At 41.6% G+C, this 144179-nt stretch overlaps 5 protein-coding genes and 2 long non-coding RNA genes across 14 annotated transcripts in view; 4 read left to right on the forward strand and 3 right to left on the reverse strand.

Moving 5' to 3' along the window:
• LOC117322123 overlaps positions 1-3085 on the forward strand; it is a 22165-nt gene extending 19080 nt beyond the window's left edge. The window contains exons 9-10 of the mRNA XM_033876888.1: positions 1218-1284; positions 1736-3085. Of these exons, the coding sequence (XP_033732779.1) occupies positions 1218-1284; positions 1736-2873 (1205 nt within the window). The 3' untranslated portion in view covers positions 2874-3085. The remainder of the gene's footprint in view (positions 1-1217; positions 1285-1735) is intronic.
• Positions 3086-9429: 6344 nt separating this feature from the next.
• LOC117322130 lies at positions 9430-11194 on the reverse strand. The gene is made up of 2 exons (XR_004531461.1): positions 10940-11194; positions 9430-10819 (listed from the first exon to the last, which is right to left on the reverse strand). It is a non-coding gene; the product is annotated as an uncharacterized LOC117322130 (long non-coding RNA).
• On the forward strand, positions 10804-11203 carry LOC117322136. Its single transcript, XR_004531463.1, has 2 exons — positions 10804-10857; positions 10978-11203. It is a non-coding gene; the product is annotated as an uncharacterized LOC117322136 (long non-coding RNA).
• A 3122-nt stretch (positions 11204-14325) lies between these two features.
• Positions 14326-49881, forward strand: LOC117339972. The gene is made up of 17 exons (XM_033901701.1): positions 14326-14470; positions 21810-21899; positions 22053-22219; positions 22422-22595; positions 23942-24107; positions 30388-30532; positions 30975-31103; positions 38734-38819; positions 43937-44128; positions 44289-44470; positions 45487-45628; positions 45768-46234; positions 46394-46706; positions 47187-47372; positions 47556-47746; positions 48026-48206; positions 49456-49881. The coding sequence occupies exons 1-17, from the start codon at positions 14374-14376 to the stop codon at positions 49560-49562; spliced, it is 3015 nt and encodes a 1004-aa protein (XP_033757592.1). The 5' UTR covers positions 14326-14373; the 3' UTR covers positions 49563-49881.
• On the forward strand, positions 33531-34981 carry LOC117322230. The gene has a single exon (XM_033877014.1). The coding sequence runs from the start codon at positions 33663-33665 to the stop codon at positions 34419-34421; it is 759 nt and encodes a 252-aa protein (XP_033732905.1). The 5' UTR covers positions 33531-33662; the 3' UTR covers positions 34422-34981.
• Positions 49882-50158: 277 nt separating the features above from the next.
• On the reverse strand, positions 50159-54287 carry LOC117322156. 8 transcript variants are annotated; one of them, XM_033876936.1, is made up of 5 exons: positions 53119-54287; positions 52996-53070; positions 51508-52946; positions 50668-50859; positions 50159-50571 (listed from the first exon to the last, which is right to left on the reverse strand). In XM_033876936.1, the coding sequence occupies exons 3-5, from the start codon at positions 52303-52305 to the stop codon at positions 50188-50190; spliced, it is 1374 nt and encodes a 457-aa protein (XP_033732827.1). In that variant the 5' UTR covers positions 52306-52946; positions 52996-53070; positions 53119-54287; the 3' UTR covers positions 50159-50187. The 8 variants fall into 8 exon arrangements, with proteins under 8 accessions (XP_033732827.1, XP_033732842.1, XP_033732847.1 ...); XM_033876951.1 differs by having other exon boundaries at positions 50668-50763; positions 50812-50859; positions 52996-54287; XM_033876956.1 differs by lacking the exon at positions 52996-53070 and having other exon boundaries at positions 51508-52131; positions 53140-54287.
• Positions 54288-56701: 2414 nt separating this feature from the next.
• Positions 56702-105526, reverse strand: LOC117339981 (extensin-like). Its single transcript, XM_033901713.1, has 7 exons — positions 105230-105526; positions 103960-104087; positions 74281-74430; positions 64927-65476; positions 64132-64260; positions 59933-60458; positions 56702-58034 (listed from the first exon to the last, which is right to left on the reverse strand). The coding sequence occupies exons 2-7, from the start codon at positions 104053-104055 to the stop codon at positions 57761-57763; spliced, it is 1725 nt and encodes a 574-aa protein (XP_033757604.1). The 5' UTR covers positions 104056-104087; positions 105230-105526; the 3' UTR covers positions 56702-57760.
• Between the last annotated feature and the right edge of the window lie 38653 nt (positions 105527-144179).

Consider the following 144179-nt stretch of genomic DNA (forward strand, 5'->3'; position numbering starts at 1 on the left):
GACATCTCAACACAGCCTTCATTTACAGAATATCATCCAGTCAGATCATATAGTGGACATCTCAACACAGCATTCATTTACAGAATATCATCCAGTTAGATCACTTAGTGGACATCTCAACACAGCCTTTATTTACAGAATATCATCCAGTTAGATCACTTAGTGGACATCTCAACACAGCATTCATTTACAGAATATCATCCAGTTAGATCACTTAGTGGACATCTAAACACAGCATTCATTTACAGGGTCCATGGTCCAGCAGCTCTGGAATTTAGGGATGCTTGGCATCTGGGCTTTTAAATTTTGTGTTTATCTCAGTTTCTCAAAAAGTATCAATGTTCTTATTCCAACCAAACCTGGAATATAGTTGTATTGTAGTGTCGACATCTCAACACACCCAACAGATTGCATTGATTTTATTCTTTTGCTGCATCTTAGATTAAGACCTATAGACTATGACAAATTGATATAAAATCTTTTTTTTGCTTCTAGCCAAATTGGAGTGAATTCCATGGTAAATCATATGTATGTTCTTCTCATTTTCAGAAAAAGTTTAAAAAATACATATTAAGGTGATTTTTGAGAATTAGTGATTTTACTTTTGCTATCTGTTTTGCGATGTATCAATATTTACACATCATTACCTACAGGATGATCCATTCTATCAATTGGAGGTTCCCAAAAAATGACAAATTTGATTTGTATCCATCCAAGATAGATCATTTTCATCTTGAATCTTACAGAAACAATGTATACAATCGTATCAAAACGGCTCTGAACATTTCACATTTTTTGCAATTAATCCCTAAATCTATATTAGTCAAATGATCAACTTTAAACTAAAAAGGTTACTGTTTTTTTATTAAACAATAATTTTCCTTTACAGTACTTGCAGTACTTTGATTTTGGTTGTTTTTGGGAAAAGCGTATGTTAAATACATAGAGGATATCAGTCTTCAGTAATACCAAATATATTTCACTTGTGTGGCTAATATTTTGATATTTTTATGAGTGCGCAGCACAAGGTCAAAATATCAAAATTTTGACCACACAAGTGAAAAATATTTGGTATTTAATTATCCCAATCGTCATTTGTAAGTAGTGTTTTGATTGGTCAAATCAGAAAAAGTGATATTTTTCACTAATGAAAAACATCTCTTTTACAGAATGAATAATTTTTGATATTTCATTGGTAAAATGACATATGTTTTCAGGTTGTTGTGATGATGTGATGAAGCGAGTGATGGATAGGTTTGGATACACTATACCTACCTATTCCAGGTAATTAACATTGATAATTCAGGTTTTTAAATCAGCTGATAAATGGTCGATGATTTTGTTTATGGATGATCATATTCCACCAAGAGATCCCAAATCAATTTATATAATGAAGACAGAAAAATATAGAGCTTTTTTTTTATTTCATTATTTTTTTTTTCAGTCCACCATCTTCAGATTGTGGGCTATTCAAATCACCCTGCATCCGTCTGTCCCTCCGTTAACGATTCTTGTTGCTACTTCTCAGAAAGTACTAAAGGGATCTTTCTCATATTTCATATGTATGTTCCCTTGGTCTGAAGTTGGGCTATTGCATTCAGTCTTTCATTTGACTGATACAGATCATTCAATAGTGAGCACCAAGATCCCTCAGGGAATTTCTTGTCTAAGAATTATGCTTAAGTTGTTCTGAATAACACCTGTTTATTAAATTCTAACCCTCATTGTGTTTTAGGAATACAGATCCAATATTTAGACATGCCACTCCTTTGAAACATCATGAACTGAAGAATGTGAACAAAAAGATTCTTGAAGTCCCTACAAATTATGCCAGAAGACGAAGAACTGTAACTAGGAAGAAACAGTGTATCACGAAAAAGGTGAATACAGATAACAGTCAGTTATCAGTCGCTACAGAGGATGCGAAAGTAATGTCAGGAGTTATCTCCCCTTTGAACAGAATTGAGAAGAAAGAGTGTGCAGCTGAAGAACAATTCAGTGATATTAAGTCAAGACTACATATGCCAATGAAGACACTTACCTCCAATAGTCTTCCATGCACCGTATCAAGTCAGTCACAAGAGTCAGTGTCTTTTCCGTTAGATTTGTCCATGTCGGGTCCATCTATCAGGACATGGAAGTTAGACCAAGCTGGAGAATTTGTCAGTGAAAGTAGTCTTCAACAGCGTGAACTGGCTGATCCATGTCCAAAATGTGCTGCCATTCAAACAGTAGGATCATTATGTATTTGTTCTCCAGTGCCAAGACTGAACCTACCACCTCAGGGTATACCAATACACTATATGTCTTACGTACAGATGCTGGGCAATCCCAGATTCATGCAATTATCCCCACTCCATCCCAACTTATGGCCAGTTCCATTGATCCCCCAAGTCTTTCAGCCCAGTAACAAGATTGACAATGTGCTCAAAGACCACTGCTACCTCAACAAGGATCAGATGCAAAAATTATCCCCAAAAAGTGAAGGAACAACAAAGAAAGGCAGTTCATCGACAAGTTCCATCAATTCTCCTGTGAGAAGGGAGACAAACTTTGACGAAAAACAACCCTCCAACAATGCAAGTGCTTCCCAATCACACCCTGGCGAGGTGATGTCTGGCTTTCCTGAACAGTCGTCAGAAGTGGGAGATAATAGGTTACTACAAATATCACAGAATGAAGGTGATTCCACTTGTTCGGCAAAGGCCCGTCACAAGCGCCACAATACCTATCAGGAAACCACTGTAGACAACGAGGATACGACAGACATAACCGATACAACCTCATCTTCAAAGAAACCTAAAATGTGCCGCAGCCTTTCAGTACCGGGCTGGTTCGGGAAAGGATTAAAGATAGGGAAAAAGAAACGATGACAATCAGCTGTCATTCAGGGAAATAGATAAAGCCTTTTTTATTTAATTTTTATTCTCTGTGATATAATTGATTACTCAGGTATTAATTTAAATGTTTTCATTTTGAGATTAAGTGCAAAAATTCATCAAATTGCGTAAACGAAGATCCCATTAACTTTCTATACACTTTCTGGCTTAGAAGTGTGTGTTTGATCCGGTTTAATTTGAACATAGAAAACTGAGCAGATGATCAAGTCTGCACCATGTATGTTTGTGTAGTACTCTGTTACAACTTCTATATGTAAAACATCAGTACCATGAATACTGTTTAGGTTGTTAATTTCAAAAGGACTGTTTTTGCTATTAAATAAAATCGTGAAAAATGAATAACTCAAAACAAACAAAAAATAAACTAGAGAGAAAATTATAGTCCATTTCACAATTTCTGAAACAAAAGAACATTGTTTTTCCTTCAAAAATTAAAAAAAACTGAACATAAAAAAAAACACAGCCTTTTAAGGATAAGTAAGATTAACACTCAGCTTCATTCTAGATCTATGTATACCAAAATGCAAGCTAAAACTTCAACAGTTTCCCTTATTATAGAGACCAGACCGTTTTATTTTGTCTTGTTTAGATTGTATGTTTAATCGGTAGATGACAGTGTTGTTGACTGTCTTATTCTATGACACCACAGGACGTTACAAATCTCTAGTTTTGAATTCGGATGGTTTGCTTTCCCTTTGACTTCCACACAAGATTCCAGCTCGTTGTTTGTCAAAGTTTTTTTTTGAAGTGTTTGATTTGGTGTGTAAATTTTTGTTTGATGGTGATGAGTTTAGAATGGCAGGACATTTTAACACCTATTGATTCACTTTCATTTTGATTTGAATTTGTAAAATCACGATATCTACCATATACAGCAGTAATATTACTGATGGCAGACTGCAGGGAATCCTGATTTTACTTGTAGAATGTAGGTCGTCCCTGATAACACTCATGGCAACTTACAGAGTTTGATTTCAATATTTTCAATATTTATACTTTGTGGAAAGAGTGTGTTTTAGTATCTGATAGGGGTTTATACCAGGGCACATTATTTAATACATTTATTTTTTTGGTCAGTGAGTTATTTAGGTTAGAACAATGTGATTTCTTTATCACAAGGCAGTAGTTAACTGGCCTAATTAAGAATCATATATATTTACTTTGTGTGATTATGAATGTTTTTAATCCATGTTACATCATCCGTTGTCCATCCTGTGTCAACCTTATCCTTTAAACAACTTCTCAATAACTGAAAGGCCCAGAGACCTACTATTAGGCATATAGCATGCTAGGGTGAAGGGCTACCAAGTTTGTTCAAATGAATGACCTTGACATACATTCAAGGTAACAGGGGACAGCTTGGCTAAAACCTTTAAGTGCCATCTCAATAAGCAAGAGGCCTAGAGATCTGTTATTGGCATGCTGGACATGGGCTGAAGGGCTACCAAATTTGTTCAAATGAATGACCTTAACCTATATTTAAGGTTAGGTCAAATTCAAGTCTTCAAACATTGACTTCTTAAATACCAAGCAAAACAGACCTGAAATTGGGCCAGTAGTATGTTGGAATGAAGGACTACAAAATCTATTCATAAACCAAGCCTATTCTTATATTTGAATTGAGTGGTAATCAGCTTAGCATCGATCTTCATAAATAACATAGATCAACTTCAAAGTTGTATAAGAAGCAGGTGAATGATACAGGCTCGCAGGGCCTCTTGTTATGTAAATATATATTTCTGTTCCAACCCGATTTGTCTTTTTAGTGTTTTTACAAGTATCCTCATTCCTTTGTATAAGTTTTCCTACTTTCAAGTTTCATATTTTCTTTGTTATTTTTCAGAAATAATTCCATCAATGTACAAGAGACATTTTTAAGTTTCATATTCATATTCTTTTCTTCATTTTTTAAGATTAATTCCATCAATGTACAAAGAAAGTGTGTTTGAGTTTGGGGAAATTTGAAGAAATCAATAAAATCCTATTGATCTCCATGTTAGATTATCCTGTTTATATAAATACTCATGTATATGGGTACACGGTATAGCCACTACCTCTAGTTGGACATTGGTTTGGTACAATCCGCCATATATGTTCAGGTATGCAAGCTAAGGCGAGTTATAGTCATGAAGGGGTGGAAACAGTTATTTTATATCATTGTATGACGTAACCAGAACGCCATGTGCCTAGAGGATTCCTCTATATTTCTACCTGAATGTATCGTCCACTGATTAAGATTACATCGATTCTGTAGTAAAAGATGTCATTGGTGACTGAGGTCCTTTTCAGGGCCTGAGTTCAGTAATTAAATTTATTCTATATAGAAAGTCAAGCTTCTATATTTGACAGAATTTTATTGATCAGAATGTATTCACTCCATTATTGTAAATATCCACACTTAATGCCATAATATATTTTTTTCAAAAAAATTTACAGCAACTGACCAGCTTACATTGCACATGTTTCTCTGGTTATGAAATTAACAAATATCTGCACAACACAGAAATTCAATGTCTCTGTCAAAATAATATTGTAAAAGTAGGGAGTATAAGGTCACCTTACTAGCTCAGACTAGAGGGAATTTCCCTTTAGCCTAGTGGTAGGATGTGGAGAGTATAAGGTCACCTTACTAGCTCAGACTAGAGGGAATTTCCCTTTAGCCAGCTAGTGGTAGGATGTTTGCCTTGAGAGCGAGAGGTTGCTAGTTCGAGCGCCAGTGCGGGCAGGGTATTTTCATTACTCCTTCCTATTACAGATTTGGTGCCATTGACCACTCCAAACGAAAGCTATAGGAGATTAAGAGGTTTCCATGCAGATAAAGAACCTGGGTTTTGGTTGTCTTTGGGGGTGAAAACATTGTGAAGGAAGGAGTGGTGTAAAATTAGAGAGTATAAGGTCACCTAACTAGCTCAGACTAGAGGAAATTTCCCTTTAGTCTAGTGGTAGGATGTGGAGAGTATAAGGTCACCTTACTAGTTCAGACTAGGGGGAATTTCCCTTTAGTCTAGTGGTAGGATGTGGAGAGTATAAGGTCACCTAACTAGCTCAGACTAGAGGAAATGTCCCTTTAGCCTAGTGGTAGGATGTGGAGAGTATAAGGTCACCTAACTAGTTCAGACTAGAGGAAATTTCCCTTTAGCCTAGTGGTAATTATAAGATGTGGAGAGTATAAGGTCACCTTACTAGCTCAGACTAGTGGGAATGTCCCTTTAGCCTAGTGGTAGGATGTGGAGAGTATAAGGTCACCTTACTAGCTCAGACTAGTGGGAATGTCCCTTTAGCCTAGTGGTAGGATGTCTAGAGTATAAGGTCACCTAACTAGTTCAGACTAGAGGAAATGTCCCTTTAGCCTAGTGGTAGGATGTGGAGAGTATAAGGTCACCTAACTAGTTCAGACTAGAGGAAATTTCCCTTTAGCCTAGTGGTAGGATGTCTAGAGTATAAGGTCACCTTACTAGCTCAGACTAGAGGAAATGTCCCTTTAGCCTAGTGGTAGGATGTGGAGAGTATAAGGTCACCTAACTAGTTCAGACTAGAGGAAATTTCCCTTTAGCCTAGTGGTAGGATGTCTAGAGTATAAGGTCACCTTACTAGCTCAGACTAGAGGAAATGTCCCTTTAGCCTAGTGGTAGGATGTGGAGAGTATAAGGTCACCTAACTAGCTCAGACTAGTGGGAATGTCCCTTTAGCCTAGTGGTAGGATGTGGAGAGTATAAGGTCACCTAACTAGTTCAGACTAGAGGAAATTTCCCTTTAGCCTAGTGGTAGGATGTGGAGAGTATAAGGTCACCTTACTAGTTCAGACTAGAGGAAATTTCCCTTTAGCCTAGTGGTAGGATGTGGAGAGTATAAGGTCACCTAACTAGTTCAGACTAGAGGAAATTTCCCTTTAGCCTAGTGGTAGGATGTCTAGAGTATAAGGTCACCTTACTAGTTCAGACTAGAGGAAATTTCCCTTTAGCCTAGTGGTAGGATGTGGAGAGTATAAGGTCACCTTACTAGCTCAGACTAGTGGGAATGTCCCTTTAGCCTAGTGGTAGGATGTCTAGAGTATAAGGTCACCTTACTAGTTCAGACTAGAGGAAATTTCCCTTTAGCCTAGTGGTAGGATGTGGAGAGTATAAGGTCACCTTACTAGCTCAGACTAGTGGGAATGTCCCTTTAGCCTAGTGGTAGGATGTGGAGAGTATAAGGTCACCTTACTAGTTCAGACTAGAGGAAATTTCCCTTTAGCCTAGTGGTAGGATGTCTAGAGTATAAGGTCACCTTACTAGTTCAGACTAGAGGAAATTTCCCTTTAGCCTAGTGGTAGGATGTGGAGAGTATAAGGTCACCTTACTAGTTCAGACTAGAGGAAATTTCCCTTTAGCCTAGTGGTAGGATGTCTAGAGTATAAGGTCACCTTACTAGCTCAGACTAGAGGGAATTGCCCTTTAGCCTAGTGGTAGGATGTTTGCCTTGAGAGCAAGAGGTCACTTGTTCGAACCCCAGCTCGGGCAGGGTATTTTTCATTACTTTTTCCTATTACAATACCATCAGGTGTGCCCCATTGTCAGGACTCAACATAAGCTGTGTCTACACATTCAGATACAATCCACTAATATTAGGTGTGTATTGTTGGTATATAGTGGTGCCTTGTTTTGTTACTTTGGATGTCTTTAAGTTCTGTTGTATTGTACTGTAACATCAATCACGTTCTATAATTAGAACACCGAGAATAACCCACGTCATTTACTTTGAAATTGTATGTCACTAGATTAATATGAAAATATTAAATTTATTACAGTTAAAAAAAACTTATCAGGATGATATTTTCTATTTACTGAATTAATATTCAACGCTGCTAAAGTTGATATTTATTAGTATCTTCCTGCCAGTAGATATTTAATAGTATCTTCCTGCCCAGTTGTAACAGGGCCCTCGTGTTGTAATAGCCACATTAGGGACATCTGTTAACATTTTTCTTGCCTAAAAAATCCTGGATAATATTTGTCCAGAATTGTGTGTGTTGTATAAATTAAGTGAATTGTGTTATTATTATTATTTTTCGTTGGTATTTGGCTGTGTTATTTTTACTAGAACCAGGATACATGTCTGCTGTTACAATATCAAACATTTGCTCAACAAGATCCTATCTCCTTATACTGCTCGTGTCAGTGCTATTTTTTGTATTATGATCGTTTGGGTTAAAATCAACATTTTAAGGTTTTGTTTCTATTTTTCCATGCATTAATAGGTTTGAAACAATTTTTGCAAGACTACGAAGAATATAGTGAAGTTGGTATCATTGTCTAATACAGCCAACTTTATAGGATATCTGTAAGTTGATACCATTGTCTAATATAGCCAACTTTATAGGATATCGGGATGTTGATACCATTGTCTAATATAGCCAACTTTATAGGATATCTGTAAGTTGATACCATTGTCTGATATAGCCAACTTTATAGGATATCGGGATGTTGGTACCATTGTCTAATACAGCACAACTTTATAGGATATCGAGATGTTGGTACCATTGTCTAATACAGCCAACTTTATAGGATATCGGGATGTTGGTACCATTGTCTAATACAGCACAACTTTATAGGATATCGAGATGTTGGTACCATTGTCTAATACAGCCAACTTTATAGGATATCGGGATGTTGGTACCATTGTCTAATACAGCCAACTTTATAGGATATCGGGATGTTGGTACCATTGTCTAATACAGCCAACTTTATAGGATATCGGGATGTTGGTACCATTGTCTAATACAGCCAACTTTATAGGATATCGGGATGTTGGTACCATTGTCTAATACAGCCAACTTTATAGGATATCGGGATGTTGGTACCATTGTCTAATACAGCCAACTTTATAGGATATCGGGATGTTGGTACCATTGTCTAATATAGCCAACTTTATAGGATATCGGGAAGTCGATACCATTGTCTAATATAGCCAACTTTATAGGATATCGGGATGTTGGTACCATTGTCTAATACAGCCAACTTTATAGGATATCAGGATGTTGGTACCATTGTCTAATATAGCCAACTTTATAGGATATCGGGATGTTGGTATCATTGTCTAATACAGCCAACTTTATAGGATATCGGGATGTTGGTATCATTGTCTAATATAGCCAACTTTATAGGATATCGGGATGTTGGTACCATTGTCTAATACAGCCAACTTTATAGGATATCGGGATGTTGGTACCATTGTCTAATATAGCACAACTTTATAGGATATCGGGATGTTGGTACCATTGTCTGATATAGCCAACTTTATAGGATATCGGGATGTTGGTACCATTGTCTAATACAGCCAACTTTATAGGATATCGGGATGTTGGTACCATTGTCTAATACAGCCAACTTTATAGGATATCGGGATGTTGGTACCATTGTCTAATATAGCCAACTTTATAGGATATCGGGATGTTGGTACCATTGTCTAATATAGCCAACTTTATAGGATATCGGGATGTTGGTACCATTGTCTAATATAGCCGACTTTATAGGATATCGGGATGTTGGTACCATTGTCTAATATAGCACAACTTTATAGGATATCGGGATGTTGGTACCATTGTCTAATACAGCCAACTTTATAGGATATCGGGATGTTGGTACCATTGTCTAATATAGCACAACTTTATAGGATATCGGGATGTTGGTACCATTGTCTAATATAGCACAACTTTATAGGATATCGGGATGTTGGTACCATTGTCTGATATAGCCAACTTTATAGGATATCGGGATGTTGGTACCATTGTCTAATACAGCCAACTTTATAGGATATCGGGATGTTGGTACCATTGTCTAATACAGCCAACTTTATAGGATATCGGGATGTTGGTACCATTGTCTAATATAGCCAACTTTATAGGATATCGGGATGTTGGTACCATTGTCTAATACAGCCAACTTTATAGGATATCGGGATGTTGGTACCATTGTCTAATACAGCCAACTTTATAGGATATCGGGATGTTGGTACCATTGTCTAATGTAGCACAACTTTATAGGATATCGGGATGTTGGTACTATTGTCTAATATAGCCAACTTTATAGGATATCTGTAAGTTGATACCATTGTCTAATATAGCACAACTTTATAGGATATCGGGATGTTGGTACCATTGTCTAATATAGCCAACTTTATAGGATATCGGGATGTTGGTACCATTGTCTAATACAGCCAACTTTATAGGATATCGGGATGTTGGTACCATTGTCTAATGTAGCACAACTTTATAGGATATCGGGATGTTGGTACCATTGTCTAATACAGCAAACTTTATAGGATATCAGTAAGTTGGTATCATTGTCTAATACAGCATGACTACGAAGGATATTGGGAAGTTGATACCATTGTCTAATATAGCCAACTTTATAGGATATTGGGAAGTTGATACCATTGTCTAATATAGCCAACTTTATAGGATATTGGGAAGTTGATACCATTGTCTAATATAGCCAACTTTATAGGTCTGTCAATAGTTCTATATAACCAGACATGGTCTGTAGTAGATTTCAGTATACTTAGTCTTTAATAATTAACTCTTTTTTTTTATGTTAAACATCAACCTAATTAGTTTGTTACACTAACTTGTTGGCGTGTATCCTTTTGGTCGGATACTAACTCCCGTGGTAGGCGTGACCAGGTACTCTACCATAAAGATTAGGAATATGTCATACACAATAAAGGAATGCTGTATTTGTTCCCGAGATATAGATGTCAAATTTTATATTTGTTGGCGTGAGATAAAGGTGTCAAATTCTGGATTCTTTCTTGATAACGAAATACTAGAAATTATTTTAACTCATTGTGTATGCAAATATTGAGCCGTAAACAAATGTGGTAAAGAATGAGAAATTTGATAGGTAACAGTGAGCTTGAAGGATACACCTGTATACGAATACCTATAGTAATTAATACAATTGATGGTACTATATACCAGGTATTCAACAATGGTGTCAGTCCATAGTTTCCGTTTTGTTTTTAACATAGTGAGCTTGAAGGATACACTTGTATACGAATACCTATAGTAATTAATACAATTGATGGTACTATATACCAGGTATTCAACAATGGTGTCAGTCCATAGTTTCCGTTTTGTTTTTAATCGTTGTTTTTTCCAACTTATCATTTTGTTGTCCTAAGAAGTACCCACACAGGATGTGATTGGTGATTTCTGTTAATCTTCATATTGGCATCAAGATGTTTGGTGTGAGCATTTATACATAATGGTTGGTTTTCAATATTATTCTTATATGGTATAAATAAAATTTTCATTTAAAACTTGATCGATGTTGTGTCCATTACTTCTTAATACCTCCATTAAGGTTCATGTAAATAGTAAATCCAGTGGTATTTTACAAGCCTTATGAAATCATCTCGTGCGTGGAAGCAGAAGTAACTCCACCAATTGTTAACATGTATCATGGCTGTCCATGGGTCTTAATTCTGAGATTTTATTAATTTCGAGAAAACATACGTAAAATGCCAGTTTCAGAACACAGAAAGCTGATGTGGATCAGACATATTCCACACAATAACCATGTTATGCTCACAAGTGTCTATAGCAGGTAGTGTGAGCGTTTTGTTTTTTACCAGGTTTGACTTTATAAAAGCATAAAGATCTTGAAATGAAAATGGCGACTGTGTATAATATAAAACAATTATGGCATATAGGGAGGTTTTCAATAATCAAAAACGCTCTTATTAATTACTATGAAGAACGCTGAACGTAGCAAGAAGGAAAATACACTTTAGTTCAACCGCAGAGTTTGAGGTAAAATATGCAGTCTTCTGAAAACAGCCCCAGATTCCACTGTTTAAATAATTGTCTCGAAAAAAATTCCTCTAGTTGTGCTCAGATGTCTTAACAGTATCTAATACGGGCATATTTAGGTCACTTGAGCGAAGCTCAGTGACCTTTTCCAATCCGGCTTCGACCGTCGTTAGTTAACATTCTCACATTTTCGGTCAAAATCTGTGTAAGTAATAATCTCATGATATGATATGATAGATAATGGATGCAGGCAATATGCCTCTTTATCCATATCTCAATTATTGAATTAAAATATTAGTGTTTCTTCCGGATGTTGTGTTATAACCCGCCAAATGGTTGTATTTCAAATAAAGGTCCTACCAGTAGATATCAAGGTTGAAATAACAACACGTTCGGGAAGGCTGTCAGATGTCCACGATTCTAAAACTGAATGAATGTTTTCTGACCTCGCGCTTGTAGTATTTCAATGTATGTCCTCTTGTTCGGTTTGATTTTTCAATCTCAAAAATTCCAGGTCGTGCTCCTTGTGCTCATAACTGGTGACGTCAGCGCTTGTTAAGATGACAGTCCTGTGGCCTTTGATTGGTCGAGAAAAAGATAATCATTTTCATCGGGAAACACGTTACAAATGGACTCCCACTTCATTGCATGACCAAGTTAGATATATTTTTGGGAGCAAGTCTTAAAGGCTTTCATATATTTTTTCCAGGACAATTACAATGTTTGATACGAATAGTGTTCGTACAATTTTTGTTGGTTCCTGAGCGACGAAGAAACTTAAACGGCTATCTTATCCTATAAGGGCTGCCATTTAAATCTATTCAACCAAATCGAATCTAATGGTCTATCCCTTTAGTATTATTTAAACATATCAAAGGTGTATCCTCACAAATCATCGTCCGTTTCAATTGATATAACTACATGTATATAGTGTGTAATGAAACATGAGGCCTGCATCGCTCACTTGAATATCTTGGATATCGTCAGGAAAGGCTATTGACCATTAAAAGAAATGATTTCTATTTACCTTATTGGGCCCTGTCGACCCGCCTAATAGTTTCACTTTCCCCATGGATGCTCGTCCATGACTAGTAGCGATTTAAAAGACTTGCCTGAATTCCTCTACCCAATATTTGGTCCCGTCCCTCCGAGTGTCTGAGTGTTTCAGATGTATGGATGAATATTCCGCTTCCATCACGTCTGTCTTTGGACATCTTCGCTAACTAAGGGTTACACTACGCTAAGCTCCATTTCACCCTTGGTTAGCGAAGATGGTCTTTGGAAGGATGACGTACTAACCGAATATCCCGAATAACCTGGTCGACACATGCTTCCGTAAAATAATCAGGTCGGATTTTATACGCTATAAGATACATATTTCTTTTACAGCTTTTTGTTAGTCATACACGGAACATCGTCCTCGTTTATATTTCAATAATAATAATTGAGAGTTTTATATACCCTAAATTAATAACATCGTGTTCTCTTGCACATAAATCGCCTAGGAGACGAATTTTAAAGTATTTTTTCGTTTTTTTAACCCATAAATCAACATTAAACCACTGCGCATGTGCTTTTTTAGCGACGGAATGAACGGAAATAATAAAATAAATTCTGATCGACTTGTGTCGTGCACCCCACAAGTTGACAGACAAAACACTGCACCCCACTAGTCAACCTTGGCCGTTCGTCCGTCCACTCGGTTTTCCGCACTTTTCTCAGCCAAGGTATATTGGTGAAAAATGTATATAAGGGACATGTATTGCTTTAGACAGTACCCAGTATGCTTGTTTGATCAAAACAAATTAACATATTGTTACTCTGTAGTTGAACGCAATTTACGGACGGGTACAAAGGTACGGATAGGTACAAAAGTACGGACAGGTACAAAGGTACGGACAGGTACAAAGGTACGGACAGGTACAAAGGTACATATAGGTACAAAGGTACATATAGGTACAAAGGTACGGACAGGTACAAAGGTACGGACAGGTTCAAAGGTACGGACAGGTACAAAGGTACGGACAGGTACAAAGGTACAGATAGGTACAAAGATACGAACAGGTACGGACAGGTACAAAGGTACGGACAGGTACAAAGGTACAGATAGATACAAAGGTACGGATAGGTACAAAGGTACGGACATGTACAAAGGTACGGACAGGTACAAAGGTACGGACAGGTACAAGGTACGGACAGGTACAAAGGTGCGGACAGGTACAAGGTACGGACAGGTACAAAGGTACTTGTACGTATAAAGGTATGGACAGGTACAAAGGTACGGACATGTTTGCCATTTGTTACATAAGTGCAACGAACGAGAAACGTTTTAGTTTGTACAGGAACGCAATAATTAGCGGCGTTATGATCCAATAGTTAAGCACTACTACATATACAGTGACACCCTACGAATATAGCTTTATATGTGTCGATCGGTAATTATGTTTTGTAAACATTAATGTGTGTTTGTGTTACACCAGGGTTTTCTTGTAGTCCTACAATACCCATATATTGTGTGCGATTGTCGGGTAGTAAATCATGACAGCCGTTTATCATACCGACTTGTACCTGTACACCAAGTCCCAACACGTCCACAGAACTGACGTACGATTTAATGGGAGTCATTGGCATCAAATCGGGCGTGACGCCTTACCCAGGATGTTATAATGAGACGATAGTTGGATGAGTATGGACGTCAACCGTCCACAGAAGATCTTCGGAAACATGATGTTGTTCCTGATGGTGTTGGGAGTTCTTTACAATGGGATACACTGCCAAAGTAAGTCGTGTTTCTGGAGAATTAGTGAGTGGTTGTGGACTGTAACGGTTAGTTGTTATCTACCCCGTGTGTCTATAGGTATATACGTGGTGTATAATGATCGACCCTTTAATTCGGTAATACATGTCTAATCCAGTAATACTGAAGTATGACAAAGTTAAAACTTTAATCGTTTGTTTGTCAGTTCTAAACTCTGATCTTCTGACAGCTTTATGGCGTTAAGTGTTGATACCCCAGCAGCCTTGACCAACCATACACATACATAAATACGCTGTTATCATTAATATCTAGCTCTGATCCCAAAACACACGTCATTGGTTATTCCTGTCGTTGACCGAGATTTACTGATGAACATAGTCAGGACATTTGACTTGAATGATGATTTAGCGCGTGTAATTAATTCGGGGAAACAACTTTCTTCTGTCTCACTTGACATTGCCTCACTCATGTGTCGAAGACGTTGGGTTCGGTTCCATCACCGAGACTTACTGGAGTCTATGGAAATGGTAGTTGTTACTCCTGCTTAAGCTCATCTTTTGTGGGGAATGGAATGACAAGTTCGCCCGTTGTCAGTATGTGACCAGGTGGGGTGTCCTGCTGGCTGGATGTCTTTGGCAGTATACTGCAGTGAGGTAGCACTATAAAGTCGGCAGCAGTACGGAATACAAAATTTATAAATATTACTATATATAATAAATAGCCTTTCGCTGATAAGGCCGTGTCTTTTACAGGCCCTGACGCAAAAATAACAGATTATGATATGTGGCTGAAACAGTTGGTAAAAGTTGGAACAAAATGGAATCAGTAGAAAATATGAAAAATAGAGTATTCATGTCTACCAGCGATACCGGAGTCTCCCAAAACATACGGGCATACACCACACACATGCTTCTCTCACACATAGAAAACCGTCCTTAAAAAACTTAGCTGGTGACAAGTCGTTAAACAAAACAAACACTAGCTGGGTAGGGTGACAATAGCAGTGTACCTACAGGTAAACAAATCTACATAATACTGATCAATTAACTTAGTTTGTGACTGAAAGTATTGTTAAATAACCAACAAAGGGACAATATAGCCCAATGTACATTCAATGTATTATTACATAATACAAACCGGTTTGTATATATATATAAATCAAAACACGCGTTGCAAACGAATCGTGTTAGAATAACATTTCAATGTATGTTTACATAATACAAATCGGTTTGTACCTATATAAATCTATTAACATTTCAATGTATCAGCTATACAGATAAGTGATTTACAATGTATCTATTTTATTTACATACATTGTACTAATCTAGTGATTTACAATGTATCTATTTTATTTACATACATTTTACTAATCGGTACAGTGATTCACTAAATGCAGATATGTTTAGTTTTAATCTAGTTAAGGATCTTTTTTCAATGTTGTTACTGTCTGTATACATAAAATACTGTTTAGGGCTTAACGACATAGATCTGCTCTATTTGGCGCGACACACCTTTCCTTGTCGCTATTTATACTGTAACTGGCAAAACTTCCGGGTTCAGCTTACAGATGTAGACATGTTCACTCTCTCCAGGCGTGACCTAGTATTAGTTTAGAATCTTCGGACCTATAGAGAAAATCTAAAATTAGGCTAAATGATGCTTTATTTGATTATTGCTCTTTTGAAATTGTTAGCGTATACCTTTGTCTTAATTATAACTGACATAAGACCTCCCGATCCTACTGTACTGACAGCCCCTGATGTATTTTCCCTCCTGGCCCTACAGCCCCTGATGTATTTTCCCTCCTGGCCCTACAACCCCTGATGTATTTTCCCTCCTGGCCCTACAACCCTATTTGCCCTCCTGGCCATACAGCCCCTGATATAGGTTCCCTCCTGGCCCTACAGCCCCTGATATATTTGCGCTCCTGGCCCTACATCCACTGATAAAGTTTCCCTCTTGGCCCCACAGCCCCGGATATATTTGCCCTCCTAGTCCTACAACCCCTGATAGAGTTTCCCTCTTGGCCCTACAGCCCCTGATAGAGTTTCCCTCTTGGCCCTACAGCCCCTGATAGAGTTTCCCTCTTGGCCCTACAGCCCCTGATAGAGTTTCCCTCTTGGTCCTACAGCCCCTGATAGAGTTTCCCTCATGGCCCTACAGCCCCTGATAGAGTTTCCCTCTTGGTCCTACAGCCCCTGATATATTTGCCGTCCTGGCCCTACAACCCCTGATAGAGTTTCCCTCTTGGCCCTACAGCCCCTGATAGAGTTTCCCTCTTGGCCCTACAGCCCCTGATAGAGTTTCCCTCTTGGCCCTACAACCCCTGATAGAGTTTCCCTCTTGGTCCTACAGCCCCTGATAGAGTTTCCCTCATGGCCCTACAGCCCCTGATAGAGTTTCCCTCTTGGTCCTACAGCCCCTGATAGTTTCCCTCTTGGCCCTACAGCCCCTGATAGAGTTTCCCTCTTGGTCCTACAGCCCCTGATAGTTTCCCTCTTGGCCCTACAGCCCCTGATAGAGTTTCCCTCTTGGCCATACAGCCCCTGATAGAGTTTCCCTCTTGGTCCTACAGCCCCTGATATATTTGCCCTCCTGGCCCTACAACCCCTGATAGAGTTTCCCTCTTGGCCCTACAGCCCCTGATAGAGTTTCCCTCTTGGCCCTACAGCCCCTGATAGAGTTTCCCTCTTGGCCCTACAACCCCTGATAGAGTTTCCCTCTTGGTCCTACAGCCCCTGATAGAGTTTCCCTCATGGCCCTACAGCCCCTGATAGAGTTTCCCTCTTGGTCCTACAGCCCCTGATAGTTTCCCTCTTGGCCCTACAGCCCCTGATAGAGTTTCCCTCTTGGTCCTACAGCCCCTGATAGTTTCCCTCTTGGCCCTACAGCCCCTGATAGAGTTTCCCTCTTGGCCATACAGCCCCTGATAGAGTTTCCCTCTTGGTCCTACAGCCCCTGATAGAGTTTCCCTCTTGGTCCTACAGACCCTGATAGAGTTTCCCTCTTGGTCCTACAGCCCCTGATAGAGTTTCCCTCATGGCCCTACAGCCCCTGATAGAGTTTCCCTCTTGGCCCTACAGCCCCTGATAGAGTTTCCCTCTTGGCCCTACAGCCCCTGATATAGTTTCCCTCGTGGCCCTACAACCCCTGATAGAGTTTCCCTCTTGGTCCTACAGCCCCTGATAGTTTCCCTCGTGGCCCTAAAGCCCCGGATAGAGTTTCCCTCCTGGCCTACAGCTCTATATCCATTGGTTAATACTCTATACATTATAACGTCAAGCTGAATTGATTTGTCAGTTTTCTAGACGATGATAAAAATATCAGTCTGGTTTTCTACCGGGTCACTCAACTGTGTCTCAACTACATGTAGTAGAGATCTATCATAACATTTGTCTATCATTGGAAAACAAACTACAAATTTAAAGGGTATGGCATCGTAGACTACTAAAATAAACTGTATTCATATGGTTTAAAGGGTAAAATCTAGTTATAGTTATGGAACCATGGCCAAAATAATGTAAGGTTAATTCCAACCCAAATAAAAATGACGTTGTACTGTTTAATGGTTCAATTGGAAAAAAAATCATACTAATTTACAACTTGATATATAGTCTTGAAGAGCAGAGATCTACACAAACACTTAGGAGTAACATAGAATGAAAATGGGAAATGGAAAACGCATATTTCAAATATAACTTCTCTGGTTCACGGCATTTGTCAGTTTTACGTAAGCTGAAATTTACATTGAAAAAAGGCAACATTGTCTGAACTAAATATTGTATTTATAAGACGTTTGTTGGAATACATTGTATACGAATGAAGTATGAGCTGTATGTACCAATTCAGATTCAGAGAAAATTAAACAAAAACAAAAACAAACAATTAGAAGCACCCAGAACAGTTTGAACCTCTTTCTCAAGCAGGTAGTCACTGTACATAGTAACTGGATGGGAAACATTGTCTGAAAGAAGAAAGCAGAAAAAAAGTTATTATTCTATAAAATGCACCATGGTATAGCTCCACATTATATTTAAACGACATTTTACCAAACAGAGTTGACGAAATTAGACTTTATAATTTAAGAAATAATCAAGATTATGTACCACAAAGATTTCGATTTGTGCTATTTCTCCACAGTACGTAAAACATTGGAATCATCTAAACATTTCTATAAGATCTTTAAAAACTATTTCAAAATTTAAAAATCAAATAAAACGGAAAAAAACCTGCAACTAGACTGACAGTCGGAAACAGAAAACTCGATAAATTATACATACCCGACTTCGGCATGGATGTAGTGCATTGAATGCCGACCTCTTTAAACACATACCAATATTTGACTTGTTATAGTGTATTTTTTGTATAATATTCATTTTAATAATATAAGCCATGTTCATTAAAGTTATTTGCTTAAAAGATATCAATAAATATGATGAAAATTGCGGATACTGGTGGCATACGGAATTGTGTATTGTCACCTTATATATTAATGTTTTTTTCTCATACCTATCTTTATGATATATTACAAATGCTGCCATTTGTTAATACTATTGTATACATGCTTATAGAAAAGGACTGTTATTAGGTACACAACTTCCTTTTGAATATCTTAAGATAATAAATGGCCGTATTGACAGCGTATATCTAAAACGTCGTAGGAACATATCGATATTCGATCTATTTGTTTACGTTCTGCATGAGTGGACACAGAGGTAGGGTTGTCACGTTCAAGTTGTAAATAAATAAATAAGTAGCTGATTGAAAACATGATAGTTGAAAGGGACACGTACATTAGTTGATAGCGTTTCTAGGTCAGTGAATCTTTTTCATTTGTTATACTCTCAGTACCCTTGCAAACAATGGTACGAGGGCTGATTGGATTTGAATTTTGCCGGACAAATTGTATTACTTTTCAACATAATCCCCGTTCAGTTTCTATACCCTTTTGCCAGCGGTGATTAAGGACCCCAATGTCACTTTTATAGAACTCCTTTTCTTGGATGTTCAAAAGGTCATCCACTGCATGTATGACGTAATCATTGGACTGAAAGCGGTGCCTGAAATAGCTGTTTATTTAGTTTTAGAAATAGACGAGAGTCTGATAGATCGAGATCAGATGAATAAGGCGGATGCTCAATCAATTTAAAGCTACAATCGTGAATGGCAGCCATGGCAATGACAGACTTGTGAACAGGAGCAATGTCCTGATGGAATAACACAGTTTAATATTTTCCCGTAATTAGCTCGGAGGTGAAGCAAAGTATGTGGCATTGATTGTTTGTCCCTTTTGGAGATAATCTATCAACAGAATACCATCTGCATCCCAGAAAACTGAGGTCATAACCTTCCCAGCTGATGGAACAGTCTTTGCCTTCTTTGGCGAGGGAGAACCAGGGTGCTCCCATTGTTTCGATTGTTGTTTGGCCTCTGGGGTAAAATGATGGACCCATGTTTTGTCCATAGTTACAAATCTCTGAAGAAAGTTGGCAGGATCCTCCTCAAAAAGGTTAAGATTAGCACACGATAATGTGCGCCTGGTGTGCTTCTGATCATCTGTCTGAAGTACCCATCGGGCCGAAAGCTTTCTCATTGTAATATCCTCTGTCAGAATGGAATGTACTCTTTCCTGTGAAATGCCAACTCTACTGGCTATATTCTTTCTGTGACTCGTCTGTCAGTTATTACAATATAATGTACTTTATTGACCATTTCTGGGGTTGCAACATTGACAGGCCTTCCAGGACGGGGTCATCCTCAAGGCTCTGTCGGCCGCGTTTAAATTCGATCACCCACCTTTTCACTGTAGCATATGATGGGGCATTATTCCATAGTGTTGCTACCATATCATTATTGATATCCTTAGGTGTTAAACGTTTTTCATGCAAATATTGGATTACTGCGCTTTCACCGATTTTGTCCATTTGGCAAAAGCCGCTTGTTTTATTTACTTAAGAGTGCTACTTTGTTGATATAAACTAACCAAATGAGACCATTCCTTCGGTACACAGCCCTATATAGTCGGGGAATGGTAGGACTTAAAAAGAACATCCTTGAGTACCTCCTTCAATACGAGGCTCACAACATATCAATCACCCTTCGTATATAGAGATGTATAATAGATACTAAGATCAAAAATACATGTAATGTGAAGCGCATGCGTTGAATATACAGAGAAAATTTTCAAAATATCTTGATGAAAGTTTGTTGGAACAATTATTATTATTCAGAAGAAACATACACAGTTTTTTTCTTTGTTCTTTGTTTTTTTATCAAAATACATAACTTTTTTTTAGGAAAGATACTTTTTTTTTTTTTTTTCATGGTTAATGCTAATATAATCACTGAGTCAGTTCTAGCATTATAATCACCAGTTAGTAATATATACATGTAGTTAACGTTATAATCACCAGTTAGTAATATATACATGTAGTTAACATTATAATCACCAGTTAGTAATATAAACATGTAAATAACATTATAATCACCAGTTAGTAATATATACATGTAGTTAACATTATAATCACCAGTTAGTAATATAAACATGTAGATAACATTATAATCACCAGTTAGTAATATATACATGTAGTTAACATTATAATCACCAGTTAGTAATATATACATGTAGTTAACATTATAATCACCAGTTAGTAATATATACATGTAGTTAACATTATAATCACAGTTAGTAATATATACATGTAGTAAACATTATTCAATAATGCATGCATTTCAGATTATCTGTTGTTAAAAGTACTCTTGCGACTACACCTAGAGTTTTCAGGTGGGATAAACATTATACCAACAGTAGGGGTTTTATCCAAATCAATTACATTTTAATTGCTTTTATTTTCATGAAAATGTACGTACTGTTTCAACTCGGACTTATAGCCCAATACAATTGGGGGGGGGGGGGGGGGGGGGGGGGGGGGGGGGGGGGGGGGGCAGTTAAGGAGAATTCACGTTAACGCCGGCAATCACTTATGTTATTTTTCACCATCTGTAGATGCATGAAAATAAACCATAATCGCATTAATATTGTCAATTTGAATTAGTATAGTTGTTATCAAAGTCTATATCTTATACTTTAGTACATAGACAGTATTGTTACGCTCCTTACCTGTTGTGGTGGAGACAGTATTGTTACGCTCCTTACCTGTTGTGGTGGAGACAGTATTGTTACGCTCCTTACCTGTTGTGATGGAGACAGTATTGTGGCACTTCTTACCTGTTGTGCTTGAGACGTTATTTTGGCGCTCCTAACCTGTTGTGATGAAGACGGTATTGTGGCGCTCCTTACATGTTGTAATGAAGACGGTATAGGGTTGCTCCTTACCTGGTGTTTTCTTCTTTGTTTCAGCAATACAATTTGACTCTGGGGAAGCGTTCACGGCTATAAACTCATCGACAGTGGCTGGTGCGAGCGATTACACAGACCCAAAAGACACAGGTAAATCGAGTTTCTTAACTGATACATAATATATCATTTATTAAGAAATATTTGATTGGCCACCCTTTTATTGAATTGTAAGTGTATTAAATGTAGCGTCCTGCTATTGTATTAACCTGGTCACGTGGTACAGATATTGGTTTGGCTTCCTAGGTTCCTACTTGTTCCAGTCCGATACCTCAATGGATCAGAAGGCACTGTCCCTGAGCGTTCTGGTGGCCCACTTCCGGTCGGCTAGTTCATTCTACTTCCGTACTCACCCAACATTTATCACGTGTCTACAAGCGACGATCTCGAGTCTACGGAAACAAGACCTACGGGTAGGTAGTCAAGTCGTGGATCCTTTAGTCTCGTAGTCAAGTCGTGGATCCTTTAGTCTCGTAGTCAAGTCGTGGATCCTTTAGTCTCGTAGTCAAGTCGTGGACCCTTTAGTCTCGTAGTCACATTGGTAAGGTTACCCGCTGACATTTGATGAGAGAAGCACTATTTTAAGAATATTAGCTACTAACTTGTATTTTTCAGGTGGACATTATATCAGCATTTAAGACGAATTCCGATGTACCCGGAAGTAATAAGATCCAAGACCTTTACGCTAGAAGTGGTACTGGGGCGACCCTCAAGTTCCGACCAGGGGTGTTAGGGGACATCCGGGATATTGCTGACACCGCCATCAAAATGTGTGCTTCCATGTTCTCGGTAAATACATTAACAATAGTTAACGAATGTGGTGACGTATCCTTGTTCTCGGTAAATACATTAACAATAGTTAACGAATGTAGTGACATATCCTTGTTCTCGGTAAATACATTAACAATAGTTAACGAATGTGGTGACGTATCCTTGTTCTCGGTAAATACAATAACAATGGTTCACGAATGTGGTGACGTATCCGTCATTCCACTGTATATCTACTCCAAGTCAATGGATGGTATTTCACCTTTGTCCTAAGTAATTTAGTATGAAGTCGTTTATTGATTTAATTTGAACTGAGAACCCCTGAACATCAAGTGTTCTAATTGTGATATATACTTTTAAATTTAAAATTAAAAATGTCTGCGTGCATGGATATCTGTTTAGTTTCTATGTATACTTCGGATACTGTTCTGGAACATGATGAAGAAATGAAGTATTTCTACAGAAACAAATTAAACTCATCTTGGTTCTTGGATCTAGGTTCTGTATAAGTTTACAGGAAAATATAATCTGGGTTCTGTATAAGTTTACAGGAAAATATAATCTGGGTTCTGTATAAGTTTACAGGAAAATGTAATCTGGGTTCTGTATAAGTTTACAGGAAAATATAATCTGGGTTCTATATAAGTTTACAGGAAAATGTAATCTGGGTTCTATATAAGTTTACAGGAAAATGTAATCTGGGTTCTGTATAAGTTTACAGGAAAATGTAATCTGGGTTCTGTATAAGTTCACAGGAAAATGTAATCTGGGTTCTATATAAGTTTACAGGAAAATGTAATCTGGGTTCTATATAAGTTTACAGGAAAATGTAATCTGGGTTCTGTATAAGTTTACAGGAAAATGTAATCTGGGTTCTGTATAAGTTCACAGGAAAATGTAATCTGGGTTCTATATAAGTTTACAGGAAAATGTAATCTGGGTTCTATATAAGTTTACAGGAAAATGTAATCTGGGTTCTGTATAAGTTTACAGGAAAATGTAATCTGGGTTCTGTATAAGTTCACAGGAAAATGTAATCTGGGTTCTGTATAAGTTCACAGGAAAATGTAATCTGGGTTCTGTATAAGTTCACAGGAAAATGTAATCTGGGTTCTGTATAAGTTCACAGGAAAATGTAATCTGGGTTCTGTATAAGTTCACAGGAAAATGTAATCTGGGTTCTGTATAAGTTTACAGGAAAATGTAATCTGGGTTCTGTATAAGTTTACAGGAAAATGTAATCTGGGTTCTGTATAAGTTTACAGGAAAATGTAATCTGGCTTCTTTATATGTTTTCAGGAACATGTTTTAAGGGAGTATGTATTACCGAAGCATGAATATTAATCTGGATCGTGTTAATGTTTAAGGTGATCCAGCGTGACGTTGGGGTGGTACTGATGATGAGCTCCGTACATATTTTCATGACGGGGAATCTGGACACGACCCCGCAGTTTTCTGTAGATGGCTACACCGGTGGCATGTCAAGCGCCGACTTCCATACCTACGCCATGACAAAACTGGGGGAAGCAAACGGTACGGCAAAATAGATATTTATATAAACTTTTCTAAAATACACATGCTGGTGCAAAACTAGAGGAGGCAAAATGTATGTCGGTGTAAAGGTCGACTCCAATGGAAGGTTAAGTATTGTCTGAACCGGATAATAAGCTCTTAAATTGGCATATCTTTAAAAGTAATACTAAGATCACTTTGCTCTATAGCCGAGATCATCTACTTTAAAGTTTTCGTATGACTATCGCCGATATTTTAGAACAACTAAAAAGGAGCAGAGCTTAAATTTTAAAACACGTAATTATTTTTTTTCTAAAAATCTCCCTTGTTCAAACATTAGCCGATTTAACCCTGACCTGAGTTGAATAGATAATATCATTGTATATTTCTTATCTTATACTTCCTATTGTGTTGAATTTTTCCCTCTCATTATTACCAATAATCTCAGTGTATATCAAATATATCCAGTGTCCTTTATCCACTGTAGCTGTATTACTCTGTCCGGTGTCCTGTATCCACTGTAGCTGTATTACTCTGTCCAGTGTCCTGTATCCACTGTAGCTGTATTACTCTGTCCACTGTCCTTTATCCACTGTAGCTGTATTACTCTGTCCGGTGTCCTTTATCCACTGTAGCTGTATTACTCTGTCCAGTGTCCTTTATCCACTGTAGCTGTATTACTCTGTCCACCGTCCTTTATCCACTGTAACTGTATTACTCTGTCCAGTGTCCTTTATCCGCTGTAGCTGTATTACTCTGTCCGGTGTCCTTTATCCACTGTAGCTGTATTACTCTGTCCACTGTCCTTTATCCACTGTAGCTGTATTACTCTGTCCAGTGTCCTGTATCCACTGTAGCTGTATTACTCTGTCCGGTGTCCTTTATCCACTGTTGCTGTATTACTCTGTCCAGTGTCCTGTATCCACTGTAGCTGTATTACTCTGTCCAGTGTCCTTTATCCACTGTAGCTGTATTACTCTGTCCGGTGTCCTGTATCCACTGTAGCTGTATTACTATATCCGGTGTCCTGTATCCACTGTAGCTGTATTACTCTGTCCGGTGTCCTTTATCCACTATACCTGTATTACTCTGTCCAGTGTCCTATATCCACTATACCTGTATTACTCTGTCCAGTGTCCTTTATCCACTATACCTGTATTACTATGTCCGGTGTCCTGTATCCACTGTAGCTGTATTACTCTGTCCGGTGTCCTTTATCCACTATACCTGTATTACTCTGTCCAGTGTCCTTTATCCACTGTAGCTGTATTACTCTGTCCGGTGTCCTGTATCCACTGTAGCTGTATTACTCTGTCCGGTGTCCTTTATCCACTGTAGCTGTATTACTCTGTCCAGTGTCCTTTATCCACTGTAGCTGTATTACTCTGTCCAGTGTCCTTTATCCACTGTAGCTGTATTACTCTGTCCAGTGTCCTTTATCCACTGTAGCTGTATTACTCTGTCCAGTGTCCTTTATCCACTGTAGCTGTATTACTCTGTCCAGTGTCCTTTATCCACTGTAGCTGTATTACTCTGTCCGGTGTCCTGTATCCACTGTAGCTGTATAACTCTGTCCAGTGTCCTTTATCCACTGTAGCTGTATTACTCTGTCCGGTGTCCTGTATCCACTGTAGCTGTATTACTCTGTCCGGTGTCCTGTATCCACTGTAGCTGTATAACTCTGTCCAGTGTCCTTTATCCACTGTAGCTGTATTACTCTGTCCAGTGTCCTGTATCCACTATAGCTGTATTACTCTGTCCAGTGTCCTTTATCCACTGTAGCTGTATTACTCTGTCCAGTGTCCTGTATCCACTGTAGCTGTATAACTCTGTCCAGTGTCCTTTATCCACTGTAGCTGTATTACTCTGTCCAGTGTCCTGTATCCACTATAGCTGTATTACTCTGTCCAGTGTCCTGTATCCACTGTAGCTGTATTACTCTGTCCAGTGTCCTTTACCCACTGTAGCTGTATTACTCTGTCCAGTGTCCTGTATCCACTGTAGCTGTATTACTCTGTCCGGTGTCCTTTATCCACTGTAGCTGTATTACTCTGTCCAGTGTCCTTTATCCACTATAACTGTATTACTCTGTCCAGTGTCCTTTATCCACTGTAGCCGTATTACTCTGTCCGGTGTCCTTTATCCACTGTCGCTGTATTACTCTGTCCGGTGTCCTTTATCCAATGTAGCTGTATTACTCTGTCCAGTGTCCTTTATCCACTGTAGCCGTATTACTCTGTCCGGTGTCCTTTATCCACTGTCGCTGTATTACTCTGTCCGGTGTCCTTTATCCAATGTAGCTGTATTACTCTGTATCCACTGTAGCTGTATTACTCTGTCCAGTGTCCTTTATCCACTGTAGCTGTATTACTCTGTCCAGTGTCCTTTATCCACTGTAGCTGTATTACTCTCTCCAGTGTCCTGTATCCACTGTAGCTGTATTACTCTGTCCAGTGTCCTTTATCCACTGTAGCTGTATTACTCTGTCCGGTGTCCTGTATCCACTGTAGCTGTATTACTCTGTCCAGTGTCCTTTATCCACTGTAGCTGTATTACTCTGTCCAGTGTCCTTTATCCACTGTATCTGTATTACTCTGTCCAGTGTCCTTTATCCACTATAACTGTATTACTCTGTCCAGTGTCCTTTATCCACTGTAGCTGTATTACTCTGTCCAGTGTCCTGTATCCACTGTAGCTGTATTACTCTGTCCAGTGTCCTGTATCCACTGTAGCTGTATTACTCTGTCCAGTGTCCTGTATCCACTATAACTGTATTACTCTGTCCAGTGTCCTGTATCCACTGTAGCTGTATTACTCTGTCCAGTGTCCTGTATCCACTGTAGCTGTATTACTCTGTCCGGTGTCCTGTATCCACTGTAGCTGTATTACTCTGTCCAGTGTCCTTTATCCACTGTATCTGTATTACTCTGTCCAGTGTCCTTTATCCACTGTAGCTGTATTACTCTGTCCACTGTCCTTTATCCACTGTAGCTGTATTACTCTGTCCAGTGTCCTTTATCCACTGTATCTGTATTACTCTGTCCAGTGTCCTGTATCCACTGTAGCTGTATTACTCTGTCCGGTGTCCTTTATCCACTGTAGCTGTATTACTCTGTCCAGTGTCCTTTATCCACTGTATCTGTATTACTCTGTCCAGTGTCCTTTATCCACTGTAGCTGTATTACTCTGTCCAGTGTCCTTTATCCACTGTAGCTGTATTACTCTGTCCACTGTCCTTTATCCACTGTAGCTGTATTACTCTGTCCAGTGTCCTTTATCCACTGTAGCTGTATTACTCTGTCCGGTGTCCTGTATCCACTGTAGCTGTATTAATCTGTCCGGTGTCCTGTATCCACTGTAGCTGTATTACTCTGTCCAGTGTCCTTTATCCACTGTAGCTGTATTACTCTGTCCAGTGTCCTTTATCCACTGTAGCTGTATTACTCTGTCCAGTGTCCTGTATCCACTGTAGCTGTATTACTCTGTCCAGTGTCCTTTATCCACTATAACTGTATTACTCTGTCCGGTGTCCTTTATCCAATGTAGCTGTATTACTCTGTCCAGTGTCCTTTATCCACTGTAGCCGTATTACTCTGTCCGGTGTCCTTTATCCACTGTCGCTGTATTACTCTGTCCGGTGTCCTTTATCCAATGTAGCTGTATTACTCTGTATCCACTGTAGCTGTATTACTCTGTCCAGTGTCCTGTATCCACTGTAGCTGTATTACTCTGTCCAGTGTCCTGTATCCACTGTAGCTGTATTACTCTGTCCAGTGTCCTGTATCCACTATAACTGTATTACTCTGTCCAGTGTCCTGTATCCACTGTAGCTGTATTACTCTGTCCAGTGTCCTGTATCCACTGTAGCTGTATTACTCTGTCCGGTGTCCTGTATCCACTGTAGCTGTATTACTCTGTCCAGTGTCCTTTATCCACTGTATCTGTATTACTCTGTCCAGTGTCCTTTATCCACTGTAGCTGTATTACTCTGTCCACTGTCCTTTATCCACTGTAGCTGTATTACTCTGTCCAGTGTCCTGTATCCACTGTATCTGTATTACTCTGTCCAGTGTCCTGTATCCACTGTAGCTGTATTACTCTGTCCGGTGTCCTTTATCCACTGTAGCTGTATTACTCTGTCCAGTGTCCTTTATCCACTGTAGCTGTATTACTCTGTCCACTGTCCTTTATCCACTGTAGCTGTATTACTCTGTCCGGTGTCCTGTATCCACTGTAGCTGTATTACTCTGTCCGGTGTCCTGTATCCACTGTAGCTGTATTACTCTGTCCAGTGTCCTTTATCCACTGTAGCTGTATTACTCTGTCCAGTGTCCTTTATCCACTGTAGCTGTATTACTCTGTCCAGTGTCCTGTATCCACTGTAGCTGTATTACTCTGTCCAGTGTCCTTTATCCACTATAACTGTAATACTCTGTCCGGTGTCCTTTATCCAATGTAGCTGTATTACTCTGTCCAGTGTCCTTTATCCACTGTAGCCGTATTACTCTGTCCGGTGTCCTTTATCCACTGTCGCTGTATTACTCTGTCCGGTGTCCTTTATCCAATGTAGCTGTATTACTCTGTATCCACTGTAGCTGTATTACTCTGTCCAGTGTCCTTTATCCACTGTAGCTGTATTACTCTGTCCAGTGTCCTTTATCCACTGTAGCTGTATTACTCTGTCCAGTGTCCTGTATCCACTGTAGCTGTATTACTCTGTCCGGTGTCCTGTATCCACTGTAGCTGTATTACTCTGTCCAGTGTCCTTTATCCACTATAACTGTATTACTCTGTCCAGTGTCCTGTATCCACTGTAGCTGTATTACTCTGTCCAGTGTCCTGTATCCACTATAACTGTATTACTCTGTCCAGTGTCCTGTATCCACTGTAGCTGTATTACTCTGTCCAGTGTCCTGTATCCACTGTAGCTGTATTACTCTGTCCGGTGTCCTGTATCCACTGTAGCTGTATTACTCTGTCCAGTGTCCTTTATCCAATGTATCTGTATTACTCTGTCCAGTGTCCTTTATCCACTGTAGCTGTATTACTCTGTCCACTGTCCTTTATCCACTGTAGCTGTATTACTCTGTCCAGTGTCCTGTATCCACTGTATCTGTATTACTCTGTCCAGTGTCCTGTATCCACTGTAGCTGTATTACTCTGTCCGGTGTCCTTTATCCACTGTAGCTGTATTACTCTGTCCAGTGTCCTTTATCCACTGTAGCTGTATTACTCTGTCCACTGTCCTTTATCTACTGTAGCTGTATTACTCTGTCCGGTGTCCTGTATCCACTGTAGCTGTATTACTCTGTCCGGTGTCCTGTATCCACTGTAGCTGTATTACTCTGTCCAGTGTCCTTTATCCACTGTAGCTGTATTACTCTGTCCAGTGTCCTGTATCCACTGTAGCTGTATTACTCTGTCCAGTGTCCTTTATCCACTATAACTGTATTACTCTGTCCGGTGTCCTTTATCCAATGTAGCTGTATTACTCTGTCCAGTGTCCTTTATCCTCTGTAGCCGTATTACTCTGTCCGGTGTCCTTTATCCACTGTCGCTGTATTACTCTGTCCGGTGTCCTTTATCCAATGTAGCTGTATTACTCTGTATCCACTGTAGCTGTATTACTCTGTCCAGTGTCCTTTATCCACTGTAGCTGTATTACTCTGTCCAGTGTCCTTTATCCACTGTAGCTGTATTACTCTGTCCAGTGTCCTGTATCCACTGTAGCTGTATTACTCTGTCCGGTGTCCTGTATCCACTGTAGCTGTATTACTCTGTCCAGTGTCCTTTATCCACTATAACTGTATTACTCTGTCCAGTGTCCTTTATCCACTGTAGCCGTATTACTCTGTCCGGTGTCCTTTATCCACTGTAGCTGTATTACTCTGTCCAGTGTCCTGTATCCACTGTAGCTGTATTACTCTGTCCGGTGTCCTGTATCCACTGTAGCTGTATTACTCTGTCCAGTGTCCTTTATCCACTGTAGCTGTATTACTCTGTCCAGTGTCCTTTATCCACTGTAGCTGTATTACTCTGTCCAGTGTCCTGTATCCACTGTAGCTGTATTACTCTGTCCAGTGTCCTTTATACACTGTAGCTGTATTACTCTGTCCGGTGTCCTTTATCCACTGTAGCTGTATTACTCTCTCCAGTGTCCTGTATCCACTGTAGCTGTATTACTCTGTCCAGTGTCCTTTATCCACTGTAGCTGTATTACTCTGCGTCTATTTTTTACCAATGTGTCCGACGCTCCACTTAACTTGCTTCCTCATCTGTACGATATATTGGTCCACACCAGAGCCCGCTGTCATTCCCACGGACTGTAGCGCTTTCTCCAGTGTGGTCATTGGTGCGAAGTTTCCCTCCAGTGCCACTGATGCCGAGAGCGTCGTTGGCGATCCTGACACCCCGATCCTCAGGGAAAATACGGAAGATTTCAGCAGGTACATATCAGTTAGCAGAAATACATATTGCATGTTTACAAAAGAAATATGAAACCCAGTAGCTATGTTCAAAACACAGTTTGATGATATATACAAAACTAAACCAGTTACAGAGATAATTCACAATTACAATTAAGTGATGTACAAGGAGGTGTATTAAAACCAACATTATTAATTACTTATCTTGCTATAACAGCTGTCCTTGGGTAACCTTTCCTAATATTTCTCCAGAATTAAGTAGGTTCATGAATCCAGTCCATCAATACCCAAAGCTCTCCCTCAGAATTGTTACATTTCTGTAAGGTTGTCTCCCACATTATTCTTCTTATAGTCAATACCAGACAGAGCTAGGACTACGTACATTTGCCAATGACGGCAGATTTAAGGACCTTGAATTGACGGTTCAATGTTTGTGATTGATTGTGTTTGCTTCTATTAACAGACTAACACAATATATGGGAACCAAGGTGGACTTTGTTAATCACGAGCGCACCTCGGCTTGGTGTGGATCTGTGGGCCAGCCCTGTGTGGACTGCCGGGCTGGTATCGTTGGGAGTGCTCTTACACAACGGTAGGTACCATTAAAATAGTTGTCTTAGGTGTGCCTTCCAAACGATTGTCATCTAAAAATAGATCAATTCGTAATCGTACCAGACGATTTTATTTGTTATCCTCAGATCTGCTTTTCTTCTGGTCACTTCCTTTTTTCCTAATGCCTTTTTTTTGACGTTGCCTGACGTTGCCCGACGTGTGGTCCTCACTGAATTCACGACGCTAACAGAAATCATTTATACTTCATTTGAAATGTTGTCATGGTAGCTTAATTCTGACATGATGATGGACACTATTGTGATAAAACATTCTAACGACCTTCATAATTGTTCTGTTACCAGATACATGTTCTTGGAACTCTCTTATTTGTAAGGCAGGTTTATGATACAGTTAAATTATTGTAACAATATGTGCAGTACAGCCAGCTTGGAAAATGATGCTGCATGTTACCCTGGCAAAACCAATATTATTCACTGACGAATTGTCAGAAATAAAGGGCAAATACAAATCCTATCCTAATGTCAACGGGACATCTTGTGTTCAACTTCGTCTCTTAATATGGTATAGTGAAGAATTCTTGCCATTGAAGTGAACCAAAAATGGTAACATCCGAAGGAGCCCTACCAGAACGTGCGTACAGTTTCTCCTAAGGCATTTGGACATTACCAGGTGAAATGAGATAATTCAAGAAAGTCAATCGAACAGTGTTGGAATGACATTTGCGATCAAATTAAAGATATTCCATCATGCAGGCCTGAAATATTTACTGACTTAACTGAGTCAGAGGTGTGAAAAATGTAAATATTTATGTCAAGACTTGACATAATTCCTCGAAACAACACATCCAGAACATAGTCATCAACAGTAGAAATTCCTTGCGGACAATGTTCGTTCATACGATAACGTTATACGAAAACAGTTGGCAATCCTCCATGCCCTATTTCAATAACATCAAACAGCATCAATATGAGGTAAAGAAAGATAAATTGTCTGTCAAATCAGTTGGATCTAGATCAAGAAACGGCAGCTTATTTAGGACAGCTTCAAGTGCCACAAAATCAAGAGCGAAAGCAAAAAATTTAAAAGCACAACTTCAATATCTACAAAGGGAAGCCGAATAAAAAAAAACCAAGAATATAAAAAAAAACCAAGAGAGCTGCTATTGAAGTCGATTAGGAAGTCCTCTCTGCTGAAAAGGAGGATGCTGCTACTGAGGCAGAGACTGTTGATCTGGACGGGTCATATGTTTTTTCGGACTCACAAAGAGGATATGTTGCTACACTTCTAACGGAACAATCATAAGCTCGTAATGAAAGGTACATAAACAGTGTGCTAAGCAATGAGGGACATGTCTCAAAAGTAAAGACTCTCGTTGACCATTATGTTATTAAAGCTTTTGACCTTAAATCCTACTGCTCAGACATTTGTCCCGCTTTATCAACCCGAATATTCCTCGCCAGTAGTACCTCCACCTCAAGTCACAACACAGGAAATCACCAAATTCCTTTTAAAGAAAGACTTACTGTTTGAAAGCCAAACATCTTTCAACGATATGACTAAAACTTATCAATCCTGGAAGCATAACTTCAAGTTTAAGATGAGTGAACTGTCAGTTACTGGAAATGGATCTTCTCAACAAATAGGCTGGACCAGGATCAAATGAATACGTAATAAATATGCGGTCGGTATATTTTAGTTATCCCATTCAAGAAATATAGGAAATTTGGGCGAGACTCGACGACAGAAACTACCAAAGCTCTCAAACAAAGACTCAAAGAAGTTATAAGAGCTTTCTAACATTTTATCCGAAATAAAAACTGTAAAGTCTGACTAAAGATATAGTTCACTGTTGGCGTACTTTGACTCCTTAACCGATGCGTAAGCATGTATTTGGTAATCGACTCTCACCAGCCGTGGCTAATTTTGGGCTTAGGAAGGTTGCGGAGAATGCCTCAGATGATATAAAAGAATTTGTTCAAAAGAACTTCTATGTTGATGATGGATTGACATCCTGTGATGACGTAGATTCAGCAGTGTCCTTGATGAAAAGAGCACAACAGACTCTCAGTGCAAATGGCAAGATCGGGTTGCATACAATTGCATCAAGCAGTCAAGAGGTCCTTGATGCTTTTAACTCCGAGGATGTAGCAAAGGACATAAATGGTATAGACATACAAGAACAAATTTATACAAAGTTATACGACCCAATAGGTTTTGCCGCACCAGTCACTAATAAGGGGAAGGTCTTGCTCCGCAATGTGATGTCAAGGGAAACTTACGTGACCTGGAATCTGTGAAAATTCTCAGAGCCTACAATGTCATCAACAAGAATGAGGCTTTTACATCTTTTGTGATGCATCAAAAAATGCTGTAGCTGCTGTCGCATACCTTAGTGTAGAAGATTCTGAAAACAATATACGTGTTGGGTTAGTACAAGGGAATTAATGTTTTCCGCGTTTCGGAGTATAGCGGAAAATAATTGTCCTATAGTTTCGGTATTCGGATGTTTCCGTGAGTTGTTTGTTATTTTGCGTTAGCCAATGAGGGCTCGACGTGTTGTCCGCACGTGCGGTAGTGCATGTATAGGGGAGTTATCAGGCATTCTAGTCGTGGACTCCCAACATTAGCGGTCATCAAAATGGACCCGGCTTCTCTCGACAGCAAAATCCATGAGAGAATTTCTGCCTCCCAACAGGACATGCTCGGGAGACTGGAGGTTTTACTTAGCAGCAAGTTGGAATGCTTCCGTAATGAAGTGAATGATTCGCAAAGAAAACTTTCCGAGGAGCAAATATCCAAAATATCGGAAATGAGCTCTAGCGCGTATACCTTCAAGCGCAAAGGCAATGAAGAGCAATTTAAGGTGAATTGTAAAGTTTCAACGAAGCTTCAGGAAGCGCATACGAATCTCGTCGAGCGTATGGATACAGTTGCTGCGGCCGAGAAAATATCCGAAGGTATGGATATCATTAAGCACAGGCAAAAGCTCATTAGATTAGCGGACTCTTCGGAGTCCGGATGGAGTACCGTGTCGGAGTATGAAAACAACGAGCTAGCCGACGATTCCGACGACGACAGGCGCATACAACGAGCTGAGAACAGGGCGCAGAGAAAATTAAAAGCGCAAAGGCAGGCGAGACAGAGGCGTTATTCCCCCTATGGAGCCTCTCGACCACAAGGGACCGGAGAGCGACAGGCGGACAACTCCAAGCCAGCAGCGTTCAGCGCCAGGAGACCGGGATTATGCTATGCGTGCGGAAAGCCGGGACACTGGAGGAGCGAATGCCTACAACAACAACGTAGTGTGGGGAACATGCCAGGGGCTGAAAAGGCTTAAAGCTACAGGCGAGCGTGCTCCAGTCAGCTAAGGCAGCAGGTCCTGTTACACCGGCGTTATCCGCGTTATCTGAAAGAACTGCCCATTATTTGTTGCAAGCAAGGAGCGCCAATACAGTTTCAAAGTATTACTCACATTTCCGGAAGTGGGAGGATTTTATAGCGAAGGAGAATGCTTGTGCTTTGCCCGCTCAGCCCATTCACGTAGCGTTATACGTTACACATCTTTTGGACAAGGGGCGTTCTCACAATGTGGTGACGTCATCTGTGTGTGCTATTAAATGGGCGCATAGCATCAACAATTTTGCGGACCCCACTGAAAACGGATTTGTTAGAAGCTTGGTAGAAGCAGCGAAAAGGCAAGACAGACCTCCACGCGTTAGAAAAGACTGTGTTTCATCGGAATTAATCGTTCAATTATGTCAAAAATATCAGGACAGTCTGGACATTTTAATAGTAAGAGATTTAGCTATGATTGTTCTCAGTTTTGCCGGTTTTTTGAGGTTTGATGAATTGAGCAGATTGAGAGTTTGCGATGTGTCTTTTAAAGATTCGTATATGAGTCTTAGTGTTGTCAAAAGCAAAACTGATCAATATAGGAATGGGAGTGAGGTCGTGATTGCGAGAGGCGAGACAGTTGCGTGTCCCTATCGTATGCTTCAAAAGTATATTAGCTTGGTAAATTTGCACGATTCTGACGACTTCTTGTTTAAGCCTTTTTTCCGTAGCGGCAAAGTGTGCAAGCCGGTTTCGAAACACAAATCCTTAAGTTACACGCGTGCAAGAGAATGTGTGTTGCGCAGATTGAAAGAAATAGATGGAAAGCTTAATTTAGGTTTACATTCACTGAGAGCAGGGGGCGCAACTCGAGCAGCCAACAGTGACGTGAATGATCGGTGTTGGAAAAGGCATGGCCGGTGGAAAACCGATGTGGCTAAAGATGGCTATGTAGTCGATTCGTTGGCTCACAGGTTGCAAGTAACTAAAAAACTAGGTCTCTAGGGCATATATATATATGTTTTAGCATTTCGTAGTTTTATATTAATCAAGTCGCCCGTTCTTTTATAGTCTAAAGTCCACTCTGGCTCGCTGTATATTATGTTGGTGTTGTTTATAGATGGAGCGAAGTATATAGAGGACTTAATGTTTTCCGCGTTTCGGAGTATAGCGGAAAATAATTGTCCTATAGTTTCGGTATTCGGATGTTTCCGTGAGTTGTTTGTTATTTTGCGTTAGCCAATGAGGGCTCGACGTGTTGTCCGCACGTGCGGTAGTGCATGTATAGGGGAGTTATCAGGCATTCTAGTCGTGGACTCCCAACATTAGCGGTCATCAAAATTTTCGAATTAATTTTATATCAGTTTTAATTAGTTCAGAATACGTTAGCAGTTTTTCCATAGGTATTTTTTTTTTTTAGAAATCCAACATCTGAGTCTTAAGCCTTAAGGGTTGGTACACCTCCTGCTTCACCTATTAAGGTTTTCAGGTTTGGTGTCTTGCTTGGCTCATTCCAATTTTTTTGCTAATTCATTTTTACGCGGAGGTCTGAGTGAAATGCAAGCGTTTTAATTGGTCAGATGGAGAGAGTGAAAAGGGAAATAGTTGTATTGATATTTTGTAGTGTTGCATATAATTATGCTAAAACTGTAATAAATGCCGCGTGTTCCGCTAAAGTCCACTCTGGCTCGCTGTATATTATGTTGGTGTTGTTTATAGATGGAGCGAAGTATATAGAGGACATATAGAGTAACTCCTAAACATGGTCAAAACATAGCTGGCGTGGAGTTATGTGCCGCATCGTTAGCCATAGAAGAAGCGGAAATAGTGTCTCGCGAATTAGACATGCCTCCTAAGAGCATCACCTTTTACACAAAGACAGTAAAGTGGTACCTCATCAACCAAACCAGAAGGTTCTATGTATACGTCACTAATCGTGTTGAAAGGTTCTGACGTTCCCTGAACCTGGTTAAGGTGTCCCGACACTTTTTCACCCCCCCCCCCCCCCCCCCCCCCCCCACCCCCCCACGTTGGGCAGTTGCCTGGTACTGACCGTAGGTCGGTGGTTTTTCTCCGGGTACTCCGGCTTTCCTCAAATAGGCATGTCCTTAAATGACCCTGGCCGTTAATAGGACGTTAAACAAAACAAACCTGGCACGTCCTTAAATGACCCTGGCCGTTAATAGGACGGTAAACAAAACAAACAAATCAAACTCTGAACCTCACCGGTGGCATTATGTACGTACCAGTGACAATCCAGCAGATCACGGAACCCGCTTTGTTCCATCAGCTTTGCTAGCGGACTGCTCCTCGATTAGGGGACCTGAGCATCTCTTTCCAATCAGTTGGAGCAAGGGAAATCATCAAATTTGATATCATTGATACCCAACAGGACAAAGAGGCCTGAACAAATAGGTACAAAGAAGCTCAGCTTTAACGAACAGAGTAAAAACAACTAGAATATCTGCTGAGAAAATTGAAAGGTTCTCTTCATTGTCCAGTATTGTACGAGCCATATCGCTTCTCCAAAAGTTTTCTGCTGGATCACAGTCTAATAGCACAAGTAACATAGAAGCATGCAGAAACTCTGATTATACGCCAGGTACAAAACGACATCTACGGCAAAGACTTAAGAGTGTCTATTCAAAGGAAGATCTCTTAACTGTGACAGCTCACTGCTTTCTCTATCACCTTTCTTAACAAGGACAATATGTTATCTGTCGAAGGGAGATTGCAGAGAGCGGACATTCCTGTTTAAATGAAAAATCCCATTTTGATACCAGGAAAACGCCATCTTGCCATCTTGCTTGTTCGCAATTATCACGAGGAAGTATGTCACCAAGGACGACACATAAAAGAAGGTGCTGTACGAGAAGCAGGCTATTGGATTACAGGTGGGAAGTGTCTTATCTCATCCGTCATTCATTAATGTGTCGCATGCCGCAAGTCCAGGGTAAGCTTGACGTTCAAAGGATGTCACACAGAGACTCGAACATAGACCTCCATTTACCTCAGTTGGTGTAGACTGCTTTGGACCATGGCAGATAGTCACACTGAGGCAAATAGCAAGATATGGTCAGTCGTGTTCACTTGTCTTGCTTCGAGCTGAGCACATTGAAGTAATAGAGGAGATGAGCGCTTCGTCTTTCAACAACGGCCGGTTCATATCTATCAGAGGGAAGGTAAAGGTTCAGGTCTGACAGGAGCACTTACTTTGTAGGATTTATGGAAAAACTAAGCGGAATCAATGTGGAAAATGAGGCGGTCAGGAAATTCTCCTCGAGGAGGGCTTGAATGGATTTTCTATCCCCATGAGCCCAGTGGAAGATTGTTCAGTCTCTATCTGATATGTTCTGGTAAAAAATGGAGGACGGAATTCCTACAAAGTTAACAAGAACGACGGAAATGGAAGAAGGATCAGAGGAACCTTTGTATATCAGATGTTGTCCTTTTAAGAGACAAGATGTGCTCTCGTAACTACTGACCGATGGACATTGTTACTGAAGTATGTCCCAGTGAGGATGGCAAAAGTCGTGTGATGTCACCTAAAGGAACACCTTCCTGCTATACTCGTCCTATAAGCGAACTGGTCCTTTTAATAGCGGCTGATAATGAGTGACACGTCACTTTGTATTTAGTGTGTGGTTTGCATTAGGTATATTTTAACTCCAAAATGACAACCAGTATTTAGACTACATGTCTTTACTTTTGGATTTAATTTGATATATGCTTAATTTTGTTTTATTGAATATGTTTTTGCGATATCTAGACATCAGGAGCGGAGTGTTCTGTGACCAGATTCTGGGTCTCTCACTAATTTGATTTGGTCTTTAGAAATATCTTCAAGAGTTCCTGACTATGAATAGTTTGAAATCCTTTTATTTGTAAGGCAGCTATGGATACAGTGAAACGATTGTAACAACATGTGCTCTTCCAGCCAGCTTGGACAATAATGCTACATGTTGTCCTGGCAAAACCAATATTCGTCATTGTCGGATTGTCAGAAACGAAGGGCAATTTAAAATCTTATCCTACTGTCAACCGGACATCTTGAGTTCAACTTCGTCTCTAATTGAGGTGATAGTATGATATTTTAACAGATCATCGTTAAATTGGTTTAAACCTTCATTGAATTTCGTTAATTAATCATTCAAAGAATGTCGTTGTTACCCTGTTACGATTTAATCGATAACGACCGTGAATAGAAATGACGATCGTCGTGGGAGGATTTTCTTTGGAGTTTAAGCTCGATTATTGTAGGGTGTGTGCATTATGAGAAAAATATGTTTATAACCTTTTATCTTTACTCGCCACAGGTGTGCAGCTAGAACGATGAGCTACCGGATGTACAAAGTCTTCAATATATTACAGAAATTTGTCCGATACAACATGACATTTGACGGTAGGTCGCCTTAAAGTCTATATCCGGGACATGTTTCCGTCTCTATTATTGTGTTAGCCGTATCCGTCTCTATTATTGTGTTAGCCGTATCCGTCTCTATTATTGTGTTAGCCGTATCCGTCTCTATTATTGTGTTAGCCGTATCCGTCTCTATTATTGTGTTAGCCGTATCCGTCTCTATTATTGTGTTAGCCGTATCCGTCTCTATTATTGTGTTAGCCGTATCCGTCTCTATTATTGTGTTAGCCGTATCCGTCTCTATTATTGTGTTAGCCGTATCCGTGAAGAGTTGGGTCGACACTTCGTTCTAACAAATATACTTCAATAGCGGTTACAATAATCAAGCAGCTCCGTCGTTTTTGATAAAAATTTTCAAACCCGGATGTGACCTTTGCACAGCGCTCATTTTAACAACTTTGAGTTACGGTTTCGTTTGAATGTCAATATTCTTTGATATTTTTTCTTGCCAATCTATTTTAATCTTAAATGTTTCCTCAAGTTTTGTTGACAAGATGGTATAGTCAGTTAGTTAACAGACAGTAACATTTCAGACAAATTTAAAATGAAAATTTAACTTCAAATAATTCATAAATAAATCATAAAAACAGTAAACGATTGGGACTTAAGTCCACCAAAGTGGTAGACACTGCTGTTGGACTTTAGTCCCCGAGGTTTACTGTAACCTGTATGTTACCAGGTGGTAGACACTGTTGGTGGACTTTAGTCCCCCAGGTTTACTGTAACCTGTATGTTACCAGGTGGTAGACACTGTTGTCGACTTTAGTCCCCGAGGTTTACCGTAACCTGTATGTTACCAGGTGGTAGACACTGTCGACTTTAGTCCCCGAGGTTTACTGTAACCTGTATGTTACCAGGTGGTAGACACTGTTGGTCGACTTTAGTCCCCGAGGTTTACTGTAACCTGTATGTTACCAGGTGGTAGTCACTGTGGACTTTAGTCCCCGAGGTTTACTGTAACCTGTATGTTACCAGGTGGTAGACACTGTTGGTGGACTTTAGTCCCCGAGGTTTACCCTAACCTGTATGTTACCAGTTGGTAGACACTGTTGGTGGACTTTAGTCCCCGAGGTTTACCGTAACCTGTATGTTACAATGTACCAGGTGGTAGACACTGTTGGTGGACTTTAGTCCCCGAGGTTTACTGTAACCTGTATGTTACCAGGTGGTAGACACTGTTGGTGGACTTTAGTCCCCGAGGTTTACTGTAACCTGTATGTTACCAGGTGGTAGACACTGTTGGTGGACTTTAGTCCCCGAGGTTTACTGTAACCTGTATGTTACCAGGTGGTAGACAATGCCGGGGAACTTTAGTCCCCGAGGTTTACCGTAACCTGTATGTTACCAGGTGGTAGACACTGTTGGTGGACTTTAGTCCCCGAGGTTTACTGTAACCTGTATGTTACCAGGTGGTAGACACTGGACTTTAGTCCCCGAGGTTTACCGTAACCTGTATGTTACCAGGTGGTAGACACTGTTGGTGGACTTTAGTCCCCGAGGTTTACCATAACCTGTATGTTACCAGGTGGTAGACACTGCTGTCGACTTGAGTCCCCGAGGTTTACTGTAACCTGTATGTTACCAGGTGGTAGACACTGTTGGTCGACTTTAGTCCCCGAGGTTTACTGTAACCTGTATGTTACCAGGTGGTAGACACTGTTGGTGGACTTTAGTCCCCGAGGTTTACTGTAACCTGTATGTTACCAGGTGGTAGACACTGTTGGTGGACTTTAGTCCCCGAGGTTTACTGTAACCTGTATGATACCAGGTGGTAGGCACTGTTGACTTTAGTCCCCGAGGTTTACAGTAACCTGTATGATACCAGGTGGAAGACACTGTTGGTGGACTTTAGTCCCCGAGGTTTACTGTAACCTGTATGTTACCAGGTGGTAGACACTGTTGGTGGACTTTAGTCCCCGAGGTTTACTGTAACCTGTATGTTACCAGGTGGTAGACACTGAGGACTTTAGTCCCCGAGGTTTACCGTAACCTGTATGTTACCAGGTGGTAGACACTGTTGGTCGACTTTAGTCCCCGAGGTTTACTGTAACCTGTATGTTACCAGGTGGTAGACACTGTTGGTGGACTTTAGTCCCCGAGGTTTACCGTAACCTGTATGTTACCAGGTGGTAGACACTGTTGGTCGACTTTAGTCCCCGAGGTTTACTGTAACCTGTATGTTACCAGGTGGTAGACACTGTTGGTGGACTTTAGTCCCCGAGGTTTACCGTAACCTGTATGTTACCAGGTGGTAGACACTGTTGGTGGACTTTAGTCCCCGAGGTTTACTGTAACCTGTATGTTACCAGGTGGTAGACACTGTTGGTAGACTTTAGTCCCCGAGGTTTACCGTAACCTGTATGTTACCAGGTGGTAGACACTGTTGGTGGACTTTAGTCCCCGAGGTTTACTGTAACCTGTACGTTACCAGGTGGTAGACACTGTGGACTTTAGTCCCCGAGGTTTACTGTAACCTGTATGCTACCAGGTGGTAGACACTGTCGACTTTAGTCCCCGAGGTTTACCGTAACCTGTATGTTACCAGGTGGTAGACAATGCCGGGGAACTTTAGTCCCCGAGGTTTACTGTAACCTGTATGTTACCAGGTGGTAGACACTGTCGACTTTAGTCCCCGAGGTTTACTGTAACCTGTATGTTACCAGGTGGTAGACACTGTTGGTGGACTTTAGTCCCCGAGGTTTACCGTAACCTGTATGTTACCAGGTGGTAGACACTGTTGTCGACTTTAGTCCCCGAGGTTTACTGTAACCTGTATGTTACCAGGTGGTAGACACTGTTGGTGGACTTTAGTCCCGAGGTTTACTGTAACCTGTATGTTACCAGGTGGTAGACACTGTTGGTGGACTTTAGTCCCCCAGGTTTACCGTAACCTGTATGTTACCAGGTGGTAGACAATGCCGGGGAACTTTAGTCCCCGAGGTTTACTGTAACCTGTATGTTACCAGGTGGTAGACAATGCCGGGGACTTTAGTCCCCGAGGTTTACTGTAACCTGTATGTTACCAGGTGGTAGACACTGTTGGTGGACTTTAGTCCCCGAGGTTTACTGTAACCTGTATGTTACCAGGTGGTAGACACTGTTGATGGACTTTAGTCCCCGAGGTTTACCGTAACCTGTATGTTACCAGGTGGTAGACACTGTTGGTGGACTTTAGTCCCCGAGGTTTACTGTAACCTGTATGTTACCAGGTGGTAGACACTGTTGGTGGACTTTAGTCCCCGAGGTTTACTGTAACCTGTATGTTACCAGGTGGTAGACACTGCTGTAGACTTTAGTCCCCGAGGTTTACTGTAACCTGTATGTTACCAGGTGGTAGACACTGTTGGTGGACTTTAGTCCCCGAGGTTTACTGTAACCTGTATGTTACCAGGTGGTAGACACTGTGGACTTTAGTCCCCGAGGTTTACTGTAACCTGTATGTTACCAGGTGGTAGACACTGTCGACTTTAGTCCCCGAGGTTTACTGTAACCTGTATGTTACCAGGTGGTAGACACTGTTGTCGACTTTAGTCCCCGAGGTTTACTGTAACCTGTATGTTACCAGGTGGTAGACACTGTTGTGGACTTTAGTCCCCGAGGTTTACTGTAACCTGTATGTTACCAGGTGGTAGACACTGTTGGTGACTTTAGTCCCCGAGGTTTACTGTAACCTGTATGTTACCAGGTGGTAGACACTGTCGACTTTAGTCCCCGAGGTTTACTGTAACCTGTATGTTACCAGGTGGTAGACACTGTTGGTAGACTTTAGTCCCCGAGATTTACTGTAACCTGTATGTTACCAGGTGGTAGACACTGTTGGTGGACTTTAGTCCCCGAGATTTACTGTAACCTGTATGTTACCAGGTGGTAGACACTGTCGACTTTAGTCCCCGAGGTTTACTGTAACCTGTATGTTACCAGGTGGTAGACACTGTTGGTGGACTTTAGTCCCCCGAGGTTTACTGTAACCTGTATGTTACCAGGTGGTAGACACTGTTGGTGGACTTTAGTCCCCGAGGTTTACTGTAACCTGTATGTTACCAGGTGGTAGACACTGTGGACTTTAGTCCCCGAGGTTTACTGTAACCTGTATGTTACCAGGTGGTAGGCACTGTTGGTGGACTTTAGTCCCCGAGGTTTACCGTAACCTGTATGTTACCAGGTGGTAGACACTGTTGGTGGACTTTAGTCCCCGAGGTTTACTGTAACCTGTATGTTACCAGGTGGTAGACACTGTTGGTGGACTTTAGTCCCCGAGGTTTACTGTAACCTGTATGTTACCAGGTGGTAGACACTGTTGGTGGACTTTAGTCCCCGAGGTTTACTGTAACCTGTATGTTACCAGGTGGTAGACACTGTTGGTGGACTTTAGTCCCCGAGGTTTACTGTAACCTGTATGTTACCAGGTGGTAGACACTGTTGGTGGACTTTAGTCCCCGAGGTTTACTGTAACCTGTATGTTACCAGGTGGTAGACACTGTGGACTTTAGTCCCCGAGGTTTACCGTAACCTGTATGTTACCAGGTGGTAGACACTGTCGACTTTAGTCCCCGAGGTTTACTGTAACCTGTATGTTACCAGGTGGTAGACACTGTTGATGGACTTTAGTCTCCGATGTTTCCGTAACATGTATGTTACCAGGTGGTAGACAGTGCTGGTGAATTTTAGTCCCCGATGTTCCCCGTAACCTGTATGTGACCAGGTGGTAGACACTGCTGGCTGACTTTAGTCCCCGAGGTTTACTGTAACCTGTATGTGACCAGATGGTAGACAGTGCTGGTGAACTTTAGTTCCCGATGTTTCCCGTAACCTGTATGTTATCAGGTGGTAGACACTGTTGATGAACTTTAGTCCCTGATGTTTCCGTAACCTGAATGCCACGGTTTCATTCACGTATTATATCGCATGTATTCCACAATCGTTCAAATCATGTCATAACTTGTTAGCATGACTGTAACAGAAGACTATCGTCAGTATCTTGTAAGTACAATAACCAGCTCCTTTAATGATTTCCTATTTCTAGATAGCAATATCCTTGCTTTCCAAGCTACGTTATGTTCTTTTTACACACAATGTAATTATAGCCCCGTTCTTTGTAGATACACTGAGGGTTGTGAAGGCCTGGGACGAACCATACGCTGACGCCACAGGTGGTGACCTTGGATATAGTCGCCTGCACACTGAGGGACGAGCGGTGGTGGTCCAGCTTGTCTCGGCGAATACCGGTAACAACCTGGAGGAGGTCAGTCACTACGCCATTTGTGCCGGAGCTGACTACATTTCACACCAAGGTAGGCACTTACACGGCTTTCAGTAGTATGTAGCGTCCTTAAAACATTTGTACTGTATACAGACCATTCTTATTCCCCCACTTTATATAGGCTACAAGACGTTTTTGCAAAGCAATTATCGGGTCAGAGAAAAAATATTACAATTGTATGATCGTTTTAGGTGACAGCTTGCAGATAGCCGTGAAAAAGATGAGTGGGACAACAGAAAAGAAAACCGCTTTCCAACTGGCCACATTCATAGCCGTAGATCCGCCAACTGCTAAGGCAACCGACTATGAATTCCCGCCAGAATTTACAGAGGAGGATAAGGAAAACTATCCACTCTTCTATGGAAAAGGACGGGTATGGAACACAGTCTCAAATCCTGAAACTGTTTTAAGACGTATATATCATTAAATGATCATGAAAAATGGTAAGGTGTGTCAGTGGCAATGGTATGGCATTTCAATGGCAATGGTAAGGCGTGTCAGTGGTAATGGTATGGCATTTCAATGGCAATGGTAAGGCGTGTCAGTGGTAATGGTAAGGCATGTCAGTGGTAATAGGCGTGTCAGTGGTAATGGTAAGGCATGCCAGTGGTAATGGTAATGCGTGTCAGTGGTAATGGTAAGGCATGCCAGTGGCAATGGTAAGGCGTGTCAGTGGTAATTGTAAAGCGTGTCAGTGGTAATGGTAAGGCATGTCAGTGGTAATGGTAATGCGTGTCAGTGGTAATGGTAAGGCATGCCAGTGGCAATGGTAAGGCGTGTCAGTTGCAATGATAAGGCGTGTCAGTGGTAATAGTAAGGCATGTCAGTGGTAATAGGCGTGTCAGTGGTAAAGGTAAGGCATGCCAGTGGTAATGGTAATGCGTGTCAGTGGTAATGGTAAGGCATGCCAGTGGCAATGGTAAGGCGTGTCAGTGGTAATAGTAAGGCATGTCAGTGGTAATGGTAATGCGTGTCAGTGGTAATGGTAAGGCATGCCAGTGGCAATGGTAAGGCGTGTCAGTGGTAATGGTAAGGCGTGCCAGTGGTAATGGTAAGGCATGACAGTGGTAATGGTAATGCGTGTCAGTGGTAATGGTAAGGCATGCCAGTGGCAATGGTAAGGCGTGTCAGTGGTAATGGTAAGGCGTGTCAGTGGTAATGGTAAGGCATGCCAGTGGCAATGGTAAGGCGTGTCAGTGATAATGGTAAGGCGTGTCAGTGGTAATGGTAAGGCGTGTCAGTGGTAATGGTAAGGCATGTCAGTGGTAATTGTAAGGCGTGTCATTGTTTTCAATACTTCGTTGTGTTTGGGTTAACAAATGTTTGTTGAATACAATGTACACAATGTGGGTCACTTTGGGCATAAACACATCTGTTCTGACATTTTAGGGTCATATAGAGTTGGCTGAGGGAGCTTTTCTGCATCAGTTCATGTCCTCAGATGATACATACCAATACTTCCGGTTACACCCCAGTATTCCAGCGTGTTACTCCAATCTGCTGGTCCAGCTCAACCGTGCTACCACTGATGGTAAGTCAACACTGACAATTAGTTAATGCTGTCATCATTCTAAGATCAATTTCGTTGGTAAACATGATTAAACACAAATGGAAAGAAATACATGAAATGAGATGAATGGAAATAAAGACAGTTTATCTCTACATTGAAGGGGAGGTAATAGACCTTGAAGTGATCCGGGGCTACCTTGCTGATCCGGAGCAGCCATCTTTGTTTAGTCAGGCGACAGATGATCGTTACAACACCCACACGCTAGGCGTGGCCATGCAGCTGAAGTTTGCAGAAAACACGTCCTCAAACTACACATCGGCATATCTTCTAGAGGAAATCGTCAAGACGTGTGGGCCACTTTTCAACCTTGCAAACGAGGCAATGGGGCTTGGACTGTACTCCGATAGCGTGTTCGTGGACATGCGGGACTTGTTTGAGGTGTGGATTGAGTCTGACTCCCTCATACCATACCAAGGCATGGACTTTAACGCCTACGACAACTTCCTTGAAACACTGCATACAGCAGCTATCGGTGAGTTTTACATCCTACAGGGCTTCAGACTCAGTAATATTTCAGAAAGCATTCTTTTTTTTTATATATTATCAAAGCTTCCCATTGACATTTTTGTTCTTAAAATGTTATCCAATTCAATAATTTGCTATCTTAATAAACCTTCTTCTTCCTGTCCTGATTGAAATTATGTTAAGAATGACATTTAAACGTCCTTGTTGTGTTGGGCTCATTGAAAATACACTCACTATTGATGTTGAACCTTTACATTGAAGAGGGGAAGAATTGTTGACCCCGATGACCCCGTGGAAGCATGCAACCTCGCCGTAATCCCCACCAAACAATCACCAACGTACCTATATCAATTACCGGAAATCCTTAATCGCAGACGAAAACGATCTACGCCGACAGATGTGTGTACCCCTGATGATAGCACCAGCTTCTGTGTGTCCACAGTCTCCCACAGAAACACCGAGTCGGAACTCGTTTGGACGGACATGAACCGCCATTACATCTACCACCAACCCTCCTCAGAGCTGTATGACGCCATCAAAGGTTGCCTTAATGAATGTGGCACATGTCTGGAAGGTAAGCTCCTATTATAAGTTATCTCTCTATCGTGGTTGCCTTCACTTGTCTATCATGACCATCCTTTTACGATCGGCACATATAAAACGAAAACGTAATGGTTGCAAGAAACGCTGTGAACTAGTCAAAGCGACGCTGTTTAGCAACATGAAAATTCCTAATTTTGTCATGTTAAAATCTGGAAATTATATCACTTCATTTCATAAAGCATGCAAGGGTATTTCAATTTAGCATCCCATTCAATCAAAACATTTCATTGCTAGAGCCTTACAATGATCATATGTGTTGTACGATCTATACAGTCTGTAATGTGTTGTAATGTCTATATAATATGTAATGTGTTGTAGGGTATATATAATATGTAATGTGTTGTAATGTCTATATAATATGTAATATGTTGTAATGTCTATATAATATGTAATGTGTTGTAATGTCTATATAATATGTTGTTGGGTATATATAATATGTAATATGTTGTAGGGTCTATATATGAGAGAAAACATACCCACTGTAGTAACATGGTCCACTGGATGCCGTACCCGATGCTGAACGATGATTATAACGTCACAAACTTCTTCTCCAGGGATAAAACGTGGAGCAAAGAGTTGGCCTGCTTTCTTCCCGGTCACCACTGCATCCATAAAGCTCCTGCGTATGCTAAATTAGGTATATTCGTAAGCTGAATTGATTCGTTATATTATCATGAGAGTATTATTGTTTTGAGATTTTATTTAAGGGGGGGGGGGGGGGGGGGGGGGGGACACACTGAGTGTTTAATAGTTGGGACTTCTCATTATCAACACCTAACTGTTAACTTTTACAAATGTCTGGATTGATGTTTCTGTTTAGCCCCACATGCATACCGGATATACCGACCTGATCCACAGAAGGCTCAAAGCGAGGAGCTGTATTCTAAAGAAGATAATCCGTCCCCTCTCATGTCGATCCTGGAGGAAACCTACGCCATCAACGCCAAGGGCAAGGTTACATTTTGGGTGGAAGATGAAGTTGACATAAAGGCCATGGAGGTCCCACTCAAGGTGATTAATACCAGCAACAGTACATATTGACTAATTTGAAGGCGAAACATACCTTAGTTTAATTATACGGGATATAGGACACGCATTGTAACATAAACTAGTGAAAGGTTTATTCTATTGATAGGGTAGAATTATTCCATTAACGTAAAGAATTTATCGTAGTGTGAATCTTTTTGTTGGCAGGGTAGAGTTATTCCATTAACGTAAAGAATTTATCGTAACGTGTGAATCTTTTGTTGACAGTGCTAAATGATTGTTGCATTTTTTTCTATCCTACAGACAGTGATGTTGTACAATCATGACGTCACACTTGTCGTTATCTACGTCAGAAACACTATCAGTATAAACGCTGTGGCTGAGGTTGTAGAGAGTTTTATCGAAAACATGGCGACGACAGGATGTACTCTGTATACACGGAAAATACTTGCTCCTTACTCGATCGACACGGTTCCTGCCTCACGTAAGTGGTTTTGTTTGTTTGGTTTTTTTTTACATAAATCAAAGCAAATAGGATCGGGCATAAGTTATAAAAACATCATTAAAGCCATTTCTAAATTAATTACAAAATTTCCACATTTGGCAAAAAATTGAAGGTCATCAAATAAATATTTTTGTAACATTGTTCTCCGAAGATATTTCTGTACATTATTAAATCTTTTGCTGGTCTTTATATACGTGTGCACATTTCTGAATACATTTATGTTTTGTGTCTACGGGCAGATGTTCGTTTCTACAGAGAAGCGACTTTAAGTTATTAACTGAGTCTAAATTTTGGACGCTACCATTATGTGAGCACTCAAAGAAAAACACATTCTCATTGACAGGGATAGTTTTAAGCTAGACTGTATTATGTTTGTACATCCGACCGTCCGTGATAAGCTAGTGTGCATTATATGTCATAAACCCCTGTACATATTTACACCATAACATACCATCATTTTCTAGGCCTGATTAAATTTGGTGGTCATCGGTAAGCGTTAAAGGGCAGAGGTATATCTATGTGACTCCTGGACAGGTTTATTTTATTAATGAGGGGGTAGAGATATGTCTATGTGACTCCTGGACAGGTTTATTTTATTGATGAGGGGGTAGAGGTATGTCTATGTGACTCCTGTACAGGTTTATTTTATTGATGAGGGGGTAGAGGTATGTCTATGTGACTCCTGGACAGGTTTATTTTATTGATGAGGGGGTAGAGATATGTCTATGTGATCCTGGCAGTTTGATTCTATTAATGAGGGGGTAGAGATATGTCTATGTGACTCCTGGACAGGTTTATTTTATTGATGAGGGGGTAGAGGTATGTCTATGTGACTCCTGTACAGGTTTATTTTATTGATGAGGGGGTAGAGGTATGTCTATGTGACTCCTGGACAGGTTTATTTTATTGATGAGGGGGTAGAGGTATATCTATGTGATCCTGGCAGTTTGATTCTATTAATGAGGGGTTGGGGTTACATCAATGTGATCTGACTTTTCTGTCGGTTCTTTATGCAAGATATTTGGTTACTTCCTTTGTACTGATGCACACCGAAAAAAATTACTAGTATTACAAAAAGGTCATTGGTCACATCTTACGACCACACACTATTCTATTGGTCAAATCTTACGACCACACACTATTCTATTAAAAGCTAAGCAAAGAGAAATGGCATACATATGGAGTTTCGAATAAAGCGAAATTGACACATGTTGTATTTGTGTTACAGATCTGGTGAAAAGAGATACCTCTAATGCAGTGAACTCCATCGACATTGAATATATGGTCCAATGGCAGAGAGATGAACTGGCATATATCAATCATCTTTCGCCTTAGGGGCTTGGTGTCCAAGCCAATCAGTGCTACTGATGTTAGAACTATCTCGACCTTGCCCTCACCGTTTCCCCATCGCCATCAGGACAACTATTTGGACCTTATGTCTCAGCCTTACCCACATCGCCATGAGAAGAAATGTCTGGACCTTGTCCCTTAGAGTTACCCCCATCGCCATGAGAAGAAATGTCTGGACCTTGTCCCTTAGAGTTACCCCCATCGCCATGAGAAGAACTGTCTAGAGCTTATCCCTCTTCGTTACCCCCATCGTCTTTAGGAGAACTGTCTGGACCTTATCCCTCCTCGTTACCCCCATCACCATTAGGACAACTATTTGAACCTTATCCCTCCTCGTTACCCCTATCGCCTTTAGGAGAACTGTCTGGACCTTATCCCTCCTCATTACCCCCATCACCATAAGGACAACTATTTGGACCTTATCCCTCCTCATTACCCCCATCACCATTAGGAGAACTGTCTGGACCTTATCCCTCCTCGTTACCCCCATCGCCATTAGGAGAACTGCCTGGACCTTATACCTCCTCGTTACCCCCATCACCATTGGGACAACTGTCTGGACCTTATCCCTCCTCGTTACCCCCATCACCATAAGGACAACTATTTGGACCTAATCCCTCCTCGTTACCCCCATCACCATTGGGACAACTGTCTGGACCTTATCCCTCCTCGTTACCCCCATCACCATTGGGACAACTGTCTGGACCTTATCCCTCCTCGTTACCCCCATCGCCATTAGGACAACTATTTGGACCTTATCCCTCCTCGTTACCCCCATCGTCATTAGGAGAACTGTCTGGACCTTATCACTCCTCGTTACCCCCATCACCATTAGGACAACTATTTGGACCTTATCCCTCCTCGTTACCCCCATCGCCTTTAGGAGAACTGTCTGGACCTTATCCCTCCTCGTTACCCCCATCGCCATTAGGACAACTATTTGGACCTTATCCCTCCTCGTTACCCCCATCACCATTAGGACAACTATTTGGACCTTATCCCTCCTCGTTACCCCCATCGTCTTTAGGAGAACTGTCTGGACCTTATCCCTCCTCGTTACCCCCATCGTCATTAGGAGAACTGCCTGGACCTTATCCCTCCTCGTTACCCCCATCGCCATTAGGAGAACTGTCTGGACCTTATCCCTCCTCGTTACCCCCATCACCATTAGGACAACTATTTGGACCTTATCCCTCCTCGTTACCCCCATCGCCATTAGGAGAACTGCCTGGACCTTATCCCTCCTCGTTACCCCCATCACCATTAGGACAACTATTTGGACCTTATCCCTCCTGGTTACCCCCATCACCATTAGGACAACTATTTCCCCATCACCATTAGGAGAACTGTCTGGACCTTATCCCTCCTCATTACCCCCATCACCATTAGGAGAACTGTCTGGACCTTATCCCTCCTCGTTACCCCCATCGCCATTAGGAGAACTGTCTGGACCTTATCCTCCTCGTTACCCCCATCACCATAAGGACAACTATTTGAACCTTATCCCTCCTCGTTACCCCCATCGCCATTAGGACAACTATTTGAACCTTATCCCTCCTCGTTACCCCCATCGCCATTAGGACAACTATTTGGACCTTATCCCTCCTCATTACCCCCATCGCCATTAGGAGAACTGTCTGGACCTTATCCTCCTCGTTACCCTCATCGCCTTTAGGAGAACTGTCTGGACCTTATCCCTCCTCGTTACCCCCATCGTCTTTAGGAGAACTGTCTGGACCTTATCCCTCCTCGTTACCCCCATCGCCATTAGGAGAACTGTCTGGACCTTATCCCTCCTCGTTACCCTCATCGCCATTAGGAGAACTGTCTGGACCTTATCCCTCCTCGTTACCCCCATCGCCTTTAGGAGAACTGTCTAGACCTTATCCCTCCTCGTTACCCCTATCGCCATTAGGAGAACTGTCTGGACCTTATCCCTCCTCGTTACCCCCATCGCCATTAGGAGAACTGTCTGGACCTTATCCCTCCTCGTTACCCTCATCGCCATTAGGAGAACTGTCTGGACCTTATCCCTCCTCGTTACCCTCATCGCCATTAGGAGAACTGTCTGGACCTTATCCCTCCTCGTTACCCTCATCGCCATTAGGAGAACTGTCTGGACCTTATCCCTCCTCGTTACCCTCATCGCCATTAGGAGAACTGTCTGGACCTTATCCCTCCTCGTTACCCTCATCGCCATTAGGAGAACTGTCTGGACCTTATCCCTCCTCGTTACCCTCATCGCCATTAGGAGAACTGTCTGGACCTTATCCCTCCTCGTTACCCTCATCGCCATTAGGAGAACTGTCTGGACCTTATCCCTCCTCGTTACCCTCATCACCATTAGGACAACTATTTGGACCTTATCCCTCCTCATTACCCCCATCACCATTAGGAGAACTGTCTGGACCTTATCCCTCCTCGTTACCCCTATCGCCATTAGGAGAACTGTCTGGACCTTATCCCTCCTCGTTACCCCCATCACCATTAGGAGAACTGTCTGGACCTTATCCCTCCTCGTTATCCCCATCACCATTAGGACAACTATTTGGACCTTATCCCTCCTCATTACCCCCATCACCATTAGGAGAACTGTCTGGACCTTATCCCTCCTCGTTATCCCCATCACCATTAGGACAACTATTTGGACCTTATCCCTCCTCGTTACCCCCATCACCATTAGGAGAACTGTCTGGACCTTATCCCTCCTCGTTACCCCTATCGCCATTAGGAGAACTGTCTGGACCTTATCCTCCTCGTTACCCCCATCGTCTTTAGGAGAACTGTCTGGACCTTATCCCTCCTCGTTACCCCCATCACCATGAGAAGAACTGTCTGGACCTTATCCCTCCTCGTTACCCTCATCGCCATTAGGAGAACTGTCTGGACCTTATCCCTCCTCGTTACCCTCATCGCCATTAGGAGAACTGTCTGGACCTTATCCCTCCTCGTTACCCCCATCGTCTTTAGGAGAACTGTCTGGACCTTATCCCTCCTCGTTACCCCCATCGTCATTAGGAGAACTGCCTGGACCTTATCCCTCCTCATTACCCCCATCACCATTAGGAGAACTGTCTGGACCTTATCCCTCCTCGTTACCCCCATCACCATTAGGAGAACTGTCTGGACCTTATCCCTCCTCGTTACCCCCATCACCATTGGGACAACTGTCTGGACCTTATCCCTCCTCGTTACCCCCATCGCCTTTAGGAGAACTGTCTGGACCTTATCCCTCCTCGTTACCCCCATCACCATTAGGAGAACTGTCTGGACCTTATCCCTCCTCGTTACCCCCATCACCATTAGGACAACTATTTGGACCTTATCCCTCCTCGTTACCCCCATCGCCTTTAGGAGAACTGTCTGGACCTTATCCCTCCTCGTTACCCCCATCACCATTGGGACAACTATTTTGGACCTTATCCCTCCTCGTTACCCCCATCACCATTAGGAGAACTGTCTGGACCTTATCCCTCCTCGTTACCCCCATCGCCTTTAGGACAACTATTTGGACCTTATCCCTCCTCGTTACCCCCATCACCATTAGGACAACTATTTGGACCGTATCCCTTAGAGTTACCCCATTGCCAGTTGCTTCACTACACGGTTTTGTTGCTATTACACTGAAACTATGGTACAACAGTTTTTTTGTATGTTTCATATCTTTAACCTATGGAATATCTTCAGTTACTGTATATTTTACACTATTGACTCTTGATTTACCAATATAATCATTTTTGAGATTATCGTCATATATATATGTCATTTATATGCATGAAAAGTTACTTATTTATTATGAGACACACAACCCGGGTTATTTTACTCCGATGTAAGCATGATCTGTGATACCCGAATTATTGATATAGGACCAGGGTTATTTCCACTCCGATCTAAACATGATCTGTGATAATCGATATATTGATATAGGACAAGGGTCATTTTCACTCCGATCTAAACATGATCTGTGATAATCGATATACTGTGTATTGATATAGGACCAGGGTCATTTCCACTCCGATCTACGCATGATCTGTGATAATAGATATATTGATATAGGACCAGGGATATTTTCACTCCGATCTAAACATGATCTGTGATATCGATATATTGATATAGGACCAGGGATATTTTCACTCCGATCTACGCAGGAATCTGTGATAATCGATATATTGATATAGGACCAGGGATATTTTCACTCCGATCTACGCATGATCTGTGATATCGATATATTGATATAGGACCAGGGATATTTTCACTCCGATCTACGCAGGAATCTGTGATAATCGATATATTGATATAGGACCAGGGTTATTTTCACTCCGATATAAACATGATCTGTGATAATCGATATATTGATATAGGACCAGGGTCATTTTCACTCCGATCTAAACACGATCTGTGATAATCGATATATTGATATAGGACCAGGGTCATATCCACTCCGATCTACGCATGATCTGTGATAATCGATATATTGATATAGGACCAGGGATATTTTCACTCCGATCTACGCATGATCTGTAATTGCCGATATTTTCTATATAGGGCCAGAGTTATTTCCACTCCAATTATTCTTCTCGGAATTCCGCAACTTTCTGATGGAACAATAGGAAATCCAAGAAGTCAGGATTTTGTTCTCTGATTGATCGTATTTTACAAGTGGAGATTGAGATTTGTTGTTGCCGTTTATGTACATATTTTACCTTTATTTTTTTTGGGGGGGGGGGGGGGGGGGGGAACCACTTGATACCTGATTTCTATCTTTAATGTAGTGACATGAGATTGTACTTTTTATTTTATTTTTGCATTTTGATCGGGGTTTTTTTTATGAGATCGGGGCGAATCTTCCTGCTAGTTTTTAGCCCAGTCATACAACTGTGGTTCGCCGTCCATCCATTAACAAATCTTGTTATCGCTATTACTAGTACAGGAAAGACATCCCTAAAACTAGGTTCCCCATAGTCCCTAGTTGTCTCTTCTAATTTGAATCTGATTGGGGCGAGAGGCAGCCATCTTTGATTTTGACGAAAGAAGACTGTTATCGTTATATCTCAGAATCAGCCTTAGATTTAAAATAAAGGTTTTCCTTGATAAAGTTATAGAAATATTTATGGGAAAGAGAAAAGATGGGGGAAAGATCCTTTGAAAACCATTTAATGATGAATGTCAATTTCCTTCTGAGATCTCGTCAATGTACGTACTGTAGTGAATATAATAAAAGTAGAGATATCTTCAAACTTCGTTATTTACATAGATATCGTTATCAAATGTCGTTAAGATTGTTTCTCCACATTAAATGGTACTGTTACGTTCTTCTTGTTTTTGACAACACAACCTTGTGCTGTGGTTTGGTTTATTGTACTATCTCGCAACATACATTGATGGCCCTCTTGGTAGGATGATATGAAGGTTTGTTTACCTGAAGTAGCCTTCAAGGGCAAAGGGAGATGTTTTATTTCATTGTCTTACGCGGCTCAGCCAAGTATGATGTTATACCATTTGTTTACCAAGTGTATATTTTATGTTTAATTATCTTTATAACATGTTAAGTTTTAGTATTAACTCAACATTAAGAGGAATATTTGGGAAATGCAATGTTATACCTGGAGCTGTAATAGGTCTCAAATATGTCTTAATGTCTTGGATTACTCCCTAATGCTGTAAATAATTTGTTATTGTATCAAAGTACAGAATTCATTAAAATTATAAAACGAGAAAGTTGTATTGTCTTTTATTAAGTCATTCACTGAAATAACTCCTATTCCTATAAGTAGGAGTATCTAACAGTCCTAATTGTAATCTTTGTAATAAAGAAAGGGAGACAATCGTGTATTTGTTTTGTGAAATGTATTGTGTGTTGTCTTCCTCTTTGTGTTATCTATTGTGTATGTATTATTCCTTTGTGTAATACATTGTGTATGATTTATTCCTTTGTGTAATCTATTATGTATGTTTTATTCCTTTGTGTAATCTATTGTGTTTTATTCCTTTGTGTAATCTATTGTGTTTTATTCCTTTGTGTAATCTATTGTGTTTTATTCCTTTGTGTAATCTATTGTGTATATTTTATTCCTTTGTATAATATATTATGTATGTTTTATTCCTTTGTGTAATACATTGTGTACTGTCTTCCTTTGTGTAATACATTGTGTACTGTCTTCCTTTGTGTAATACATTGTGTACTGTCTTCCTTTGTGTAATACATTGTGTACTGTCTTCCTTTTGTGTAATACATTGTGTGTTGTCTTCCTTTTGTGTAATACATTGTGTGTTGTCTTCCTTTTGTGTAATCTATTGTGTGCTTTATTCCTTTGTGTAATACATTGTGTATTGTCTTCCTTTTGTGTTATCTGTTGTGTTTGTTTTATTCCTTTGTATTATCTATTGTTTTCTTCCTTTGTATTATCTATTGTGTATGATTGTTTTATTGGTGTAGTGTATGTCGTTTAGTTCAGTTTTGTACTGTTTATCGTTCCACCAACAGCCTAGGTAATTTAAGGACGTCCTCCCCTGTGTGAGACATGTATGTGTGTTGGGTATGTCTCCCTTGTGTGAGACATGTATGTGTGTTGGGTATGTCTCAGTAGGTTGTGTTGTGTATGTCTCGGTAGGTTGTGGAGTCTCGACAGTTCCTATTAAGATCTTGGACATGTTACATATCATAACTATGCCAAATAGTTACTCAATAAAATAGCCATATAAAAAGTAAACTGTAATTTTACTCAGTCTGTGTCTTTGAAATATGTGTAATCATGTCAGCAATGCATTGTTACTAAACAATCGCTTTCGTTGTTGTTTATGTGCGGTTTAAAGGATGACCAGACAACTCCACAGCCTTTGGAAACGAAATTCTCGCTTATATTAAAATTAAAATTTTCAGACTTTTGTAAACGTACATGGAGACGAAGTTCATGTGCTCCGAAAGGATCGCATGCTGATTCACCAGCGTGACCAATGATATGCATGTGTATTGTCAATTAAAGATTCGCATTCTGATTCACCAACGTAACCCATCATATGTTTGTGTATTGTCAATACTTTAACATTGCTTCACTAACAGATTTCGATATCTGTCTAGAACCTATTCCTTGCTGTTTGTTATATTCAAAATAAAAACGCAGATCGGTAATGATAGACAACTTTATTTTGTGTACATCAATGGTACAAGACAATGCATCTGAACTCATCAATATTTGCCGTGTATGATATATCCCTTTTGCATCTCGATATAAATATATATAAATTAAACGTGTAAAAGATTTGTTAATATGTCACATTTACAAATAAAATTTTTATTGCACAATCTTATTTATGGCATAACCTTTTAATATAAACATTCCAGGAAAGAGGAAAGAACTACAATAGCACACGAAAGCGAGTCATACAAAATCGTCCAATCAAAAGAACTGTTTCATCACATTTACGGACCACATCACCATATGTTAGTAAGCAAATTGGCCGCCAACTAGATCAGATATATCATGCCGTCACACCATTTACTAACATAGGTAAGAGAACATCTAAGTCAATGATTCTAATATAAATAAGTACACTTATAGTACAATCACAGGAAGCGTGCAACTAGTTGTCACACAGTTAACATGTATAATAAATATTGCACATTTTCTCCATGTTCGACCTCTAACTGTTCGAAATCTCATTATTTTCCCGAAGTTTCCATTTTACAATCGTATAGTCTTCCCGTTCTGTGGAAGACATTGTCCTTTGCATCATGGATGAAAAACGACCATGGCGACAATGGTGACCGTAATGGTCATTGCGACCATGGCAACCATTGCAACCATGGCGATCATCGCTTGTTCTGGTCCACAACACAAAGGAGCTAATTATAACTATAACTTCATTATTTCAACACTGCATTCAGCACCATGTCGATGGGTTTTTTCAAAAGTTCTCGGAAGAAAATTCGGAACTTCAAAGTAGACCAGGTATGTCACTACACACCTCAAAACTCAAAGCTTTGCATGAATCCAAGATCAGTGAGAAATGTTTCAAAGCAATGGGCCAAGGCAGCTTGGACAAGGATGGTCTTTATAATTTACAAATACATATGATTATTCGATCATTTCATGTATCACCGTCTCCATTCCAACACATTTTGTCACTGATCGGGAACTTTTAAGTATGGCAGCACCTAGAGTCGTCGCCTTGTTGTCGTAGACTTAGAAGTCCGACGTCCCGTAGCTATCGTCGAAGGCGTTGAAGTTGTTCTGTGTACCTTGCTGATATTGCTTTTGTGCCGGTGGAGCCGGCGGTGGAGGCACGGGCTTGTACGACACCGGGGGCGGTGGGGGCCTGGTGTTCACCGCCGGGGCCGCGTGTGAGGCCGGTGGCCCCTTCTGATCGTGCAGCATCCTATACACGTGCGACTCGCTCCAGTCACGGTCTCCAGTCTTGGCAGGGGCGGGCCCAGACGACGTGGCAGTGGAGGACATTCTGTAGGAATACACAATCTGCAGTTATGAAAATCTGAAGATCTGAAGGCTAACAGGTAAGAAATGACTTGTTATCTTGATTCTTACATACAAATTTAAAATGTTTGATTAGATATTTGTATGCGTAAAGAGTACAATAAACATTGAGTTGATTGATTTCAACATTAAATATTTATTAACAAATAATAATAATTTGGTTATTACTCGAAATCATCAACTTACCTTCAGGAATGAATCAGGTATATCATTATCACTATATATTAAGATATGTAATGCATTCTTATCTAACACACAATGCAAAAGTCTTCCAGTCTTTTACAATTGATCAGACAACACACCTGTTAATATTAATGAGAATATTTCCTCTCCATTTTATTCATTAATAAGCCAAACAGATGTTTGGGGGAAGGGTCGATAACTACATAGGGGAACGGTGCCTATATTGTTACGTTTAATTCATTAGGACAATATTTTGACTGAATACTTTTATAACCAGGCGTTCGACCATTTTTGTATATCGGAAACATTTTAGAAGAAATTCTGGCATGTTCCCAATTTGTAAAATTTAGAATGGACCTGCGTAACAGTTTCCCCACTTTTTTGTATTGAATGTTCAAATGGATATTTCTCTACGTAAAAAACTCTTCAATGTATTTTGTCTTCATTTTCTCTTCCATACAGTTGTTTTGCATACTCTACAAAAACTTTAACAAAATATCTCGATCAGCTGGCATAAACTTTTCATTGAAAACGCAATTCTAGTCTAACACCACCACCACACAAAAAAACATAACGAATTCCATATCTAAACAGTTGTATTAACACCTGACAATAGATAAGTAATAAATCGTGATGTGTAACTCAGACACACAAGGAACTACCTAATCCCTTACCAAACTACATCTATTGTCCTCATTGTACTCATGCAATGTCTAGATTACCTCCCCGTATCCCACAGACTGGGAACATACCAGTAAACGGTATCTGATTAATCACAGGTGCAAACGTGGTGGTGGACAAGGTTGAGGTCATGCTGTTAACACGGATACTAGTCAGAGTCTACTCTACCATAACAGGATCCTGTGTGACGTCACACCACCAATCCATGATAGTCGACCTTCGTCATAGTCCGTAACACTAGGTCATCCTTTTATAGTAGGTTGCCTTTCATGTCAAATTACCTTACCAATGTCTTCATTTAACTGATAATCAAGGATATGCAGTAATTTATACTGATAATCGATGATATGCAGTAATTTATAACTCATCTAGCGATGTGATTTATAATATTTGTACCATTTGGATAAATATGACAAGACTGAGCGCCGTTCATGTTGAAGGGCAGCCGATAGATATCATTAGTTTCCGCCTACTATTAGATGGCTTCGTATTGTTTGGGTAGTTACTCTTCATTCATTATGCACCATTACATGTTGTAGAAATAGCTACTGGCTATTAAAGTCATCTAATAATGGCGTTTACATGCACGTGACGATACTATGTTTAGGGTTGTGGTATAATATTGCTGAAACAGCTGTCTCAATGCTGGTATTTCTATCTTTGTATATTGTTATAACGTTGTCATATGTGAATTTATGTCTCATTCTATAAAATGTGAATCTCATCTACAGAGCTCAATGCACATGCGCTACAATACGACGGGAAGATGACGTATCTCCCCAATTCCTCAAATCACAGCGTGTCTTACATAAACATGATGAGAATCATTGTCAGTGATCACTGTCGACTATCAATGATGTCTCGCCGTGTCTGTACGACGTGGCCTGTGACCTATCATGAACCGTGGCTACTATCATGGACTTGGTGGATTATGTGGTGCCGCCGCTACAGGTATGGTGGCATGCCATGGCGGCTTTTCCCACCTTGTTCTTAACTTACGGATATCGACCTTGTGTTTGACCTGTATAAGTGTCCTTTATATTGGCCCCGGAATACAAGCCCATGGGCGAATTGTACTGTAAGTGAACCACCCTGGCATCACCACCGTCACCAGCGGGGGGCGCACCATTAGGCACCGACCTTACGGAGATCTGTCTCTGGGCTGGAGCCTGGGCAGGGGGTCTGGGCGACGTCGGTTTTGGACTGACGGAGGGCGGACCTCCTCGCTGAGGGGTGTTCTGAACAGGCATGAAGCTGTCCTGCTGTTCCAGCTCCCAGGGTTTGGCGACATTTGATGATCTTAAGGATGAGGACCATGCTGGTGGTTTATTATAGCCGTCATCGGTAGTGTGTCCGCTGTAGTTCACTGGTCTCGGCTGTACCGGAGGTGGTGGTGGTGGTGCGGCGGGCTGGAACCTCGGAGGTTCGGGCTGTCTTTTTACCTTCGTATAATCCACCCCAAAGTCAACATAATCTTTTGCCTGGGGTTGGAACGGCTTCGGACCCTTCTTGCCTCCTGGAGTAGCTGTAATACATAGACAGAAGCCATCTTAGAAAATAGACAAACCTCAAATTTATTTATTTCAAAACGTATGGGTACTTACCATCGGTCATCAACTGTAGTAAAAAACAAAAAATTAATGAATTAATTAACACACGTGTATAAAATTAAAACATCAATATAAAACATTGATAGAAATCCAAGTTATTTAAACATAAAAGGGTAGTTACTCATTTATTTGATGATTTTTGGACTATTTGATTACATACAGAAATACATTTTATTGTAAAAAGCTGCCAATGATATTTCAGGAGAAGTCAGATGAAACAATAAAAGTTCCCCGACTGACACTGACGTACATATTTAGATAGAAGCTTCCCGACTGACACTGTCGTACATATTTAGGTAAAACCTTCCCCGACTGACACTGTCATACATATTTAGGTAAAACCTCCCCGACTGACACTGTCGTACATATTTAGGTAAAAGCTCCCCGACTGACACTGTCGTACATATTTAGGTAAAAGCTCCCCGACTGACACTGTCATACATATTTAGGTAAAAGCTCCCCGACTGACACTGTCGTACATATTTAGGTAAAACCTCCCCGACTGACACTGTCGTACATACTTAGGTAAAAGTTCCCCGACTGACACTGTCGTACATATTTAGGTAAAAGTTCCCCGACTGACACTGTCATACATATTTAGGTAAAAGCTCCCCGACTGACACTGTCATACATATTTAGGTAAAAGCTCCCCGACTGACACTGTCATACATATTTAGGTAAAACCTCCCCGACTGACACTGTCATACATATTTAGGTAAAAGTTCCCCGACTGACACTGTCGTACATATTTAGGTAAAACCTCCCCGACTGACACTGTCGTACATATTTAGGTAAAAGCTCCCCGACTGACACTGTCGTACATATTTAGGTAAAAGCTCCCCGACTGACACTATCATACATATTTAGGTAAAACCTCCCCGACTGACACTGTCATACATATTTAGGTAAAAGTTCCCCGACTGACACTGTCATACATATTTAGGTAAAACCTCCCCGACTATCACTGTCGTACATATTTAGGTTAAAGCTCCCCGACTGACACTGTCGTACATATTTAGGTTAAAGCTCCCCGACTGTCACTGTCGTACATATTTAGGTAAAACCTCCCCGACTATCACTGTCGTACATATTTAGGTAAAACCTCCCCGACTGTCACTGTCATACATATTTAGGTAAAACCTCCCCGACTATCACTGTCGTACATATTTAGGTTAAAGCTCCCCGACTGTCACTGTCGTACATATTTAGGTAAAACCTCCCCGACTGTCACTGTCATACATATTTAGGTAAAACCTCCCCGACTGACACTGTCGTACATATTTAGGTAAAAGCACCCCGACTTACACTGTCGTACATATTTAGGTAAAACCTCCCCGACTGTCACTGTCGTACATATTTAGGTAAAAGCTCCCCGCCTGTCACTGTCATACATATTTAGGTAAAACCTCCCCGACTATCACTGTCATACATATTTAGGTAAAAGTTCCCCGACTGACACTGTTGTACATATTTAGGTAAAACCTCCCCGACTGACACTGTCGTACATATTTAGGTAAAAGTTCCCCGCCTGACACTGTCGTACATATTTAGGTTAAAGTTCCCCGACTGACACTGTCGTACATATTTAGGTAAAAGCTCCCCGACTGACACTGTCGTACATATTTAGGTAAAAGTTCCCCGACTGACACTGTCGTACATATTTAGGTAAAACCTCCCCGACTGACACTGTCATACATATTTAGGTAAAAGTTCCCCGACTGACACTGTCGTACATATTTAGGTAAAACCTCCCCGACTGACACTGTCGTACATATTTAGGTAAAACCTCCCCGACTGACACTGTCGTACATATTTAGGTAAAAGCTCCCCGACTGACACTGTCGTACATATTTAGGTAAAACCTCCCCGACTATCACTGTTGTACATATTTAGGTAAAAGCTCCCCGACTGACACTGTCATACATATTTAGGTATAGTATTAGTTGCGTTGTGTCACAAACGCCTAGAGTAAAACAATTCACTTTGTTTTTAGAAAGATCAAACGTTAATGCATAGCGTATAAACATACTACTTGTTTGTCCACGATTCGGTATCATATTTCGTTATTGAATAATTTCGTTACGAATACAGCATGAATACTTCTGTAACTACAAAGTACTGGTAAACTGTATCAATCAAATATCAATATCTTAGTGCAGTTGACTAATAGCACAAATACACATTAACAGTTAGAGTGCTTGTTAATGAATAGTTAGTTCTGACAATACTCATATTAAGAAGCATTATGAGAATAAAACAATTGCTACATCAAATACGTTTACAATGTATACAATGGATTTTGAATGATCTTTAAGGTATAATATAAATTAAAACAAACATACTGAGTATTGTAACAATATATGTCCCCTACCGGCCTCCACTATTATTATTATTCACAAGAGTCTGATGTTCAATCTAAATCCCTCGAGGTACGAAGTCTCCAGAGCACTGACAATGATTTTATAATATAGTGAAGGTGACCTTGACCCTACAACCCTGATATTACGTGTATGAAGTTTGATGAAAATTCTCGGTGTTATACCACCCCGAGGACATCAAAGTTATCACTGGACAAGTTTGTAGTTAGAGCTGTTAATAAAGGAACAATAATACACATTGTTCTAGTTTTATTACATTGATTACCATTTCAATGTTCTCTTGTTTTCTAGTTATGGCTAGTAAAGATTAATTTCAATCGTCATCTGGAATATTACCCTACCCATCAACATATAAGTATACAGACACGTATATTGTGCATGCACAGTAAGACTTTTCTATATCACTAAATAAATACAACATGCATACCAGAACCAATACAGGAAAGCCATGCATTTTATATCGGTCTGCAGCAGATGATAACATGCACATTAGTTGACCGGCCCTAAATTGAGAACTTCTAATGAATTCCACAACGACGGAGACGTTCCAATCCTCGTCATATCGTTTGCTTACACAGTGAGAAGAAACACTGCTATACTATGGACGCACTCTATCAATGTTCGTCTTAGTTTTATAAATGTGATAAATATCATATCAGTAAGTTTACCGCTTTTTCAGAGGTAAATATCAAGTTGTTTCCCGCGGTGAAAAGCTATTTATTCGTTCTTGATTAAGAAAACGTTGAATGCGTTTGTCTGGTTAATGATGCATTTTACAGTAAAAAAGATATGCGACACATACTTAGTACCTACATTCTACATTATAACCGACAGTGCATATCTAAGTTGGTGAAAAAAGCTGCGAAACATTAAGGCATGTCTGCAGCTGCCTACCGAATACAGCCGTCCTAGTATCATCCGCCACAACCCTGCGTACTCTTCAACGGAAAAGCGTGCAAAAATGCAACCAAGTGCAGTACCCAAATGAAGTAAAAATAATGAGAGTTAATGATGGTTCGACGTTTGATTGCCGATATCCACTGTGCTGTAAACATAAATAAATTCTCCTTCAGAGTTATTTTTCTAAATTTTCACAATGAGCCGTTTTAAGTGTTACGACAATGGTTGCATTAATGGCCATACAGGAAGCAGCACACAACGTTGCGGAGACAGTGCCGCTACAGGCCGTGATACTAATCTACACGGTCACCTTTCTTAGTCGTTAACGCCTGACCAAACATTTTTCGTCTTTCCCAAACTGGAGCTGTTGGATAATTATCTTCCTCTTCCTCCGCTACCTCTTGAAACTCGTTGTTACCATTATTGTAGCGCATGTCCTCTGTTATATACCCAAATGACTTGTTTCAATAATAGTATAGCGACCAGTATCATATTGTATACGTATAGTAACTACTGGCTATCTAAGTTTAACGTTATAACCCAAAGCACGAAACAGCAAACCAAACCATTTCAACTTCAAACGGTGAATACTTGGAAGGGAGGAATTTATATATCAATAGCATTGGATGGGTAAGGGAGGATACACTACAGGCGAGCAGGACGAGCCAGTAAATGGCAGATCTGACACGAATCATCCCAACATCGCTACAACAGAGGACGGCGCAGAAGATGGCAGTTTGAACAGAAATTGACATATTAGACAGTGTGCGTTTATTAGCGTTATAAGAATATTCAAGAGTCGGAGGGAAACTGATCTTAAAGAGAAGATTCAAGAGTCGGAGGGAAACTGATCTGACATAGACGATTCAAGAGACGGAGGGAAACTGATCTGACATAGACGATTCAAGAGACGGAGGGAAACTGATCTGACATAGACGATTCAAGAGACGGAGGGAAACTGATCTGACAGATTCTGATGAGTGTTTTAAAACATAGCATTTTAGATTGGAAACATCGTTATGATTACCTGTTAATATTAACCAATAACCTTTACAATGAAACCATTATAAGCACAACAATGTGTAGCCATGTAGGGTTTACTTACGCTGAGGTGGAGGAGGTTTAGTGTTAAAAGTCTGCTTCCTCTGTGATACTGGGATATACGAGTAATCCTCCTCGGGCACGGGGTCACTTGACCGGATATAACTGGGCTGTTGGTCCTGCAGTTCTGTCTGTGCCGAAGACATACCTTGAAGGGGATAGGATGGTCCGGAACTAAACTGGCGCAATGGAGGAGGAGCTTGGTGTTGTGCGGGCGGCTGGTACGAGGAAAAAGACCTGGGTGACAGAGCACTATCAAGGCTATCCTGTACACGCACCATCATACTGGATTGAGGGGAGTACTGCTGTTGGGAGGAAGGGGATGGTTGTGGGGACCACCCGGATTTTACCGAGGGCTTACCGTAGTTGGCACCAAAATTAGTAGTACCACCTCCGAACTGGTTGAGCGTGATTTTTTTAGGCTGGTGTCCAGACGTATTCTGTGGTGGCGGCATACTGGGGGCTGCGTACACCGGCTCCGGCCGCTTCTTTATAGGAATCTGAATCTGTCGAAAACAATAGTATATCATTGATCTGGAATGGTCACTCGCTAGGAGTGTTTATCATTCCAGAATGAAATGTTAGAATTACCATTCCAATGTTGCTTGTGGTATAACATTTAAAGTCAGACGCTAACAGCCTTCCTATTATTGAGACAAAGTCGGTTCATGTAATATTATAACTACCGGAGACATAGTTAAAAATCGTGTTTATTAGAGGTAAAGGCCAATATTGTAGCAAATAAAAGTTGAGCCGATTAACGAATATGACTTTTAAAGTATTTTACGTTATGGCGGAGTGTAAAATGATGATCAATATTTTAATCAGACTGACGTTATAATGTATTGTAATGTGGCTGGAGTGTTTGCTTAATTTTCATTGGTCAATTTCCTGTAATTTTCATTGGTCAATTTCCTGTTTTCCTCACAAGGACCTATCAGTGAGTAGACCTATTTGAGCTAAAAATAACTCGGTTGGGAAATTCTATCCGACTGATGTTATAACGTAGTGTATATTGAATGATCGTTATTTAATCAGAACAGAACGTTGTAAACGTCATTGTATATTGATGAATCTGTATTTTAATGCAGACAGCACGTATTAAACGTAAGTGGTATAGTGATGATCTGTTAGTTTATAATCAGAACAGACGTTGTAACCTGTAGTGTATAATGATGAATCTGTATTTTCAATATCAGAACAGACGTTGTAACGTAGTGTATATTGATGATCTGTATTTTAATCAGACGACGTTGTAACGTAGTGTATATTGATGATCTGTATTTTAATAAGACAGACATTGAACGTTGTATATGGATGATCTGTATTTTAAATCAGACACGTTGTAACGTAGTGTTATGGATGATCTGTATTTAATCAAAAGACTTTTCGGGTTAAAAAGGGGGTTTTTTTTGGTTTTTTTTTGGGGCCCCAAACCATTTTTTTAACCCCCCCCCCGGTTAAAAAATTTTTATTCCCCAAAAAATTTTTTTAAATTTACCCTCCCGAAACTTTTTTTTTTTTTTTTTTTTTTTTTTTTTGGTTTACCCCTTTATTTTTTTACTGTTTTTTTCCCAGAAATTTCTGTTTTTCGGTTTAATAACCCCTTTTAAGGGTTTGTTTACTTTTTAAATAGGAAAAACTTTACTAGGTATTTTAATCGGAATTACGAAAGCTTTTATTTAAATGATTTTTAACAACCTTTTAATGTTTTTTTTTATTTAAATTTTTAAATAACCCCCCCTTCAAGGAAAAACCCCCATTAAATTTTTTATAAACCCCCCGTAAAAATCTGTTTTTTAACTCCCGACAAAAAAAATTAAAAAATCCCCGATTATTTTAAAATTTACCCCCGGGATTTTTTAAAAATTGAACTTTTTACAATGGTTATAATTTGTTTTTCCCCTGGATCCTTTTATTCCAACCCCTTAATTTTTTTCATTGTTTTTAAGGAATATAAAAAACCCATTTGAAATTTTAAAACCCCCCCAAAATTTCCCCTTTTTAACATATTTTTTTTATTGAAAATTTTTTTTAAATTAAGAAACAATTGTTCCCCTTCACCCCTCCCCAACGTTACCCCTCCCTCCCAAACCCCATTTCCCCCCCCTTTAACGTAATTTATTTTTTTCCCTCCCCGGGGTTTTTAAAAATAACCAACGTTACTAATATTAATTTAATCCATTTTTAATTTAATTTGGTTTCCCTTTTTTTAAAGGGGATTCAAAATTTGAAAGTTTTAAAACCCCAAAAAGATCGTTTCGGAAACCAAAATTAAAAAAGGGATGTTCCTTAACCCGGGAAAACCTTTTTTTAAAAAAACCCCAAGCCTTAAATTTTAAAATCCCCCCATTTTAAAACTCCCCCAATGTTTAAATTCCCCGTACTCATCTAAACTATTCCCCCCACCTATTGGGGTAAATTTTTACCGGTTAAATTGGGGTAAAATTTTGAACCCCCTTGGTGATTTTTTTTCCCTTTCAAGTTAAATAACTTTAACGTTATAAAATTCTAACCCTCCCTTTCTTTAAATTTTTATTATATCTTCCCCCCCTTACTAATCATTTTTTAAACTTTTAATCCCCTCCCGACCACAGTTATACATATCTCCCCCTCCCTTTACTAGTTATTTTTTGCCTATTTAAATCTTCCCTCCGTTACCCATCATTGTTATATTACTGTTTTCATCATGAAAAACTCCCCCCGTTAAATTTTTTAAAATCCCCCTATTTACCTACCATTTTAAAAACCCCCCCTCCCGCCCTTTTCATTTTTGATTTTTCCCCCCCGTTTCTAAATTTTTCCCTTTCCCCCCTCCCTTTTTTTAATTTTTAAAATTTTTTCCCTTCCCCTTTCCCGTTTATCATCATTTTTAAATTTCCCCTCCCGTTCCCCATATTTTTAATATCCCCCCTCCCTTTTCCAATTGTTATTATCTCCCCCCCCCCCCAAAGATTATGTTTATCTTTTAATCTCCCCCCGTTATCATCATTTTATCATATCTCCCCCCCCTTTACCAAAGGGTTATTTTATACCCCCCTCCCGACCTTATCTTGTTAACATATTCCCCTCCCGTTACTTTTTTTTTAGCCCTTTTCCCCCCTCCTTTACTCACATTGTTATACATATTCCCCCCGTACTCATCATTGTATACCAATTCCCCCCCCGGGGTTAAATAATTTGGGTTAAATATCTCCCCTCCCCCACAACCATACCCCCCCGACTATTGTTTTTTATTCCTCCCGTTACTCATCTTTGTTATAAAAATACTCCCTCCCTTTCCCCATCATGTTAAATATCCCCCTCCCAACCATCATTTTTTAAAAACCCCCCCCCCATCAGGTTTTACTACCCCCCAACTTAACTCCCGGGGTTTATATCATATCTCCCTCCCGTTACTCTATCATTGTTATATCATATCTCCCCTCCCGTTACTCTATCATTGTTATATCATATCTCCCTCCCGTTACTCTATCATTGTTATATCATATCTCCCCTCCCGTTACTCTATCATTGTTATATCATATCTCCCTCCCGTTACTCTATCATTGTTATATCATATCTCCCCTCCCGTTACTCTATCATTGTTATATCATATCTCCCCTCCCGTTACTCTATCATTGTTATATCATATCTCCCCTCCCGTTACTCTATCATTGTTATATCATATCTCCCCTCCCGTTACTCTATCATTGTTATATCATATCTCCCCTCCCGTTACTCTATCATTGTTATATCATATCTCCCCTCCCGTTACTCTATCATTGTTATATCATATCTCCCTCCCGTTACTCTATCATTGTTATATCATATCTCCCCTCCCGTTACTCTATCATTGTTATATCATATCTCCCCTCCCGTTACTCCTATCATTGTTATATCATATCTCCCCTCCCGTTACTCTATCATTGTTATATCATATCTCCCTCCCGTTACTCTATCATTGTTATATCATATCTCCCCTCCCGTTACTCCATCATTGTTATATCATATCTCCCTCCCGTTACTCTATCATTGTTATATCATATCTCCCCTCCCGTTACTCTATCATTGTTATATCATATCTCCCCTCCCGTTACTCTATCATTGTTATATCATATCTCCCCTCCCGTTACTCTATCATTGTTATATCATATCTCCCCTCCCGTTACTCTATCATTGTTATATCATATCTCCCTCCCGTTACTCTATCATTGTTATATCATATCTCCCCTCCCGTTACTCTATCATTGTTATATCATATCTCCCTCCCGTTACTCTATCATTGTTATATCATATCTCCCCTCCCGTTACTCTATCATTGTTATATCATATCTCCCCTCCCGTTACTCTATCATTGTTATATCATATCTCCCCTCCCGTTACTCTATCATTGTTATATCATATCTCCCCTCCCGTTACTCTATCATTGTTATATCATATCTCCCCTCCCGTTACTCTATCATTGTTATATCATATCTCCCTCCCGTTACTCTATCATTGTTATATCATATCTCCCCTCCCGTTACTCTATCATTGTTATATCATATCTCCCCTCCCGTTACTCTATCATTGTTATATCATATCTCCCTCCGTTACTCTATCATTGTTATATCATATCTCCCCTCCCGTTACTCTATCATTGTTATATCATATCTCCCCTCCCGTTACTCTATCATTGTTATATCATATCTCCCCTCCCGTTACTCTATCATTGTTATATCATATCTCCCCTCCCGTTACTCTATCATTGTTATATCATATCTCCCCTCCCGTTACTCTATCATTGTTATATCATATCTCCCCTCCCGTTACTCTATCATTGTTATATCATATCTCCCTCCCGTTACTCTATCATTGTTATATCATATCTCCCCTCCCGTTACTCTATCATTGTTATATCATATCTCCCTCCCGTTACTCTATCATTGTTATATCATATCTCCCTCCCGTTACTCTATCATTGTTATATCATATCTCCCTCCCGTTACTCTATCATTGTTATATCATATCTCCCTCCCGTTACTCTATCATTGTTATATCATATCTCCCCTCCCGTTACTCCATCATTGTTATATCATATCTCCCTCCCGTTACTCTATCATTGTTATATCATATCTCCCTCCCGTTACTCTATCATTGTTATATCATATCTCCCTCCCGTTACTCTATCATTGTTATATCATATCTCCCCTCCCGTTACTCCATCATTGTTATATCATATCTCCCCTCCCGTTACTCTATCATTGTTATATCATATCTCCCTCCCGTTACTCTATCATTGTTATATCATATCTCCCCTCCCGTTACTCTATCATTGTTATATCATATCTCCCCTCCCGTTACTCTATCATTGTTATATCATATCTCCCCTCCCGTTACTCTATCATTGTTATATCATATCTCCCCTCCCGTTACTCTATCATTGTTATATCATATCTCCCCTCCCGTTACTCTATCATTGTTATATCATATCTCCCTCCCGTTACTCTATCATTGTTATATCATATCTCCCTCCCGTTACTCTATCATTGTTATATCATATCTCCCCTCCCGTTACTCTATCATTGTTATATCATATCTCCCTCCCGTTACTCTATCATTGTTATATCATATCTCCCTCCCGTTACTCTATCATTGTTATATCATATCTCCCCTCCCGTTACTCTATCATTGTTATATCATATCTCCCCTCCCGTTACTCTATCATTGTTATATCATATCTCCCCTCCCGTTACTCTATCATTGTTATATCATATCTCCCCTCCCGTTACTCTATCATTGTTATATCATATCTCCCCTCCCGTTACTCCATCATTGTTATATCATATCTCCCTCCCGTTACTCTATCATTGTTATATCATATCTCCCCTCCCGTTACTCTATCATTGTTATATCATATCTCCCCTCCCGTTACTCTATCATTGTTATATCATATCTCCCTCCCGTTACTCTATCATTGTTATATCATATCTCCCCTCCCGTTACTCTATCATTGTTATATCATATCTCCCCTCCCGTTACTCTATCATTGTTATATCATATCTCCCCTCCCGTTACTCTATCATTGTTATATCATATCTCCCCTCCCGTTACTCTATCATTGTTATATCATATCTCCCTCCCGTTACTCTATCATTGTTATATCATATCTCCCCTCCCGTTACTCTATCATTGTATATCTCCCCTCCCGTTACTCTATCATTGTTATATCATATCTCCCCTCCCGTTACTCTATCATTGTTATATCATATCTCCCCTCCCGTTACTCTATCATTGTTATATCATATCTCCCCTCCCGTTACTCTATCATTGTTATATCATATCTCCCCTCCCGTTACTCTATCATTGTTATATCATATCTCCCCTCCCGTTACTCTATCATTGTTATATCATATCTCCCCTCCCGTTACTCTATCATTGTTATATCATATCTCCCCTCCCGTTACTCTATCATTGTTATATCATATCTCCCCTCCCGTTACTCTATCATTGTTATATCATATCTCCCCTCCCGTTACTCTATCATTGTTATATCATATCTCCCCTCCCGTTACTCTATCATTGTTATATCATATCTCCCCTCCCGTTACTCTATCATTGTTATATCATATCTCCCCTCCCGTTACTCTATCATTGTTATATCATATCTCCCCTCCCGTTACTCTATCATTGTTATATCATATCTCCCCTCCCGTTACTCTATCATTGTTATATCATATCTCCCTCCCGTTACTCTATCATTGTTATATCATATCTCCCTCCCGTTACTCTATCATTGTTATATCATATCTCCCCTCCCGTTACTCTATCATTGTTATATCATATCTCCCCTCCCGTTACTCTATCATTGTTATATCATATCTCCCCTCCCGTTACTCTATCATTGTTATATCATATCTCCCCTCCCGTTACTCTATCATTGTTATATCATATCTCCCCTCCCGTTACTCTATCATTGTTATATCATATCTCCCCTCCCGTTACTCTATCATTGTTATATCATATCTCCCTCCCGTTACTCTATCATTGTTATATCATATCTCCCCTCCCGTTACTCTATCATTGTTATATCATATCTCCCCTCCCGTTACTCTATCATTGTTATATCATATCTCCCCTCCCGTTACTCTATCATTGTTATATCATATCTCCCCTCCCGTTACTCTATCATTGTTATATCATATCTCCCCTCCCGTTACTCTATCATTGTTATATCATATCTCCCCTCCCGTTACTCTATCATTGTTATATCATATCTCCCTCCCGTTACTCTATCATTGTTATATCATATCTCCCCTCCCGTTACTCTATCATTGTTATATCATATCTCCCTCCCGTTACTCTATCATTGTTATATCATATCTCCCCTCCCGTTACTCTATCATTGTTATATCATATCTCCCCTCCCGTTACTCTATCATTGTTATATCATATCTCCCCTCCCGTTACTCTATCATTGTTATATCATATCTCCCTCCCGTTACTCTATCATTGTTATATCATATCTCCCCTCCCGTTACTCTATCATTGTTATATCATATCTCCCTCCCGTTACTCTATCATTGTTATATCATATCTCCCTCCCGTTACTCTATCATTGTTATATCATATCTCCCTCCCGTTACTCCATCATTGTTATATCATATCTCCCTCCCGTTACTCTATCATTGTTATATCATATCTCCCCTCCCGTTACTCTATCATTGTTATATCATATCTCCCTCCCGTTACTCTATCATTGTTATATCATATCTCCCTCCCGTTACTCCATCATTGTTTATATATCTCCCCTCCCGTTCTCATCATTGTTATATCATTCTCCCCTCCCCGTTACCTATTCATTGTTATATCATATCTCCCCTCCCGTTACTATCATTGTTTAATATTCTCCCCTCCGTTACCTATCATTGTTATCATACCCCCCTCCCGTTACTCTATCATTGTTATATCATATCTCCCTCCCGTTACTCTATCATGTTATATATCTCCCCCTTTCCTATCATTGTTATACCATATCTCCCCTCCCGTACTCTATCATTGTTATAACATATCTCCCCCCCCGTTACTCTATCCTTGTATTCATATCTCCCCCCGTACTCTTGGGGGGGATATAAATTTTCCCCCCCCTTTTACGTACAGTTATATCATACTCCCCCCGTTACCACTTTGAATCAATCCCCCCCCGGGGCCCAAGGGAAAAACCCCCCGCCCCCCACAATGAACAACCCCCCCGCCCCAGGGGGGGAACAAGCCCCCCCACCAATTGAAAAACCCCCCCGACCCAAGAACAACGCCCCCACCACAGGGAAAACCCCCCGATACCAAAAAAAATTTTTTAAAGGGGAACAACCCCCCCGCCATCATTGTTATATTCCCCCCCCCTTTACTACATTGTTATTATATCTCCCCCCTTACCTTCATTTTATACTATCTCCCCCCCCACTACGCTATCTCCCCCCATTTAATTTTCATTCACCAAATTTACTCTTAAAACCCCTCATTGGTTAAAAACCGGGACCCGAGAAATAAAAACTAACCAAAACCCCCACACAAAAAAACCCCACAAAAACAAAAGGGGTTTAACAAAACTCCCCCCTTCAAAAAATAACAAACCCCCCAAAAGAAACAACTACCAAAACAAAACCCCAAACCCCCCACAACAAAACAACCCCCCCCAAAACCAACCCCCCCAAAAAAGAACACCCATACAAACAACCCCCCCACCCAAAAAAACCCCCCTTAACAAAAAAAAACCCCCACAAACAAAACAAAACCCCCAAACAACCAAATCCCCCCCCACAAAACAACCCCCCACAAAAAAAACCCCCCCCACCAAATAATCCCCACCAAAAGAAACCCAACCCCACCAAAAACCCCCCCACAACAAAAAAACCCCCCCAAACAAAACAATCCCCCCCCAAACAAAAACCCCCCCACAACAAACCAACTCCCCGAACAAATAAACCCCCACCCCAAATTAACTCCCCTTTAACAAATATTCCCCCACAAAAAAACAACACCCCTACAAAAAACCCAAACCCCCTACCCCAAAAACAAAAAAAACACCCCACAAAAAAAACCCAAAACCCCCACAAAAAACCCCCCCCAACCCCCTATCAACAAAATTAACTACCCCTATCAACAAAATCAACTACCCCTATCAACAAAACTAACTACCCCTATCAACAAAACCAACTACCCCTATCAACAAAACCAACTACCCCTATCAACAAAATCAACTACCCCTATCAACAAAACTAACTACCCCTATCATCAAAATCAAGGCCTTGCGTACACCTAACAACAATATGACTATATTATTCTGATAGTTTCTTTGAATAGAATACAATTCACAGTACACACCGGTCAATACTTACCTTTCTATCAAGAGTTCGATCTGTCCCCCGCCAAATTTTATCTGATCTAAAGCCTGTTTATGAGTAAAGCCTTCTGCGTCCCTCCCGTTTATCTCGAGAAAAATATCTCCTCGTTGGAGTTCTCCCTCTGCGGGAGTGTTCGAAAAAACCTGGAACAAAACAAAACAGAGGTGTAATATCATCAAGATTGAGCGTGACTTAAACCGTGACAAAGGATTCCCAGCCCAGTGTAATCCCTCCATGTACTTTGTGGGTGTGGGTGGGTTTTTTGGGGTTTTTTTCCTAGACGGCTGACTTTTTACGCTTTACACCCTACGTCCATTGGAATTCTACAAACCAGGGGCAATTCTTTCGTAAACTCGAGCTGTGGACTGTAACTACCTACCTACAGATAATAAGATATAGAATTGGACAATATTAAAGTATTAAAGGACACGATCTCCCATTGACTGGGGGGGGGGGGGGGGGGGGGGGGGGCGGGCGGGGGGCTTGTATAGCGAACAAGGAACTTTTTTGACTGTTGATTTTTCTCTAAAACACTTCCTTCCAACGCCCCTCTGTTATTTGATAATCAAGTGTACATATATATAACAATATCAGAATGGGCGTTTGCCATACACTATACGTAAGGTGAGATTATCTGTAGGCAGCGATCTGTACAGTAGATGTCATGTATAAGATAAGGGGCCGACCGTACACGTATCGCCCCTAACCTATCCTGCGTCCTGGCAACTATTGTTCCCTGACCTTTACCAAGAACGCTGCCGTCATTCTTTATTCTGGTCTTGGAAGATAAAAAATATTCTACGTGATACCAAACTCCTGTTTACAGACTATAGTCGCTTAAGCTCAATATTCTAATTACAAGTTACTATCATCTACATATATATAGTCTCTAGATTAATGCAGTATATTCATATGGCCGCTCATACTTCTCAACTAATTAATGTATAATGATGACAGACATATATAGTGAGGACATTCGTCTGTATAGTCCTCTACTAATTAATGTATAATGATGACAGACATATATAGTGATGACACCCGTCTGTATAGTCCTCTACTAATTAATGTATAATGATGACAGTCATATATAGTGATAACACGTGTCTGTATAGTCCTCTACTAATTAATGTATAATGATGACAGACATATATAGTGAGGACACTCGTCTGTATAGTCCTCTACTAATTAATGTATAATGATGACAGACATATATAGTGATGACACGTGTCTGTATAGTCCTCTACTAATTAATGTAAAATGATGACAGACATATATAGTGATGACACTCGTCTGTATAGTCCTCTACTAATTAATGTATAATGATGACAGACATATATAGTGCCGACACTCGTCTGTATAGTCCTCTACTAATTAATGTAAAATGATGACAGACATATATAGTGATGACACTCGTCTGTATAGTCCTCTACTAATTAATGTATAATGATGACAGACATATATAGTGATGACACGTGTCTGTATAGTCCTCTACTAATTAATGTATAATGATGACAGTCATATTTTAAAAAATGAACACTATTTGTATGACACTCCTTGTATAGTCCTCTACTAATTAATGTATAATGATTACAAAATATATATAGGACACTTCGATATCCTCTATAATTAGTTTTAATGAAGCATTTTTTTATAATTTTTAAAAAAACCCGTTGTAAAGCCTTCTATTTTTAAGTTTAAAATGAAGAATAATATAAATCGGTCTTATAGTCCTTTATATTAAGGGAAAATGTGGAATATTGTAATGTCGTATAGTTTTACTAATTTGTATAAATTACCCAAAAATATTATAAAAATCGCTTTAGTCCTTATAATTAATGTTAATATGACGAATTTAATTGTGACCTGCGAAGTCCTCTATAATTAATGTATAAAATCTACGTATATAGTAGGAACTTGTCGTATTTTACTAATTTATTTTAAGTAAAGTATTATTTAACCCGGGTTTTATTTATATTAATGTATAATGAAGGTTTTTATAGTAGGAATTGTCGGGATACTCTAATAATTAATTTAATGATAAACCCTATTTTTGAGGGAAAATTGTAAATTCTAAATTTTAAAGATTTTAAAGTCAACATTAAAAGGATTACCCCCGTCGTATATTTTACATTAATGTATAATTGGACGGAATATTGTAGGGGAAATCGTTTATGGTTCTCTAAATTATTTATAATTGCGTATTAATGTACTTTTAGTCCCTTTAATTTAATGTATAAAGATTACAGACCCAAATGTAAAAACCGTCTGATGTTTATTTAGTAAAGTCATTTTTTTGGATGCCCCCTTCGTAATACCCCACTAATTTGTTGTGGGCGGGCCTAAAGTGAGCACCCTGTAAGCCCACAATTATTGAAAAAAACTATGTGGGAAACCGTTTAAATCCCTTTAATTATTTTAAATTTGAAGACCAAAGGAGGGCCCCGCTTAAGCCCTTACTTAATGAAAGAAAAGAAAATAAGTGATGCCCCGTCTTTAAAACCCCACTAAATAAAAACAACATATTATAACACTTCTGGAAAAAGTCCCCACAATTAAGTTTTTGAACAGACAAAAGTATAACCGTTTAAAGGTTACTAATTAAGTTCTGTGAAAAATAGGTGAAATCGTGAATTCCCCCCTTTCGAATTATTGTGAATTTTTTATAGGAAAACGCTTAAATTTCATTAAAAAAACGTGTGTTAAATTTTTTTAAAAATTTACAATATTTACTGGTTGGGGAAAAATGGGGGAAACACCCAAAAAGTAGTTTGAAAACAAAAGAAAGGGTCTGAAGTTTTTTTAAAGGGACTTTTTAAGTAGGTTTTAGACAATTGCGGATATAGTGGGGGGGCCCTTTTTACCCTTTTGTTTTTTTTTTTTTTTTTTTTTTTTTTTTTTTTTTTTTTTTTTTTTTTTTTTTTTTTTTTTTTTTTTTTTTTTTTTTTTTTTTTTTTTTTTTTTTTTTTTTTTTTTTTTTTTTTTTTTTTTTTTTTTTTTTTTTTTTTTTTTTTTTTTTTTTTTTTTTTTTTTTTTTTTTTTTTTTTTTTTTTTTTTTTTTTTTTTTTTTTTTTTTTTTTTTTTTTTTTTTTTTTTCCCCCCCCCCCCCCCCCCCCCCCCCCCCCCCCCCCCCCCCCCCCCCCCCCCCCCCCCCCCCCCCCCCCCCCCCCCCCCCCCCCCCCCCCCCCCCCCCCCCCCCCCCCCCCCCCCCCCCCCCCCCCCCCCCCCCCCCCCCCCCGGGGAAAATCCCCAAAAATCCCCAAAAAAAAAAATTAAATTTCCAAAAGAATCAAAAAAGTTTGGGGGGTTTTTTTAGGTGGGTTTTTTTGAAAAATCAAAAAAAGCAACCCAAAGCCCAAATTTGTCAAAAAAATTTTTCCCCCCCAAAGAAAAAAAGGGGGCCGGGGGTTCCAAGTCGTCTATATTATCATTTACCAAACAACGTGTGTATCTTTAAGTTATACTTTCTATCAATTATTTACTGGATTCCCACAGTTATGACAATAGGAGGACGAATTACAATTATATACGAAGTGTACGGTATTATATGTACGGTATTATATGTACGGTATCATCTGTACGGTATTATATGTACGGTATTATCTGTACGGTATTATATGTACGGTATTATCTGTACGGTATTATATGTACGGTATTATATGTATTATCTGTACGGTATTATATGTACGGTATTATATGTACGATATTATATGTACGGTATTATATGTACGGTATTATATGTACGGTATTATCTGTACGGTATTATCTGTACGGTTACGGTATTATATGTACCGTATTATATGTACGGTATTATATGTACGGTATTATCTGTACGGTATTATATGTACGGTATTATCTGTACGGTTACGGTATTATATGTACGGTATTATATTTACGGTATTATATGTACCGTATTATCTGTACGGTATTATATGTACGGTATTATATGTACGGTATTATCTGTACGGTATTATATGTACGGTATTATATGTACGGTATTACAAGTACGGTATTATATGTACGGTATTATATGTACGGTATTATATGTACCGTATTATCTGTACGGTATGTGTACGGTATTATATGTACGGTATTATATGTGCGGTATTATATGTACGGTATTATATGTACGGTATCATCTATACGGTATTATCTGTACGGTATTATATGTACGGTATTATATGTACGGTATTATCTGTACGGTATTATATGTACGGTATTATATGTACGGTATTATATGTACGGTATTATCTATACGGTATTATCTGTAAGGTATTATATGTACGGTATTATCTGTACGGTATTATATGTACGGTATTATATGTACGGTATATGTATACATCACGTTAAACCAAAACTCAGCGTGAAGGAAACATTCTTGTCTGATGTTTATTTTGAGTACACAGCACCATGTTCTGTTGGAATGCCAGTCTCCTGGTAATTACCCAACTCGTGAGTTCTGGCTATGTGGGAGGGGGCACTTGGAGAAATGAGAGGGGGAAACAAACACACTTTCACCCACGCGCACAGCGGATATAATCTGTACAACATACATATTGCACCGTTTGGAACCAAAGTGGTTTAAATTCCGATAACTACATTCGGTTAGAGAACGCTGATAGACGATTCACCTTCGCCTGTTCGTACACAGCTGTCACTTGAATGACGAGAACATGTGATATGATTGTGAATAGTGATGTCCCACATCATATTAACATCCCACCGCTACTAAATATAAAACACCAGTAACTTATAACACGGTTTTACATGAACACTAGTAACTCACAACCGCTCAATATAACACGGTTTTACATGAACACCGGTTACTTACAAAAGCTCAATATAGCAGTGTTTTACATGAATGAAGGTATCGCTGTTTGTTGTAAAGTAAAGATTAGGCGGTGTACTTAACGTACCCGGTAAGTTTAACTACAGAATCTAGGTCTTGTGTTAATTTTATAGGTATAAGAACATCGCTTGGAATTTCACTTGAAAGAATCGATGATGTACGAGATACATAGTTTAGACCCGATATACTGTGGCAATGATCAGGAAGTTACACCGTCAAACCAGCGATAAGTAGAAACCAACGAGACAATTGCGATCTGAAGATCAACCCGGAGCTACCTTCTAAAGTACCAGGTGATTACGACCAGATGGTCCGGAATGATAAGTGCCACATTTTTCACTGTCAGAGTCAATCAAATTAATGCCACGACATCAAAGTTTGTTTTTAGGTGTTGAACATCCTCGCAACAGCCAATGTCATTCAAATAAGGACGGGTGTCAAGGACGAGTGTCAAGGACGGGTGTCAAGGACGGGTGTCAAGGACGAGTGTCAAGGACGGGTGTCAAGGACGAGTGTCAAGGACGGGTGTCAAGGACGGGTGTCAAGGACTAGTGTCAAGGACGAGTGTCATGGACGGGTGTCAAGGACGGGTGTCAAGGACGGGTGTCAAGGACGAGTGTCATGGACGGGTGTCAAGGACGGGTGTCAAGGACGGGTGTCAAGGACGGGTGTCAAGGACGGGTGTCAAGGACGGGTGTCAAGGACGAGTGTCAAGGACTAGTGTCATGGACGGGTGTCAAGGACGAGTGTCAAGGACGGGTGTCAAGGATGGGTGTCAAGGACGGGTGTCAAGGACGGGTGTCAAGGACTAGTGTCATGGACGGGTGTCATGGACGAGTGTCATGGACGGGTGTCAAGGACGGGTGTCAAGGACGGGTGTCAAGGACGAGTGTCATGGACGGGTGTCAAGGACGGGTGTCAAGGACGGGTGTCAAGGACGAGTGTCAAGGACGGGTGTCAAGGACGAGTGTCAAGGACGGGTGTCAAGGACTAGTGTCAAGGACGGGTGTCAAGGACGAGTGTCATGGACGGGTGTCAAGGACTAGTGTCAAGGACGGGTGTCAAGGACTAGTGTCAAGGACGGGTGTCAAGGACGGGTATCAAGGAGACACATACAGTGGCATATAAGGACGGGTCTCAGGGTGTCAAGGACGGGTGTCAAGGACTAGTGTCAAGGACGGGTGTCAAGGACGGGTGTGAAGGACTAGTGTCAAGGACGGGTGTCAAGGACGGATATCAAGGAGACACATACAAAGCACAGAAAAACTGGGCAGCGAGGAAAGAATAGAAGATTTAAAATCCCAAGTGTTCCAATATGGGACAGAAGATCTATTTTGGTTCCTTCAGGTTTTTTTCAGTGTCCCCTAAAAAGAAGACACGATAGATAATTTCCGAGTCTTCAGGGGCCCAATTGTAATCGCCCTCTGCAATTTACATGTAGAACAGCGGGCATTATTCTAAGACTCTTCAATGTCCCCTGAAGAGAAGACATTGGAGAACCCAACCGCGACGAGCAGGGGGGGGAACCTTACAGCATAGATAGAGACACTGCAGGCATATTCTTTCCCTGCTTTGTACGGATCGACATCAACGTGTAGGATTAAATAGTTCATATGGCACAATATTAACCCGAAATGTCGACATTCATGCATTACCTGTAAATAGTTCCGATGGGACACAATGATGACGTCCATACAACTGTCTTCATCAACCTACGTCTGTTGACAACCTGTATTGTATGCTGCCCGTCTCATTCAATACAATCGTATAATTATCTTATGAAATGAAGACATTAGTCAAAGGAAGGGAGGCAGTTGCTATCATGATTTCAGAGGATTTGGCCAAGTCTTTGTGATACATATTGATGAATATTATTTGAGAAATTCAACTTCATCTGAAACAAGACATAGTTTTTTTCCAATGAATATGGTAGGCTAATGTCAACAGTTTTATCAATATTATAATTCAATAATTCCCATTCAAAATATCCTTTATCTCCATTAAATTTTCGTCGACAGGGAAACACTAATATTCTGATATGTAATAAATCTTTCTAGAAAATGTAAATCCTTTGGGAGGAATGTTGAAGACAAATCAAAAGATCGTTTGAAATATTCGAAACCTACATTCCATTTACTTGTATAGTTTGTGTGCTAATAACACGGTTATGTACCTCTTTTATGATAGTAGGAATGATAGTAAGTAGCCTACATACCGGCCTGATTGGGTACCTATCAAAGTAAACCAGCGGCCTTATTGGGTACATATCAAAGTAAACCATTAAACGTCTGTGTTGATGTAATTCCTTATCATACTATTGTTTACAATACAGGAGTAACGTTTGTCTTACTCTTAGATCTTTTGAAATAGAGGCAATGTAAATGGAACGTTTCCTTGGTAACTAAGTACTTCTTTTTCATTTTGCAAGTAAGAAATTAGACAATGTTTGAAGGCAAGTTATTATTATTGTTCCCAGACACAAACCCATATCTTAACACAGATAGTTCAATGTAGTTCTGATACTGAGAAATACAGACAAACGTTTGGTTTTGATTGTGTCCTGCAATGCCATGAGAGAGGAGATAGATAAGACATGATGACACATTAAAACCATCGATACTGGTCAGCACGACCATATATAGGACCAGCAAGTCTACATTTTATAGACACACGAATTAATTGTTTTTCTGCTGCCTTCTTCCCTTACCGTGTTAGCATTACTAAAACATTAAACTGTCTTCTTTGAAAATACTCTTATATTTCCATTTGTCACTATAAAACCTTGTCAAGCAAAAAAAGCTATCAGACCACACACTAGTTAACCATAGTTATATATTTGTTAACTACAGTTATATACTAGTTAACTATAGTTCTATACTAGTTAACTATACTTATTTACTAGTTAACTATTGTTATATACCAGTTAATTATATCTCATACTAGTTAACTATAGTAATATACTAGTTAACTATAGTTACAGTGTATATACTAGTTATAGTTACATTCTAGTCATAGTTATATACTAGCTATATTTACATACTAGTTAACTAAAGTTATATACTAATTATAGTTACATACTAGTTATAGTTACATACTACTTATAGTTATATACTAGTTATAGTTATATACTAGTTATAGTTACATACTACTTATAGTTATATACTAGTCATAGTTATATACTAGTTATAGTTATATACTAGTTATAGTTACATACTACTTATAGTTATATACTAGTTATAGTTATATACTAGTTATAGTTACATACTACTTATAGTTATATACTAGTTATAGTTATATACTAGTTATAGTTATATACTAGTTATAGTTATATACTACTTATAGTTATATACTAGCTATATTTACATACTAGTTAACTAAAGTTATATACTAATTATAGTTACATACTAGTTATAGTTACATACTACTTATAGTTATATACTAGTTATAGTTATATACTAGTTATAGTTACATACTACTTATAGTTATATACTAGTCATAGTTATATACTAGTTATAGTTATATACTAGTTATAGTTATATACTAGTTATAGTTACATACTACTTATAGTTATATACTAGTTATAGTTATATACTAGTTATAGTTATATACTAGTTATAGTTATATACTACTTATAGTTATATACTAGCTATATTTACATACTAGTTAACTAAAGTTATATACTAATTATAGTTACATACTAGTTATAGTTACATACTAGTTATAGTTATATACTAGTTATAGTTATATACTAGTTATAGTTATATACTACTTATAGTTATATACTAGCTATATTCACATACTAGTTAACTAAAGTTATATACTAATTATAGTTACATACTAGTTATAGTTACATACTACTTATAGTTATATACTAGTTATAGTTATATACTACTTATAGTTACATTCTACTTATAGTTATATACTAGTTATAGTTATATACTGGCATGGAAATGGAATTACGCGGTACATTCCACTTGTACTTTGACACTTATATACAGCTACTATAAGTATTGTAAGTATTTAAAATTGGCATTCATGGAAAAATAAATGTCACTTGGGCATAAGATATTTTACACTTAGTGCTTGTTACCAAGGTACCAGGCATGCTGAAGGTATTCCACTAGTCATGTTGATGGTTGAGACATATTAGTGTCTTACCGAACCTTGCAGTGCTGAACAAGGGAGGTAACTGACAGATGATGTGTTGTATAGACACATCTGTACGTTCACTACTCCCCGGGTGTCAAGGTGAGTTACATTTGTACGTATCAACACCACAGTACACATTCTCGTGCGTCTCAAGGTGACTTTAGGCCTATTTTAACGTGTTATTCCGAGCTACACGACCTATGACTTACAGTATCTATATACAAATTGGTTTTGAAGTTGGTGATTATCAACAAGGTTATTTCTGTATTTGTCAAATAATCATTCGGGAGAAACAGTCATACCGTTTATCTTCAATCCTGATTACTGGTGTAGACTTCCTCAATTACTAATATGCTATGCCAACTCTTTCTAACCAAAATACCTCTACAGGGCAACAAATCACACTAGCAATCTATTCTTCCACGTTAACACTCACAACAAATTATCCTCCGAAGCCAATAAACCTTCCAGAGAACTTTGAATACAACTCAAAACAAATATCATTTCCACTTCGCGTACTTTGCTGACACCAACAGATGACTTAGCAAAGTCAAGTACATCAAGTACAATCAACTGATCCCGTTCTCAGTTATCATGAAACACATATCGAGGACAAATCCAGCATTCCTTAAATTGTTTCCAATTGGATGATCCAGATATATCCTTAAGACTTACCTTAATCTTTACGATTGGCTCACTACTTCTCCTCCAGGGAAATACCCGGATATTGGCCATAGCCTGACCCCTATGTACACGAAACTGACTACCGGAATGGAGCTACCGGAAGTGGATGTCTGACGTTGTATAATAGCAGTAAACATCTGATCTGACAGTAATGAATGCCTACAGACTAACACAACGCTACACGTGCTACATTTTGGACGCTATCCGAAACACAAGAAAATCTGAGGAACTTACAATCCAACACGACGTTAGAATCCCAGGTACTGACCGTTCGCATGTACATGTACGCCAGAGAGCAGCACAAACATTCTCTAACTTATCAGTAATACAAATGAACCTGCATACCTTTATCTTACCTTGGGATAAAACTTGGCGCGTGCTTTTTGTATTGTTCTGACAAACAATGAAACCTAGAGGTGGTCCTCCTATTTACATTTAAAGCAAAAGTGTCGGCATATGTGTTCTCGTGCGAACATTTCTTGTCAGTCTTTCATGTTAATACCAAAATACATTGATCAGTTTCATGGAAAAACGAGTGAACTTCTTTTTTTTCAATTTTCAGTTAAAATTGCTTCTGTATTTCATAAAACACTGAGACAGACAGAAGGCAGAAAAACAAATACTGAGTATACTATCTACCACCATAGTCAATCAAAAATAAATATCATTTTGGAACTTCTTATATGTCAAATAATTACCTCTCTTGTCTTGTAGCTCTCGTAGCGCAAAGTCATCCTCCAACTAGTTTACGCATTAAATTGCAGTAGAGAACATGGACGTCAGTAAAACCTCCCAATGGCCGCCACACCTGACTACATGATGTAATATGTTAAACTTTAAGGAATTCTCCGTCACTAATACACATCTTGGAATCGATGGAGGCGTTTTCAAAGTATTCGCAAAATATTTCTTTATGTCTAACGATAAAATCAACGAACATGGACCGACGTCTTTATACTGTCAGGAACATGGGCCGACGGCTTTGTATTGTCAGGAACATGCTGTGTGGATGAGAACGTTTATCTAATGAGCCGATGATTATCTGGGTGATTTCTCTTACACGTGAAGTAAGTTTACCCGTTAGGTTCGGATAACAGCCTGTCTGTATCCATCTGGACAGAGGGTCAGGATGGAGAGGCTAGGAATTCCAGCCTTTCAGGAGATGCTTATACATAAAGTAGTAATGTTAGGGAAATGTCTTCAACATCCCACATGCTAAAGAGGAGTAGGATAAAAAATATATCAACATATGATGGCAAGATGTCATACATCCTGTTTAAAGAAACAGAATAAAAAAGACAGCATGTTATTGGTTAATTAGATATCTGATCAAACAACTTATCCACGTTTAACTACAGAGATACGGATACAGATATCTGACAAAGACAACTTATCCATGTTAAACTACAGAGATACGGATACAGATATCTCACCAAGACAACTTATCCATGTTTAACTACAGAGGTACGGATACAGATATCTCACCAAGACAACTTATCCATGTTTAACTACAGAGGTACGGATACAGATATCTGACCAAGACAACTTATCCATGTTTAACTACAGAGGTACGGATACAGATATCTCACCAAGACAACTTATCCATGTTTAACTACAGAGATACGGATACAGATATCTGACCAAGACAACTTATCCATGTTTAACTACAGAGATACGGATACAGATATCTCACCAAGACAACTTATCCATGTTTAACTACAGAGATATGGATACAGATATCTGACCAAGACAACTTATCCATGTTTACCTACAGAGATACGGATACAGATATCTGACCAAGACAACTTATCCATGTCAACTACAGAGGTACGGATACAGATATCTGACCAAGACAACTTATCCATGTTTACCTACAGAGATACGGATACAGATATCTGACCAAAACAACTTATCCATGTTTAACTACAGAGATACGGATACAGATATCTGACCAAAACAACTTATCCATGTTTAACTACAGAGATACGGATACAGATATCTGACAAAGACAACTTATCCATGTTTAACTACAGAGATACGGATACAGATATCTGACCAAAACAACTTATCCATGTTTAACTACAGAGATATGGATACAGATATCTGACCAAGACAACTTATCTATGTTTACCTACAGAGATACGGATACAGATATCTGACCAAGACAACTTATCCATGTTTAACTACAGAGATACGGATACAGATATCTGACAAAGACAACTTATCCATGTTGAACTACAGAGATATGGATACAGATATCTGACCAAGACAACTTATCTATGTTTACCTACAGAGATACGGATACAGATATCTGACCAAGACAACTTATCCATGTCAACTACAGAGGTACGGATACAGATATCTGACCAAGACAACTTATCCATGTTTAACTACAGAGATACGGATACAGACATCTGACCAAGACAACTTATCCATGTCAACTACAGAGGTACGGATACAGATATCTGACCAAGACAACTTATCCATGTTTACCTACAGAGATACAGATATCTGACCAAGACAACTTATCCATGTTTAACTACAGAGATACGGATACAGATATCTGACCAAGACAACTTATCCATGTTTAACTACAGAGATACGGATACAGATATCTGACCAAGACAACTTATCCATGTTTAACTACAGAGATACGGATACAGATATCTGACCAAGACAACTTATCCATGTTTAACTACAGAGGTACGGATACAGATATCTGACCAAGACAACTCATCCATGTTTAACTACAGAGGTACGGATACAGATATCTGACAAAGACAACTTATCCATGTTTAACTACAGAGATACGGATACAGATATCTGATCAAGACAACTTATCCATGTTTAACTACAGAGATACGGATACAGATATCTGACAAAGCGACTCATCCATGTTTACCTACAGAGGTACGGATACAGATATCTGATCAAGACAACTTATCCATGTTTAACTACAGCGGTACGGATACAGATATCTGACCAAGACAACTTATCCATGTTTAACTACAGAGGTACGGATACAGATATCTGACAAAGACAACTTATCCATGTTTAACTACAGAGATACGGATACAGATATCTGACCAAGACAACTTATCCATGTCAACTACAGAGGTACGGATACAGATATCTGACCAAGACAACTTATCCACGTTTAACTACAGAGGTATGGACACAAATCCATGTTTCTATGATAAAACGTGTGTGTCATTAAAATTCCAAGGTAAGAAATAATCATTATAACTATTTATACCGTGGAATAACCTCTAAATGCGTTTTGATTGCTTGATACGGTGACCTTAACCGGGACTATTTTTAATCAGGTGGTTCAAAGCGTTTTGATTGCCTAACACTTGAAGGCCGCTTCACGATGTCCCGGAAATGATAACGCACAAGTTGTAGTTCCCAGTTGTTTTAATCATATTTTTTATCAAAATATTCCTTTGAAACCAGCGACATTTCACTTCTGGTCATATCCTTACACCCCTCTTGCAAAGAACACACGTTGACACAAAACAAGTCTATTCATCCTAAAATAGCTTTTCTGTTGTGGTAGAAAAGGTCACACAAACTCGTGGTTGTTGTATATTGTATGCCTTCCATTCTCGTTAGTTATTTTTCCAAATACAACAACCACTCGTGTAACCTCTCACTACCGAGGTATGAATGATCGATGCCGACTGAAGATTAGTACATAAAAAAGGTTTCCCTCAATTGCTGCACTTAATGGGTGGACCTTAGAGAGAGTTACTGGAGGGAGAGACAGGGTGGGCCGTAGAGGGAGTTACTGGAGGGAGAGACAGGATGGACCGTAGAGGGAGTTACTGGAGGGAGAGACAGAGCGGACCGTAGAGGGAGAGGCAGGGCGGACCGTAGAGGGAGTTATTGGAGGGAGAGACAGAGCGAACCGTAGAGGGAGTTACTGGAGGGAGAGACAGGGCGGATATAGAGGGAGGGACTTGAGGGAGAGGCAGGGCGGACCGTAGAGGGAGTTACTGGAGGGAGAGACAGAGCGAACCGTAGAGGGAGTTACTGGAGGGAGAGACAGGGCGGATATAGAGGGAGGGACTGGAGGGAGAGACAGGGCGGACCGTAGAGGGAGGGACTGGAGGGAGTGACAGGGCGGACCGTAGAGGGAGAGACAGGGCGGACCGTAGAGGGAGGGACTGGAGGGAGAGACAGGGCGGACCGTAGAGGGAGGGACTGGAGGGAGAGGCAGGGCGGACCGTAGAGGGGGGACTGGAGGGAGAGACAGAGCGGACCGTAGAGGGAGGGACTGGAGGGAGAGGCAGGGCGGACCGTAGAGGGGGGACTGGAGGGAGAGACAGAGCGGACCGTAGAGGGAGGGACTGGAGGGAGGGACAGGGCGGACCGTAGAGGGAGGGACTGGAGGGAGAGACAGGGCGGACCGTAGAGGGAGGGACTGGAGGGAGAGACAGGGCGGGTCGTAGAGGGAGAGACAGGGCGGACCGTAGAGGGAGGGACTGGGGGAAGTGACAGAGCGGGCCGTAGAGGGAGGGACTGGAGGGAGAGACAGGGCGGACCGTAGAGGGAGGGACTGGAGGGAGAGACAGAGCGGACCGTAGAGGGAGAGACAGGGCGGACCGTAGAGGGAGGGACTGGGGGAAGTGACAGAGCGGGCCGTAGAGGGAGGGACTGGAGGGAGAGACAGGGCGGACCGTAGAGGGAGGGACTGGAGGGAGAGACAGGGCGGACCGTAGAGGGAGGGACTGGAGGGAGAGACAGGGCGGACCGTAGAGGGAGGGACTGGAGGGAGAGACAGGGCGGACCGTAGAGGGAGGGACTGGAGGGAGGGACAGGGCGGACCGTAGAGGGAGGGACTGGAGGGAGAGACAGGGCGGACCGTAGAGGGAGGGACTGGAGGGAGAGACAGGGCGGACCGTAGAGGGAGGGACTGGAGGGAGAGACAGGGTGGGCCGTAGAGGGAGTTACTGGGGAGATAGTCTAATGTGTAAGGGTAGTGTTATTGCACATCATTCTTAGTCTGTACAAAGGAAAGAGTTACCCAATCTATATTGGTATTTACACAAGCACGTGTCTCCAATCAATACCCTACCACCCGCCAATGTGTAAGCTATCATCGTACATTGATGTAGTTACTGGCATACCCCATTCACTTTCATTTAATAGATCCATTCATGAAAGTATCCGCGATCATCACAAACAATGTCATTACAGTATTCCGTATTACATCAGTCAGATGAGCCAGTCATTATATAATAATGACATACTGGAAGCTGCGGTTCAGAAAACAAACACTGTCATTGATTTCGAAAATAATTCAATTGGTAATGGTAGCATCACCCGACCTATTTGTTTAGGATGGCCTGCTTTTATTTTACTTTTGTTTTGTTGATTTGGATGTCCAAACAATTGTTAGCATCTTTTTGTTCCCCTAACCCTCTAAATTCTCCTCTCGACTTTATTCCCCTAACCCTCTAAATTCTCCTCTCGACATTGTTCTCCTAACCCTCTAAATTCTCCTCTCGACTTTGTTCCCCTCACCCTCTAAATTCCCCTCTTGACATTGTTCCCCTCACCCTCTAAATTCCCCTCTCGACATTGTTCTCCTAACCTCTAAATTCCCCTCTTGACATTGTTCTCCTAACCTCTAAATTCTCCTCTCGACATTGTTCTCCTAACCTCTAAATTCCCCTCTCGACATTGTTCTCCTAACCTCTAAATTCCCCTCTTGACATTGTTCTCCTAACCTCTAAATTCTCCTCTCGACATTGTTCTCCTAACCCTCTAAATTCTCCTCTCGACATTGTTCCCCTAACCTCTAAATTCTCCTCTCGACATTGTTCTCCTAACCTCTAAATTATCCTCCCGACATTGTTCTCCTAACCTCTAAATTCTCCTCTCGACATTGTTCTCCTAACCTCTAAATTCTCCTCCCGACATTGTTCCCCTAACCCTCTAAATTATCCTCCCGACATTGTTCTCCTAACCCTCTAAATTATCCTCCCGACATTGTTCTCCTAACCTCTAAATTCTCCTCTCGACATTGTTCTCCTAACCCTCTAAATTATCCTCTCGACATTGTTCCCCTCACCCTCTAAATTCTCCACTCGACTTTGTTCTCCTCACCCTCTAAATTCTCCACTGGACATTGTTCTCCTAACCTCTAAATTCTCCTCCCGACATTGTTCCCCTAACCCTCTAAATTATCCTCCCGACATTGTTCTCCTAACCCTCTAAATTCTCCTCTCGACATTGTTCTCCTAACCCTCTAAATTCTCCTCTCGACATTGTTCCCCTAACCCTCTAAATTATCCTCTCGACTTTGTTCTCCTAACCTCTAAATTCTCCTCTCAACTTTGTTCTCCTAACCCTCTAAATTCTCCTCTCGACTTTGTTCCCCTTACCCTCTAAATTCTCATCTCAACATTGTTCTCCTAACCCTCTAAATTCTCCTCTCAACTTTGTTCTCCTAACCCTCTAAATTATCCTCTCGACATTGTTCCCCTAACCCTCTAAATTCTCCTCTCGACTTTGTTCCCCTAACCCTCTAAATTCTCCTCTCAACTTTGTTCTCCTAACCCCCTAAATTCTCCTCTCGACTTTGTTCTCCTAACCCTCTAAATTCTCCTCTCGACTTTGTTCTCCTAACCCTCTAAATTCTCCTCTCGACTTTGTTCTCCTAACCCTCTAAATTCTCCTCTCGACTTTGTTCTCCTAACCCTCTAAATTCTCCTCTCGACTTTGTTCTCCTCACCCTCTAAATTCTCCACTCGACATTGTTCTCCTAACCCTCTAAATTCTCCACTCGGCATTGTTCCCCTAACCCTCTAAATTCCCCTCTCGACATTGTTCTCCTAACCCTCTAAATTCTCCTCTCGACATTGTTCCCCTAACCCTCTAAATTCTCCTCTCGACATTGTTCCCCTAACCCTCTAAATTCTCCTCTCGACTTTGTTCCCCTAACCCTCTAAATTCTCCTCTCGACATTGTTCTCCTAACCCTCTAAATTCTCCTCTCGACATTGTTCCCCTAACCCTCTAAATTCTCCTCTCGACATTGTTCCCCTAACCCTCTAAATTCTCCTCTCGACTTTGTTCCCCTAACCCTCTAAATTCTCCTCTCGACATTGTTCTCCTAACCCTCTAAATTCTCCACTCGGCATTGTTCCCCTAACCCTCTAAATTCTCCTCTCAACATTGTTCTCCTAACCCTCTTAATTCTCCTCTCGACTTTGTTCCCCTAACCCTCTAAATTCTCCTCTAGACTTTGTTCTCCTAACCCCCTAAATTCCCCTCTCGACATTGTTCCCCTAACCCTCTAAATTCTCCACTCGACATTGTTCCCCTCACCCTCTAAATTCTCCTCTCAACATTGTTCTCCTAACCCTCTAAATTCTCCTCTAGACTTTGTTCTTCTAACCCTCTAAATTCCCCTCTCGGCCTATCACAAGGAGACTTAACACGAACATACCGCAGCCTCCCAAAACACACATACGCACTCACCACACGCATACATGTCGCACGCACGGGAGGCCGTCCTTAAATGACCTTAGCTGTTAATAGGACGTTAAACAAAATAAACCAAACCAAACCAATCCCCTCTCGACATTGTTCCTCTAACCCTCTAAATTCTCCTCTCAACATTGTTCTCCTAACCCTCTAAATTCTCCTCTCGACATTGTTCCCCTAACCCTCTAAATTCCCCTCTCGACATTGTTCCCCTAACCCTCTAAATTCTCTCGACATTGTTCTCCTAACCCTCTAAATTCTCCTCTCGACATTGTTCCCCTAACCCTCTAAATTCTCCTTTCGACATTGTTCTCCTAACCTCTAAATTCTCCTCTCAACATTGTTCTCCTAACCCTCTAAATTTTCCTCTCCGCTTTGTTCCTGTTACCCCCTAGATTGGCCACCGTACTTTGCTTCCTTTGCCCTCTAGATCCCTCTAATCTACAATCTAGCATGATGCCGAAACAGGGGAATGCTGTTTTATTTACGTCATCAACTGCTGGTATTTAAATTTGCATGTTCATCGCAAGTACAAACGATAGAATGGTTTATATTTCAATAATTAGACCCCCTAGTTTGGGCACACCAGGACATTGCAGACATCGCTGGTCCACCACTTCAGTCCATTACAGACACTGTACAACAGGATGTCCGTCGGCTGTCGGTATACTGTACTGTACCTATATGTGGGCTCATTGGAGGATTTACCAAAGAAACCAGTGGTAATCATCGGGCTTTTTTCGTATGACATTGATTCTTGTAATTATCGGTGATACTTAAGAAAGCAACACTCGCCTTAAAAGTTATGGACATTACTGGCCTCGTCTATCAATATTGTTTTGTCGTGAAATAATGCTGTTTCCGGCATGATCTAAGGACGAAAACGTGTGTTCAACTCACCCAGGAAGTTAATAGTTTGATGTTATCTGTGCAGGGAGGTTATGTAAGGCCATTAAAAGAACTGCAGTTTGACTGAACCTTTCTCGAGTTCATGCTAGTACGGACCATGCAACAGACAGTACATGTTTTGTTTATAATTCGTGATTATCTTATAAAAAGTGCGAGTAAAAAATGAGTACAGTTCTAACAGATGTATCAATCTACCGCCATGGGAACCAGGATAAACGTCAATTCATTAATACGATAGATCAACCAATCATACACGTTATACTTATTATTGTCTTACACAACTTTTATTTCCTTCACTGCTTATTCTTTTTATCTTCTTCTCTGTAATTTATCTTCCCATGGGGTACTTACTTATAAATCCAGCTACATTGTAATTATTTTTATCTACATCTCAGTTTACCATTTCCTTATTTATCTTCTCAAGAATAATGTATACCACACAATGTGAATCAATAAAGGTATGTATACCTGGACTGATGTAATGGGGATATAGTCGTAATGCATGTGTTAAATGTCACGTGCCAGAGCGTTAAAGTAACATATTTATTAAACGAAGACCTCTTTACAAGTCGGATCCAAACATCCCTGTACTACGAACAGTCATCAGACCGAAGTATGGTTACCTAAAGCTAATAGATTATTCTTTATATACATAGCATGATTAGGTAACCTCATCGACCTACAATACCCTTGCCTTGTATATTATACAACACCAATATGTTCTCCAGCCGCTGAAGGATACAATCCACGTGTTGTGACTCACTGTAACCTTGCACACCTCATACTACAAATATGTGTATTGATACAGATATTTACCTAACCGATTGACGACCGCTGACCTCTAGTTTCTCAACAAGTAGTATCAAAAGCTACCTTACGTTACGTTAGTTATAATGTAGAGACGTTTGTAGTTGTTTTTTGCCGCTACCACTGGCAAGCTTTCAAGACGGAGCCTAAAATGAACATCCGTAACCCGATCGCATCTCTCTAACAGTAGGTTTATCTCCCATTTCGCTTCCTACATTTACTTATTTCCCTTCCAATGACGGGGTTCCCACAGGTAGCTAAAATAACAAACATTTAATTGAAGCTAAAACTTCTGGTGAACTACTTAAATCAGCCGTCATACCAATACATAGCCCTGTGTTTACAGATTTATCAGAATAAAACGACATAAAGGATTCTACACAACCGAAAGCTCACGATAATACACACCAGTATTCCTGTAGGTAAGTGTTGCTGTAGCGATGATACAATGAAAATCTGCACATTTTGTGGGATACAAATCTGGTAATGCTCCAAACATATTCATTTTTATCGCTTTCATCTTTAAATAGACACGTGCCACTTTTTATCAGACTCAATGACGTAATAGCACATGCATTGCATTTTCTTTGAGCATTATCAAGCGATAAAACACACGTATGTATGTGACTACCAATTAGCTGTTCTGTCCGGGCAGATATATTGGACATTAGTGCATGTACACCGAGTAACACCAGTGACATTAAAATTTGTAATTATAATGTAGGAAAATAAAGGGAAGTTTATGATCAACGTCGTTTTGTACGATATGTAGTCAGGCGTGTCGAGTGATCATGGTGTATGATATGTAGTCAGGCGTGTCGAGTGTTCATGGTGTATGATATGTAGTCAGGCGTGTCGAGTGATCATGGTGTATGATATGTAGTCAGGCGTGTCGAGTGATCATTGTGTACGATATGTAGTCAGGCGTGTCGAGTGATCATTGTGGATGATATGTAGTCAGGCGTGTCGAGTAGTCATTGTGTATGATATGTAGTCAGGCGTGTCGAGTGATCATGGTGTATGATATGTAGTCAGGCGTGTCGAGTGTTCATTGTGTACGATATGTAATCAATTTTTAGTATTTTTGTAAAACTAGCCTATGTGTTGGTTTAATACTTACAGTTTTTCAATGATTAACTTGAAGCAAAATTTCCTATGCAAGGACATATCGGGTTCGGTCTTTACATAAATATATGTCAGTAACGACATTTTCCCGGCAGTTTTAGGCTGGGTATTGACGCGATTGTAGCTGCTGAGGTACGAAAGATATCCCACCAAGAATTGATACATTTTAATTCTAAACTCTGGCCTACTTATAACCATTTCTCTGAAACTGTTTAATTGCACGTGCATGTCGACGTTCAGATACACAACAGTAGGGGCCAGAGCGTTATCATTTCTTCTATTTATAGACCCACAGACGAGAGCTAGGGAGTATTATTATATCATAGACCAGCGAGTTTGATAAACAGAATTCCAGACGGTAAGAATCTTAAGATCAACAAAATCACAGACTTAATGATAAAACTAACGTCACACTTTCTGTAAAGTGGTTTATACCTTAAAGCCGCCATTACAACCAACATGACAATGTGGGGGTAATTTGGATCTCTTTGTCTTGTGTATCTGGACAATAGTGAATATTAAACTCTAACAACCCTTTGTTTGTTGGAAACAAAACGAAAAAGAATAATGACATGATAACGAAATCGTCACTCTTAATCGAAATCGATAAAACACGGTAAAATATGAACAAAGTATTACAATTAGACCACGTGCTCAAGAAGGGTTAGCGTCGTCAGATTTAACGCCGATATCCACATTACAAATCTAGGTCACATAAGTACATACGTAGTGTACACGACTTAGATAGAGTACACGACTTAGATAGAGTACACGACCTAAGTAATTAGATAGAATATACGACATAGAGTACCGACACACAGATCTCTGTTTACAGTCGTAACCTTTGACTCAGAGTACCGACACAGCTCTCTGTTTACAGTCGTAACCTTTGACTTAGAGTACCGACACAGCTCTCTGTTTACAGTCGTAACCTTCGACTTAGAGTACCGACACACAGATCTCTGTTTACAGTCGTAACCTTTGACTCAGAGTACCGACACAGCTCTCTGTTTACAGCCGTAACCTTCGACTTAAAGTACCGACACAGCTCTCTGTTTACAGTCGTAACCTTCGACTTAAAGTACCGACACAGCTCTCTGTTTACAGTCGTAACCTTCGACTTAGAGTACCGACACAGCTCTCTGTTTACAGTCGTAACCTTCGACTTAGAGTACCGACACAGCTCTCTGTTTACAGTCGTAACCTTCGACTTAGAGTACCGACACAGCTCTCTGTTTACAGTCGTAACCTTCGACTTAGAGTACCGACACACAGATCTCTGTTTACAGCCGTAACCTTCGACTTAGAGTACCGACACAGCTCTCTGTTTACAGTCGTAACCTTTGACTTAGAGTACCAACACAGCTCTCTGTTTACAGTCGTAACCTTTGACTCAGAGTACCAACACAGCTCTCTGTTTACAGCCGTAACCTTCGACTTAGAGTACCGACACAGCTCTCTGTTTACAACCGTAACCTTCGACTTAGAGTACCGACACACAGCTCTCTGTTTATAGTCGTAACCTTTGACTTAGAGTACCGACACAGCTCTCTGTTTACAACCGTAACCTTCGACTTAGAGTACCGACACAGCTCTCTGTTTACAGTCGTAACCTTCGACTCAGAGTACCGACACAGCTCTCTGTTTACAACCGTAACCTTCGACTCAGAGTACCGACACAGCTCTCTGTTTACAGTCGTAACCTTCGACTTAGAGTACCGACACAGCTCTCTGTTTACAGTCGTAACCTTCGACTTCGAGTACCGACACAGCTCTCTGTTTACAACCGTAACCTTCGACTTAGAGTACCGACACAGCTCTCTGTTTACAACCGTAACCTTCGACTTAGAGTACCGACACATCTCTCTGTTTACAGTCGTAACCTTCGACTTAAGAGTACCGACACAGCTCTCTGTTTACAGTCGTAACCTTCGACTTAGAGTACCGACACAGCTCTCTGTTTACAACCGTAACCTTCGACTTAGAGTACCAACACAGCTCTCTGTTTACAACTGTATCCTTCGACTTAGAGTACCGACACAGCTCTCTGTTTACAGCCGTAACCTTCGACTTAGAGTACCAACACAGCTCTCTGTTTACAGTCGTAACCTTCGACTTAGAGTACCAACACAGCTCTCTGTTTACAGTCGTAACCTTTGACTTAGAGTACCGACACATCTCTCTGTTTACAGTCGTAACCTTCGACTTAGAGTACCAACACAGCTCTCTGTTTACAGTCGTAACCTTCGACTTAGAGTACCGACACAGCTCTCTGTTTACAGTCGTAACCTTCGACTTAGAGTACCAACACAGCTCTCTGTTTACAGTCGTAACCTTCGACTTAGAGTACCGACACACAGATCACTGTTTACAGTCGTAACCTTCGACTTAGAGTACCAACACAGCTCTCTGTTTACAGTCGTAACCTTTGACTTAGAGTACCAACACAGCTCTCTGTTTACAACCGTAACCTTCGACTTAGAGTACCGACACAGCTCTCTGTTTACAACCGTAACCTTCGACTTAGAGTACCGACACACAGATCTCTGTTTACAGTCGTAACCTCCGACTTAGAGTACCAACACACAGCTCTCTGTTTACAGTCGTAACCTCCGACTTAGAGTACCGACACAGCTCTCTGTTTACAGTCGTAACCTTCGACTTAGAGTACCGACACACAGCTCTCTGTTTACAACCGTAACCTTCGACTTAGAGTACCGACACAGCTCTCTGTTTACAGTCGTAACCTTCGACTTCGAGTACCGACACAGCTCTCTGTTTACAGTCGTAACCTTCGACTTAGAGTACCGACACAGCTCTCTGTTTACAGTCGTAACCTTCGACTTAGAGTACCAACACAGCTCTCTGTTTACAACCGTAACCTTTGACTTAGAATACCGACACAGCTCTCTGTTTACAGTCGTAACCTTTGACTTCGAGTACCGACACAGCTCTCTGTTTACAGTCGTAACCTTCGACTTAGAGTACCGACACAGCTCTCTGTTTACAGTCGTAACCTTCGACTTCGAGTACCGACACAGCTCTCTGTTTACAGTCGTAACCTTCGACTTCGAGTACCGACACAGCTCTCTGTTTACAGTCGTAACCTTCGACATAGAGTACCGACACAGCTCTCTGTTTACAGCCGTAACCTTCGACTTAGAGTACCGACACAGCTCTCTGTTTACAGCCGTAACCTTCGACTTCGAGTACCGGCACAGCTCTCTGTTTACAGCCGTAACCTTTGACTTAGAGTACCATAAAAACTTCAATAAAAGCCAAACAGTGATAAAATGCCATGAGATGATATTTCACGCATGACTTTCACCGTGTAGACATCGGTCGCCATGTTAAGCTCACTGATCAGGAATTTGGTAGATGATGCACATTAATGAAATTCTCCAGGTAACAGTTCATGATCTGAATAAGTCACGTGAACAGCGGCCATCGACAATCGTGATGGATTCAACAACGTTTTTGCAATGCGTATGTTCACTGTAATTATGAAGAATTTGCCATGGTGCGAGGATTAGAATATTCCGAATACCTTACATACTTTGGTATTGTCGTGAAACCATCACAAGGAAGACAATACAGGGACAACTTACAATTAAGTTTTGTAGATATAATACTGACAGATATATAGGTGTATCGAGCATGTATGCCAATGTTCACCTTATTGGATTCAACCTTTGACCGGCCTGTAACCGGCCATTGCTGTTTTGTTAGCGTGTATATCAGTAACACGTCGTTGTGCCAATAATTAGCTTTATTTACCAGTACCAGTTACCGTTGCATTAATAGCGTTCCCTATAAACCTTGGTAGACTGACTAAACGTCACATTGAGACAATTACACGGTGTTGTAAGATATAGTAGTTTGTGTAATATCGTCATATCACATAATGTCTATAACCACATGTGTTGTGTGTTTATCTGGGAGTGCAGGGTTCCGACAGAGGGGCATTATATCCTCCTACACAAACAGCATTTCGGTAATGTCTCGGTAAAATTAGATACGTATCCACCCTTTTCTGCTATATCGGTCCACAATCTCTACTTTCAGTATCCACCCTTTTGTACTATATCGGTCCACAATCTCTACTTTTAGTATCCGCCCTTGTCTACTATATCGGTCCACAATCTCTACTTTCAGTATCCACCCTTTTCTACTATATCGGTCCACAATCTCTACTTTCAGTATCCACCCTTTTCTACTATATCGGTCCACAATCTCTACTTTTAGTATCCACCCTTTTCTTCTATATCGGTCCGCAATCTCTACTTTCAGTATCCACCCTTTTCTACTATATCGGTCCACAATCTCTATTCAGTATCCACCCTTGTCTACTATATCGGTCCACAATCTCTACTTTCAGTATCCACCCTTGTCTACTATATCGGTCCACAATCTCTACATTTAGTATCCACCCTTGTCTACTATATCGGTCCACAATCTCTACTTTTAGTTTCCACCCTTTTCTACTATATCGGTCCACAATCTCTACTTTCAGTATCCACCCTTTTCTACTATATCGGTCCACAATCTCTACTTTCAGTTTCCACCCTTTTCTACTATATCGGTCCACAATCTCTACTTTTAGTATCCACCCTTTTCTACTATATCGGTCCACAATCTCTATTCAATATCCACCCTTGTCTACTATATCGGTCCACAATCTCTACTTTCAGTATCCACCCTTGTCTACTATATCGGTCCACAATCTCTACTTTCAGTATCCACCCTTGTCTACTATATCGGTCCACAATCTCTACATTTAGTATCCACCCTTGTCTACTATATCGGTCCACAATCTCTACTTTTAGTTTCCACCCTTTTCTACTATATCGGTCCACAATCTCTACTTTCAGTATCCACCCTTTTCTACTATATCGGTCCACAATCTCTACTTTTAGTATCCACCCTTGTCTACTATATCGGTCCACAATCTCTACTTTCAGTATCCACCCTTTATTACTATATCGGTCCACAATCTCTACTTTTTAGTATCCCCCCTTTTCTACTCTATCGGTCCACAATCTCTACTTTCAGTATCCACCCTTTTCTACTATATCGGTCCACAATCTGTACTTTTAGTATTTAGTATCCACCCTTTTCTACTATATCGGTCCACAATCTCTACTTTCAGTTTCCACCCTTTTCTACTATATCGGTCCACAATCTCTACTTTCAGTATCCACCCTTTTCTACTATATCGGTCCACAATCTCTACATTCAGTATCCACCCTTTTCTACTATATCGGTCCACAATCTCTACTTTCAGTATCCACCCTTTTCTACTCTATCGGTCCACAATCTCTACTTTTGGTATCCACCCTTTTCTACTATATCGGTCCACAATCTCTACTTTTAGTATCCACCCTTTTCTACTATATCGGTCCACAATCTCTACTTTCAGTATCCATCCTTTTCTACTATATCGGTCCACAATCTCTACTTTCAGTATCCATCCTTTTCTACTATATCGGTCCACAATCTCTACTTTTAGTATCCACCCTTTTCTACTCTATCGGTCCACAATCTCTACTTTCAGTATCCACCCTTTTCTACTACTTTAGTATATTGAATCACGTACTCTATTAACAATAAAAGATAGCGCACTGAACGTACTGTACACCAAATACTTTCCTAATAAAATTGATGTAGGATAATAAACAGATTTACATCATATCAGTATCCACATAAAAGTAAATAATAATTTACATCAGATAATTATCCACGTAAAAGTGAATAACAATTAATTTACATCAGATCAGTATCCACGTAATAGTAAATAACAATTAATTTACATCAGATAATTATCCACGTAAAAGTAAATAACAATTAATTTACATCAGATCAGTATCCATATAATAGTAAATAACAATTAATTTACATCAGATCAGTATCCACGTAAAAGTAAATAACAATTAATTTACATCAGATAATTATCCACGTAAAAGTAAATAACAATTAATTTACATCAGATCAGTATCCACGTAAAAGTAAATAACAATTAATTTACATCAGATAATTATCCACGTAAAAGTAAATAACAATTAATGTTATTGTCCGTTCTAGATTCCTATCATGTATTAACGTTCTTGCAGGTAACTGACTTTTTATGGACAACAGATCTGCAGAATTCAGGTTTGTGCCGTATATTTTTTTTACAATTCCACCCGGTTTTAAATCGAATTACGGATGTAAATGCATATTTAAGATTGACCAAGCAGCTTGGCGATTGTATCTATAATCACTTGTTCTATCATTGCCGAAATCTCGAGTGGTTTTTAAATACTTCGGTAATCCAAGGCCAGCAAGTATCAATGGCTTACTGTAAGTCCTCATAACAACTTGTCACATGACTACGATTGTTACGGCAGCTTCAACAAGTGCCCGTCATTTCTAAACTGCAAACTGAATTGTGGTTTAAAGAAATTACAAACATTTAAGTATATTTCCTCTCGGGCGGGAGGAGGGGTTGCTAATACCAATAGATACACAGGGGTATTCAGGCGGACGAGTTATCCCTCCATCTAAAAACGGAGAGGCTAAATCCACCTTCAAACGTAGCAAAAGTGTTGATCGGGCGTCAGGCATCTCCTGTTCCTCGAAAACTTATCAAAGTAGAAAGGAGAACGGCGTGATTGGTCACATGATAAATATCGGTGGATCAGGTGGTCACGTGATAAATATCGGCGGATCAAGGTGGTCACGTGATAAATATCGGCGGATCAGGTGAATCCTGTAACGTCATCTTATGTCTGAAGGAAACAACAGTTGTTCTGAGCTTCTCTATGATGGTAATCCAGTCAAGTAATCCGTTACATCAGGAGTCATATTATAAATGTAGATTGGTAATATGCTGTGTCAGTACAAAATAAGCGATAAAAAATATCAATGTTTTTATACCGTAAAGAGAAAGTAAAATGTTCGCTGCCGGTATGTATATCTGTACCCCACGCAGATTGATAAATGAGGTGATAAGGATGTACAGCATGTCAAAGTGAAAGTAGACTTTTCTGATGGATTGGTAACAGTAAACCTTTGGTATGTTGATATATCTATAACCCGATAGCACCATTACTCTTCGTAAACAACATACTGCCAATATACCGTAGTATTTATTTCAAACTTAACTGGGAAACGTAAATTAGCCTCATTTGATCATTAAATATAGAACTTAGTCTGACGAAAATATCACCTTAGTTAGGAGTCTGATGTAAATATCTCATACAAAATATCACCTTAGTTAGGAGTCTGATGTAAATATCTCATACAAAATATCACTTTAGTTAGGAGTCTGACGGAAATATCTCATACAAAATATCACCGTAGTTAGGAGTCTGATGTAAATATCTCATACAAAACGGAAATATTTCATTAAAAAATACAGCATTTAATTGAGAGGAGAACAGGAAACAACATTCAAAGGAGAGGAGAGAGAGAAACAACATTCAAAGGAGAGGAGAGAGAGAAACAACATTTCAATGGAGAGAGAGAAACAACATTCAATGGAGAGGAGAGAGAGAAACAACATTCAATGGAGAGGAGAGAGAGAAACAACATTCAATGGAGAGAGAGAAACAACATTCAATGGAGAGGAGAGAGAGAAACAACATTCAATGGAGAGGAGAGAGAGAAACAACATTCAATGGAGAGGAGAGAGAGAAACAACATTCAATGGAGAGGAGAGAGAGAAACAACATTCAATGGAGAGGAGAGAGAAACAACATTCAAATGGAGAGGAGAGAGAGAAACAACATTCAATGGAGAGGAGAGAGAGAAACAACATTCAATGGAGAGGAGAGAGAGAAACAGCATTCAATGGAGAGGAGAGAGAGAAACAACATTCAATGGAGAGGAGAGAGAGAAACAACATTCAATGGAGAGGAGAGAGAGAAACAACATTCAAAGGAGAGGAGAGAGAGAAACAACATTCAATGGAGAGGAGAGAGAGAAACAACATTCAAAGGAGAGGAGAGAGAGAAACAACATTCAAAGGAGAGGAGACAGAGAAACAACATTCAATGAAGAGGAGACAGAGAAACAACATTCAATGGAGAGGAGAGAGAGAAACAACATTCAATGGAGAGAGAGAAACAACATTCAATGGAGAGGAGAGAAACAACATTCAATGGAGAGGAGAAGAAATCAGAAACTACACTTGTTGTTGCCACGTGACGTCATATCACAAGCGATATTATCGAGTCCTGTCGAGAGGTTTCATGGATATGCCATGTACCAGTATGGCTGTGCCCAGAAATCTTACTCTTCTTTATACACGTCCCACCCATGTGGAAGCATGCGGACAAGTTTGGCTAATTTTAACAGGTATCTGGGAGATTTACACCGAACCCACCCGATCATGACCACATGTTACCATACCAGGAAGCCATCAGTAGCATGGCACGTTCCTCAATACCCTCGTCATAAATCCGACATCTTACTCACTCTTGGGCATATTGCTCAGTAACTTCGTCAGTAGCTTCTAAAACAACACACAGACTTGATAACGGGCTATAGCAAACAATCACTTCAAACCAACTCTCACAATTTTTACGCAAATAAGAAACATCTTTGCACAAAGGGAATTTCTTTTCTGGGAATGCACTCTTTTTTTTTCTCCGTTGGGTAACGGTATTTTTATAGATGATAGTGCTGCCGAGTATGATCATCCCATGGGGTGTCTTCTGATAGGCAGTCGCGGAGAATGGCATACATATGTTCTCATCACAGAATATACCAAAATGGCAGGTAGCTTACAATGCACCTTTTTAGCTAATTGTCGTAAAACCATTAAAAACCACGATAATATTAAACTGGTCTCAACATTGTCTGAAACCAAAATAGTAATAAATAGCCTTCAACCACATCATCAGTAACGCCCGAGTGAGAACAGAAAGGCGGTGAGCCATTTCAACATCAACCATGGTTGTAATAAAGAACCAGGTATGTTTTTGTATGTTGAGATAAAGAAAAAGAAATAGGTTTATCTACCAAGCTTTAATCTTTGTACCAAAAGTCGTTATACAAAGTCATTTTATCATAGTCGAGCTAAATGCTGTCATGCACAAATTAATCTTAATATCATTGTTACGTCATTATTTAACAGTGATCCGTACTCTCCTTTAAACCAGGTAACAAACACGGTTACGTTTCATTTCCCGGCCCACGAGTCAATCACGCGCCCCGTGCCTTCACTAGATCTCCTCCAGTTACATCGAACAACTTCATAACGAATCACTTACTAATTTAGAACAGCTTACAGTTTCCGTTATATAGACACAGACACTTCAAGTTAATACATACGAAAAGTTCGACTCAACAAACTTGACATTGAAATAACTGAAAAGGTCAAGTTTGCAGTGGTTAAAGTTATAAATAGCACTAAAAATATCACATGCCAGTTTTCAGAGAAATTTTTACTTACCCTACCGGAAGGTGTTGGAAAAGATGGACCCGGAAGATGGGAGTGAGGCTGGGGAATGCCTGACACTTAGTTTAGCATAGTAAATGATAATTGACAATCACCCAAACATATTTCGTCAGTTACTTCCTAACTACCGGGGATCACGCACGCGGCCGCACGTGTAGCCTATATAAGGCGAAGCGCCTGAGCCGCTAACACAGAAACACACACTATCACTTACCCTCTGTACTACAAGGGGCTGGTTGAGATCCCTTCCGCCCTGTAGACGGAACCCCCAGGGGGTATCGAACGAATCCCGAAACAGCTTCACCCTCATCTTCGATCGTTGGTCAGTTCTAAATAGCCATCCTTAAAAAAGAGAGAAAATTCACTTACAGTTGATCAGATTCTCAACAGCGAGGTACACACACACGGGGGTTAGGGATGCAGAAATATAGGAATGCTACATATGCCTACAAGTTGCAGGGAAACATATATCTGTATTACCTACTGCAACAACCTTCGGTGATTGTATTAGACATACGTTTTACCTATACGTACCACGCCGAACGTGCCAAGTCGGCGGCAGTGTTAGAAATGTGGGTAGAGCGTCTAATCGTAGTCCATCTGACGGCCCTCAGTTTAGCTCAGCTGGAAGTTTATGTTTTCTCTGTAAAATGCTTTCTCTAAAATTTCACTCTGAAACTACACACATGCATACACAGGTAATTTACCGTCTATGTTGGAATGATAAAAGTCAGAACCAATCGCTGATATATGATATATACTTCCGAAATACCGAACTAGAAAAACAAAGGATTATATATTAATTAGTTTCGAGAATGCGTGGCATCTTCAGGTTGTTTAATTTTACGGTTTTATAGGACAGGAAGCAGCAAGGGAACACCGCCGTGTAAAAAGTAACCCAAGATGGAACGAGAGAGCCTTGATAGGGAATATCTTAAAATACATTTTTGTCCAGTTAGCAATTCGAATGTTCCCCACACTATAAAACACAGCCGACATATACACAAGTAAATATATATAGGAACGGAAAGTAAGATGTTAAACGTTATAGATAAATCAATACATAAATCAGCAATAAATAAATAAATAATATAAATAAATAATAAAAGATCAATCAATACATAATCAACAATGAATAAATGATAAATAAATCAACAATAAGAAAATAATAGATCATTAATCAATAGTACTGTGAATACTATTATGTTAACACTATTCAACATACAATTACTGTTAATGATACGGGCATGTGCAGATAGGGCGTCAAACGGAAGGTAAGCGTTAGTGAGCCATAAAACATCTTATCTGTGTGATAAATCGCCTACAATAGTCGGACTGTGGGGCCTGATCCATTATCATCACATCTTCCGACAAATGCGCGTGCGACCTTCGATAGGCGAGATCGTGGGGTGGGGGAAGACTCCTAGGAACCTTGTGCGGGACGGATATTTCTGAGGTGACATGTTTTTTAGAATGATACTAACCTCGTCAGGTGAAGCAACAGCTAAAGAGACCCGACCGGCCGGGAATGCGAACCTGGACTCTCTCAGACACTGTAACTACACAGAAAGTCGAAATCGACGAGCGCTGACGAATAGCGGCACTCCGAACAACTAGAGATGATAGTGAGTCTGGCTGGACGAGGGAGGGTATATTTAGCACTGCCAAAAGATGGGTAAATGCAGCGACTTCATACAGTGTATGAGATTCATTATATCATGAACAAGGTCTGGAAGTGATTCTGGACAGATTCTCAGGTTTGATTCTGGTCCGTTTCTAATGCATTCCTCTGACGTCTTGGTGGTATTCCCTGTTGTGTCGGGATGCAGTAAATGAGCCTCGGGGTCTACAGGGAAATATCAACTCCAGTGTTAAAGTCTACACCCGCTATATAATCATACATTGAAGGAGTGGTATTATAACATTAGATATATATATAGTACACGTCCGCTATATAATCAGACATTGAAGGAGTGGTATTATAACATTATATATATATAGTACACGTCCGCTATATAATCAGACATTGAAGGAGTGGTATTATAACATTAGATATATATAGTACACGTCCGCTATATAATAACATTAGATATATATAGTACACGTCCGCTATATAATCAGACATTGAAGGAGTGGTATTATAACATTAGATATATATAGTACACGTCCGCTATATAATCAGACATTGAAGGAGTGGTATTATAACATTATATATATATAGTACACGTCCGCTATATAATCAGACATTGAAGGAGTGGTATTATAACATTAGATATATATAGTACACGTCCGCTATATAATCAGACATTGAAGGAGTGGTATTATAACATTAGATATATATAGTACACGTCCGCTATATAATCAGACATTGAAGGAGTGGTATTATAACATTATATATATATAGTACAGGTCCGCTATATAATCAGACATTGAAGGAGTGGTATTATAACATTAGATATATATAGTACACGTCCGCTATATAATCAGACATTGAAGGAGTGGTATTATAACATTATATATATATAGTACACGTCCGCTATATAATCAGACATTGGAGGAGTGGTATTATAACATTATATATATATAGTACACGTCCGCTATATAATCAGACATTGAAGGAGTGGTATTATAACATTAGATATATATAGTACACGTCCGCTATATAATCAGACATTGAAGGAGTGGTATTATAACATTATATATATATATAGTACACGTCCGCTATATAATCAGACACTGAAGGAGTGGTATTATAACATTAGATATATATAGTACACGTTCGCTATATAATCAGACATTGAAGGAGTGGTATTATAACATTATATATATATATAGTACACGTCCGCTATATAATCAGACATTGAAGGAGTGGTATTATAACATTAGATATATATAGTACACGTCCGCTATATAATCAGACATTGAAGGAGTGGTATTATACATTAGATATATATAGTACACGTCCGCTATATAATCAGACATTGAAGGAGTGGTATTATAACATTAGATATATATATAGTACACGTCCGCTATATAATCAGACATTGAAGGAGTGGTATTATAACATTAGATATATATAGTACACGTCCGCTATATAATCAGACATTGAAGGAGTGGTATTATAACATTATATATATATAGTACACGTCCGCTATATAATCAGACATTGAAGGAGTGGTATTATAACATTAGATATATATAGTACACGTCCGCTATATAATCAGACATTGAAGGAGTGGTATTATAACATTAGATATATATAGTACACGTCCGCTATATAATCAGACATTGAAGGAGTGGTATTATAACATTAGATATATAGTACACGTCCGCTATATAATCAGATATTGAAGGAGTGGTATTATAACATTAGATATATATAGTACACGTCCGCTATATAATCAGACATTGAAGGAGTGGTATTATAACATTAGATATATATAGTACAAGTCCGCTATATAATCAGACATTGAAGGAGTGGTATTATAACATTAGATATATATATAGTACACGTCCGCTATATAAACAGACATTGGAGGAGTGGTATTATAACATTATAGATATATAGTACACGTCCGCTATATAATCAGACATTGAAGGAGTGGTATTATAACATTAGATATATATAGTACACGTCCGCTATATAATCGGATATTGAAGGAGTGGTATTATAACATTAGATATATATAGTACACGTCCGCTATATAATCAGATATTGAAGGAGTGGTATTATAACATTAGAGTAATATATAGTACACATCCGCTATATAATCAGACATTGAAGGAGTGGTATTATAACATTATATATATATAGTACACGTCCGCTATATAATCAGACATTGAAGGAGTGGTATTATAACATTATATATATATATATATATATATAGTACACGTCCGCTATATAATCAGACATTGAAGGAGTGGTATTATAACATTATGTATATATAGTACACGTCCGCTATACATTGTATAATCAGACATTGAAGGAGTGGTATTATAACATTATATATATATAGTACACGTCCGCTATATAATCAGACAATTCTGTGATCTGGTGGTAGTGATATCCAGAATGTCTCTCGTCCAGGGACAGGGTTCTGTGACCAGGGCACAGATGTTAAAAAGTTGATTAAGTTAATCACAATTTGATAACAATTTTAAAGTCCTGATTAAATCATTTCTGGTATAACTAACTTCACAAACTTTTATGAAACTATAGCACACCTCAGTCTCTTCCCACTTGCCTATTTGATGGACTATACACACGGAGGTTCTGAAGTAAAGGCGAAATGAGATTTTCACAGATCAAGAGATAAAGCTAATGAACTTTTGAACAACTGTGCCCTGGTGGTAGTGATATCCGGAATGTCTCTGGTCCAGGGACAGGATTCTGTGACCTGGTGGTAGTGATATCCGGAATGTCTGGTCCAGGGACAGGTTTCTGTGACCTGGTGGTAGTGATATCCGGAATGTCTGGTCCAGGGACAGGATTCTGTGACCTGGTGGTAGTGATATCCGGAATGTCTCTGGTCCAGGGACAGGATTCTGTGACCTGGTGGTAGTGATATCCGGAATGTCTCTAATCCAGGGACAGGGTTCTGTGACCTGGTGGTAGTGATATCCGGAATGTCTCTGGTCCAGGGACAGGATTCTGTGACCTGGTGGTAGTGATATCCGGAATGTCTGGTCCAGGGACAGGATTCTGTGACCTGGTGGTAGTGATATCCGGAATGTCTGGTCCAGGGACAGGATTCTGTGACCTGGTGGTAGTGATATCCGGAATGTCTGGTCCAGGGACAGGGTTCTGTGACCTGGTGGTAGTGATATCCGGAATGTCTCTGGTCCAGGGACAGGATTCTGTGACCTGGTGGTAGTGATATCCGGAATGTCTGGTCCAGGGACAGGGTTCTGTGACCTGGTGGTAGTGATATCCGGAATGTCTCTGGTCCAGGGACAGGGTTCTGTGACCTGGTGGTAGTGATATCCGGAATGTCTCTGGTCCAGGGACAGGGTTCTGTGACCTGGTGGTAGTGATATCCGGAATGTCTCTGGTCCAGGGACAGGGTTCTGTGACCTGGTGGTAGTGATATCCGGAATATCTCTGGTCCAGGGACAGGGTTCTGTGACCTGGTGGTAGTGATATCCGGAATGTCTGGTCCAGGGACAGGGTTCTGTGACCTGTGGTAGTGATATCCGGACTGTCTCTAGTCCAGGGACAGGATTCTGTGACCTGGTGGTAGTGATATCCGGAATCTCTCTAATCCAGGGACAGGGTTCTGTGACCTGGTGGTAGTGATATCCGGAATGTCTGTGGTCCAGGGACAGGATTCTGTGACCTGGTGGTAGTGATATCCGGAATGTCTCTGGTCCAGGGACAGGATTCTGTGACCTGGTGGTAGTGGTGTCCGGAATGTCTCTGGTCCAGGGACAGGATTCTGTGACCTGGTGGTAGTGATATCCGGAATGTCTCTGGTCCAGGGACAGGGTTCTGTGACCTGGTGGTAGTGATATCCGGAATGTCTGGTCCAGGGACAGGATTCTGTGACCTGGTGGTAGTGGTATCCGGAATGTCTCTTGTCCAGGGACAGGATTCTGTGACTTGGTGGTAGTGATATCCTGAATGTCTGGTCCAGGGACAGGATTCTGTGACCTGGTGGTAGTGGTATCCGGAATGTCTCTTGTCCAGGGACAGGATTCTGTGACCTGGTGGTAGTGATATCCGGAATGTCTCTAATCCAGGGACAGGGTTCTGTGACCTGGTGGTAGTGATATCCGGAATGTCTCGTCCAGGGACAGGATTCTGTGACCTGGTGGTAGTGATATCCGGAATGTCTCGTCCAGGAACAGGATTCTGTGACCTGGTGGTAGTGATATCCGGAATGTCTATGATCCAGGGACAGTATTCTGTGACCCGGTGGTAGTGATATCCGGAATGTCTGGTCCAGGGACAGGGTTCTGTGACCTGGTGGTAGTGATATCCGGAATGTCTATGATCCAGGGACAGGATTCTGTGACCCGGTGGTAGTGATATCCGGAATGTCTGGTCCAGGGACAGGGTTCTGTGACCTGGTGGTAGTGATATCCGGAATGTCTGGTCCAGGGACAGGGTTCTGTGACCTGGTGGTAGTGATATCCGGAATGTCTGGTCCAGGGACAGGATTCTGTGACCTGGTGGTAGTGATATCCGGAATGTCTCTGGTCCAGGGACAGGGTTCTGTGACCTGATGGTAGTGATATCCGGAATGTCTGGTCCAGGGACAGTGTTCTGTGACCTGGTGGTAGTGATATCCGGAATGTCTGGTCCAGGGACAGGGTTCTGTGACCTGGTGGTAGTGATATCCGGAATGTCTCTGGTCCAGGGACAGGGTTCTGTGACCTGGTGGTAGTGATATCCGGAATGTCTGGTCCAGGGACAGGGTTCTGTGACCTGGTGGTAGTGGTATCCGGAATGTCTGGTCCAGGGACAGGATTCTGTGACCTGGTGGTAGTGATATCCGGAATGTCTCGTCCAGGGACAGGGTTCTGTGACCTGGTGTTAGTGATATCCGGAATGTCTGGTCCAGGGACAGGGTTCTGTGACCTGGTGGTACGTGATATCCGGAATGTCTGGTCCAGGGACAGGATTCTGTGACCTGGTGGTAGTGATATCCGGAATGTCTGATCCAGGGACAGGATTCTGTGACCTGGTGGTAGTGATATCCGGAATGTCTCTGGTCCAGGGACAGGGTTCTGTGACCTGGTGGTAGTGATATCCGGAATGTCTGGTCCAGGGACAGGGTTCTGTGACCTGGTGGTAGTGATATCCGGAATGTCTGGTCCAGGGACAGGATTCTGTGACCTGGTGGTAGTGATATCCGGAATGTCTGGTCCAGGGACAGGATTCTGTGACCTGGTGGTAGTGATATCCGGAATGTCTCTGGTCCAGGGACAGGGTTCTGTGACCTGGTGGTAGTGATATCCGGAATGTCTCTGGTCCAGGGACAGGGTTCTGTGCCCTGGTGGTAGTGATATCCGGAATGTCTCTGGTCCAGGGACAGGATTCTGTGACCTGGTGGTAGTGATATCCGGAATGTCTCTGGTCCAGGGACAGGGTTCTGTGACCTGGTGGTAGTGATATCCGGAATATCTCTGGTCCAGGGACAGGGTTCTGTGACCTGGTGGTAGTGATATCCGGAATGTCTGGTCCAGGGACAGGATTCTGTGACCTGGTGGTAGTGATATCCAGAATGTCTCTTATCCAGGGACAGGATTCTGTGACCTGGTGGTAGTGATATCCGGAATCTCTCTAATCCAGGGACAGGGTTCTGTGACCTGGTGGTAGTGATATCCGGAATGTCTGTGGTCCAGGGACAGGATTCTGTGACCTGGTGGTAGTGATATCCGGAATGTCTCTGGTCCAGGGACAGGATTCTGTGACCTGGTGGTAGTGGTGTCCGGAATGTCTCTGGTCCAGGGACAGGGTTCTGTGACCTGGTGGTAGTGGTATCAGAATGTCTCTTGTCCAGGGACAGGATTCTGTGACCTGGTGGTAGTGATATCCGGAATGTCTCTAATCCAGGGACAGGGTTCTGTGACCTGGTGGTAGTGATATCCGGAATGTCTCGTCCAGGGACAGGATTCTGTGACCTGGTGGTAGTGATATCCGGAATGTCTCGTCCAGGGACAGGATTTTGTGACCTGGTGGTAGTGATATCCGGAATGTCTATGATCCAGGGACAGTATTCTGTGACCCGGTGGTAGTGATATCCGGAATGTCTGGTCCAGGGACAGGGTTCTGTGACCTGGTGGTAGTGATATCCGGAATGTCTATGATCCAGGGACAGGATTCTGTGACCCGGTGGTAGTGATATCCGGAATGTCTGGTCCAGGGACAGGGTTCTGTGACCTGGTGGTAGTGATATCCGGAATGTCTGGTCCAGGGACAGGGTTCTGTGACCTGGTGGTAGTGATATCCGGAATGTCTGGTCCAGGGACAGGATTCTGTGACCTGGTTGTAGTGATATCCGGAATGTCTCTGGCCCAGGGACAGGGTTCTGTGACCTGATGGTAGTGATATCCGGAATGTCTGGTCCAGGGACAGGATTCTGTGACCTGGTGGTAGTGATATCCGGAATGTCTGGTCCAGGGACAGGGTTCTGTGACCTGGTGGTAGTGATATCCGGAATATCTCTGGTCCAGGGACAGGATTCTGTGACCTGGTGGTAGTGGTATCCGGAATGTCTGGTCCAGGGACAGGGTTCTGTGACCTGGTGGTAGTGATATCCGGAATGTCTCTGGTCCAGGGACAGGGTTCTGTGACCTGGTGGTAGTGATATCCGGAATGTCTCGTCCAGGGACAGGATTCTGTGACCTGGTGGTAGTGATATCCGGAATGTCTCGTCCAGGAACAGGATTCTGTGACCTGGTGGTAGTGATATCCGGAATGTCTATGATCCAGGGACAGTATTCTGTGACCCGGTGGTAGTGATATCCGGAATGTCTGGTCCAGGGACAGGGTTCTGTGACCTGGTGGTAGTGATATCCGGAATGTCTCTGGTCCAGGGACAGGATTCTGTGACCTGGTGGTAGTGATATCCGGAATGTCTGGTCCAGGGACAGGGTTCTGTGACCTGGTGGTAGTGATATCCGGAATGTCTGGTCCAGGGACAGGGTTCTGTGACCTGGTGGTAGTGATATCCGGAATGTCTGGTCCAGGGACAGGATTCTGTGACCTGGTGGTAGTGATATCCGGAATGTCTCTGGTCCAGGGACAGGGTTCTGTGACCTGATGGTAGTGATATCCGGAATGTCTGGTCCAGGGACATGATTATGTGACCTGGTGGTAGTGATATCCGGAATGTCTGGTCCAGGGACAGGGTTCTGTGACCTGGTGGTAGTGATATCCGGAATGTCTCTGGTCCAGGGACAGGGTTCTGTGACCTGGTGGTAGTGATATCCGGAATGTCTGGTCCAGGGACAGGGTTCTGTGACCTGGTGGTAGTGGTATCCGGAATGTCTGGTCCAGGGACAGGATTCTGTGACCTGGTGGTAGTGATATCCGGAATGTCTGGTCCAGGGACAGGGTTCTGTGACCTGGTGTTAGTGATATCCGGAATGTCTGGTCCAGGGACAGGGTTCTGTGACCTGGTGGTAGTGGTATCCGGAATGTCTGGTCCAGGGACAGGATTCTGTGACCTGGTGGTAGTGATATCCGGAATGTCTGGTCCAGGGACAGGATTCTGTGACCTGGTGGTAGTGATATCCGGAATGTCTCTGGTCCAGGGACAGGATTCTGTGACCTGGTGGTAGTGATATCCGGAATGTCTGGTCCAGGGACAGGATTCTGTGACCTGGTGGTAGTGATATCCGGAATGTCTGGTCCAGGGACAGGATTCTGTGACCTGGTGGTAGTGATATCCGGAATGTCTGGTCCAGGGACAGGGTTCTGTGACCTGGTGGTAGTGATATCCGGAATGTCTCTGGTCCAGGGACAGGATTCTGTGACCTGGTGGTAGTGATATCCGGAATGTCTGGTCCAGGGACAGGGTTCTGTGACCTGGTGGTAGTGATATCCGGAATGTCTCTGGTCCAGGGACAGGGTTCTGTGACCTGGTGGTAGTGATATCCGGAATGTCTCTGGTCCAGGGACAGGGTTCTGTGACCTGGTGGTAGTGATATCCGGAATGTCTCTGGTCCAGGGACAGGGTTCTGTGACCTGGTGGTAGTGATATCCGGAATATCTCTGGTCCAGGGACAGGGTTCTGTGACCTGGTGGTAGTGATATCCGGAATGTCTGGTCCAGGGACAGGATTCTGTGACCTGGTGGTAGTGATATCCAGAATGTCTCTTATCCAGGGACAGGATTCTGTGACCTGGTGGTAGTGATATCCGGAATCTCTCTAGTCCAGGGACAGGGTTCTGTGACCTGGTGGTAGTGATATCCGGAATGTCTGTGGTCCAGGGACAGGATTCTGTGACCTGGTGGTAGTGATATCCGGAATGTCTCTGGTCCAGGGACAGGATTCTGTGACCTGGTGGTAGTGGTATCCGGAATGTCTCTGGTCCAGGGACAGGATTCTGTGACCTGGTGGTAGTGATATCCGGAATGTCTCTGGTCCAGGGACAGGGTTCTGTGACCTGGTGGTAGTGATATCCGGAATGTCTGGTCCAGGGACAGGATTCTGTGACCTGGTGGTAGTGGTATCCGGAATGTCTCTGGTCCAGGGACAGGATTCTGTGACCTGGTGGTAGTGATATCCTGAATGTCTGGTCCAGGGACAGGATTCTGTGACCTGGTGGTAGTGGTATCCGGAATGTCTCTTGTCCAGGGACAGGATTCTGTGACCTGGTGGTAGTGATATCCGGAATGTCTCTAATCCAGGGACAGGGTTCTGTGACCTGGTGGTAGTGATATCCGGAATGTCTCGTCCAGGGACAGGATTCTGTGACCTGGTGGTAGTGATATCCGGAATGTCTCGTCCAGGAACAGGATTCTGTGACCTGGTGGTAGTGATATCCGGAATGTCTATGATCCAGGGACAGTATTCTGTGACCCGGTGGTAGTGATATCCGGAATGTCTGGTCCAGGGACAGGGTTCTGTGACCTGGTGGTAGTGATATCCGGAATGTCTATGATCCAGGGACAGGATTCTGTGACCTGGTGGTAGTGATATCCGGAATGTCTGGTCCAGGGACAGGATTCTGTGACCTGGTGGTAGTGATATCCGGAATGTCTGGTCCAGGGACAGGGTTCTGTGACCTGGTGGTAGTGATATCCGGAATGTCTGGTCCAGGGACAGGATTCTGTGACCTGGTGGTAGTGATATCCGGAATGTCTCTGGTCCAGGGACAGGGTTCTGTGACCTGATGGTAGTGATATCCGGAATGTCTGGTCCAGGGACAGTGTTCTGTGACCTGGTGGTAGTGATATCCGGAATGTCTGGTCCAGGGACAGGGTTCTGTGACCTGGTGGTAGTGATATCCGGAATGTCTCTGGTCCAGGGATAGGGTTCTGTGACCTGGTGGTAGTGATATCCGGAATGTCTGGTCCAGGGACAGGGTTCTGTGACCTGGTGGTAGTGGTATCCGGAATGTCTGGTCCAGGGACAGGGTTCTGTGACCTGGTGGTAGTGGTATCCGGAATGTCTGGTCCAGGGACAGGATTCTGTGACCTGGTGGTAGTGATATCCGGAATGTCTCGTCCAGGGACAGGGTTCTGTGACCTGGTGTTAGTGATATCCGGAATGTCTGGTCCAGGGACAGGGTTCTGTGACCTGGTGGTACTGATATCCGGAATGTCTGGTCCAGGGACAGGATTCTGTGACCTGGTGGTAGTGATATCCAGAATGTCTCTTATCCAGGGACAGGATTCTGTGACCTGGTGGTAGTGATATCCGGAATCTCTCTAATCCAGGGACAGGGTTCTGTGACCTGGTGGTAGTGATATCCGGAATGTCTCTGGTCCAGGGACAGGATTCTGTGACCTGGTGGTAGTGATATCCGGAATGTCTCTGGTCCAGGGACAGGATTCTGTGACCTGGTGGTAGTGGTGTCCGGAATGTCTCTGGTCCAGGGACAGGGTTCTGTGACCTGGTGGTAGTGGTATCAGAATGTCTCTTGTCCAGGGACAGGATTCTGTGACCTGGTGGTAGTGATATCCGGAATGTCTCTAATCCAGGGACAGGGTTCTGTGACCTGGTGGTAGTGATATCCGGAATGTCTCGTCCAGGGACAGGATTCTGTGACCTGGTGGTAGTGATATCCGGAATGTCTCGTCCAGGGACAGGATTCTGTGACCTGGTGGTAGTGATATCCGGAATGTCTATGATCCAGGGACAGTATTCTGTGACCCGGTGGTAGTGATATCCGGAATGTCTGGTCCAGGGACAGGGTTCTGTGACCTGGTGGTAGTGATATCCGGAATGTCTATGATCCAGGGACAGGATTCTGTGACCCGGTGGTAGTGATATCCGGAATGTCTGGTCCAGGGACAGGGTTCTGTGACCTGGTGGTAGTGATATCCGGAATGTCTGGTCCAGGGACAGGGTTCTGTGACCTGGTGGTAGTGATATCCGGAATGTCTGGTCCAGGGACAGGGTTCTGTGACCTGGTGGTAGTGGTATCCGGAATGTCTGGTCCAGGGACAGGATTCTGTGACCTGGTGGTAGTGATATCCGGAATGTCTCGTCCAGGGACAGGGTTCTGTGACCTGGTGTTAGTGATATCCGGAATGTCTGGTCCAGGGACAGGGTTCTGTGACCTGGTGGTACTGATATCCGGAATGTCTGGTCCAGGGACAGGATTCTGTGACCTGGTGGTAGTGATATCCGGAATGTCTGATCCAGGGACAGGATTCTGTGACCTGGTGGTAGTGATATCCGGAATGTCTCTGGTCCAGGGACAGGATTCTGTGACCTGGTGGTAGTGATATCCGGAATGTCTGGTCCAGGGACAGGATTCTGTGACCTGGTGGTAGTGATATCCGGAATGTCTGGTCCAGGGACAGGATTCTGTGACCTGGTGGTAGTGATATCCGGAATGTCTGGTCCAGGGACAGGGTTCTGTGACCTGGTGGTAGTGATATCCGGAATGTCTCTGGTCCAGGGACAGGATTCTGTGACCTGGTGGTAGTGATATCCGGAATGTCTGGTCCAGGGACAGGGTTCTGTGACCTGGTGGTAGTGATATCCGGAATGTCTCTGGTCCAGGGACAGGGTTCTGTGACCTGGTGGTAGTGATATCCGGAATGTCTCTGGTCCAGGGACAGGGTTCTGTGACCTGGTGGTAGTGATATCCGGAATGTCTCTGGTCCAGGGACAGGGTTCTGTGACCTGGTGGTAGTGATATCCGGAATATCTCTGGTCCAGGGACAGGATTCTGTGACCTGGTGGTAGTGATATCCGGAATGTCTGGTCCAGGGACAGGATTCTGTGACCTGGTGGTAGTGATATCCAGAATGTCTCTTATCCAGGGACAGGATTCTGTGACCTGGTGGTAGTGATATCCGGAATCTCTCTAATCCAGGGACAGGGTTCTGTGACCTGGTGGTAGTGATATCCGGAATGTCTGTGGTCCAGGGACAGGATTCTGTGACCTGGTGGTAGTGATATCCGGAATGTCTCTGGTCCAGGGACAGGATTCTGTGACCTGGTGGTAGTGGTGTCCGGAATGTCTCTGGTCCAGGGACAGGATTCTGTGACCTGGTGGTAGTGATATCCGGAATGTCTCTGGTCCAGGGACAGGGTTCTGTGACCTGGTGGTAGTGATATCCGGAATGTCTGGTCCAGGGACAGGATTCTGTGACCTGGTGGTAGTGGTATCCGGAATGTCTCTTGTCCAGGGACAGGATTCTGTGACTTGGTGGTAGTGATATCCTGAATGTCTGGTCCAGGGACAGGATTCTGTGACCTGGTGGTAGTGGTATCCGGAATGTCTCTTGTCCAGGGACAGGATTCTGTGACCTGGTGGTAGTGATATCCGGAATGTCTCTAATCCAGGGACAGGGTTCTGTGACCTGGTGGTAGTGATATCCGGAATGTCTCGTCCAGGGACAGGATTCTGTGACCTGGTGGTAGTGATATCCGGAATGTCTCGTCCAGGAACAGGATTCTGTGACCTGGTGGTAGTGATATCCGGAATGTCTATGATCCAGGGACAGTATTCTGTGACCCGGTGGTAGTGATATCCGGAATGTCTGGTCCAGGGACAGGGTTCTGTGACCTGGTGGTAGTGATATCCGGAATGTCTATGATCCAGGGACAGGATTCTGTGACCCGGTGGTAGTGATATCCGGAATGTCTGGTCCAGGGACAGGGTTCTGTGACCTGGTGGTAGTGATATCCGGAATGTCTGGTCCAGGGACAGGGTTCTGTGACCTGGTGGTAGTGATATCCGGAATGTCTGGTCCAGGGACAGGATTCTGTGACCTGGTTGTAGTGATATCCGGAATGTCTCTGGTCCAGGGACAGGGTTCTGTGACCTGATGGTAGTGATATCCGGAATGTCTGGTCCAGGGACAGTGTTCTGTGACCTGGTGGTAGTGATATCCGGAATGTCTGGTCCAGGGACAGGGTTCTGTGACCTGGTGGTAGTGATATCCGGAATGTCTCTGGTCCAGGGATAGGGTTCTGTGACCTGGTGGTAGTGATATCCGGAATGTCTGGTCCAGGGACAGGGTTCTGTGACCTGGTGGTAGTGGTATCCGGAATGTCTGGTCCAGGGACAGGGTTCTGTGACCTGGTGGTAGTGGTATCCGGAATGTCTGGTCCAGGGACAGGATTCTGTGACCTGGTGGTAGTGATATCCGGAATGTCTCGTCCAGGGACAGGGTTCTGTGACCTGGTGTTAGTGATATCCGGAATGTCTGGTCCAGGGACAGGGTTCTGTGACCTGGTGGTACTGATATCCGGAATGTCTGGTCCAGGGACAGGATTCTGTGACCTGGTGGTAGTGATATCCAGAATGTCTCTTATCCAGGGACAGGATTCTGTGACCTGGTGGTAGTGATATCCGGAATCTCTCTAATCCAGGGACAGGGTTCTGTGACCTGGTGGTAGTGATATCCGGAATGTCTGTGGTCCAGGGACAGGATTCTGTGACCTGGTGGTAGTGATATCCGGAATGTCTCTGGTCCAGGGACAGGATTCTGTGACCTGGTGGTAGTGGTATCCGGAATGTCTCTGGTCCAGGGACAGGGTTCTGTGACCTGGTGGTAGTGGTATCAGAATGTCTCTTGTCCAGGGACAGGATTCTGTGACCTGGTGGTAGTGATATCCGGAATGTCTCTAATCCAGGGACAGGGTTCTGTGACCTGGTGGTAGTGATATCCGGAATGTCTCGTCCAGGGACAGGATTCTGTGACCTGGTGGTAGTGATATCCGGAATGTCTCGTCCAGGGACAGGATTCTGTGACCTGGTGGTAGTGATATCCGGAATGTCTATGATCCACGGACAGTATTCTGTGACCCGGTGGTAGTGATATCCGGAATGTCTGGTCCAGGGACAGGGTTCTGTGACCTGGTGGTAGTGATATCCGGAATGTCTATGATCCAGGGACAGGATTCTGTGACCCGGTGGTAGTGATATCCGGAATGTCTGGTCCAGGGACAGGGTTCTGTGACCTGGTGGTAGTGATATCCGGAATGTCTGGTCCAGGGACAGGGTTCTGTGACCTGGTGGTAGTGATATCCGGAATGTCTGGTCCAGGGACAGGATTCTGTGACCTGGTTGTAGTGATATCCGGAATGTCTCTGGCCCAGGGACAGGGTTCTGTGACCTGATGGTAGTGATATCCGGAATGTCTGGTCCAGGGACAGTGTTCTGTGACCTGGTGGTAGTGATATCCGGAATGTCTGGTCCAGGGACAGGGTTCTGTGACCTGGTGGTAGTGATATCCGGAATGTCTCTGGTCCAGGGATAGGGTTCTGTGACCTGGTGGTAGTGGTATCCGGAATGTCTGGTCCAGGGACAGGGTTCTGTGACCTGGTGGTAGTGATATCCGGAATGTCTCTAATCCAGGGACAGGGTTCTGTGACCTGGTGGTAGTGATATCCGGAATGTCTCGTCCAGGGACAGGATTCTGTGACCTGGTGGTAGTGATATCCGGAATGTCTCGTCCAGGGACAGGATTCTGTGACCTGGTGGTAGTGATATCCGGAATGTCTATGATCCAGGGACAGTATTCTGTGACCCGGTGGTAGTGATATCCGGAATGTCTGGTCCAGGGACAGGGTTCTGTGACCTGGTGGTAGTGATATCCGGAATGTCTATGATCCAGGGACAGGATTCTGTGACCTGGTGGTAGTGATATCCGGAATGTCTGGTCCAGGGACAGGGTTCTGTGACCTGGTGGTAGTGATATCCGGAATGTCTGGTCCAGGGACAGGGTTCTGTGACCTGGTGGTAGTGATATCCGGAATGTCTGGTCCAGGGACAGGATTCTGTGACCTGGTGGTAGTGATATCCGGAATGTCTCTGGTCCAGGGACAGGGTTCTGTGACCTGATGGTAGTGATATCCGGAATGTCTGGTCCAGGGACAGTGTTCTGTGACCTGGTGGTAGTGATATCCGGAATGTCTGGTCCAGGGACAGGGTTCTGTGACCTGGTGGTAGTGATATCCGGAATGTCTCTGGTCCAGGGATAGGGTTCTGTGACCTGGTGGTAGTGATATCCGGAATGTCTGGTCCAGGGACAGGGTTCTGTGACCTGGTGGTAGTGGTATCCGGAATGTCTGGTCCAGGGACAGGATTCTGTGACCTGGTGGTAGTGATATCCGGAATGTCTCGTCCAGGGACAGGGTTCTGTGACCTGGTGTTAGTGATATCCGGAATGTCTGGTCCAGGGACAGGGTTCTGTGACCTGGTGGTACTGATATCCGGAATGTCTGGTCCAGGGACAGGATTCTGTGACCTGGTGGTAGTGATATCCGGAATGTCTGGTCCAGGGACAGGATTCTGTGACCTGGTGGTAGTGATATCCGGAATGTCTCTGGTCCAGGGACAGGGTTCTGTGACCTGGTGGTAGTGATATCCGGAATGTCTGGTCCAGGGACAGGGTTCTGTGACCTGGTGGTAGTGATATCCGGAATGTCTGGTCCAGGGACAGGATTCTGTGACCTGGTGGTAGTGATATCCGGAATGTCTGGTCCAGGGACAGGATTCTGTGACCTGGTGGTAGTGATATCCGGAATGTCTCTGGTCCAGGGACAGGGTTCTGTGACCTGGTGGTAGTGATATCCGGAATGTCTCTGGTCCAGGGACAGGGTTCTGTGACCTGGTGGTAGTGATATCCGGAATGTCTCTGGTCCAGGGACAGGATTCTGTGACCTGGTGGTAGTGATATCCGGAATGTCTCTGGTCCAGGGACAGGGTTCTGTGACCTGGTGGTAGTGATATCCGGAATATCTCTGGTCCAGGGACAGGATTCTGTGACCTGGTGGTAGTGATATCCGGAATGTCTGGTCCAGGGACAGGATTCTGTGACCTGGTGGTAGTGATATCCAGAATGTCTCTTATCCAGGGACAGGATTCTGTGACCTGGTGGTAGTGATATCCGGAATCTCTCTAATCCAGGGACAGGGTTCTGTGACCTGGTGGTAGTGATATCCGGAATGTCTGTGGTCCAGGGACAGGATTCTGTGACCTGGTGGTAGTGATATCCGGAATGTCTCTGGTCCAGGGACAGGATTCTGTGACCTGGTGGTAGTGGTGTCCGGAATGTCTCTGGTCCAGGGACAGGGTTCTGTGACCTGGTGGTAGTGGTATCGGAATGTCTCTTGTCCAGGGACAGGATTCTGTGACCTGGTGGTAGTGATATCCGGAATGTCTCTAATCCAGGGACAGGGTTCTGTGACCTGGTGGTAGTGATATCCGGAATGTCTCGTCCAGGGACAGGATTCTGTGACCTGGTGGTAGTGATATCCGGAATGTCTCGTCCAGGGACAGGATTCTGTGACCTGGTGGTAGTGATATCCGGAATGTCTATGATCCAGGGACAGTATTCTGTGACCCGGTGGTAGTGATATCCGGAATGTCTGGTCCAGGGACAGGGTTCTGTGACCTGGTGGTAGTGATATCCGGAATGTCTATGATCCAGGGACAGGATTCTGTGACCTGGTGGTAGTGATATCCGGAATGTCTGGTCCAGGGACAGGGTTCTGTGACCTGGTGGTAGTGATATCCGGAATGTCTGGTCCAGGGACAGGGTTCTGTGACCTGGTGGTAGTGATATCCGGAATGTCTGGTCCAGGGACAGGGTTCTGTGACCTGGTGGTAGTGATATCCGGAATGTCTCTGGTCCAGGGACAGGATTCTGTGACCTGGTGGTAGTGATATCCGGAATGTCTGGTCCAGGGACAGGGTTCTGTGACCTGGTGGTAGTGATATCCGGAATGTCTCTGGTCCAGGGACAGGGTTCTGTGACCTGGTGGTAGTGATATCCGGAATGTCTCTGGTCCAGGGACAGGGTTCTGTGCCCTGGTGGTAGTGATATCCGGAATGTCTCTGGTCCAGGGACAGGGTTCTGTGACCTGGTGGTAGTGATATCCGGAATATCTCTGGTCCAGGGACAGGGTTCTGTGACCTGGTGGTAGTGATATCCGGAATGTCTGGTCCAGGGACAGGATTCTGTGACCTGGTGGTAGTGATATCCAGAATGTCTCTTATCCAGGGACAGGATTCTGTGACCTGGTGGTAGTGATATCCGGAATCTCTCTAATCCAGGGACAGGGTTCTGTGACCTGGTGGTAGTGATATCCGGAATGTCTGTTGTCCAGGGACAGGATTCTGTGACCTGGTGGTAGTGATATCCGGAATGTCTCTGGTCCAGGGACAGGATTCTGTGACCTGGTGGTAGTGGTATCCGGAATGTCTCTGGTCCAGGGACAGGATTCTGTGACCTGGTGGTAGTGATATCCGGAATGTCTCTGGTCCAGGGACAGGGTTCTGTGACCTGGTGGTAGTGATATCCGGAATGTCTGGTCCAGGGACAGGATTCTGTGACCTGGTGGTAGTGATATCCGGAATGTCTCTTGTCCAGGGACAGGATTCTGTGACTTGGTGGTAGTGATATCCTGAATGTCTGGTCCAGGGACAGGATTCTGTGACCTGGTGGTAGTGGTATCCGGAATGTCTCTTGTCCAGGGACAGGATTCTGTGACCTGGTGGTAGTGATATCCGGAATGTCTCTAATCCAGGGACAGGGTTCTGTGACCTGGTGGTAGTGATATCCGGAATGTCTCGTCCAGGGACAGGATTCTGTGACCTGGTGGTAGTGATATCCGGAATGTCTCGTCCAGGGACAGGATTCTGTGACCTGGTGGTAGTGATATCCGGAATGTCTATGATCCAGGGACAGTATTCTGTGACCCGGTGGTAGTGATATCCGGAATGTCTGGTCCAGGGACAGGGTTCTGTGACCTGGTGGTAGTGATATCCGGAATGTCTATGATCCAGGGACAGGATTCTGTGACCCGGTGGTAGTGATATCCGGAATGTCTGGTCCAGGGACAGGGTTCTGTGACCTGGTGGTAGTGATATCCGGAATGTCTGGTCCAGGGACAGGGTTCTGTGACCTGGTGGTAGTGATATCCGGAATGTCTGGTCCAGGGACAGGATTCTGTGACCTGGTGGTAGTGATATCCGGAATGTCTCTGGTCCAGGGACAGGGTTCTGTGACCTGATGGTAGTGATATCCGGAATGTCTGGTCCAGGGACAGTGTTCTGTGACCTGGTGGTAGTGATATCCGGAATGTCTGGTCCAGGGACAGGGTTCTGTGACCTGGTGGTAGTGATATCCGGAATGTCTCTGGTCCAGGGACAGGGTTCTGTGACCTGGTGGTAGTGATATCCGGAATGTCTGGTCCAGGGACAGGGTTCTGTGACCTGGTGGTAGTGGTATCCGGAATGTCTGGTCCAGGGACAGGATTCTGTGACCTGGTGGTAGTGATATCCGGAATGTCTGGTCCAGGGACAGGGTTCTGTGACCTGGTGTTAGTGATATCCGGAATGTCTGGTCCAGGGACAGGGTTCTGTGACCTGGTGGTACTGATATCCGGAATGTCTGGTCCAGGGACAGGATTCTGTGACCTGGTGGTAGTGATATCCGGAATGTCTGATCCAGGGACAGGGTTCTGTGACCTGGTGGTAGTGATATCCGGAATGTCTCTGGTCCAGGGACAGGGTTCTGTGACCTGGTGGTAGTGATATCCGGAATGTCTGGTCCAGGGACAGGGTTCTGTGACCTGGTGGTAGTGATATCCGGAATGTCTGGTCCAGGGACAGGATTCTGTGACCTGGTGGTAGTGATATCCGGAATGTCTGGTCCAGGGACAGGATTCTGTGACCTGGTGGTAGTGATATCCGGAATGTCTCTGGTCCAGGGACAGGGTTCTGTGACCTGGTGGTAGTGATATCCGGAATGTCTCTGGTCCAGGGACAGGGTTCTGTGCCCTGGTGGTAGTGATATCCGGAATGTCTCTGGTCCAGGGACAGGATTCTGTGACCTGGTGGTAGTGATATCCGGAATGTCTCTGGTCCAGGGACAGGGTTCTGTGACCTGGTGGTAGTGATATCCGGAATATCTCTGGTCCAGGGACAGGGTTCTGTGACCTGGTGGTAGTGATATCCGGAATGTCTGGTCCAGGGACAGGATTCTGTGACCTGGTGGTAGTGATATCCAGAATGTCTCTTATCCAGGGACAGGATTCTGTGACCTGGTGGTAGTGATATCCGGAATCTCTCTAATCCAGGGACAGGGTTCTGTGACCTGGTGGTAGTGATATCCGGAATGTCTGTGGTCCAGGGACAGGATTCTGTGACCTGGTGGTAGTGATATCCGGAATGTCTCTGGTCCAGGGACAGGATTCTGTGACCTGGTGGTAGTGGTGTCCGGAATGTCTCTGGTCCAGGGACAGGGTTCTGTGACCTGGTGGTAGTGGTATCAGAATGTCTCTTGTCCAGGGACAGGATTCTGTGACCTGGTGGTAGTGATATCCGGAATGTCTCTAATCCAGGGACAGGGTTCTGTGACCTGGTGGTAGTGATATCCGGAATGTCTCGTCCAGGGACAGGATTCTGTGACCTGGTGGTAGTGATATCCGGAATGTCTCGTCCAGGGACAGGATTCTGTGACCTGGTGGTAGTGATATCCGGAATGTCTATGATCCAGGGACAGTATTCTGTGACCGGTGGTAGTGATATCCGGAATGTCTGGTCCAGGGACAGGGTTCTGTGACCTGGTGGTAGTGATATCCGGAATGTCTATGATCCAGGGACAGGATTCTGTGACCCGGTGGTAGTGATATCCGGAATGTCTGGTCCAGGGACAGGGTTCTGTGACCTGGTGGTAGTGATATCCGGAATGTCTGGTCCAGGGACAGGGTTCTGTGACCTGGTGGTAGTGATATCCGGAATGTCTGGTCCAGGGACAGGATTCTGTGACCTGGTTGTAGTGATATCCGGAATGTCTCTGGCCCAGGGACAGGGTTCTGTGACCTGATGGTAGTGATATCCGGAATGTCTGGTCCAGGGACAGTGTTCTGTGACCTGGTGGTAGTGATATCCGGAATGTCTGGTCCAGGGACAGGGTTCTGTGACCTGGTGGTAGTGATATCCGGAATATCTCTGGTCCAGGGACAGGATTCTGTGACCTGGTGGTAGTGGTATCCGGAATGTCTGGTCCAGGGACAGGGTTCTGTGACCTGGTGGTAGTGATATCCGGAATGTCTCTAATCCAGGGACAGGGTTCTGTGACCTGGTGGTAGTGATATCCGGAATGTCTCGTCCAGGGACAGGATTCTGTGACCTGGTGGTAGTGATATCCGGAATGTCTCGTCCAGGAACAGGATTCTGTGACCTGGTGGTAGTGATATCCGGAATGTCTATGATCCAGGGACAGTATTCTGTGACCCGGTGGTAGTGATATCCGGAATGTCTGGTCCAGGGACAGGGTTCTGTGACCTGGTGGTAGTGATATCCGGAATGTCTATGATCCAGGGACAGGATTCTGTGACCCGGTGGTAGTGATATCCGGAATGTCTGGTCCAGGGACAGGGTTCTGTGACCAGGTGGTAGTGATATCCGGAATGTCTGGTCCAGGGACAGGGTTCTGTGACCTGGTGGTAGTGATATCCGGAATGTCTGGTCCAGGGACAGGATTCTGTGACCTGGTTGTAGTGATATCCGGAATGTCTCTGGTCCAGGGACAGGGTTCTGTGACCTGATGGTAGTGATATCCGGAATGTCTGGTCCAGGGACAGTGTTCTGTGACCTGGTGGTAGTGATATCCGGAATGTCTGGTCCAGGGACAGGGTTCTGTGACCTGGTGGTAGTGATATCCGGAATGTCTCTGGTCCAGGGACAGGGTTCTGTGACCTGGTGGTAGTGATATCCGGAATGTCTGGTCCAGGGACAGGGTTCTGTGACCTGGTGGTAGTGGTATCCGGAATGTCTGGTCCAGGGACAGGATTCTGTGACCTGGTGGTAGTGATATCCGGAATGTCTGGTCCAGGGACAGGGTTCTGTGACCTGGTGGTAGTGATATCCGGAATGTCTGGTCCAGGGACAGGGTTCTGTGACCTGGTGGTACTGATATCCGGAATGTCTGGTCCAGGGACAGGATTCTGTGACCTGGTGGTAGTGATATCCGGAATGTCTGATCCAGGGACAGGATTCTGTGACCTGGTGGTAGTGATATCCGGAATGTCTCTGGTCCAGGGACAGGGTTCTGTGACCTGGTGGTAGTGATATCCGGAATGTCTGGTCCAGGGACAGGGTTCTGTGACCTGGTGGTAGTGATATCCGGAATGTCTGGTCCAGGGACAGGATTCTGTGACCTGGTGGTAGTGATATCCGGAATGTCTGGTCCAGGGACAGGATTCTGTGACCTGGTGGTAGTGATATCCGGAATGTCTCTGGTCCAGGGACAGGGTTCTGTGACCTGGTGGTAGTGATATCCGGAATGTCTCTGGTCCAGGGACAGGGTTCTGTGACCTGGTGGTAGTGATATCCGGAATGTCTCTGGTCCAGGGACAGGATTCTGTGACCTGGTGGTAGTGATATCCGGAATGTCTCTGGTCCAGGGACAGGGTTCTGTGACCTGGTGGTAGTGATATCCGGAATATCTCTGGTCCAGGGACAGGATTCTGTGACCTGGTGGTAGTGATATCCGGAATGTCTGGTCCAGGGACAGGGTTCTGTGACCTGGTGGTAGTGATATCCAGAATGTCTCTTATCCAGGGACAGGATTCTGTGACCTGGTGGTAGTGATATCCGGAATCTCTCTAATCCAGGGACAGGGTTCTGTGACCTGGTGGTAGTGATATCCGGAATGTCTGTGGTCCAGGGACAGGATTCTGTGACCTGGTGGTAGTGATATCCGGAATGTCTCTGGTCCAGGGACAGGATTCTGTGACCTGGTGGTAGTGGTGTCCGGAATGTCTCTGGTCCAGGGACAGGGTTCTGTGACCTGGTGGTAGTGGTATCGGAATGTCTCTTGTCCAGGGACAGGATTCTGTGACCTGGTGGTAGTGATATCCGGAATGTCTCTAATCCAGGGACAGGGTTCTGTGACCTGGTGGTAGTGATATCCGGAATGTCTCGTCCAGGGACAGGATTCTGTGACCTGGTGGTAGTGATATCCGGAATGTCTCGTCCAGGGACAGGATTCTGTGACCTGGTGGTAGTGATATCCGGAATGTCTATGATCCAGGGACAGTATTCTGTGACCCGGTGGTAGTGATATCCGGAATGTCTGGTCCAGGGACAGGGTTCTGTGACCTGGTGGTAGTGATATCCGGAATGTCTATGATCCAGGGACAGGATTCTGTGACCCGGTGGTAGTGATATCCGGAATGTCTGGTCCAGGGACAGGGTTCTGTGACCTGGTGGTAGTGATATCCGGAATGTCTGGTCCAGGGACAGGGTTCTGTGACCTGGTGGTAGTGATATCCGGAATGTCTGGTCCAGGGACAGGATTCTGTGACCTGGTTGTAGTGATATCCGGAATGTCTCTGGCCCAGGGACAGGGTTCTGTGACCTGATGGTAGTGATATCCGGAATGTCTGGTCCAGGGACAGTGTTCTGTGACCTGGTGGTAGTGATATCCGGAATGTCTGGTCCAGGGACAGGGTTCTGTGACCTGGTGGTAGTGATATCCGGAATGTCTCTGGTCCAGGGACAGGGTTCTGTGACCTGGTGGTAGTGATATCCGGAATGTCTGGTCCAGGGACAGGGTTCTGTGACCTGGTGGTAGTGGTATCCGGAATGTCTGGTCCAGGGACAGGGTTCTGTGACCTGGTGGTAGTGATATCCGGAATGTCTGGTCCAGGGACAGGATTCTGTGACCTGGTGGTAGTGATATCCGGAATGTCTGATCCAGGGACAGGATTCTGTGACCTGGTGGTAGTGATATCCGGAATGTCTCTGGTCCAGGGACAGGGTTCTGTGACCTGGTGGTAGTGATATCCGGAATGTCTGGTCCAGGGACAGGGTTCTGTGACCTGGTGGTAGTGATATCTGGAATGTCTGGTCCAGGGACAGGATTCTGTGACCTGGTGGTAGTGATATCCGGAATGTCTGGTCCAGGGACAGGATTCTGTGACCTGGCGGTAGTGATATCCGGAATGTCTCTGGTCCAGGGACAGGGTTCTGTGACCTGGTGGTAGTGATATCCGGAATGTCTCTGGTCCAGGGACAGGGTTCTATGACCTGGTGGTAGTGATATCTGGAATGTCTCTAATCCAGGGACAGGGTTCTGTGACCTGGTGGTAGTGATATCCGGAATGTCTCTGGTCCAGGGACAGGGTTCTGTGACCTGGTGGTAGTGATATCCGGAATGTCTGGTCCAGGGACAGGGTTCTGTGACCTGGTGGTAGTGATATCTGGAATGTCTGGTCCAGGGACAGGATTCTGTAACCTGGTGGTAGTGATATCCGGAATGTCTGGTCCAGGGACAGGATTCTGTGACCTGGTGGTAGTGATATCCGGAATGTCTCTGGTCCAGGGACAGGGTTCTGTGACCTGGTGGTAGTGATATCCGGAATGTCTCTGGTCCAGGGACAGGGTTCTATGATCTGGTGGTAGTGATATCTGGAATGTCTCTAATCCAGGGACAGGGTTCTGTGACCTGGTGGTAGTGATATCCGGAACGTCTCTGGTCCAGGGACAGGGTTCTGTGACCTGGTGGTAGTGATATCCGGAATGTCTCTGGTCCAGGGACAGGGTTCTGTGACCTGGTGGTAGTGATATCCGGAATGTCTGATCCAGGGACAGGATTCTGTGACCTGGTGGTAGTGATATCCGGAATGTCTCTGGTCCAGGGACAGGGTTCTGTGACCTGGTGGTAGTGGTATCCGGAATGTCTCTAATCCAGGGACAGGATTCTGTGACCTGGTGGTAGTGATATCCGGAATGTCTCTAATCCAGGGACAGGATTATGTGACCTGGTGGTAGTGATATCCAGAATGTCTCTTATCCAGGGACAGGATTCTGTGACCTGGTGGTAGTGATATCCAGAATGTCTCTAATCCAGGGACAGGGTTCTATGACCTGGTGGTAGTGATATTCGGAATGTCTCTGGTCCAGGGACAGGATTCTGTGACCTGGTGGTAGTGATATCCGGAATGTCTCTGGTCCAGGGACAGGGTTCTGTGACCTGGTGGTAGTGATATCCGGAATGTCTGGTCCAGGGACAGGGTTCTGTGACCTGGTGGTAGTGATATCCGGGATGTCTCTGGTCCAGGGACAGAATTCTGTGACCTGGTGGTAGTGATATCCGGAATGTCTGATCCAGGGACAGGATTCTGTGACCTGGTGGTAGTGATATCCGGAATGTCTCTGGTCCAGGGACAGGGTTCTGTGACCTGGTGGTAGTGGTATCCGGAATGTCTCTAATCCAGGGACAGGATTCTGTGACCTGGTGGTAGTGATATCCGGAATGTCTCTAATCCAGGGACAGGATTATGTGACCTGGTGGTAGTGATATCCAGAATGTCTCTTATCCAGGGACAGGATTCTGTGACCTGGTGGTAGTGATATCCAGAATGTCTCTAATCCAGGGACAGGGTTCTATGACCTGGTGGTAGTGATATCCGGAATGTCTCTGGTCCAGGGACAGGATTCTGTGACCTGGTGGTAGTGATATCCGGAATGTCTGGTCCAGGGACAGGATTCTGTGACCTGGTGGTAGTGATATCCGGAATGTCTGGTCCAGGGACATGATTCTGTGACCTGAATGCGCATGCGTCAAGGTAGACAGACGGATTTTCTTCATCTCCGTAAGTTTTGAAATATTTTGCATATTTACATGTTTAATTGGACTAATGAAGAAAACAGAAGTTATGTGTTACGTGTACATTACGAAATTGTATTGTTGTTCAGTGAAAGTGTTGTTCTATAGACTGGAATTGGTGTTAAATTCGCTGCCTTTGTTCTGACCCTGGTCAAGTATAGTGACCAGTGAGTGACCAATGTTCACGATATAGCAATAGTGCTTTACATACATGTACTTGGACCTATTCGGTGACAATATATATGTAACATGTGCCTATACTGACTAGTTGAAAATAACAGAAATATGGGTGACGATAGCATAACGGAGGAAAAAACTGTGTTTGATAAGAGCGAAATAAGCTTTACATCTACGCAAATAGATAATGGAATATACGATCTGTTGTCGGAGGAGGCAGGGTCACTCAACAAATCTGAATTTAAATCATATATAAGAAGAGTGTACACATGTGACAGCGACTCATTATTGAGTGTTCGACAGTCTTTGTATGATTGTGCATTAAAAAGGATTCCAGCTACGCCCTCTGGAGTCTTAGTAAAGCGTACTAATGGAGGGAGCATGAAAGCTGAGGGAAAACTTGTGGAAGATATTTATCTCCTGTATCATTACATCGGGGGTAGTGTTGGAGTCGAGGAATTGAAAAATGTTCTCAGATATAAAGATCGAAATAAGTCGCGAACGGAAACGGATATTGATACGACTGTCAATGCGACACCAGTCGTGCGTAGCGATAACGGTACTCCAGTGAATCGTCACATAAGCGTGGACGCAACGGAAGATCTATTCAGACTACTCGTTGGTATGCGGTCAGAAATAATGGAACAACTTAACTCTCTGCTACAGGTGTCGAACCAAGATTTAAGGGACATGAAGGATGAAATATCGGCTATGAAACGTGAAAATACCGAGAAGGGGAAAATAATATCACATCTCGAGAAAGAACTTAATAGCTTGAAACCTAAACCTAGAAATACGGCCAGTGGTCTATTTGGAATCGCGCAAACTGTACAAGTGAATAGTAGTTATGACGTGCTGGATTCTGAAAATATTCGTCGCGACTCTGCAGACAATATTCAAAAGCATTTGAATACAAGTACATGTAAATCAAGTAATGTTTCGTCCGCTGACGATAAGAGTCAGCACGACCCGATAGCATCGGAGCCGGAATCTGCTATACATCAGCCGAGTTACTCAGAGAAGGTAAAAACTGTGCGCACACAGGACACATCTAACGCACGCGATGTTCTCCGAAACGAGACAGCGACAACTGATTCTAAAAGTATACCTAAGTACGTGTTTCAGGGTGTCCGGAGAAAGTCAAAGCCCAAACGTTTACTCATGTCAAGAATTAAGGCAGACGGTTCGTCGAACGAAATCATCCAATCTATCATATCTTACGCCGCGAATCGAGGTGTCAAAATAACTTGGGTACAATTGTTAAAGTATTGGGACAGAGAGAATCCTACATACACCGCTAGGGTCAATGTAGTGGAAGAGGATTACCATCTTGTTACAGATGGTTCCTTCTGGCCGGAAGGTGTGTTAGTTCGAGAATGGTGGGATCGAGAAGACTCGCGAATATCGAATAAAGGAAAACGCGACGAACGCGATATCAGACGACGGAATGTAAAAGACAAAAATGATTACGCGAACGACTACATGTATAGTAATGAGGACAGGTCTGTAAAACCAACCCATTATAGAAATGCCGGTTTCGGATATGCGGATACATCGGACGATTGTGATGGATACTAGATGTCGAATCCCTGTGTTATTAGACTTGCTGTTATTAGTATTCAGTTGGTTGATGTTACTACAGACATGGAACATGAGGGGTGCCATGTATGGCACACCGTATTTGTGTGAAACGTTAAAGACAGTTGATGTGGCGGTTGTGGTTGAACATTGGCTTATGCCTGAACAGGTAAGGTTTTTCGATTCTGTAGACCCACATTTTAAGTCATATGCAAGACAGGATAGCCGTATCTCTGAAAACCCTAATAACCGAGGGAACCGCGGTTTTGGCGGCGTCGCTATCATGTGGAATACGCGTCTGCAGGTTATGCCTCTTTTTAGTGAAGGAAACGACAGAATTATAAGCATTCGAATCAAGACGGGTGTTCCTGTGGTATTCATTATTGGTGTTCTGCTACCGTCCTCTAATCAGAGTTTACGTGAGTATCGTGACACTATCGATACGCTAGCTGATGTTTACGATAGACTTGTCGAAGATGGAACTGTTATCGTGATGGGCGATTTTAATGCTCACATTTCAAAGATATATGGCAAAAAGAATCATGATATAGCGAACCACAGGGGAAAACTCTTGGAGGAATTCATGGTTGAAAGGCAGTTGATATCGGCCAACACTCAGTCATGGTCCACAGGTCTAGAATATACGTTTGTTTCCGGTAATGGTTTAAACGTTAGCATGATTGATCATATATTCGTCAATTACTCGAAAATTGATCTAATCGACTTTTGTCATAATTGCGATGACCATTTTCTGAATGTATCGGACCATGTCCCTGTGCAAATCGGTCTACGTAAACTTCCCGAATTGTATAACCAACAAATCAATGTCCGTAATGTTCATTGGAAAGCTGCTACACCGGAACATATCCAAGCATATCAGGAATATGTTGTAACTTCCTTACGATCTTGCGACATAAGTAATTGTGGTGTGACTGATGCTGATTGTTGTATCAAAACCTTCGTAAAATGTATGAAAGACGCGGCTGATTCCATACTTCCGCATAAAGTATACAAGCATTACCTCAAACCATATTGGAGACGTGGCAATGTGAAAACGCTACATAAGGACATGAGGCACATGAGGTCAATTTGGATATCTGAAGGTCGTCCTAGGGGACACACTTTTGAGTCTTATGCTAAATACAAACACGTGAAGAGGCTGTTTACGAATGAACTTATCAGAGCAAAGACAGAGTATGAGCAAGAGCAATTTCAAAAACTTGGGCAATGTGCCGAAATAGATACAGGTACATTTTATAAAGCTGTAAGGGCTAGACGCGGGAATAACGCGGGTAACGGATCGTCGGAACTTCGCGTTAATGCTGACATAGTACGCGATCCTGACCTTGTACGAGACGCATGGAGAAACCATTATAGTCTCCTTGCAAGCCCACTTGAAAAAGAACATTTCGATAATAAATTCATGACTTATATAACCGAGCGTGTATGCAAACTAGAATCAGAAAGTTTTAATAACTGTGATTCAATATGTGACAATCCTGTAACGCTTAATGAATTGAAGCTTGCATTGCGCGAAATTAATTCTGGGAAAGCTGGTGGACATGATGGTATAGTGGCGGAACATTTAAAGCTTTTGAACGATGAATCGCTTGTCATTTTAGTAAAAATTTACAACGGAATAATCTATACCGAACATTACCCAGGGCATTTCAAATATGGTGTTGTGATCAGTCTGTTCAAAGGAGGGAAGAAAGACAAACTAGATCCGAACAGCTATAGGGACATCACCCTCACTCCTGTTATTCAAAAATTGTTTGAAAAAATCCTCTATCGAAGAGTATGGAAGAAATGTTCTGAACTGGATTTTCCTCATCCGCTACAGCAAGGCTTCCGTAGTCGCTGTGGTAGTATAACTGCAGCATTTGTGGCAAAAGAATCAATTTCTCATTATCTAGAACAAGATTCAAAAGTATTCGCTGCCTTTTTGGACAACCAGAAGGCATTTAACAGTGTATGGATAACCGGAATGATGTACAAAATATACCATCTTGGTTTCAATGGGAAATTTTGGCGTCTTTTGTTTGACTCTTATCGAAACGTTCAAGCGTCTGTGCTTTATAATCAAATCCTGAGCAAACGGTATCCGGTGTTGCAAGGCGTCGGACAAGGAAGAACTTTATCTGCTTGGTGTTTTTTGGTAATAATAAATGATCTGATAGCTGAACTTGACACTTACAATCACGGTTTGAAAGTAGGAAATGTACATGTCCCGGGTGTTTTGCTAGCGGACGATACCATGGTCCTGTCCGCTTCCATGGACCATCTTCAACATGAATTAGACATTGTACATACATATTCATGCAAATGGAGACTTAATTATAACCCACAAAAGAGTAACGCTATGCAGTTTACACTAAACCGTCAGAAGCTGACATTTAATCGCACTGTTCATCTTGGCGAGAAAGAACTGTCCTGGGTAACGAGCACCATTTACGCAGGAGTTAGCTTCGTATATAACCTGAAAGACGATGAAGGCATACTCGATTCATGTAAAAAAGGAAGACGTACGCTTAATTCCCTTGTAGGTGTTGGCATTCATTATAATGGGTTAGACCCCTTAACGAGTAAGACTTCACTGACTTCTGTGGTTATTCCAGGGATAGTATATGGATGCGAATTGTGGAATAATTATACCCAAAAAGCAACTGACCAAGTAAATGTAACATTAAGACACGCTTGTAGGCGCTGCGTTGGTCTACCGCAACGATCATCTACTGCGGTTACCTCGCAATGTATCGGTCTGATGGATCTGTGGAGTATGGTAGAAGAGAGAAAGCTGAACTTTTGGAATAAGCTTGCAAATGGCAATGTGTCATTTGTGTGGTACATGTTATTTGTCGTCAGATTATGTAGCTTCATTTATGGCAACACACTTAAACGGAAGATGGGTTTTATCCAAGATGTTTTTAAATTAATGGCGAAATTCCAAATCGATATGTTTTTCAAAGAACAGGTTACTGACTTTATTTCATATCCGAAGACTACATGGAAAAGGTTTATCAAAAATGTTATAGCATATTGGTATTATGATAAATGGAGACATGATCTTGCATCAAAAGTGGAACTAAAACGGTATAGTGGAATACACGTATCGATGGGTCCTAACCCCATTCTGAGTTTATGTTCAAAGTTTCCGAAACATTGCTGGAAATTAGTAGACCTTATGCTCTTATCAGTGACTAATGTAACCGAAGAAGTGATATGTAGATTGTGTGCGAAAAATAGCATCGATATCGTTGCGCATTTACTTACTGAATGCCCAGTACTCTATATGACACGCGATGCTTTCTTAGAGCAGGTTGTTAATGTTATAAACGTAAAAGATTATGTAAAATTTTCATTTCTTGAAGACAATGTTCAAACTGACTTTTTACTGGGATGTCGTACGCAGGTTCAGTTGGATGATGAGGAATGGAAACACCTAATGCTGGTAGTCTCAGACGGGATTGATGTGCTGCTCTCTGATATGAACTCAAAACTATAAAAAAAACCTTAATCAGTGTAATCTGATTTAGAAACTAAAACATTCTAATGATTTGATGATTTGATTCAAATAATTTATGTATTGCATTTCGTAACTAAGGTATTGTATTTATGTATTGTTCAAAATCTCTGTAAAGAGGAAATAAAGAATCTGTCTGTCTGTCTGTCTGTGCAGATAGGGCGTCAAACGGAAGGTAAGCGTTAGTGAGCCATAAAACATCTTATCTGTGTGATAAATCGCCTACAATAGTCGGACTGTGGGGCCTGATCCATTATCATCACATCTTCCGACAAATGCGCGTGCGACCTTCGATAGGCGAGATCGTGGGGTGGGGGAAGACTCCAAGGAACCTTGTGCGGGACGGATATTTCTGAGGTGACATGTTTTTTAGAATGATACTAACCTCGTCAGGTGAAGCAACAGCTAAAGAGACCCGACCGGCCGGGAATGCGAACCTGGACTCTCTCAGACACTGTAACTACACAGAAAGTCGAAATCGACGAGCGCTGACGAATAGCGGCACTCCGAACAACTAGAGATGATAGTGAGTCTGGCTGGACGAGGGAGGGTATATTTAGCACTGCCAAAAGATGGGTAAATGCAGCGACTTCATACAGTGTATGAGGTTCATTATATCGTGAACAAGGTCTGGAAGTGATTCTGGACAGATTCTCAGGTTTGATTCTGGTCCGTTTCTAATGCATTCCTCTGACGTCTTGGTGGTATTCCCTGTTGTGTCGGGATGCAGTAAATGAGACTCGGGGTCTACAGGGAAATATCAACTCCAGTGTTAAAGTCTACACCCGCTATATAATCATACATTGAAGGAGTGGTATTATAACATTAGATATATATATAGTACACGTCCGCTATATAATCAGACATGGAAGGAGTGGTATTATAACATTAGATATATATAGTACACGTCCGCTATATAATCAATTATTTGAGGAGTGGTATTATAACATTATATATATATAGTACACGTCCGCTATATAATCAGACATTGAAGGAGTGGTATTATAACATTAGATATATATATAGTACACGTCCGCTATACAATCAGACATTGAAGGAGTGGTATTATAACATTAGATATATATAGTACACGTCCGCTATATAATCAGACATTGAAGGAGTGGTATTATAACATTATATGTATATAGTACACGTCCGCTATATAATCAGACATTGGAGGAGTGGTATTATAACATTATATATATATATAGTACACGTCCGCTATATAATCAGACATTGAAGGAGTGGTATTATAACATTATATATATATATAGTACACGTCCGCTATATAATCAGACATTGAAGGAGTGGTATTATAACATTAGATATATATAGTACACGTCCGCTATATAATCAGACATTGGAGGAGTGGTATTATAACATTAGATATATATATAGTACACGTCCGCTATATAATCAGACATTGAAGGAGTGGTATTATAACATTATATATATATATAGTACACGTCCGCTATATAATCTGACATTGAAGGAGTGGTATTATAACATTATATACATATATAGTACACGTCCGCTATATAATCAGACATTGGAGGAGTGGTATTATAACATTAGATATATATATAGTACACGTCCGCTTTATAATCAGACATTGAAGGAGTGGTATTATAACATTATATATATATATAGTACACGTCCGCTATATAATCAGAAATGGAAGGAGTGGTATTATAACATTAGATATATATAGTACAAGTCCGCTATATAATCAATTATTTGAGGAGTGGTATTATAACATTATATATATATATATAGTACACGTCCGCTATATAATCAGATATTGAAGGAGTGGTATTATAACATTATATATATATAGTACACGTCCGCTATATAATCAGACATTGAAGGAGTGGTATTATAACATTAGATATATATAGTACACGTCCGCTATATAATCAGACATTGGAGGAGTGGTATTATAACATTAGATATATATATAGTACACGTCCGCTATATAATCAGACATTGAAGGAGTGGTATTATAACATTAGATATATATAGTACACGTCCGCTATATAATCAGACATTGAAGGAGTGGTATTATAACATTATATATATATAGTACACGTCCGCTATACAATCAGACATTGAAGGAGTGGTATTATAACATTATATGTATATAGTACAAGTCCGCTATATAATCAGACATTGAAGGAGTAGTATTATAACATTAGATATATATAGTACACGTCCGCTATATAATCAGACATTGAAGGAGTGGTATTATAACATTAGATATATATAGTACACGTCCGCTATATAATCAGACATTGAAGGAGTGGTATTATAACATTATATGTATATAGTACACGTCCGCTATATAATCAGACATTGAAGGAGTGGTATTATAACATTAGATATATATAGTACACGTCCGCTATATAATCAGACATTGAAGGAGTGGTATTATAACATTATATATATAGTACACGTCCGCTATATTATAACATTACAGAGATATATAGTACACGTCCGCTATATAATCAGACATTGAAGGAGTGGTATTATAACATTAGATATATATAGTACACGTCCGCTATATAATCAGACATTGAAGGAGTGGTATTATAACATTAGATATATATAGTACACGTCCGCTATATAATCAGACATTGAAGGAGTGGTATTATAACATTAGATATATATAGGTACACGTCCGCTATATAATCAGACATTGAAGGAGTGGTATTATAACATTAGATATATATAGTACACGTCCGCTATATAATCAGACATTGAAGGAGTGGTATTATAACATTAGATATATATAGTACACGTCCGCTATATAATCAGACATTGAAGGAGTGGTATTATAACATTAGATATATATAGTACACGTCCGCTATATAATCAGACATTGAAGGAGTAGTATTATAACATTAGATATATATAGTACACGTCCGCTATATAATCAGACATTGAAGGAGTGGTATTATAACATTAGATATATATAGTACACGTCCGCTATATAATCAGACATTGAAGGAGTGGTATTATAACATTATATGTATATAGTACACGTCCGCTATATAATCAGACATTGAAGGAGTGGTATTATAACATTAGATATATATAGTACACGTCCGCTATATAATCAGACATTGAAGGAGTGGTATTATAACATTATATATATATAGTACACGTCCGCTATATAATCAGACATTGAAGGAGTGGTATTATAACATTAGATATATATAGTACACGTCCGCTATATAATCAGACATTGAAGGAGTAGTATTATAACATTAGATATATATAGTACACGTCCGCTATATAATCAGACATTGAAGGAGTGGTATTATAACATTAGATATATATAGTACACGTCCGCTATATAATCAGACATTGGAGGAGTGGTATTATAACATTAGATATTTAAAGTACACGTCCGCTATATAATCAGACATTGAAGGAGTGGTATTATAACATTAGATATATATATAGTACACGTCCGCTATATAATCAGACATTGAAGGAGTGGTATTATAACATTAGATATATATATAGTACACGTCCGCTATATAATCAGACATTGAAGGAGTGGTATTATAACATTAGTATATATATAGTACACGTCCGCTTTATAATCAGACATTGAAGGAGTGGCATTAAAACATTAGATATATATAGTACACGTCCGCTATATAATCAGACATTGAAGGAGTGGTATTATAACATTAGATATATATAGTACACGTCCGCTATATAATCAGACATTGGAGGAGTGGTATTATAACATTAGATATATATATATAGTACACGTCCGCTATATCATCAGACATTGAAGGAGTGGTATTATAACATTATATATATATATAGTACACGTCCGCTATATAATCAGACATTGAAGGAGTGGTATTATAACATTAGATATATATATAGTACACGTCCGCTATATAATCAGACATTGAAGGAGTGGTATTATAACATTAGATATATATATAGTACACGTCCGCTATATAATCAGACATTGAAGGAGTGGTATTATAACATTAGATATATATAGTACGCGTCCGCTATATAATCAGACATTGAAGGAGTGGTATTATAACATTAGATATATATAGTACACCTCCGCTATATAATCAGACATTGAAGGAGTGGTATTATAACATTAGATATATATAGTACACGTCCGCTATATAATCAGACATTGAAGGAGTAGTATTATAACATTAGATATATATAGTACACGTCCGGTATATAATCAGATATTGAAGGAGTGGTATTATAACATTAGATATATATAGTACACGTCCGCTATATAATCAGACATTGAAGGAGTGGTATTATAACATTATATATATATAGTACACGTCCGCTATATAATCAGACATTGAAGGAGTGGTATTATAACATTAGATATATATAGTACACGTCCGCTATATAATCAGACATTGAAGGAATGGTATTATAACATTATATATATATAGTACGCGTCCGCTATATAATCAGACTTTGAAGGAGTGGTATTATAACATTAGAGATATATAGTACACGTCCGCTATATAATCAGACATTGAAGGAGCGGTATTATAACATTAGATATATATAATACACGTCCGCTATATAATCAGACATTGAAGGAGTGGTATTATAACATTAAATATATATATATAGTACACGTCCGCTATATAATCAGACATTGAAGGAGTGGTATTATAACATTAGATATATATAGTACACGTCCGCTATATAATCAGACATTGAAGGAGTGGTATTATAACATTATATATATATATTACACGTCCGCTATATAATCAGACATTGAAGGAGTGGTATTATAACATTAGATATATATAGTACACGTCCGCTATATAATCAGACATTGAAGGAGTGGTATTATAACATTAGATATATATATTACACATCCGCTATATAATCATACATTGCAGGAGTGGTATTATAACATTATATATATATAGTACACGTCCGCTATATAATCAGACATTGAAGGAGTGGTATTATAACATCATATATATATATATATAGTACACGTCCGCTATATAATCAGACGTTGGGGGAGTGGTATTATAACATTAGATATATATATAGTACACGTCCGCTATATAATCAGACATTGAAGGAGTGGTATTATAACATTAGATATATATAGTACACGTCCGCTATATAATCAGATATTGAAGGAGTGGTATTATAACATTAGATATATATATATAGTACACGTCCGCTATATAATCAGACATTGAAGGAGTGGTATTATAACATTAGATATATATATAGTACACGTCCGCTATATAATCAGACATTGAAGGAGTGGTATTATAACATTAGATATATATATAGTACACGTCCGCTATATAATCAGACATTGAAGGAGTGGTATTATAACATTATATATATATATATAGTACACGTCCGCTATATAATCAGACATTGGAGGAGTGGTATTATAACATTATATATATATATAGTACACGTCCGCTATATAATCAGACATTGGAGGAGTGGTATTATAACATTATATATATATATAGTACACGTCCGCTATATAATCAGACATTGAAGGAGTGGTATTATAACATTAGATATATATAGTACACGTCCGCTATATAATCAGATATTGAAGGAGTGGTATTATAACATTAGATATATATAGTACACGTCCGCTATATAATCAGACATTGAAGGAGTGGTATTATAACATTATATATATATAGTACACGTCCGCTATATAATCAGACATTGAAGGAGTGGTATTATAACATTAGATATATATAGTACACGTCCGCTATATAATCAGACATTGAAGGAATGGTATTATAACATTATATATATATAGTACACGTCCGCTATATAATCAGACATTGAAGGAGTGGTATTATAACATTAGAGATATATATAGTACACGTCCGCTATATAATCAGACATTGAAGGAGTGGTATTATAACATTAGATATATATAATACACGTCCGCTATATAATCAGACATTGAAGGAGTGGTATTATAACATTAATATATATATATAGTACACGTCCGCTATATAATCAGACATTGAAGGAGTGGTATTATAACATTAGATATATATATAGTACACGTCCGCTATATAATCAGACATTGAAGGAGTGGTATTATAACATTATATATATATATTACACGTCCGCTATATAATCAGACATTGAAGGAGTGGTATTATAACATTAGATATATATAGTACACGTCCGCTATATAATCAGACATTGAAGGAGTGGTATTATAACATTAGATATATATAGTACACATCCGCTATATAATCATACATTGCAGGAGTGGTATTATAACATTATATATATATAGTACACGTCCGCTATATAATCAGACATTGAAGGAGTGGTATTATAACATCATATATATATATATAGTACACGTCCGCTATATAATCAGACGTTGGGGAGTGGTATTATAACATTAGATATATATATAGTACACGTCCGCTATATAATCAGACATTGAAGGAGTGGTATTATAACATTAGATATATATAGTACACGTCCGCTATATAATCAGATATTGAAGGAGTGGTATTATAACATTAGATATATATATAGTACACGTCCGCTATATAATCAGACATTGAAGGAGTGGTATTATAACATTAGAGTAATATATAGTACACGTCCGCTATATAATCAGACATTGAAGGAGTGGTATTATAACATTAGATATATATATAGTACACGTCCGCTATATAATCAGACATTGAAGGAGTGGTATTATAACATTATATATATATATATAGTACACGTCCGCTATATAATCAGACATTGGAGGAGTGGTATTATAACATTATATATATATATATAGTACACGTCCGCTATATAATCAGACATTGGAGGAGTGGTATTATAACATTATATATATATATATAGTACACGTCCGCTATATAATCAGGCAATTCTGTGACCTGGTGGTAGTGATATCCGGAATGTCTGGTCCAGGGACAGGATTCTGTGACCTGGTGGTAGTGATATCCGGAATGTCTCTGGTCCAGGGACAGGGTTCTGTGACCTGGTGGTAGTGGTATCCGGAATGTCTGGTCCAGAGACAGGATTCTGTGACCTGGTGGTAGTGATATCCGGAATGTCTGGTCCAGGGACAGGATTCTGTGACCCGGTGGTAGTGATATCCGGAATATCTCTGGTCCAGGGACCGGGTTCTGTGACCTGGTGGTAGTGATATCCGGAATGTCTGGTCCAGGGACAGGGTTCTGTGACCTGGTGGTAGTGATATCCGGAATGTCTCTGGTCCAGAGACAGGATTCTGTGACCTGGTGGTAGTGATATCCGGAATGTCTGGTCCAGAGACAGGATTCTGTGACCTGGTGGTAGTGATATCCGGAATGTCTGGTCCAGGGACAGGATTCTGTGACCTGGTGGTAGTGGTATCCGGAATGTCTGGTCCACGGACAGGATTCTGTGACCTGGTGGTAGTGATATCCGGAATGTCTCTAATCCAGGGACAGGATTCTGTGACCTGGTGGTAGTGATATCCGGAATGTCTGGTCCAGGGACATGATTCTGTGACCCGGTGGTAGTGATATCCGGAATGTCTGGTCCAGAGACAGGATTCTGTGACCTGGTGGTAGTGATATCCGGAATGTCTGGTCCACGGACAGGATTCTGTGACCTGGTGGTAGTGATATCCGGAATGTCTCTGGTCCAGGGACAGGGTTCTGTGACCTGGTCGTAGTGATATCCGGAATGTCTCTGATCCAGGGACAGGATTCTGTGACCTGGTGGTAGTGATATCCGGAATGTCTCTGGTCCAGGGACAGGGTTCTGTGACCTGGTGGTAGTGATATCCGGAATGTCTCTGATCCAGGGACAGGATTCTGTGACCTGGTGGTAGTGGTATCCGGAATGTCTGGTCCAGGGACAGGGTTCTGTGACCTGGTGGTAGTGATATCTGGAATGTCTCTGGTCCAGGGACAGGGTTCTGTGACCTGGTGGTAGTGATATCCGGAATGTCTCTGGTCCAGGGACAGGATTCTGTGACCTGGTGGTAGTGATATCCGGAATGTCTAGTCCAGGGACAGGATTCTGTGACCTGGTGGTAGTGATATCCGGAATGTCTGATCCAGGGACAGGATTCTGTGACCTGGTGGTAGTGGTATCCGGAATGTCTGGTCCAGGGACATGATTCTGTGACCTGGTGGTAGTGATATCCGGAATGTCTCTGGTCCAGGGACAGGATTCTGTGACCTGGTGGTAGTGATATCCGGAATGTCTCTGGTCCAGGGACAGGATTCTGTGACCTGGTGGTAGTGGTATCCGGAATGTCTGGTCCAGGGACAGGATTCTGTGACCTGGTGGTAGTGATATCCGGAATGTCTGGTCCAGGGACATGATTCTGTGACCTGGTGGTAGTGATATCCGGAATGTCTCTGGTCCAGGGACAGGGTTCTGTGACCTGGTGGTAGTGGTATCCGGAATGTCTGGTCCAGGGACAGGGTTCTGTGACCTGGTGGTAGTGATATCCGGAATGTCTGGTCCAGGGACAGGATTCTGTGACCTGGTGGTAGTGATATCCGGAATGTCTGGTCCAGGGACAGGGTTCTGTGACCTGGTGGTGGTGGTATCCGGAATCTCTGGTCCAGGGACAGGGTTCTGTGACCTGGTGGTAGTGATATCCGGAATGTCTCTGGTCCAGGGACAGGGTTCTGTGACCTGGTGGTAGTGATATCCGGAATGTCTGGTCCAGGGACAGTATTCTGTGATCTCGTGGTATGGATATATTTCCCCTGTATTTTCCCTTTTTTTTGTATTTTTCGTTTTTTTTCAATATTTGTTATTAGAATAATTCCCACCTAAAAACTCCCTGATCCTGATTTTATCCAAATGGTTAGAACTACTGTATATTTGGCAAAGATCTAGAGAAAAGCAGACCATTTAATAGATTATGAGAGGATAATTTATTTTCACTTTCATTAATAACTTCCTAACTTTGATAAAACTACGTTAGTTTGGATAGGTTCAACTAAAACCTCTTTGAGTAGATTCTGTGATGATTGGAATCTTGATTGGACAAACCAGCCTTTCAATGTGCTAGGAATTATTTTAGTATCAACCTGGTGGCAATGCCTGAACTAAACTACAGAGCCAAACTTAATGAAATTAATAATTCTCTAAAACATTGGCATAAAATAAGAATAAGTGTATTAGGTAAAATTACTGTGATAAAGTCACATATCATTCCCAAACTTACACATTTATTTACAAGCATTCCAAAACTTGACGATATTTTTTTTGAAAGAAATGGAGAATATATGCTTTAAATTTGTATGGAACTCTAGAGATAGAGTTGCCAGGAGTCAAACTGTACAGGACTACAAAGATGGTGGCTGTAGAATGACACATATTTCTCCATTTA

Source organism: Pecten maximus, chromosome 1 (genome assembly GCF_902652985.1).
Source record: "Pecten maximus chromosome 1, xPecMax1.1, whole genome shotgun sequence".
Taxonomy (NCBI): domain Eukaryota; kingdom Metazoa; phylum Mollusca; class Bivalvia; order Pectinida; family Pectinidae; genus Pecten; species Pecten maximus.

Excerpts from the sequence above, each read along its gene's own strand:
- LOC117339972 (XM_033901701.1), top strand. The coding sequence starts at position 14,374 with ATGAGTATGGACGTCAACCGTCCACAGAAGATCTTCGGAAACATGATG. Across the intron at positions 22,220-22,421 it reads TACGGAAACAAGACCTACGG|GTGGACATTATATCAGCATT; the intron begins GTAGGTAGTCAA and ends TGTATTTTTCAG. Across the intron at positions 24,108-30,387 it reads AAAACTGGGGGAAGCAAACG|AGCCCGCTGTCATTCCCACG; the intron begins GTACGGCAAAAT and ends GGTCCACACCAG.
- LOC117322230 (XM_033877014.1), top strand. The coding sequence starts at position 33,663 with ATGTATAGGGGAGTTATCAGGCATTCTAGTCGTGGACTCCCAACATTA.
- LOC117322156 (XM_033876936.1), bottom strand. The coding sequence starts at position 52,305 with ATGGCGATAGGGGTAACGAGGAGGGATAAGGTCCAGACAGTTCTCCTA. Across the intron at positions 50,860-51,507 it reads GGGTAACGAGGAGGGATAAG|GTCCAAATAGTTGTCCTAAT; the intron begins GTCCAGACAGTT and ends AGGAGGGATAAG. Across the intron at positions 50,572-50,667 it reads GGGTAACGAGGAGGGATAAG|GTCCAAATAGTTGTCCTAAT; the intron begins GTCCAGGCAGTT and ends AGGAGGGATAAG.
- LOC117339981 (XM_033901713.1), bottom strand. The coding sequence starts at position 104,055 with ATGAGGGTGAAGCTGTTTCGGGATTCGTTCGATACCCCCTGGGGGTTC. Across the intron at positions 65,477-74,280 it reads TCGAACTCTTGATAGAAAGG|CTAGCGAGTGACCATTCCAG; the intron begins TAAGTATTGACC and ends TGATAAACACTC. Across the intron at positions 64,261-64,926 it reads TAAACCTCCTCCACCTCAGC|AGGACATGCGCTACAATAAT; the intron begins GTAAGTAAACCC and ends GGTATATAACAG.